The sequence below is a fragment of the Euleptes europaea genome, chromosome 11, assembly GCF_029931775.1.
Source record: "Euleptes europaea isolate rEulEur1 chromosome 11, rEulEur1.hap1, whole genome shotgun sequence".
In the NCBI taxonomy this organism is placed as follows: domain Eukaryota; kingdom Metazoa; phylum Chordata; class Lepidosauria; order Squamata; family Sphaerodactylidae; genus Euleptes; species Euleptes europaea.
The window spans coordinates 8,284,248-8,428,426 of NC_079322.1; the positions used below are offsets into that span (position 1 = coordinate 8,284,248).

Genomic DNA, 144,179 nt, shown 5'->3' on the forward strand with positions numbered 1-144,179 from the left:
TTCCTGCTGGGATCTGGGTGCTAAAAAAAGAAAAAGCATTTGAATATGTAGATCACGGTTAATTTGAAAGACATCAGGTCAAGTGATCAGTGTCTGTTTACTGATGATTTATGGCAGCTAAAAATAGCTGGTATCTTTCATCATGAGAAACTGTATCCCATAAGAATAGTTTTCTGCTACTACTGATGAGAACATTCATGGGACTCAAAAATAATTACTTTATATGAACCTGGGGGTAGGCCAAATATAGTGCTTCCTTCCTACCGGTCTGGCTGAAACCAGCGGCATCAGCTATGTATTGAAATACATCTGTGTTTCACGCAGGTCATTTCATCTCTGGGATGGAGTTTAAAACAACCAGAATATTGAGCAATATAAAGAGGGTGCCCTGCAGGAGAAATAAACATGTATCTTCCTTGGTAGAGGCGAAGGAAAAGGAGACATGTTACAAGAAGTCAGCCCAAGTGGACACAACTAATTTTTACAACTGGGGTGGGGTGGTGGGGTGGGGTGGGGTATGAGGGTGGGGTGGGGGATTCAACTCTCTAAGAATGACCCAAAGACCTCCTGTTTGCCTGGCCTCTTCCAGACGTGACAGTGACCATGGTTTTCATACTAATTAATCCACTTCCTACCTTGGGATATGTGGAGTGCTTGTATTACCCAGTTGTGCATCAGTTACAGTGTCAAATATGAGTCACGCTGTCACTTAATCCTCTTGCTTCCTTCTCCTCTGTTACAGATGGGGACAGCTGGGTTTCATCTCGCAGCCTAACATCCTCAGGAAGGGCAGCATTTTCAGGTACGCCAGGTGAACTCTTGGGCTTGCGAAGATGTTTTTCAACCCCCTGCCCCGTTCAAATGATAGGAGTGACAGAAGGATCTGGGCCACCTTGAACCTCTTAAGAGAGCCAGCGAGATGTAGTGGTTAAGATCGGTGGTTTGGAGCAGTGCAGTCTGATCTGGAGAACCGGGTTTGATTCCCAACTCCTCCACATCAGTGGTGGAGGCTAATCTGGTGAACTGGATTTGTTTCCCCACTCCTACACACGAAGCCAGCTGGGAGACCTTGGGCTAGTAACATTCTCTCAGCCCCACCTACCTCACAGGGTGTCTGTTGTGGGAAGGGGAAGGGAAGGTGATTTTAAGTTGGTTTGATTCTCCCTTAAGTGGCAGAGAAAGTCGGCATATAAAAACCAACTCTTCTTCTTCTTAAGCCTTCTTCTGTTCCTTTTATGGGCAGGAGCCAGAGAAAAGCCATATTGTCTTCCCATCAGTTGAATAATTGACTCAAATTGTGTGTGTAGAAAGTGCTGTCATCACAGCCAATTTATGACAAGAGAGGTGGTCTGCTATTGATGCTCAAATGAGCACACAATAGTTTTCACACTAAGGTTGCCAGCCTCCAGGTGGTGACCAGGTGATCTCCTGCTATTGCAACTGATCTCCAGCTGATAGAATCAGTTCACCTGGAGAAAACGGCCGCTTTGGCAATTGGACTCTGTGGCATTGAAGTCCCTCGTCTCCCCAAACCCTGTCCTCCTCAGGCTCCGCCCCAAAATCTCCAGGTATTTCTCAACCCGGAGCTGGCAACCGTATTTCACACGAGGCTCCAAATAAAAAATCGGCTTCTTGTGCCCGCATGAAATAGAAACAGAAGCACGCGCTCATTCCCACTAAAGGAAGCCTCCCTAACTCTTAAATCTTTGTAGATAAATCTGGGGTTTGTCTGGTCCAGTTTAGAGCTGCAGAACAAAGTTCATTCTTGGCTACCAGGAGCCGGTGTCAGAAAACGACAGCAGGATTTCTTTACAGGCCCCGGACATGAGTCACTATAATAAAGCCTTTTCATACAAACACGGTTAGAGCCAAACAGACCCGTGAGCTCCGCCCAACACAGGAAAATCTTAAAGTACCCACAGGAAGCCGGCTTAATCCCAAATGTGTGGAGCCTGTTTGTTGTGATTCCTCATTTTCCAAGTCTGCTCGGACAGCAGGAGACAGGTTCCAGGGGGATCCCTGCCTCAAATTAAACCCTGCTTGCAGCCTGACAAACTTCAAGCAATCCAAACTTTACTGAGATCATAATGGACCAGGAAGATTATCCAAGTATCCCCTAAAGGTTGAGGAATCTTCAGCTGGAGAGCTATAAAGCTGCCTCCTGGGCTCCGCACAGAGTATCGGTCTCTCTTGAAGCACAAAGGGGATTCTGAGGAGCTAGGAGTTGCCAACACTGGGTGGGGGAATCCCTGGGGATCTGGGAGGGGTTTAGGGAAGGACCTCAGCAGGGGATACTGCTATAGAGCCCAACTGGCCAAAGCATCCCTTTTCTCCAGGGGAACTGATCTCTGTTGTCTGGAGAACAGCTGTAACTCCAGGAAATCTCACTTTGAGGTTGGCAACCCTATGAGGATTCCTCCCTTCCCTTGACCTTCAGCTGGTGTGCTACTGCTCATAACTGCAATCCCTCCTGTGTCTCAAGGGCACATCTAGTGGTCCACCCCTGCCCAGCCCAATGTGTGCAGGACACATTCTGGAGGGAGTTGTTGACAAGCGTACATGCTACCAAGGTATACACTGTAGTTAGGGTTGCCAGGTCCCTCTTCACCACCAGCGGGAGGTTTTGGGGGCAGAGCCTGAGGAGGGGAGGGTTTGGGGAGGGGAGGGACTTCCATGCCATAGAATCCAATTGCCAAAGCGGCAGTTTTCTCCAGGGGAACTGATGATGATCTCTGTCGGCCGGAGATCAGTTGTAATAGCAGGAGATCTCCAGCTAGTACCTGGAGGTTGGCAACCCTAACTGTAGTATATCGAAGTGCTCCTCATGGAGGGCTGGCAGGAGGAGGCAACAGAGAAGCCTCCATCGATTGCCCGTAGGCAACTGATCCCTCCCTCCCTCCCTCCTACCCACCCACCCACCCGGATGCAGAGAAGGGGACAAATGGGGCTGGGGGACTTTTTTTTTGCTATTCAAACCTGACCCCATTCTGAACACAGTTTCTGCTGCCATATTTGCTGCAGAAGGAGCTGGTGTTTTTAATCTACCTCTCAGGGATAAAACACAAGTTTTTCTCCTTCCAGGCTGCAGCCGTTTCAGGGACTTAGTCACGACCCGGAGCAAAACACCCCCTTTGTGCGTCTGTTTAAAAGATGAGCATTTGCTGTTGGAACACTGGAAAGTGTTCCTGCCCTAATTTTGCCCTTTCTTTCGGCTCATCTCTCTTGTTTTCCTGTGAGCATTCCCCCCCCCCCTTAACCTCATTGTGTTGCCCTGCTGGCTATTGTGCAAAGTTTCCTTGGTTGCAGCAGGCATTACTACGGAATGTGCAGGGCCAGGGAAAACAGTGCGCCTCGGGTTGCAAGCCCACATTGCCATCCCACCACCCGTGCTGCTCAAAAGATCGCACGCCCGGGACTGGCTCTTCACTGTTGCATTTTGACAGGCCTTGGGTCACAAGGTCATGAGGCCTAAACCCGCTGTCACTGTCATGGAATAAAGTGATCATCGTCCCCAGTTTTAACGGGGGGGGGGCACGTCTCATTAGGAATTACCTCACTGATAAATAATGTAAAGGGGGGGGGGGAAACCAGGAAAGCAGGAAGTAGGATTTTGGAAATGGAAAAAGCAGAAAGCGTTGAGGGGCTTGGTCAAAATAGGCTGTGGTATGATTCTGCAAACATGTCAGGGGGTAAGGATGCCAGTCCTGGGTTCAGAAATTCCAGGAGATTTTTGGGGTGGTGTAGAGTTGGAAGGAACCACCAGGGTCATCTACTCCAACCCCCTGCATAATGCAGGAAATTCACAACTACCTCCCCCCCACACCCCCAGTAACCCCTACTCCATGCCCAGAAGATGGCCAAGATGCCCTCCCTCTCATCATCTGCTTAAGGTCATAGAATCAGCATTGCTGACCTCTTCTTAAAAACCTCCAGGGAAGGAGAGCTTACCACCTCCTAAGGAAGCCTGTTTCACTGAGGAACTGCTCTAACTTAGAAATTTCTTCCTAATGTCTAGACAGAAACTCTTTTGATTTAATTTCAACCCGTTGGTTCTGGTTCTGGTCCGACCTTCTGGGGCAACAGAAAACAACTTGGCACCATCCTTTATATGACAGCCCTTCAAGCCCTTCAAGATGGTTATCATATCCCCTCTCAGTCTTCTTATCTTCAGGCTAAACATACCCAGCTCCTTCAACCTTTCCTCATAAGACTTGGTCTCCAGACCCCTCACCATCTTTGTTGCCCTCCTCTGGACACGTTCCAGCTTGTCTACATCCTTCTTAAATTGCGGTGCCGAGAACTGAAAACAATACTCTAGGTGAGGTCTAACCAAAGCAGAGTAAAGCGATACCATCACTTCACGTGATCTGGACACTATACTTCTGTTGATGCAGCCCAAGTTCGCATTGGCCTTTTTAGCTACCGCATCACACTGCTGACTCATGTTCAGTGTTTGGTCTATGAAGACCTTAAGATCCTTTCTGCACACTCTACTGCTGAGACAAGTCTCCCTCATCCTATAATTATGCATTTGATTTTTCCTACCTAAATGCAGAACTTTACATTTATCTCTGTTGAAATGCATTTTATTAGTTTTAGCCCAATTCTCCAGCCTGTCAAGATCCTCCTGTATCCTGGCTATGTCTTCTACCGTATTTGCTACCCCTCCCAATATAGTATCATCTGCAAATTTAATAAGCATCCCTTCTATTCCTTCATCCAAATCATTTATAAAGATATTGAACAACACAGGGCCCAGGACAGATCCCTGAGGCACTCCACTAGTCACTCCTCTCCAAGTGGATGAGGAACCATTAACAAGCACTCTTTGGGTGCGATCTGTCAACCAATTACAGATCCACCTAACAGTAGGATCTAAACCACATTTTTCCAATTTGTCAATAAGAATATTATGTGGAATCTTATCAAAAGCCTTACTGAAATCAAGATAAACAATGTCTACAGCATTCCCCTGATCCAGCAAGGTACCGTATATACTCGCGTATAAGCCGAGTTTTTCAGCCCAAAAAAAGGGCTGAAAAAGCCGGCCTCGGCTTATACGTGGGTCAATACTGTAGAGGGGGGAGGGGGGAGGGGGGAACTTACCGCCGTCATCGCCGCCGGGCCCACGCACCTTTCCCCGGCCGGCAGGAGCCTTCCCGGGCCGGCAGGAGGCCGCGCCACCGCTGCACCCGCATGGCTTCCTCCGGCTGGCAGCGGCCTGGGGGGGCCTGCTGCAGGCGCAGGAAGGCCGTGCCGCCGCCAATTCGCCTCCTCTCCCGGTGAGTAGGGGGTTCAGGGGCTCTTTCCCCTCCCCCCCTTGGATGGCACTGGGGTCGGGGTGGGTTGGGGTGGGTTGGGAGGGCCCGGGAGGCCGGCGGGAGGGCGACCTGGGGCAGGGGGCCTGCGCTCTAAAATGGCGGCTGCCATTTTAGAGCGCAGCATTGCCGGTAAAGGGAATTTCTTATTGACCCTCGGCTTATACGCGGGTCGATAAGAAATTCCCTTTTCTGGCCTCAAATTTGGGGGGTCGGCTTATACTCGGGTTGGCTTATACCCGAGTATATACGGTAGTAACTTTCTCAGAAAAGGAGATAAGATTAGCCTGACATGACTTGTTTTTGAGAAACCCGTGCCGGCTCTTAGTGATCCGATCCATCCTTTCTAAATGCTCAAGGACTGACTGTTTGATGATTTGTTCAAAAACTTTTCCAGTTACAGAAATCATGCTGATGGGTCGGTAGTTACCTGGATCCTCCTTTCCCCCCTTCTTGAACATTTGCCCGCCTCCAATCTTCTGGCACCTCACCTGTTCTCGAAGGCTTCTAAAAAATAATGCACAGAGGCTCAGAAATTACATCCACGAGTTCTTTTAGTACTCTTGGATGCAATTCATCTGGCCCTGAGGACTTTGTTTCATTTAAAGAAAGTAGGGCCAATTATTCATGGTGGTTTCTGCGCTTTCCATGTTGTGTTGCCGTGTGGCTAATTTTTAATTATTCATGACGTTTCGGGTTTGAGCACAAAATTAGCTTTATCCCCGCATTATCAGAAACCTGTTTTGCCCTGAACCTGGATTCTGCCCCACCTTCAACACACCCTTTTCCCATTAAAAACTCCCTGGATTCGGATCAATTCTCCCCGCCCATGCCGGCAAATATCTCCCCCCTCTCCCGTGATTCCCCACCCAGGCAAATGGCGATTGGGCAAGTGGAGTTTTGCACTCCGGCCAGAAGTCCTCCCCCTTTCCTGCCCTTTGCATGGCCACTAGATGTCGCTCGACCGAGATGGCAGCCCCCCAAGGTGACTGACAGCCCCTGGGACCCCGAGAAGTGTTCTGGGGTGGGGATGACAGCCCCCAATGAGGATTGAAAGCTCCTGGGAACACCAGAAGTGTTCTGGGGAGGAGATGACAGCCCCTGGGACCCCCAGAAGTGTTTTGGGGTGGAAATGACAGCCCCCCAAGGGGATTGAAAGTCACTGGGACCTCCAGAAGTGTTCTGAGGTGGGGATGACAGCCCCTGGGACCCCCAGAAGTGTTTTGGGGTGGGGATGACATTCCCCCATGGGGATTGAAAGCCCCTGGTGGGGTACCCCACCGAGGAGCGCCTGGCAAAGTCTGGGCAAGGGGGGGGGAGCACCAGGCAAGCTGTTCAAGATTGCAGTTTATGAACATTGTAAAATAGCTATTGAAATATGATTGCCGTATCCACAGAGGTGAACCTTTCCCCCTGCCCGCGGTAATCCGATGGGCAGAGTTGGGGTGGAAGTTGGGTGGAAGTTGGGTGGGCATCACCAATGAGGTTGTTGGCAGGGGGAGGGTCGCAACAACAGGGGACAGACCCAACCGTTGTCGAATACTGCGGGCTTTGCTTCATGAATAACCAAAACAACATCGGGCTTAACTGCAATGATTCGCATCCATGAATAAAACTTTTACATTCACTTTTTTTTTTTTGCTCCACCGCAAGAGAGCAGCAAACTCGGCCGTAAATAATTGGCCTAGGTGTTTGTGCACTACCCAAATGCCAATCCTAGGCTGCAAATCCTTTCCCTCATCATGTGTTCTCCCACTATTATAATTGATCTCCAGGCAACCAAGATCAGTTCCCCTGGAGAAAATGGCTGCTTTGGAGAGTGTGGCTCCATGGCTTTATACAGTGTTGAGGTCTCTCCCCTCCCTAAACCCTGCCTTCCCCAGGCTCCACCACCCCCAAGATATTTCCCAACCCAGAGCTGGCAACCCTAGGGTGGAGGCTGGGGTGAGACCTCAGTGCTTGCTGGGTGACCTTGGGCCAATCACACATTCTCCGCCTAACCTACCTCACAGGGCTGTTGTGAATATAAAATGGAGGAAAGGAGAATGATGTAAGCTGCTTTGGTTGCCATTGGAGAGAAAGGCCATAATGCCATAGAGTTCACCTTCCAAAGCAGCCATTTTCTCCAGGGGAATTGATCTCTGTAACCTCTAGACCAGCTGTGATTCCAGGAGCTCTCCAACCACCACCTGGTGAATGGCAACCCTACCAGTGGTGGTGGAAAGTACCACCATGTTGCAGCCAAGTTAGAGCAACCCCTCCTGGGGTTTTCCAAGGCAAGAGACAGTCAGAAGTGGTTTGCCATTGCCTGCCTTTGGTGGCCCACCTTCCTTGGTGGTCTTCCATCCGAATACTAACCAGGGTAGACCCTGCTTAGCTTCTGAGATCTGACGAGATCAGTCCAGCCTAGTCCATTCAGGTCAGGGCAGTGATCCTCTACAGGAAGTTAAAGTGTTATCCACTACTTTTTCTGAAGCAATCATCTGTCTAGCAAGGCAACCGAAAAGTGGAAGCCGGTGTCGTCCCCACTTCTCACACCCCAAGACCTGAGACCATTATATGCCAAAAAATCTTGCTGGTCTCTAAGGTGCCACTGAACTCAAATCTAGCTGTTCTATGGCAGACAGACATGGCTATCCCCTGAAACTAAAGATATATATGACCCTAAGGCTGAGATAGTTAATTAAACCCAGGCTGATTAATACGCCGAGTCCGGAACCCTATCTCACTTGAGAACAGTTTATCATTTTAGCTTTGTTGTTAATCTGTTAGGTGGAATAATTTTGGACATTACAGGGTATTTAGTGTGGGGATTTGGTTTTGTATTTTATCTTCACTCTGTATTTTATATAACTTGGTATTGTCTAAAAGCCAGTAGGCTGCTCTTAAGCCACAATAAACATATTGGAAATTCTTCACAATGGCAGAATGGAGTCAGCGGCACCCCATGATTGATAATTTCTCACCTCAATCTGGTTTTCACACACGGAGTTACAGATAATTAGAATAACCCAAAAGAAGGCCACAGCTGGAAAAGATTTAATCCTACAATGTGTAATAACAACCCTAACACAGAGAAAATAGAGCCAAATTGTCCAAAGAAAAAACTGTTAGTTGTAAGGGAATGGGGAAAATAGAGGGCTAATTAAATTGAAATTAAGCCCTGGCCATAACAAACTATGCACACACCGTGAAAAACATTAATATACAATTTGCTTTATTCCTCAAGAAAAGTGCTCCAAATCAGTCCTCCAAATCAGTTCTGGGTTGGGATATACCTGGAGATTTTTGGGGTGGAGCCTGGAGAGGGTGGGGTTTGGAGTGGGAAGGGACCTGAGCAGGGTATAATGCCCTAGAGTCCACCCGCCAAAGCAGCCATTTTCTCCAGGGGAACTGATCTTGGTCATCTGGAGATCAATTATACTAGCAGAAGATAGCCAGATGTTACTTGGAGGTTAGCAACCCTATTCCCCCTCCAAAGAGATCTACTTACACTGCCTCATGCTTGCATTGGTGGAGTCACCTGCCTGTAGCAAACGTTCTGAACGAGAGGAGGCCAAAATCCATCGCTCCCTCTCTCTTGGCTCAGGCGTTTCCCCAAAAGTTACTTTTTGTGCTCCTTCTTAGCCCAAGGGACACTTTCTAACAAAGGGAATGGTCAGGAAGATTTTGCAAGCTCAGCTCATTTGGTGAACACAAAACAGGCCCAGATGTGGTCACCAGCTCTGGATTGTGAAATTCCTGGAGATTTTGGGGGTGGAACCTGGAAGGGGAGAGACCTCAGTGGGGTATAATGTCATAGAGTCCACCTTCTGCAGCTGCCGTTTTCTCCAGGGGAACTGATCTCTTTTACCTTGGAGACCAGTTGTAATTCCAGGAGCTCTCCAGCCACCACCTGGAGACTGGCAAAGTAAGAATGGGGGAAAGAGAGGAAACTGCAGTTTTTATGTGACACTGCGAATGTAGACATCTAAAAAGATCCAGCAGCTGCAACAGAAAATCGCCAATGACATCAGCAATGTGAGGGGTTTTGACTTTAGAACCGAGGGAGTTTTAAAGGTGAGCCCAAGTTCAGAACATTTGACAAAGAGAGTCCTAAAAGGATCTTTACAGCTAGCTGTAACAGCCAGGGGAGATGACTTTCCAATTTCCCCGGGGGGGGGGGCTGCGGCTGGGCCAGAGGCATTGCTATGACATCACAGGGGAGAGCCAGTGACATCACAGGGAGGGGCCACCCTTGCCACTGCTATGTATGTAAGGCTCAGGTTGAGCTTGCTATCTCCCTTCAGGCTCCTTTGTCCTTACTGCCAATTGGACCATGAACTCTAGCCGCCCAATCACGGACTTGGGGGCATGGCTCCAGGTGATTGGGATTGGCATATAAGCAGGTTGTTGAGCACTGCCAGTTCAGTTCGAGGTTGTTAATAAAGCAATTTTTGTTGGAACGCCGTCTCCGTCTCGTGCATTACCCCGCATATATAACAGCCACTATCTATGGAGGCAGGACCATGGGGGATTTAGGGAGGGGTTCCCCAGAAATTTAGGGGGGCGTGGGCTCCCCTGGGCACCCCCCTAGGAAAAGGTGGGAGTTGGCCAGTGATTATAGTGGTATCGCAGCGATCTCCTGCTGTGTCCTGTTTTTGAAATTCACTTTTAGGGTAGTCACTTTAACATCTGCAAATATACATAGCATGTGCATAGAACAAACAAATGGTCACAAATTTGACACTAAGAAAGGCAACACAGGCCTTTTATGCCTGGCTGTTTCCCTCACGGTCACACACCCCCAACTACTTCGGGGCTTTGTCTTGATTATGCATGCATTTTCCGACCGTCAGAGGTCGCTTCACTCTCCCCGCATGTTTCCGTTTTTGTGGCTGGCTCCACCTCCTCCAGCAGCCATTTTGTGGCTGTGCCCACCATGCTGTGTCAGAATTCCAGATATGCCGACAGGCTCAAAAAAGGTTGGGGACCCCCTGGGATAGGGTTTTGTTCCCCTCAGCTGCATACTCCAATTTAGATATGCAGACCTTTTGCTTGTTCCCTCCTGGGGCTAATCTGCCTTCGTTTTCTCCATGAGACCTGCATTCCTCTGCGTTTTGCATTAGAGGAAGTAAACAAGTCTCTGGCTACCACAGAACAAAGGGCAGAGATAGAACTGGAAGCAGGGCTGCACTTGATTTAACCATCCTGGCAAGGAATACATTGGGCAGCTTCCCAGTAATCCTGGGAGGGCAAGACCTTGCCCAGAACTGGCATTCAGATCACTAATCATATCAATACTCAAGGACCCCCCCCCCAAATCTCATCAGAGGGCTTTTTGCCACAACAGACTCTGTCGCTAAGGCTAAGCTTGCAGTAGCCCTTCATCCACAAGTTTATTTAATCTCACAGCTGGAAGGGATCACCAGCCCCCTGCCAACACAGGAACTACAACTATAATATCCCCAACAAAAAGGCGTCTACTCAATACTTTAAAAACTCCAATGATAAAGAATCCACCACTTCAAGAGGGAGACTGTTCCAGTGTCTAACACACCTCACCAACAGAATATTCTTCCTCAATTTTAGACAAAACCTCCTTTGCTCTAATTATATCCATTGTTCCGAGTCCCGTTGTCCAACATGACTGAAAACATGTCTGCCTCATCCTCCACTTGGCATCCCGTTAGGTATCGGAAGGTAGCAATCGTATCACCTTGCATGTGTCTCTTCTCCAGTGTAGAGATTCCCAGCTCCTTCAGCCTCTCTTCACAGGACATGGTCTCCAAACTCCTCGGTAGCTGTCAGGAGCAAGCCAGGGGGATGGTATGCGGTAGGGCGATTGTGCTGCTCCCAGGTGCTGTTGTGCTGTCTGTTCAAGGCCAATCTGTGCCCCGTGTTTAGTCTTTATAAATTCCCATACTGTGGGAATTGCCAAGTGCTCCTTCCTGCCTCTGGGAGGGGGGTTGTCTAGGTTACCAGTTATCTCCTGTTGCTTTTCCATATCTGCTCTGCACCTTGCCTTTGCCCCTTACTAGTGTCTTTTTGAATATGGCTTCTGAAACCTGTCAATTCTAACCAAATAAAACTGCTTTCGTGGACTTGCCATCTGCTGGAATCTGTTTATGGTTTTGCCGCAGGGCTAGAGCTTACAGAAGCTTTTTTGCCCTGCACTGGACTCCTTCCAGCTTGCTTATTTCCTTCCTAAACTGTGATGCCCAAAACTGAATGCAGTACTCCGGGTGAGGCATAACCAAAGCAGTGTACAGGGGCACCAATACCTCGCGTGATCCTAACTGCTGGTGTCCGAGGCACTGCATTAATTGATGTTTTTATTATTACTGGGTCTGGTGAAGCATGTGAAACTCCTGATCCCTGGGACTTTTCCATTTCAATCTATGGTCAAATCTGAGCCATGTCAGGCACTGGCCTGGAAGTCATGCCCTGAGCGCAGGTGGCTCTCCAAGGACTCTGGCTTGTGTAGCTTCGCTATTGTTTTGTCTGCTGAGATTGCTGAAAGTGTGATAACTGTAAACTGTAACTGTAAACCTTCATGGGAACCAGGGAATCGTCCTGGCAACCAACGTACTGTTTGATTTCTGTTATTATGTGCTGCCCTGTCCCTTTCCCCCCATTGAAGTCCATGAATAGCTTAATGTTAGTTTCTGCTCCTCGCTGTATTCTTTCCTTAATAAACCTGCTTCTTAGGATACCTGCCTGGACGTCTGGTTTTTGGGAATTGCTAGGCGAACTCAGAGCTGCCAATTGGACTTCAATCTCTCCTTTATTCTCATTTTGTGTTTTTTCCCCTTTTTGGGGGGAAAATGTGGCTGAAGCCTCTTTCCTAAGTTCTGCATGGCGGCAGCGGCTGAGTTCACCCATTCCCCTGGAGGGAGGGATGACAGGTCGTCCCAGGAAGGGAGACCCGGAACAGTTACCGCTAGAGAAGTACTCCGCCAACTCCTCCGGGAGGAGGTGAGGATACAGACCCTGCACGCCCGAGAGGAGGCTGCGGGAAGGGGCCTCCAGTGGTCCACCATGATGGGCGATACGCCGCGGACTCGGGAGAGGCCGCAGTTCTGGAGTTGGATCTACGGCGGTGCCAAAGCCTTGAAAGGAGTTCCTGAACCCCGCAGTGGAAGGAGACCTGCCGGCAGCGCAGCGCAGAGAGGTTGAGGGACAGTAGGGACAGACTGTTGGATTGGTACCGCCGCGTGGGTGAGAATGCGGCCAGGGGTAACGAATCTCTCCTGGAGGGCATTATCCTGTACCCTTCTCCCTCACGGAGGAACGAGTGGAGACGGCAAGTCCTACTCAACCCTGTTTTCGCCAAGGGATGGAACGATCGTTTGCTGAAGCGGACGATGCCCGAGCCGCCGAGCTGGAGGCGCTGGCGGCTGCGCGGGCATCTGGAGCGCAGCCAAATGGTCCTGCGCCACCCGACAGGGATGAGGGGGACTGGACATTCCACTCTTCACCCTCATTTTACGACCTCCCGAGCAGAGCGACTACTCGCCTATTGCGAATGTCGAGAACCGTTGACCCCAGCAACTTTCCACAAGACGTTGGGGATCACCCGGCCGAGGAAGACCTCGGTGATTGGATTACAAATTTCCAAGGGCCTTGACCCGGACGGACTGGGGAGGCCACAGACGAAATCCAACATCTGCGGGCTCAAAACCAGGCGTTGGAGGAGCACATGGCTCGGTTGCAAAATCGAATGGATGTGGCGGGACTTAGGCGAGATGCAGTGGGTGCAAACTCTTGTACCGGCCCCGCTGCTTCCTGGACAACCAGGTCAGCCAGGAGCGCTGATCCAACCATCGTCAGGTGGGTCGCAGCAGACCTCTGCTCCACTCCCCCCAGCTCCACACCCGGGATTACCCCAGCCAGCGGGGTCCCGGATGGGAGCATCAGGACTATCAACGCTAATGCCAGCCCAGCCAGCGCCAGCACCCGTCCAAACAGGACTACCTGGAGTACCCCAGCCGGCGCCAGGATTACCTGGGGTGCCAAGACAACCGGGGGTGCCGCAGCCTGGAGGTTCGGCACCACGGCAACCAGGGGGACCGCAGCCCGGTGCAGGGCCCCCCTCTCCATCAGCATTTCCACCACCCGGAGTACCGGGGCAACCAGTGGTACCGCCGCCCGGAGGTATGGGACCGCTGCCTGCAGCACCAGGGGACCACAGACAGCAGCACCGGGACTACCAGGGGCGCACATGCAGCCGTGGCCACAGCCCCTGCCTCCACCATTTGCCCTGCACAGGGGCCTGCAAGTGACTTTTAATGGCTCTGCTGAGACTCTTCCCTGCTTTTTGCATCAAGTGGATAGCTTTATGAGGGAACAAGGACATACCTTCCCCACGGAAGACAGTCGGGTTAGGTTTGTCTCGTCCCTCTTAAAAGGTGCGGCGGCGGAGTGGATGATCCAGCAGTTTGATCTCCAGGCCCGATCCGTGCGGAGTTTGAATGACTTTATGCGAGCACTACGAAGGCGCTTTGATGACCCGTTCAGGGGGAAGAAGGCTAAGACTGCCCTTTCACAACTACGCCAAGGAACCTCGTCAGTCCGAGAGTATGCCGGAGAGTTCCAACGACTTGCCAGCAGGATCATGGACTGGAGCGAGACCACACTAGTGCAGTGCTTCCAGGAGGGTTTGCACCCCAAGATTCTGTATTGGGCTTACATGCAGAGAGACCCACCGAGCCTGGAAGGCTGGATTCTGCTTGCTGAAGAAGTGGAAATCTGCCAGCAAAGTCTCTCCTTATCCAGACAGAGGGCTAGGGGAGTGGAGCCACGGCAGGGTTGGGCAGCCCCAATAGTACCCGCACAGCGGAAGTCGGCTGCTCCCATTACGGAGCGAGCTCAACGGTTCCAGAAGGAAGCCTGTCTGATCTGCGGAGCTATTGGCCATTTCGCTGCAGCCTGCCTGTGGCAGCCCGAACGGCCAAACTCGAGTCCCCGCCAGGAGAGTTCAGCACTGGAGGGAGGAAGCAGCCATCGGAAAGCCGTCGGCGGACGCAAAGTTTCCGCGAGGGCTCCTGCCACGGACCTTGCCACCTCATCATTCGACCCATCTGGGTCTCGGATTATAAATGCCATCGTCCCAGAAGAGGACAACGCGGATTCCTTGGACAAAGAGGAAACCCAAGAGGTTTCGGCCCTGAACCTGGTCCCAACGGGCGACCAGTCAACTGAACGACCTAAGTCAGCGATGCAGGGAGCACCACTGCAGACCCTCGTACCCGTGCAAACAAATTCTCCACTAATGGAAAGAGATGAGGAGGACATGATGTATCTTAACGTCATTTTGCAACATCACAAGGATCCCCCCCAAATAACTGTTAAAGCCTTAGTAGACTCTGGGTGCGCCCGCACTTTAATTAATGAGGATACCTTCAAGGCGTTAAAGGTGAAAGCAATGCCTCTCCCACCGCCCATAAAATTTGCTCAGATGGATGGCAGTGACATACGGGGAGGGCCAGTAAACCGGCGCACTGGCAGAGTGGCCATGGGAATTGGGCACCACTGGGAGCAAATACACTTTACCATTGTGCCAGGCATTCGTTATGCAGTAGTCTTGGGGGCAAACTGGCTATGTGGGCATGGTCCCACTATTGACTGGGTAGCAAAAACAATTGAGTTTGCTCAGCCGCAATGCAAACGTCACCGAAGGGAGGTGGCAGTAAAGGTTCCTGCCCTGACGGCAGAAGTCGGGGGGGTGTCCAACAGTTCCCAATTACCCCCCGAGTATCTGGACTTTGCTGACGTTTTTGATGTTAAAGAGTGTGACGTTCTACCCCCCCCCCACTGCCAAACTGACTGCGCTATCGAGGTGGTAGGAGGGGAGCATTTAACCAAAAGCAAGATTTACCCAATGAGCCCCAAAGAGAAGTCAGTGCTCAAGGACTTTATTGACAAGAATTTGGCTCGGGGGTTTATCTGACCCTCTACTGCACCTCATTGCACCCCCGCCTTCTTCGTGAGAAAAAAGACGGATGACCAACGACTCTGCATAGACTTTCGTAAACTCAGTGCAGTCACCCAAACCAACGCCTACCCCATCCCCTTAATCTCAGATTTATTAAGCCAATTGAAAGAGGGGCACATTTTCACTAAACTGGACTTGGCTGAAGTGTACTACCGTGTTAGGATCCAGGATGGAGATCAGCCACTAACTGCTTTTTCCAGCTGTTTTGGAATGTTTGAATACCTAGTAATGCCCTTCAGGTTGAAAAGGGCCCCGGGGGTGTTTATGCAACTAATTTATGAGGTTCCCCATGATTTATTGTTTAAAGGGGTAGTAGTTTATCTGGATGACATCCTTATCTATTCAAGAACTTTTGATGAACACGTTGCCTTGGTCAGAGGTATTGCAACGCCTCAGAGAAAACCGTCTCTATGCTAAGGTTTCCAAATGTGAGTTTCATCGAGATCAACTAACCTTCCTGGGTTATAAAATCTCGCACCACGGATTAGCCATGGATCCTGACTACGGCTGTCGATTTGGTTCGTCCCGAACCGAAAAACAGCCGAATTTCCCAATTCGGCGGTTTTTAGTTCGGATGGAACCGAACTCAAAAAAGGCAGGAAAATGGAAACCTGACACTGAACTTCAATATTGAAAAAGGTACCAGACAGGGATGTCCTCTCTCACCAATATTATTTAATCTAACCCTGGAAATACTCGCTAACAGAATTAGATCTAACTCAAAAATTACAGGATTGCAAATAGAAGGAGAGGAATTTAAAATAAGAGGATACACAGATGATGTCCTGTTAACAATTGCTCAACCACAACTAGGTATATTGGAATTAATGGATAATATACAACAATATGGCAGAATGGCCGGTTACAAGCTTAATAAATCAAAAACAAAAATCTTTCTAGAAAACACAACACAAGAAGAAGAGACAATTATTGTGGCACAAACTAGTTGCATTATATCCAAAAAGCCGATAAAATATCTGGGAGTATTTATTCCAAAAAACAACCAAGATATATTCAAATACAATTACGAAGCGGTTTGGAATAAAATTGAAAAGAATATTTTTATGTGGTCTAAATTAAGAACCTCCTGGCTAGGCAAAATAGCAATTGTAAAAATGAATGTGCTACCCAGATTAAATTTCCTATTTCAAACAATCCCAGTAAAAATTTCTGATACAGTGTTAGCTGACTGGCAATGAAAAATCAGCAAGTTCATATGGGATAAAAAGCGCCCTAGGATCAAGTTTAAAATTATGACAGACATCAAGAGAAGAGGAGGATTGGCTTTACCGAATCTAAAATTATACCACCAGGCTGCAACTCTGGTTTGGATAAAGGATTGGATATTGTACCCTAACAGCAAGAGCATTAAACTAGAACTAAGCGATTGGCAAGTTGATCCTCACCAACTCTTATGGGGAAAAACTCCCAAAAAACAACTGATCGAAAAAAGAAATCACCCAACAGTAGACAACATGATTGCGGTGTGGAAAAGAGTAAAACTAAGATTAAGTCCCAATCCTCCACTAATGATGGCACCATTTCGCGTCTATGGCTCCAAAATAGACAAATGTATGGACACATAAGATATGGTGACATAATAAGAAAAGATGAAACATTTAAATCTTTAACGGAAATTCAGGATGAACATCCACAGATATCTTGGATGACGTATCATCAACTAATATCAAGATTTAAAGAGGACTGTACAATCAGAGGTAAAATCAGAAGGGAGACTGATTTCGAGTTACTACTGAATAAATCACCACAGCATATCTTAGGAAAAATTTACAGACTCTTAATATCACTGGATACAGAAGAAGAACAAGTTAAAGTATGTCAAATCAAGTGGATGGAAAATCTAAATGAAACAATAACGACTGATGAATGGGAACAGATCTTTCAGAAAAACTCTAAGTTCACCTTATCCCAAAGTATTCAAGAAAATTGTTTGAAGATGTTGCATAGATGGTATATAACACCCAGTGACATCCAGAACATGAACAGCAAAGCTTCTGGATTATGTTGGAAATGCCATAAAACTAAAGGAACCTTCTTTCACTGCTGGTGGACTTGTGAGAACGTCCAAAAATACTGGAAAAAGATTCATAAGAATCTTGAAGGCATTATAAGACAAAATATACAATACGATCCTAAACTCTTTCTCCTGAACAAAGCACCAAATACCATGAATGAGGATCAACAGATTATAGTTAAATATCTTGCGACACTTCAAGCATGGTTCGATAAATCTATGGAATATATTACTATGGCACACCTAACGGAATGTCTGAAAGACGCTGCATGTGAACGGAATCATGAGAGATGGAGACCCTTTTATGAATTTATGAAAAACACAAGACAAAAGACTCAATCAAATCGAATAATAGACATATAGGATATAAGATGCTGTAAATAGTGAATGATGGATATCAGTAGAATGATATAAATATAACTCTACTTGTTATTTTTTACACTTCTCTCCACCCTACAAGGTGGTAATTTTAATTATACTAAAACTGCACAACATTGTGTGTACCCATTTACCTTTATTATGCCCTACCCCTTTTTCCCTTCTGTACTCATCTATATCAGTTAAAACTAATATATATATATATATATATATATATATATATATATATATATATATATATATATATATATATATATATATATATATAAAAGGCAGGAAAACGGGGAGCCGAATTCAGCGAGTTTGGGGTGTTCACCAAATAAATTCGGCAAATTCGGGGTTCAGCGCAGCAGCATAACCATCAGTTAGTAATCAGCATTCTCCCGCGGCCAATCGGTGGCCAAGCTGGGTCTTCTTCTGGCCAGTCGTGATTGAGTGCATGAGCCCAGCTGCTGCGCAGCTTGGGGAGAGAAAGAGAGAGTATCTGTTTGTGTGTGAGAGAGATCCCCCTTGGGGGGTGCATGTGCACATTCGAGCCATTCCGTGGCTGCAGGGGGCGCATTTTTTGGGGTAGAGCCCCCAAACTTTCAGCATAGCTTCAGAGGACCCTTCTTGCAAGAACCCCCAAGTTTTGTAAAGATTGGATCGGGGGGGAATATGGGGCCGGGAAGGAGTCCCCCCACCCTTAATGTGCATCTCTGACAATGGGGGTTTGCAATTAGCAGAGCTTGCCTCACGCACCCAAAGCTCCCAGCCCCGACAAACAGCTGAGCTGCGGGAAGCAAGGGCGGGCAAGAAGATGGAACAGAAGACATCCACAGTAAGACCCATTTTGGGGCTTTTCTCTATAATTTTTCTCCTGTGTGTGTGCGTGTGTGCGGGGGAAGCAGAGTCTGTGTGTGTGTGTGGGGAGGGAGCAGTTTCTGTGGGTGGGTGGGGGGAAGCCAAAGGGGGCTTTCACCCGTTCTGCCTGGGGTGTGTGTGCCCCCTCGAGTCTCTCTCCCTGGTTTGAGGGGGGGGGGCTTCAGTTGTGTGTCCTCAGGTTTTCCCTCATTCATAATTGGTTAGGTCTATTTTGATGCTTGCTCAAAACTGGTTTTCAAATTGTTACTTAAAGAATGCATTTGCCTGGTCCTGAGTCCGATGCAAAAGAGGAAATTCCACCCCTCCTGCTCCTTATGCTTAGCTAGCGTGCCTCTGTCCCTTTCCATGGTTTGCAAACTCCCAGGCGTTACGTGTTGCTTTGCATGGTTTGCATGGTTGCAAACGTGTTGCTTTGCATGGTTTGCAAACTTCTTCGCACCTGCCCCGCAAACCCCCCATTGTCAGAGATGCACATTAAGGAGGGGGGACCCCTTTCGGGGCCCATATCTCAGCCCCCCGACCCAATCTTCACAAAACTTGGGGGTTCTTGCAAGAAGGGTCCCCTCAAGCTACGCTGAAAGCTTGGGACCTCTACCCCCCAAAATGCTACCCTTTGGAGCTGTGGAAAGGCGCGATTGTGTTTTTAATGGCTTTATTCGGACGAATTTTTCCCCGAACTCCGGATCTCATGCCGAATTGCACGGACTCGAAGCGGGGGAGTTTGGACTTCGGCATTTCCCAAATAAAAAAGGGATGAATTTTGCCGAATCCAAATTTTACTGAATTTTTTTTCAACAGCCCTAATCCTGACAATGTACGAGCAGTAATAGACTGGGAACCACCAACAACTCGCAAACAGGTGCAGAGATTTCTTGGGTTCGCAAATTTCTATCGGGGGTTTCTCAATAATTTTGCACACGTGGTGTTGCCGATTACTGATCTTTTGAAAACTAAAGGAAAGGGGGTTGCAGCATCTCTACCCTCCGCTCGCGTAAAGTGGACCCCAGAATGTCAACAAGCTTTTGAGACTCTAAAGTGTTTATTCACAACCGAGCCGGTGCTGAAGCACCCGGACTGTGAACAACCGTTCATCGTTCAGGTAGATGCTTCCGATGTGGCCATGGGAGGGGCCCTCTTGCAGGAAGAAACAGATGGCTGCTTGCACCCCTGTGCCTATTTCTCTAAAAAATTATCTCAGTCCGAGCTCAGTTGGCCGATCTGGGGGAAAGAGGCAGCAGCGGTGAAACACTCTCTCACCACGTGGAGACATTTCCTTGAAGGTTCTGATACCCCTTTCCAGGTTTGGACTGATCACAAAAACCTGGAAGCTCTGACTGGGACTCATAAGCTCACCGCGAAACAGGTAAGGTGGGCGGATTTCTTCTCCAGGTTCTGGTTTGTGATCAAACATGTGCCGGGAAAACAAAACCTACTGGCAGACACTCTATCCCGGCTTCCACAGTATCCTAATAAAGTGGAACGTCCTACAGAACTGCTGTTTACTCCCGAACAAAGGGGTCTTCTACCTTCCCTGGCGGTGCAAAATCGAGACCAAGCCCAAAGGTCCCAAATCGTTGCGGATACCTCGCACCCAACTGATGCAGTTGCCCCTGCTCTGCTGCAACATGCAATCGGGGACTCAGAGGAATCACCTCCCGCCAGCCTCCTGTCGGAATTGATCCTGTTGGGACTGATCCTACCACTTTGGGCTGCCCAATTCTTTAAAACACGCACTAATCCGCAATTGCCAAACAGAACTAGCTGCCAACGTGCTTCCTACAGGTCTCAAGAGAAAGGGGGAGTTGTGATTTAAGAATACCAAATTGTATGTACCTGCAGCTTTGCAGGGGGGTTTTTTAAAACTTGCTCATGGTGCTAAAACGGCAGGACATTTTGGATTTGTCAAAACTTTACACTTGCTTTGTCGCCAGTTTTGGTGAGCAGGAATGCAGTCGGACTTAGACTCTTTCATCCGCAGCTGTCCAGTGTGCGCCACAGCGAAACGCCCCATGGGCAAGCCGCCTGGATTGTTACAACCCTTGGAAACGCCCCATGGACCTTGGGAAGTTATTGCCATGGATTTCATGACTGATCTACCCCTTAGCCGGGGGAAGACGGTACTGTGGGTGGTCATGGACCTTTTTTCCAAATAGGTGCATCTGATTCCCTGCGTGGGCATGCCCGCCGCTCCGAAATTAGCCCATTTGTTTGTGTCTAGCATCTTCAAATACCACGGTTTCCCGCGCAAGATAATTAGCGACCGCGGGTCAGTGTTCGTAGCCAAGTTCTGGAAGGCTTTTCTTAAGTTGGTTGGGGTGGAGCAAGGGTTGTCGAATGCTTTCCACCCCCAAACTGATGGACAAACTGAAAGAGTCAATGCTGTGTTAGAGTGCTACCTAAGTTGTTATGTAAACTACCACCAAGATGATTGGGTAGACCTGTTGCCTTTTGCCGAATATGCATACAATAACTCTGTACATCAATCCACTGGTTTAGCCTGTTCTACGCTGTCCATGGTAAAGAATTCGGACCCATTGGGCATGTGAGTGTCTCGGGGGAGGAGGGTGGTCCCAAAATTGCAGATTGGGTCCAAATCATTCAAACCACATGGCCTTGGTTAACACAGAACTTAGATCGGGCCAAACAAAAATACAAAACTCAAGCCTATAAACATCGGTCACCTGGTTGGGTATTCAGAGTGGGGGATCTGATGTACCTCTCAACCAAAAATTTGCGGTCCTTACGACCCTCCAGAAAACTGAGTGACAAATATATTGGTCCGTTTCCCATTGCCAGAATCATTAACTATGTTACTGTCGAGCTCACTCTTCCCAAAGCGTTGAGGAGGGTTCATCCAGTGTTTCATGTGAGCCTTCTGAAACAGTATGTACCCTCACCTCAATGGCATCCGGAAAGCCCCCCAGAGGTACCTAGGATGGGAGGGGGAAAGAACATTGTGAAGTTTCCAAAGTCCTCGATTCCCGCATTCTTCGGGAGGGGGGGTTGGAATACCTTGTTTGTTGGAAACACTTTGGTCCCGCCCATGATGAATGGGTGAAGCATCGTCATGTCCCCGCCCCTCGACTGATCCGACAATTTCATGTGTCCTATCCCAACAAGCCCTCCCTTTCGGACGTGGCGGGAGAAGGGTCTTAAGGGAGGCAGAATGTCAGGCACTGGCCTGGAAGCCATGCCCTGAGCGCAGGTGGCTCTCCAAGGACTCTGGCTTGTGTAGCTTCGCTATTGTTTTGTCTGCTGAGATTGCTGAAAGTGTGATAACTGTAAACTGTAACTGTAAACCTTCATGGGAACCAGGGAATCGTCCTGGCAACCAACGTACTGTTTGATTTCTGTTATTATGTGCTGCCCTCTCCCTTTCCCCCCATTGAAGTCCATGAATAGCTTAATGTTAGATTCTGCTCCTCGCTGTATTCTTTCCTTAATAAACCTGCTTCTTAGGATACCTGCCTGGACGTCAGGTTTTTGGGAATTGCTAGGCGAACTCAGAGCTGACAGCCAGCAGTTCTAAAATTGAGAGGCTGCAGAGAAGAGGTAGTTTCTCTCCACTAAGTTTCCAAGGCCAATTTGTTAATGGGTGCTCTTTTTGATGAATAACACCAAATAGATGGGTGAGATGGGTGTCTGACCACATGCAGCAACAACACCAGAAAGGGTGCAATTTATATTGGGGAAAAGTCGCACATACTTAGTGCTTTTACATGATATCAAAAAGATTGAGAGATTTCGGATCCTGAATCAGTTCTTTCCCACAGAGATCTGATCTTTCCTTATCACTCATCTCTTGCAGCTCAGTGGGTTTGGGGTGCGTGCATGAATATCTTTGCTTCTGTCTCCACATCTCCATCTCTCCCTCCACAGCCTTGCCTGCCTGCCAGTTAGCACAAACACAGAAGTTGCCTTATTCATGCTTTGTAGAAGTTTTTCAGTGGAGGGAGGGGGGAGGCTCTTCCTGTTCCTAAATATGTCTTCATCTGCCGACTTGCTTGTCTGCCAGCAGGTACAAGCAAACGTTTGCCCTAGTTGCCTCATTATAGTTCCTTATGAGTATATTCCAAGGGACTATAGACATTTGAAAAGAACTCAGACTAGGAAATGGTTCCAATAAATTACATTTAATGCTGATTTTTTTGTGATACGCAACCTCACTCAACATACAATTTTTGGTATTGTACATCAAAGTCATACACTTCATTTTCAAATGCCCTTGCACAATCTGGTGTGTGAGCATTATTATATCAATACATTTCCAGAGGAAGAGAACCATTATCACAAAGAAAGCGAAGATTTTATTGCAAATCGCCCATACATTCATTTAAAAGCACCAGCTCTTTATGGAGTCAGGTTTTAAGGCACATAATTATGAATATTTACAGCTTTTCCTACATCAAAGTTTTGATTTTTCCCATGCACATTATACAGTAGAGTAATTTCTTTACAGCTCATACAATTCATTTCAGTATACTACATACTTCCAATAGACGTATATAATATATATACATATATTCAACAGCTGGTTAATAGTGCAACATAGTAAAATTTATAGAAAATATGGAACTTTAAAATTTTCTCTTTGCACAATAGAGACAATCATGGTTCCATTTTAGACAAAAAAACCAAAATGCCCTACTGAGACTCACGTATGAACATAGATACCCTTCTTCATAAGAATTCATTATCAGTAGCTTATAGACTTTACCACAGGTCCACTGCAGTCAAAGTTTCCTTCCAGCATTCCAAAAAACTGAAGCATCCATCCAAAGTTAAGCACCTGTCAACCCCGTTCATTTCAGGGCCCAACTACAAAACACTTTCGCTTCAGACTTATCCAAGTGCTGCGGGGTCCAACTTGGATCAAGACTGCAGTCACGGGGGGCGGTGGTCTCAGTTTCGCCCCAGCATCATTTCCCTATGTTGAAATAGCCCCAGGGGGCACTTTTTGCTCCACAGTGGGGCTCCATATGCAGTACTTAGGGTAACTGTGGCCCTGCAAAGGGGCAAATAATGGCACCCTAGAGCCATTTCAGCTGGACAAATGGCATAGGGGAAGGGGCTACAGTTCTTCCCAGCGCCATGCTCCCGATCCAAATCATACCCTGCAGCACTTGGGTAAGTAAGGCTGCAGACAGAGCAGGTCAGCCCAACTCGTGGTCCAACATACTGCATAGTCTGGCACTCAATGGAGGAGTTGTGTGTGTTCCACATTTTCCCATTGACACCAAAGGGACTTAAAAGTTCTTGACTTTGGCTGGAGTGCATCAGATTCTTCACAGGGTTGAGACTTCTAGACACACATGTTCTTCAGCAATTCCTGTTGGATTTGACAGCAGTTTGCAATGAATTCTCATAGACATAAAGAATAAAAGATGCATGGGGGTAATCCTTTAAAAAAATAATATTGCACAAGAAAAGCAAAAGGTTGTGGGAAATATACAAGACATTTTTTTCAGTACCGACAAATTAGCCTTGTCCTGCTTTGACAGAGAGGTGTGCGTTTCAGCCCTGTCCAGGTCAAACCTAACAACAATACTAAAGTCACATCCCCACAAACTGACGCTGGACCAATAGAACAGTTCCACAGTACTCTCATTCTAGGAGGTTCGTGTGTTCGTTGCACATGGGTATTCCCCAGTTGATGAATGAATGCAGTATGTTCACTTGCATGTGCCAATGAGCCACCAGAGACTCAAGGCAGCAGACAGCAGCTCAGATGCAATGTTTTATATAAATGTTCCCATGCATTCATCCAGTTGCAAATAGTCAAGAGATAATGTACGCGCAAGTATGAATTGGCCCTGTGTGATGTTAAGGATGAGGTTTTCTGGGAGTTGTTAAGTGTGGGCCACAGAGAGGAGAGGAGAGGGACATGGTTTCCTGATTGCAAGAGCAGCTTGAGACAGAAGATGTCCCAAAGGGCAACAATCCAAGGCTCGTTCCTATTTCTGAATGACAGGACCACTCGTTTAATACACACTGCTGGCTTTCATTAAAAAGCGGTTCAGGAAGGGAAGAGGAATTTCCTTGCATGAATAAATGGCTTGGAAGTTGAAGGTTCAGGACATGATGCGGCCAGAAAGTTAAGCTCTCTTTAAGTTTCAAAGGGAGGCTGGAGCACATGCTTAATTCTTTTCCATTGGAGTTAAAGGGATAAGAAATGTTTCACTTTGGTTGGATCAGGTCCCTGATTAAGAGAAATAAATTTGCCATTCTGCCAAAGAGTATGGCCAGGTTTGTTTGTGTTTTAAATCTGTGTTCAATGGAATGGCCGTTCAGTTTGGCCATGAACACTGTGGTCTTTATTTTTGTAAAAAGGAGAGGTGAATGGCTTCCCATTCATCTGCACACATGCCAACATACACCGGCACAAGCAAAGTCCAGTCTAGGTACATGAATACTGCATGTGCGGCACCCCAGTGGCCCAAGTACCATCCCCTGGGCCATTACGGGTTGAAGGAACAGTATGGTAGGGACAGTTGAAGCTCCACCCCCATGCCATGGTCCCAATCCAGAGCAGGCTCTGGCATACTTGGGATCTTTGTTTACCGCAGGTCATGAGATTACCAGGCTCAAGGCCAAAATGTCTCCTCCAGTTTCAGCCTTAGAGATCCCTAGTTGTCCTCCACACATAGTTCTAGGCTCAATGATAGGGAAGGACTATTAAGATCAACTAGTTTAAATACATGGTAGACACAGGCTACAAGGGAAACTAGGATAATTCAAGAATTGACCTGATAGATGTGTGCACAAAGTGACTGACATTGTTCCCTCCTCCTCCATTTTATCCTCACAACAACCTTGTGAGGAAGATTAGGCTGAGAGTGAGTGTGGTTGGCCCAAGGTCACCCAGCAAGCTTCCACTACAGAGCGGGGATTTGAGCCTGGGTCTCCCAGACCCTCGTCTGATACTCTAACCACTACACCATACTGGCTCTCAAGTCACAGACTTCTAAATCCATTGAAGTCACTATGCTTGGGATTACCCTGTTTGCAAGATGAGCCATGTCAGATTACATCTTCTGTTTCAGAATTGCTTTGAAATCTGGCTGATCTCCCTGCACTGTAGTAGGGAATAAAATTCATTTGGAAAATTAGAGCAATTTTTGAAATCCGGGGGGTGGGCACCTATTTTGCCATTATTCCAGAAAAATCTCTTATAGGCACATTTCCACTCTTCGGTCACAAAGCTGGCCCTAAAAGTGAAACAGACAACCAGCACTTTGTCCAGAGACAAAGGAACAACCAAACTGTCAGTTTACAGTACGATAATGTGACCTGAGTCGTCATGGCACTTAAATGAGTTGTCAAATACAGAAAAACAGCAACATTTGAAGAAACCATTGTTTCAAAAACATTGACCGTGCAGAAACTAATTCCGATAGATTCTTCAAGAGTGCTGTCCTATGCGGAGTTACTCCTGCCAAGGCCCACTAATTTGAAACAGCATAGACAGGAGTACCTCTACACAGGATTGGTGCTATGAGTCACCCAGTGACATAATATATTTAATTTGCTCTGTGGGCTTAGAAGGAAATTAAGAAAATGAGGTGCTTGGGATGGTCTATACTAAAGATCTATACAATTTTTAAAAAACAAACATTCTTTAATACCCTGAACGTTGATTGTAGAAAACAGAGAATTACCCTGCCCATAGATACATTAGTTGTTCACAAATGATAATATTCTACAATAGGAAAATATATCTTCTTAACTCTCACAGTTGATACAAAAAGGCACTGATCCACTTCAACCAGAATAGATTGTCTGCTGCCCTTCGTTGTGTTTGCAATGGATATATGGCATAGGGAAATGTTTCACGCGGCCAGGGATTCCAGAACTTGGACTGGGAACTCCAGGGTCCGAGGCTGGGGCCTTGCCTAGGGTGCCAATGTGGATGAGGTGTACTCTGACCTGCAAGCCTGCTTCTGGGCAGAAGGGATCAGAAGTGTGCAACATTGACCCCTGTAGTTGACAGTCAATAAGCAGCCTTTGGATTGGCTGGGCTCAATGTCAATACCAGCAGCCTGGCCTTCTGACTGGGCCCACTGAATAGACAGTGCTGTCTACTCTTTAGGGCCAGGTCCGCCCACTGATCATGGGGAGGGGACGGGACCATGAGCCCTTTTGGTCTAGATGTGGGTGGGTGCAACTGCCCCCAGTCCCAGCCTGGCTCTAATAACAATCTCAAAAAACTGCTTCATTCTGTAATTAGGAGGAGGAGGAGGAGGAGGAGGAGGAATTGGTTTTTATATGCAGACTTTCTCTACCACTTAAGGAAGAATCAAACTGGCTTACAATCACCTTCCCTTCCCCTCCCCACAACAGACATCCAGTGAGGTAGGTGAGGCTGAGAGAGCTCTAAGAGAGCTGTGACTAACCCAAGGTCACCCAGCTGGCTTCATGTGGAGGAGTGGGGAAACAAACCCAGATCTCCAGATTAGAGTCCACCACTTCAAACCACCACTTTTAACCACGACACCACACTGGATCCCCAAAGACGCCGGTCCAGAAGACAGTGAAGGTGTGGCATCAAGGCAGTGGCTGCCCCTGGGTTCTGGCCTGCTGGTCAGCTTGGCGATGGGTGCAGGGGTGTGGCTTTGGGCCCCCATAGCAGCAACAGATCAGCAAACCGACACCCAAGTGTGGGCAGCATAAGAAATGCTAAGGGAGCACAAGGCTTTCCAGGGAGGGGGTAGTGGCTGAGAGGGTGCGGGAGGCCGTAGGGGGCTGCGATGGAGGAGGGAGACGGGCCTCCCGAGAAGGGTGAGGATAAAAGTTGGGTAGAGAATGCTGAGGCAGAGCAAAGAGATGGGAAGAGCAGGGGGCAGGAGTGGAGGGAAGAGGCCAGCTGGGGTGGCGAAGGGAAGGAGGGGAGGAAAGCAAAGTAGGAAAGCGAGGAAAGGGATTTGAAAGATAGGAAGGTGAAGAGGAAGAGGGTGGCAGAAAGGAAAGGGTGAGAGGGAAAGGAGGACCTGTGCTGGCCAGAGTAGCAAATGGCTCCGTGTGGAAGGAAGGGCAGCAGCGGAGGTACCCCAGGGCAGGCCAGTGTGCTGAATACACTGCCAATAAAGACCCCGGGATCTGCAATTCCCAGCTGGCAAAATAACTGTGTAACCCTGGAAGGGATGTCTAAAAAGAGTTTAATTTATTTTTGCACCTGGTCTTTTCTCGTTGCTGCCACTTAGATTCCCTCACTGAGGACTGGGGATGGCTGTTCCACATTCAGCTGGACGTGGAGTGCAGTGTTTCGAAGGAAATGTTTCACAAAACATTGCAGCATGAACACAAAGTCTATATCATTCTCTCTCTCTCTCTTGCTCACTCACTCATTTGTTCATCTGATTCAAGTCAAGAATTAAAGCTGCGTTTCTTCCTGTTCCCAAGGATACGGAGGGAAGTGGAAAGAGGCTGGAAGAGAGGCCAGCTTTTGAAGTTTGGGACGCGGCACCGGCTTCGGCTTGTGGAAAGAGCGCCGACTCTGTACCCGCCTGGCAGCTGCAGATCGGTGGTGTGGCTGTGTGTGGGGCGGCCAGTTCCTCTCGCGGGGGTCCCAAAAGACAGACTCCTCTCGCCCTCTGGCCTCAGGAATGGAACGTTCCAGATGTGAATTCACTGGCTCAGAGCTTGTTTCAGTACAGTAACTTGTATTTAAATGTGCTTGATCACTCGTCCTTGAGGTTTTTTGCCAGCGGAGGTCAGGTGGCTCCTGATGAGCAGGAGTCAAATACTCTGAGAATGTGAAACTCTGCTCCTCTTCTAAAGGTGCGTAGTCATTTCGCCAAGGCCCTGGAAGGCCCGCTGGAATGAACCCAAGGCGTTCCTCTGGCAAACAAGTGTCTGGTTGTGTTTGTTCATATTCCCAACGGGGCAGCATTTCTTCAGGAGAATAGCCTGACACCTTAGCACCAAAGGTTGAGTCACCTGTTGCAGCAAAAATTTGGAAATCAGAATGCAGTTGTTGGCAAAATGCACACCCATACCTAGCAAGGGAGGGTCAGTTTTAATAGTAATTCCCCCAGGGGCCCTTTGCTGACTGCTTTCTGCTTCAAGGTGGTGCCGCTTTTACAGGCGAGGGAGTCAGCGAAGGAGTCAAATTTCTGCAGAATACAGAGGTGGGAGAAAGACTACCCAAGCGCCAGCGTTTGTTTGTAATTTCTTATTTTGGAGCGCCACCAAGTGACCATTTAGCCTAGATTTCACATAGCGGTCACAGACCTGGATGGCCCAGGCTAACCCAATCTCACCAAATCTCAGAAGCTAAGGAGGGTCGCCCCTGGTTATTACTTGGATGGGAGACCACCTAGGAAGCCTGGGGTCACTATGCAGCTTGGTGTGGTGGTTAAGAGCAGTGGTTTGGAGCGGTGGACTCTGATCTATAGAACCGGGTTTGATTCCCTGCTCCTCCACGAGTGGCAGAGGCTAATCTGGTGAACTGGATTTGTTTCCCCGCTCCTCCACATGAAGCCAGCTGGGTGACCTTGGGCCAGTCACAGCTCTCTTAGAGCTCTCTCAGCCCCACCTACCTCACAGGGTGTCTGTTGTGGGGAGGGGAAGGGGAGGTGATTGTAAGCCGGTTTGACTCTTCCTTAAGTGGTAGAGAAAGTCAGCATATAAAAACCAACTCTTCTTCTATGCAGAGGCTTGCAATGGCAAACCACCTCTGAACATCTCGTGCCTTGGAAACCCTACGGGGTTGCCATAAATTGATTGTGACTTGACGGCACTTTCCACTATCACTCATGGTGCAAATATTTCACCCAGTGAAGGGGAGTGCTGATTTGGGATACAGGCTTCCCATTTGCCCTAAGACCCCTTCCACATGAAATGAGGAAGACGAGGATAAGGAAGAAGAGTTGGTTTTTATACTCCCATTTTCTCTACCTTTTTAAGGAGACTCAAACCAGCTTCCCTTCTTCTCCCCACAACAGACACCTTGTGAGGTAGGTGGGGCTGAGAGAGTTCTGAAAGAACTGTGACTAGCTCAAGGTCACCCAGCAGGCTTCATGTGAAGGAGTGGGGAATCGAACCCGGTTCTCCAGATTAGAGTTCTCCATTCTTAACCACCACACCACGCTGGAGGGAAACAGGGCTCTGTTAAGCCTACTAGAATGAGCCACATGTGGGCAGTGTTCGTGAACTCTGCCATGTCTTTATTTTGTTCAATATTTAAAAGAAATAACATAAATGTATGTACTTTAAAAAGAATTTGTCATATTATTAGTCATACATATACTATTATTTGTTGGGACGAATGCAAACCAATTAGCCATACTTTGGGGAGAAACCACCGCTTTGGAAATCTCTTTTGACCTCACTGTGCTGACTGACATTTTCAAAGCCTTAACAAGCCTTCCCAATTACCCACCACATTACTCAACGTGTATCAGCCCCCAGCCTTTTTACATATCAATCCCAAGAAATATAAATGAAAAAAGAAACGGTTACTTAGGAGGAAGAAAGAGACAGAGCAGAAGCCAGAAAATGTACAACTCCCCAAGAAAAGAGACGCTATCCTTGTGTGAAGGGCACAGAAGAGGTTTAAGCTCAGCTGTGCTCTGTAGAAGCTTCCCTGGAGGAAGGTGTCTCTTTGCTCTGGTGCTGAGAACGTACAGCACCCGATCCTGCTCTCTGGCTGCATGGGGTTGATCCACTTATCAGAAGTTTCTAAAGGAAAAGGGCTCGAGTAAGAAAATACTGAAGTACCAACTGAATATAATTATCATCTCCTCTGAGATGGACACCCTTTTAAAGACAGATTCAGATACGTGTTTCTCTTGGTTTTGGAATACAAAGGCTGAAGTTAGTGCCAGAAGCAACTAAAGAGATTACAAGCAGGAACAGGATCTAAAGGGTCTAGATGTTAGTTTCTAGGGAATTTGTGAAATCAAAGGGAGCAGGTAAAACTTAAGAAGATCTGGACCTCGAAGGCTAGCCAGGGCCTGTTCTGAGGGTATAAAGAACAAATTTGGCTTTCAAGTGTAGAAGTCGAAGGAGGAAAAAAAATAAGAAAAGCTGTTCTCAAGTTGGCTAGAGATTGCAAAGAGACTGGAAAGTAGAGATGACCAGCATGCTGAAAATATTACATGTGTGTTGAATCTGGGAGGAAGGCCCGGGCCCGTTCTTCAGGGTTGTCAACTTGCAAAAAGGAATCTACGGATCTATTGCTAAGCCGGATGGGGGCCAGCCGCTGGAAGTTGTTTGGAGAGTACGGAATCTGCGATTGAGCCCTTGGAGATGGCACCACCGTCTCTTCGGAGGACAGCCAAGGCGGAAACCTCATGGTGGCGCTTTGTTCAACATCGGCTGAAAATACTGGATTATCAATTCCTATAAAAAGTTCACGAGCGACAAATTCAGTGCTTGAGCAAACAGAAGCATTCCTTGGCAGCCAGCAATGTTGTTGGTGTGCAACAGCTGCCGACCAGAAATGAGCGAGGCAGAATAGGCCGGGCCACTGGCACATCTGGCTCATCTGGATGTAGAGAAGGTTCAGGTGACCGAGTCGAAATTGTAATATGAAGCAACCATAGAGCAGGTCAGATGGCATCTCCATCTGGCCTCGTTTACTCCACTGTATCCAAGCCCTTTTTAACAGAAGATGAAACCTAGACCTTCTTCATGAAAAGACGTTTTCCCACTAAGCTGTGGACCCTCATAATGGGTTACAAATGACAAATCAAGGAAATGACAAATCAAGACAATTAATAGCTACACTAACTGTGGTTTATCTCTAGGGTTGCCAGCTCCAAGCTGGGAAATACCTGGAGATTTTATGGGTAGAGCCTAAGGAGGGCAGGGTTTGTGAGGGAAGGGACTTCAGTGAGGTATACTGCCACAGAGTCCACCTTCCAAAGTAGCCATTTTCTCCAGGTGAATGGATCTCTATCACCTGGAGATCAGTTGCAATACCGGGAGATCTCCAGCTACTACCTGGAGGTTGACAGCCCTATTTATCTCAAAAAAAATGAGAGCTCCTTTCAAACACTGTGGGACAGAAAAGTATACCTCCTGCACTGGTAAGAATACTTCTCATGCCGACTTTTGTTTGAAGAGTTAAGAACAAATGTCCTATTTATATCAATACAGACCCTTTCAATGAAGCTACTACTGAGATTTTTGATTGGCATCTTTTAGTATTGTCTACCTAAAATCAGACCATTTCTATTTTTTTTCTCTTTTGTCGCACAAAGCACTTTCTCCCTTCTAGCGACAGAGCCAAAAATGAATGCAGAAAAACAAATTTTGTTTGAGATTGCACAATGCAATGCTACAACCTCTCCATTTCATCATGAAATCCAAATTTTGGCCCCTGGAAGAACTGGAAAACTAAATTTTTGCAGCTGCCGGAGCTACTAAGGTTAATGCCTGTACTTCTGTTTCATAGGGTTTAAGCCATCGGACTGAATATGCATTTGATTTCAAATGTGGAAAATGCATGAGATTTAAAATTGGTGCATTTTTTTTTGTTTCAGTGGCCATTAGGAAGTCATAAATCTTCACCTAGTTATTTTTGAACTATGAACTGACACAGTGCTTTCATAAATATTGAAGAACTAAAATCACGTATTCATTTCCTTACCACCTGTATCTGTGAAGTTCTGCCTGGTGACATTAGCAAGGAAATCTATTGCCCGCCCTGTCTGGGGATGGTCATAATCATTCTCCTCAGCTTCAGAAACCTCAGTGTCTGAAAGAAAGAAAAGTTGAGATTCATCACTAAACTGTGTGATTACAGTGATGTATCTTCCAAAGAAGTGTACAGTAAATCTTTGACAAGTGATCCAAATCAACTTTAAAATTGCTAGCATGGTTATAACAGACTAAGCACCCGCTGGTGAAGTAAGAGAATAATTTGCATCTTGTAATGTCCCTTTGAGAGAAGCCCTCCTGGGAAAACTGGCTGCTTGGTTGCTCCAAGTAAATCCACCGAACACAGCTCCTTGCGGTATTGTTTGTGCTTGCTGTCTACCAAGGAGGAGGGCTTATGTGTAGGTTTAATATTGTTTTCTTAGTATTAGATATTTACAAGTGGGAGGCCTGCGAGACTTGCCATCCCATCTCTCCCTCACTCCCTTCATGGCTCCAGGCACCACCACCAACCTAAAGCTCCCAACTGCCTCAGCGGAGGACGCCAGGAGTTGTTCTGGACTCAGAGCTGCTCGTGAGCACCGTTGCTGTTGCCGCCGAACCCAGAGTGGCTCCCGGCATCCGTCGCCGGCCTGGAGCTGCTTCCATTGTCTTCCGACATGGTGGCTGGGTCAGAAAGGATACTTGGGGCAGCAGCCCCCGCCAGTTCAAAAGGTAAGAGCATTGTCTGTGCATTTAAACCCTCAATATATATTTTAAAAACGTTTCAGAATTTTCTGAAAACCTGGAGAGTACCCCGTTTGCAGAAAAATCTGTATAGCTTCAGTGTGGTCCCAATCTACAGATTTACGTATCTGCAGAAGGGAGGGTCACACATCGCTATTAGATATATAGATAGTTTACTCAGTTGGCATGTGGACTACCAAGGACAGAAAAGGGACGGGTGGATGGGGAGGGGGAAGCCTTTGGTAATGGTAAATACCCCCAGCACTTGCAGGAAAATAATGGGCGGGGGGAGGTCAAAGCAAGCCCCTCATTCTTTACAGACGCCTAGACAATGGAGGGGGTTGGATTAGGTTGAGCACAAACAGCTGTTTTGCACACTGTTTTGTATCACTGGCAGCTCCATTCTGCTTGGCCCTTCTATCCATCTCTTCCTTGCTGTTGGAAAGGTAAAGAGGGACGGAAGGGTGGAGGGGAGAGCTGTGATTAGCTATTAAAAGGCTAGCCTAGAGAGCAAAGGGAGACATTAGCACCAAGTCAGCACATTGTACCCTGCAAAAGTCCTTGTGCTGGAAGCCGCTATATGTATGAATGAGTACATATGAATATATATATGAGGTATAGGAAGAATTTTCTAACAGTTAGAGTGGTTCCTCAGTGGAACAGGCTTCCTCAGGAGGTGGTAAGCTCTCTTTCCCTGGAGGCTTTTAAGAAGAGATTAGATGGCCATCTGTCAGCAATGCTGATTCTATGATCTTAAGCAGATGATGAGAGGGAGGGCATCTTGGCATCTTCTGGGCATGGAGTAGGGGTCACTGGATGTGTGTGTGTGGGAAGTAGTTGTTAATTTCCTGCATTGTGCAGGGGGTTGGACTAGATGACACTGGTGGTCCCTTCCAACTCTATGATTCTATGATAAGATTTATTTTATTTGTGTTATTTATAGTCCACCTTTTTTACTGAAACTCACATAACAGTGTGGCTGTCTTGCCAGGCAAACATTGTGATAGTCTCCTTAGACCAGTCCACTTATTGTAGAAGAAAGAAGTGGATTTTGGGATTTGTCTCCCAGAGCTCCCTTATGCTGAATCTCACCCTTGGTCTATTGAAGTCAATATTCTCTACCCAGACAGGCAACAGCTCTACAAGGTCTCAGGCAGAGGTCTTTCACATCGTCCACTAACTGATTGTTTTTAACTGGAGATGTCAGGGATTGAACCAGGGATCTTTGGCACACTAAGCTGATGCTCTAACACTGAGCCATGGCTCCGCCCCAGTTGCCATTGTAGTTGCACTGTAGTCGCATTGATAAAATTCCTTACACTGTGGGCGGATGTGCTGTAGCCAGGAATTATACAACTTGTCCATATAAGAAACCAACAGCAGATAAGCACAAACCATGCTCACCTGGGCACTAGTTTAACTATTAAACTAAATATTAAATGTAATAATGGAATGGTTCAGAAAGGTTCTTTTATAAAGAAAATGGAACTGTGGACTATGCAACCAAGTATAGTATGTATTATATGTTTTCTGGATGGATTATATTGCTCTCACTGCATTGTTTTATGTAATATTTTCTGCATTGTTTGACATATCATGTCTAATACTTCATGCTTTGTTTCAGATTTCTGTAGTCCTGGTCCTACAGCATTGCTTATTATATGTTTCATCCTATTGAATGCATTGACTTACACTGTGTAATCTGCCTTGAATCTCAGTGAGAAAGGCGGACTATAAAGAAAGTAAACAAAATAAAATCTTGTCTAATGCAACATGCATGTTACAGTAAACACCAGCATTCACGTGAGAATGGGGATATCCCCAAAGAACTACTGGGAAACTCAGAGACTAACTGGTAAACATCGGGGCTGCTTAGGAGAGCTCTCTTAAAGGCATTATTAACCAGGTCTACTTACCCCTACATCGGGTTTTATTCAATAGGTCTTACTCCCAGGAAAGTGTTCTTAAAACTGTGCTCGCAGTCACCTGTGATTTGCCAGCATTCATGTGTGTACCCAGAAAAGGGGGGAAATAGACCTCTAAGGTGTAGACTCTCATAAAAATGTGAGACTGTCAAAACTCATAAGATTGTGAACATTCACTGTAATATATACATTCAATCTAGAGTGACTGACAGTCTAGGCAGAAGAACTTGGGGAAATATCTTTACACAGGGGATATCTCCTTGATAATGCAGATATTTCCCCAAGTTCTTCTGCTTAGACTGAACATCTCTTAGCGTCTGTTCAGATTACAGAATCGTACACAATGCAAGCAAATGGTTAATCAAATTATTTCCTTCATTTCTTATCTCATGTTACGTGTCAGGTAGCAAGATCCTAAGCATGCTTACACTGAAGAAAGTCCTGTTGAGGCCAGTGAGCTTACCCCCTAGTAATTGTGTACATGATTGCAGCATTGATTATGGGCAATAGTATCAAGGCATCTGTAAATGTAAGCCATTTTACCTTTCTCCTTCATGGCTTCTGTATACAGATTTCCATTTGGTATGACATTACTGTTTTTCTGAAATAAATAAAACGCCACATAAACATCTGTTTTGGTGCGCAGAACACAGAAGCAGCGTAAGGGATATCTTTCAGCAGGCTCGCATATTCTGGAATGACATTGAATGTCAGCTTCCACATACCACAGGGCAGAAAAAGTGTTGTGAAATGTACATTGCATTTCCTTGCTGAAATATCCATCCCAGGAAAAGGTATCCGCTTACACTTATTCTGTGACAGAAAATATCCTTCCATAGGCCTGCCCACACCCCCAGGCAATATGAGCCACTGCTGTTGGGACCACAAGAGGTTGTCCCCTCTATTCTGTCACTGAGGAACTGAGATAGGGTGTGGAGAGAGATATTCCACAGTGGTGACTCTTAGCCATAAACGCTGCCTTCAGGGCAAAAGGTGGCAACCCTTCAAAAATGATTCTAGGCCTGTTTTGTCCCACAGAGATGAATGGGGCCTATTCCCAAATAAGTGAGCACAGACTGCAGCCACAGCCACACAGTATCTGCCTAGAGCCAGCGTGGTGTAGTCTATAGAGCAGGGGTGTTTAACTCAATTGTTATGAGGGCGAGATATGACATAAATGTCACTTGGTTGGGCCGTGCCATGCCGTGCCAGCCCAGATCGAGAGCGGGGGGGGGGGGGCTGCTTCGGCTGGCTTGCGGGCCGGATAAGAGCTCTCAAGGGGCCAGATCTAGCCCACGGGCCAATACCCCTGGTATAGAGTGTTGGACTAGGATCTTTGGAGACCTGGGATCAAATTGCCACTTGTACCATGGAAGCTCACTGGGTGACCTTAGGCTACTCATGAATTCTCAATCTGGTCCACCTCACAGGGTTGTTGTGATAAAATGGAGGTGGGGAGAATTATGTTCCAAGTGCCTTTAAATTCCAACTGGGGAGGAAAGTGGAATATACATTTTTTAAAGATTTAAAATCCTGCACAGCGCTTAGGGCATCCCTTCTCCACTTTATCCTCACGACAGCCCTGTGAGTTGCATGCGAAAGGGGCCCCAATGCAGTCTGCAGCCCAGTCAAGATTAATGCAGCCCCTGGTCTCAGGGTTAGACCAGGAGCTCAGGGTTTTAGCCTCCTTTTCAGGAACTCCATGAAAGAGGAATTAAATCTTAAGGTAAAGAACTAGCACAGCCCTTTTCCAGCACATTTTCCCAGCCTCAGTACCCTTCTCTCTTTTCCTCTGAAAAAGAGAGGCATAATACATTTTATTTCTAAAATAAATGGGAAAGGAAGCAATAATATTGCACTAGGTGTGTGGAGGGGAATCACCCAGTGATTTTCTCCCTGCTCTGAGGCAACTTGTTTGAGCTTCCAAATGCTACCCCAACGAATATCAAACCAGAGCCACAGGAAACCTAAGGACCCTTCTATAGGGCCCGTTCCCTATAGACGCACGCTCCCTTTGCCAATGTTAATGAAGCAATTGCTAAAGCTTTGCTCTTACTCTTTTCTGGGTTCGGTCTCTCTTGTGAATCTTGTTCTTCTTGGTGTGGTTGACGCCTACTTTGGTGCTCTTGAATGATTCCAGGCGTTTCCTCATTGTCCTCTGGAAAATCTCCTTGTTCTGCTTGTCTTCTTCATTGGGAGGTATTGCATGGCGACTGTACAGATGTTTATGCTACAGCCGAGAAGATGGGGGGGGGGAATCCCTGATAAAGACATCCAGCCACAAATGCTTGCTTCTTACAACCTCATTTTTTAATTGCTGGTTAATCCTTCCCACTCAGGGCTCCAAACAACAATTTTAAAAACTGAATACTAATGACACTGCCTGAAAGAGTTAGGGTTATTTAGAAAGGCCAGGAGCATCCGTAGTTAATTTCCCTTCACAACATAAGAAGCAGGGGGACCTGCAAATCTGACTCCAAAAAGGGAGGGAAAATCCCAGTCTATAAAATGTGTATATTCTGAAATGAATCCAAGTAAACCCAAAGGAGTATGACTGGGGACATATTTCAACCTCCATTTCAGAACGGCTTGTTTAAAGAGCAGCTAACACAGGAAATGTGAGTGACATGCTTCCTCTCCCTCCACTTTGAGGGTCTCCAGGTCCAGGATCTGGGTTCTGACCTTGTATTTGGGACAGACACACAACGTCTTACATTGGGAATACACACCTGCCTACTTCAGATGAGACTTGGACACTTTAGATCATCTATGGTGGAGGTGGTGGAAAATACTGTCAAGTAACAGCTGACTTATGGTGACCCCATAGAGTTTTCAAAGCAACAGAGAAACAGAGTTGGTTTGCCATTGCCTGCCTCTGCATAGCAACCCTGGACTTTCTCAGTGGTCTCTCCTCCAAGTACTAACCAGGGCTGACCCTGCTTAGCTTCTGAGATCCGGCTACCCTGAAATCTGGCTAGCCTGGGTCATCCAGGTCAGGGTAGATCATCCATAGTGGTGTTCAAAACACAGGGCTGGATACAACATGAACATAAGGAAAATACTGTTCTGGGAAATACTTGGGGAAAATACAGAGGAGTCATTGGTATATGTCCTGACCTGGATGGCCCAGATTAACCTGATCCTGTCAGATCTTGGAAGCTAAGCAGGGTCAGCCCTGGTTAATACTTTGATGGGAGATCACAGAAGAAGTCCAGAGTTGCTATGCTGAGGCAGGCAATGGCAAAACCACCTCTGTTAGTCTTTTACCTTGAAAAGTCCATGAGGAGTTGCCATAAATCAGCTGCAACTTGACAGCACTTTACACACAGGTATGTTCCATCACAGTTGTGGCACTTCCACATGCATAAGAAATTACTCAAAGCTTCTGCCAAAGAACAGTTCTCAAGTGTGGCCTTCCACAAGCAGAGAATAGCTTCCACTTGCGGAAGGAAACTGTTGGCTCCAAACCAATGTCAACAGTGCCATTACTGTGAGCAACATCAACTCATGTTAGATGAGAATCAATTTCTGAATCCTGATTGGTTTGAATGGTTTCCCCCCCTGAACATCCAAAAACACTATTGTTAGATTCCCTGGAGACCCAGCCCTATGAGGAAAGGCTGAGGGAGTTGGAAATGTTCAGCCTGGAGAAGAGGAGGTTGAGGGGGGACATGATTGCTCTCTTTAAGTATTTGAAGGGCTGTCACTTAGAGGAAGGCAGGGAGCTGTTCCTGTTGGCAGAAGAGATTAGGACTCGCAATAATGGGTTTAAATTGAGGGCAGAAAGGTACCAACTGGATAATAGGGAAATGTTTTTTACAGTAACAGTAACTGAGGTGGTGAGCTCCCCCTCACTGGCAGTCTTCAAGCCAGCAGTTCCCAAACTTTTTGAGTCATGGAGCACTTTTCAGGAGAGAAATTCATCACGGAGCACTAATTTTCACCTAGCACCTATATACTAAACCGAATGACAGTAGCATTTTTCTTTCCAATCTCTTCACGGAGCACTAGGAGATGTTTTGCGGAGCACCAAGTGCTCCATGGAGCACAGTTTGGGAACCGCTGCTTTAAGCAGAGGCTGGACAAACACTTGTCAGGGATGATCTAGGCTGATCCTGCATTGAGCAGTGGGTTGGACTAGATGGCCTGTGTGGCCCCTTCTGACTCTATGATTCTGTGATCAGACTCGCTCTTACCTCCTGCCTGGGTTTATACAGATACTGCTGCAGAGTGTGGTGAGTGAACATATCCTCTGTGTCGCGGATGCTTTTCCTCCTCTGCTCTAGCGCCTGCATATCAAGACAGACAGAACTGGCACTCTCTCTCCTAAAGCAAAAGAAACAAAGAGATGAAACTTTTTTTGGTGGTGGTGGTGGTAGCTAATTGTTCTGCTCTTTTCATCCAACAGAACTGGCAATCCTGGGAACCTTAAAACACAGAGGGTGGTATCCTGACTTTTTGTGCCCCCCACGATTCTTTGTGAGCACCCAGCTTATCAAACGGTATTCATCAAATATGGGGAAACCTTCTGATCCACTCACAGTAACTGGGAGACAGAGGGCTCTCCATTCATTTGATTGATAATGCTGAAATCCACATTGGCTGTGTTGTCGATGCTTGGAGAGCGGATGAACGCCAGCGAACCTCTTCGTTCTCCCTGGACAAGGAAAAACAATATATTGAAGCTGCAGGCTTTTAACCAGATGACTCTACATAAAAGGGAGCAGGAGTTTTAAACCGATTCTTCAGGGCAAAGGGAAAAAAGTAATTCCAGTCTTCATTTTTCCTTGTGGTAGAAAGTGCCATCAAGTCGCAGCTGACTTATGGGGACCCCCGTGGAGTTTTCAAGGCAAGAGACAAACAGAGGTGGTTTGCCATAGCTTGTCTCTGCATAGTGACCCTGGACTTCCTTGGTGGTTTCACTTCCAAGTGCTAACCAGGGCTGACCCTACTTATTTTCCGAGATCTGACCAGATGGGGCTAGCCTAGGCCATCCAGGTCAGGGCAGAGACAAACACAGGTGGTTTGCCATTGCCTGCCTCAGCCTAGCAATCCTGGTATTCCATGGTGATCTTCCATCCTAGCACTAACCAGGGGTGACCTTGCTTAGCTCCCAAGATCTGATGACACTGGGCTATCCTGGGTTATCCATATCTCTATAAATAGCAGGGATTTCACCCCCTCACACACACACACACAGAATTGTTTATGTAAGTTACTTCCTGGTTCCTATCACGGCAACGATTGTAAGGAGCTTTTAAGAAGCCAGTGATTATAGAGCCAAGTGCACTTTACTGTATGGAAATACTGTCCTTTTGCTGAGTTGAGGAGCACAAACCCCACATCTGCATGGAACTTCTGCAACTTTCTGTGGAAGAGATTCAAGAGCCCCTCCCCCTCTACTAGGGATGCCAAGTTGCTTGAATTGGCTGGCTCAGGAGCAAGGAACACGTTTGTGCGGCCGCACATGTGACTATGCTAGCATTTTGGAGGGTCTGAGTGGTAAAGTGGCCCGTTGCAATGCGGCGCTTCCAGGTGTAAACCAAAAGTGACATAATTGCAGCACACGCGGCCATGCAGATGTGATCCCTGCCCCAGCTCCACCCCAAAAACCTTCCGCTGGATGAAAGGGGGGACCTGGCAAACCCTACTCTCAGCCCACCAGAAGGCAAAAAGTGCTTTCTTAACCGGGCTTCCTTGCAAATGCCTTCTTCACAAACTAGGTACAGTCCCCGGAGATGATTTACATATCAGGACTGATTCTGAAGTGAATGCTTTAGTAGCAAAGGGGGGTATTCTGGATTCAAAGGCTGGAGAAAACAACACAGGACGCGTGACCTAAAAGAATCTCACAGTGTTATAAACAGCAATCTTTGATCCCAATAAATTGGAGAATTAAACTCTTACAGGAGTTTGCTGTTCACAGCTGCTGACGACATGTCTGACCCTTCCTGATTTCCACTTGTACCAGACAGCAAAGAGTATATTACTGCCTTTCGTAACCTTGGTATTACCTGGCATGCAAGCTAATGGGCACAATCCATATGAACACATATGAAGCTGCCTTATACCAGTGGTCGGCAAACTCACCAGTCAACAGAGCCAAACATCAACAGCACAACGATTGAGATTTCCCTTGAGAGCCACCTAGGCTCCGCCCCCTTTTCCCTCAATCGGAGGCTATAAAGATCCCTTCCCCCGCACCTCTTCCTCTCCTTGCCAGGAGAGTTGTCTCAGAGGGCAGGGGCCTCGTCGTTGCCCTCCCCTGGCCCTTTCACCCGCCCTCAGCCCGTCTTGTGTGGGGTGGGTTTTTCCTTCAGGAGTCTCCTCTCCGCGCCTGTTCCCCCCACCGTCCCGCCAACCGTTTCCCGGTGGGAGCTGGGACTGGAGCCGCGCCGACCCCTCTGCCTCCCCGGTGCCTCCCTCCGCCATCGCGCTCCCCCCTCCACCTGCCAGCTGATGGGCGGGCTGTTCGGCCTCTCCCCGGGGACCCGGCTGGCGGGCCAGCCTGGGGGCTGTGGGCCGTCACGGCCACTGCAGCGCCCCGTCGGCCGGGCGTGGTCTGCCTGGACCGGTTCTCCCGCTCGCCAGCTGACGTCCGAGCCGGTCAGCAGTTGAGGGGACCTCGAGCCCGCCCCCCCGGGCGCTGGGAGGCGGCTCTAGCCGGCTGCCGCTTGCCGCCTCTCCAGGCTTCTCTCCAGGAGAGTGGGGGTCCGAGGGCTCTTCCCCCCTCCCCTGTGGGTTGGCACTGGGACCAGGGTTGGGCTTGATGGCCCGGGGGTGGGCTGTGACCACACACGAGCGGGGGAGCGGAGCCCCGGGCGGGAGAGGCAGTGCCTGCGCAGAGGCGTCTCAGAGGAGGAGGAGGGAGGGGCGGCCGCCTGCCGGCCGTCGCAGCAACAGGAGAAGCGCCGGCAGGAACCGCGGCCGCCCGGGCCCCGGGGGAGACTAAGCAGAGCCGCACCCAAGGGGCCAAAGAGCCGCATGCGGCTTCTGAGCCGCGGTTTGCCGACCACTGCCTTATACTAAATCAAACCATCAGTCCATCAAGGTCTGTATTGTCTACTCAGACTGGCAGCAGCTCTCCAGGGTCTCAGGCAGAGGTCTTTCACATCACCTACTGTCTGTGTCTTTTAATGGAGGGACCAGGGATCGAACACGTGACCTTCTATATGCAAAGCAGACGCTCTTCCACTGAGCCACAGCCCCAGTTAAACATATTTAAGTCTGTTGCAAGCTCCCGCCTTTGAATAGCCATATCTTGAAGAGCTAATCTCCCTCGTGACTACCGACGCCAAGCCTCCTGCCTTTCTGACTTCAAACTACCTGCCTGCGGAGGAATGTGTGAAGATAAACCTTTCTAGCTGAAGCTGCTGACCCTTGCCTGTAACGTGCTAACTGCATGATCGTGAAGGTCCTTTGCTTTCCTGCTAGCCCATCCCTCGATGAGAAGCAACCCACTGCTCGTCTTTATCAAAAATGAGCAGCTAAAATGAGAGCCAGTGTGGTGGAGTGGTTAAGTGTGGCAGACTCTATTCTGGTGAACTGGGTTGGCTTCCTCCCTCCTCCACATGAAGCCTGCTGTGTCACCTTGGGCCAGTCAGAGTTCTCTCCGAACCCTCTCAGCCCCACCTGCCTCACAAGGTGTCTGTTGTGGGGAGAGGAAGGGAGGGTGATTGTCAGCCGATTTGAGACTCCTTAAAGGCAGAGAAAATCAGGATATAAAAACCAACTCTTCTTCTTCCTCCTCTTCCTCTTCTTCTAGATTGAGTCCAGTAACACCTTAGAGATCAACAAGATTTTCGGGATATAAACTTTCAAAGCTCCCTTCATGAGGTATCTGAGGAAGGGAAATTTTACTCTTGAAAGCTGATACTCCGAAAAATTGGCCTCTAAGGTGCTCCTGGACTCAAGTCTAGCTGTTCTGCTGCAGACCAACAGGGCCCTCTGGAAGCATCACATCAAAAACTAGGGCTCCCATCCTTCATGGGTGCCTGATTCGAATCACCTCTGGCAAACGTGGATCTTTTGTTGGTTAGCTGGTGTGAGAACATGAGGCAGATTCTTCCCTCTGAGAGCCCTCAGGAGTGCTTCAGCTGTGTCCAGCCAACACAGCTGAACTTCCTGTTTCTCCTTTATTTGGAAGAAGGATGATCTGACTCCATTTTGAAAAGTGCCTTGAATAAATACATGGAAACTCAAATGATCCTGAGGGACCCTGCCTGGCCTGTCATCCTGGTTAGACATTGATACACAACTTCATTTTGATGCCTTTTGCAAGTATTTAGATATCTTCTGCAGTCCACTTTTTAAAATGCCATGCAGATTTCTAATTTTTCTTTTAGAGAAAATATCTTGTTGAATCTAAGATATTTAACCTTCTACCCACCCATGCTATTGCCATAGCCATGCTATGCGATTATATCCCCATTTATACTCGGGTTTTTTTGCCTCCTTATAAAATCGTGTGACAGAATCAGTTGGTGGCAGAAATACTGAATCCTTGTTTGGCCAGGGAGAACCAGGTCCGAGTTCAAGACTTTAAGCTGGAAAACAATCTGTATGTTCCCAGAGACTTGACTTTTCGACAAGGTCCCATTAACAACCAGTGAGCTAGTGTGGTGTAGTGGTTAAGGAGTCGAACTAGGATCCAGGAAACCCAGGTTCAAATCCCCACTTGTACCATGGAAGTTTGCTGGGTGACTTTGGGCCAGTTACACACTCTCAGCCTTGACCCTGGCTAGTATTTGGATGGGAGACCTCCAAGGAATACCAGGGGTGTGACAGGGATGTAAGCCATGGCAAACCACCTCCAAACATCTCTTGCCTTGAAAATCCTACAGGGTTACTATAAGTCAGCTGTGACTCGATGGCAAAACCAAAACAAAAAACAGGCAGATGCTGAACTCTCTCATTGAAATCAATGGGATAAAAAGGGCTTTAAAAGGGTAGAAAGGCAGGATATAAACATTGTAAATACCGTATTTTTCGCTGTATAAGACACACCTGACCATAAGACGCACCTAGTTTTTAGAGGAGGAAAAAGAAGAAAAAATATATTTTTCCTCTTTTTCCTTCTCTGTCCCCACCGCCCCCCTTCCCGGGACTCCCGGGAAGGAGGGCGGTGGGTGTTTAAACTGCTCTGTGCTGCCTAGGCAGGCAGCCGCAGAGCAAATTAAAGACCCACCGCCCCCCTTCCTGGGACACCCGGGAAGGAGGGCGGTGGGTGTTTAAACTCCTCTGCGCTGCCTAGGCAGGCAGTCGCAGAGCAAATTAAAGACCCACCGCCCCCCTTCCCTGGACTCCCGGGAAGGAGGGCGATGGGTGTTTAAACTCCTCTGTGCTGCCTGGGCAGGCAGCCACAGAGCAAATTAAAGACCCACCGCCCCCCTTCCCAGGACTTCCAGGAAGGGGGGCGGTGGGTCTTTAATTTGCTCTGCGCTGCGCTGGGCGGCTGGGAGGGGCCTCCCGCCCCCAGCTGGCTGGCGGCGTCCCAGACGGCTCCCGGGGTGGCCCGGCTCCGCGCCCTGCTGCATTCGCTCTATAAGACGCACTGACATTTCCCCTCACTTTTGAGGAGGAAAAAAGTGTGTGTTATATAGCAAAAAATATGGTAATTAAAATAACTGTAGGTAGACCATGCCCTGTTACTAACTTAACTAACATATTACTAGTTTAGCACCCCACAAATCTAAACAAAACAGTATTAGGTTTCATTCTGAATTATTTTTAGCATTACCTCAGCCACATAGCTAATGGCATCTTTCAAGTTGAGCTCGCGGAAAACTTTGAGAATCTGATCTCTTGTTTTCTGAGCGGACTGTCTCATCAGTATTCTGCTGAGGTATTTCCTGTCGATGTTGGTCCATCTGATGATTTGAAAAAACAAAATGTATAGCAGTTAGGAAACGTAGAAACATAGAGTTGGAAGGGACCTTCAAGGTCATCTAGCCCAACCCCTGCACAATGCAACCCCCACATACCCCCTGGTGACCCCTGCTCCATGCCCAGAGGCTTAAAGATAAATGGACATGTGGAGCATTATTTAGGTAACCAAGGCTGGCACACCACTCCAATGAACATAATTTTAACATCTGTTGATCAATTTTATTATAATGATCCCATATCAGCCGACAAAAATGTAGTCAACAGAGTCAACAACACATAAAAGAAAATATATACATACAGTAAAAATGCATACCCTCATTAATCTAACTTCCATGATATCTGTAAAGTTTGTAGTTTGTATAGTTTGTAGTATCTGTATAGTTTATAGAAGTATTCCGTTCTCTTATCTCTGATAAGTTGATGAAATACGTTCTTCAGGTTGAAATATTCTATCGGTAATGGGGCATTTCTGGAATTCTGATACTGGCGATAGATGTCACGGATGTGAGTTTTTAAGGCCCTGCAATCCCTATCAAACCAGGTATCAGTGGGAATTTTTAAAAATTCTGTCTGCCCCTTGTATTGCTGTTTTGCTGAATCAACTACATGCATAGTTATTAAAAAGATTTAACCAAACACTGTCTTATTAAACAGGCCAAAGAACAGAGGGACAAATAAAATTTGTCAGATCTACCTGGAAAATTAGATGAGGTGAACTTTTTTTTAATTAATACAAAAAAATAAATGATGGACAAGCTCATAATCAAGAATGCTGTCTTACTACAGGTTACAATTCTTAACAGTTGTGTTGGGATTCTCTCAACCAGACTTTGTGGTAGCTAGTCACACATTATCGGGCTGGGAACTAATTTTCCAAGCACACAGGGCCCTGATCCAGATCAGGACCATGGCATGGGAGGTGCTATTTGTCCCATGGGGGGCCGAACGTGCACTGTTGGCAGGTGGAGGCAGCTGAGAGTATATTCAGAATGCCTTTCAGAATTACACTCCCCCCCTAAGGGATTCCTCTTGTCCTGTGGTACAACTCACAATGGATAATTGAGAAGAAACGGGAAATTTTCCATAATGGAATATATTAAATTCATCCCTGGATTATGCCAACAGAGAATCTTGTGTCCAATTTTACAATAGGAAGAGAAGTAAATGAATAGATCAGACAGAAAATCTCATTCAGAGGGGGAAATGGCACAATAACTATTACAGGGCAGAAGTCTCTACTCTGTGATCCAGCGTTTGGAGCAAGGTTCTGTCTGACCATTTCTTACCTCAGGGCCCAGTCACATGACAAGGTCCTCATCTACCCCATGTGGCTGGTTGACAGATGTGGTCTGGCAGTTCGGAATTTAATTATCAGGGAGCACAGGTGCCTGATTTGGACTGGCACTGCAACGTGCAGGGATTGAGTGCTTGGGTCTTTCTCCCCACACTGTTTCCCCAATCTGAAACAACCATGGACAGCTGCCCTTTTTCCCCATTGGGGAATCTTGTGTGTAGTCAACAGCACTTCCCTGGGTCAGGAAAATATCATAGGGGGAAAACCTCCCTCTCCCCATGTGTCATGGCCCCAATATGAATCAGACCTGCACAACCTAGAAATAAAGATCTGAGCATCGAACTCCAGGTGCACATCTGATCAACAGGACCCATGGTTATGGTTACCAACTCCGAGTTGGTAAATCTCTGAAGATTCAATGTGTGTGTGTGGGGTAGAGTTTGGGTAGGATAGGGACCTCAGCAGGATATAAAGCCACACAGTCCACCTTCCAAAGGAACCATTTTCTCCAGGGACCTGATCTCAGACATCTGGGGATCGGTTGTAATTCCACAAAACCACCAGACCCTTGGCAACCCTACAGCAATGGTGCAGCCATGTGGGAAACACAAGGACTTTATACAAGGTAAATTGGCCTTCGGAGAATTCCAGCTCCCTGGATAGACTCATCCATTGCTCATCTTTGTATTGCGGTATGAGTGAGCTTTCAGGATCCTTCAGAATGCACACAATGCTCTCCCTTGCATTGGCCCTGAAGAGGGAGTGGGGCTGACAATGGGAATCGATGGATATACCCTTCTTGTGCAGGACAGATGCATAGAGACACCCTCTGAGCCTTCTGACTAATGGCAAAGCCCAGCCAGAGAAATGGCAACATTGGGGACCCAGCTTGGCTCAGCTCTCCGCTGAACTGCGAAGGCAGGTTCCTCCTCCTGTTAGGCTTAGCCTGTGGTCAACTGTGATACTTGAAAGCTACAAAAGACATTTTCAGAGGGAATATTCTACCATGAGAGCCCTTCAGATTCTTTTACAACTTACTGGAAGATAATGGTGGTTTAGCTTTTAATTAAGAGAGTCAGTGTGGTGTAGTGGTTAAGAGCGGTGATTTGGAGAGGTGGACTATGATCTGGAGAACCAGTTTTGATTCCCCACTCCTCCACAAGAGCACCAGAGGCTAATCTGGTGAACTGGATTTGTTTCCCCACTCCTACACATGAAGCCGGCTGGGTGACCTTGGGCCAGTCACAGCTCTCTTAGACCTCTCTCAGCCCCACATACCTCACAAGGGTGTCCTGTTGTGGGGAGGGGAAGGGAAAGTGATTGTAAGCCGGTTTGATTCTTCCTTAAGTGGTAGAGAAAGTTGGCATATAAAAACCAACTCTTCTTCTTCTACTACTAATTACCCTCACGTTTGACTTTCCAAGATGAGTGAAAATGCAGTGTTCAGTGCTAATCAGAAGGGAATTAGATATGCAAAATTCTGGATTGTTTCTAGCGGGCACAGTTAATGCAAAGACTTCAAAAGAGTGGCACGAATGTCACCCAGGACTTGATATCAAGGTTGTCTCTGACTGGTGGCCAATTTGGAGCCTTCTGATGACCATGGTCAGCCTTATTGTTCTACTAGTCACCCTTTTCCATTCACTTCTGATTCTTCTGCTCCATTAAGATAACTCCCAACCCCACTTACTTGTCTCTCAGGTAATGATGTCCTATTTGGCCAGATATATCTTCAATAGCTGAAAGAATGTGGTCAAAGGCCTACGAAAACAAAGAACATAACATCAGCTTCGGCTGGGTAATTGGAGGAACTGCCCTAGAACGGTGTAAATGCAGACAGGAGCTGAGTCGTGGCAGTGTACACACCTCAGCAATCAGCATGATGAGTCCCTTTTGGTTTCAACGGGGGAACTGAATCCTGGAACCTGGGACTTTGCTCCCTCCAAGTGCAGAGAGCCAGGAGTGTGTCAAGACGGTGCCCCACAGGACTGCAACACAACCAGAGCTTCCCCTGTGATATCTGCCCCATCAAGCTTTGGTGGTATACCACTCTGAGTGGGGATATGGTGGGGAGAGCAGGCAGAGGCCATCAAATGCCTCTGAGACTTTCAGTGGCTGGGAGGGGACGTGGCTCAGTGGTAGAGGATCTGCTTGGCATGCAGAAGGTCCCAGGTTCAATCCCTGACCTCGGAAATTAAATGGACCAGGCAGTAGGTGATGTGAAAGACCTTCACCTGAGACCCTGGAGAGCTGCTGCCAGTCTAAGTACACAATACTGATCTGGATGGACCAGTGGTCTAATTCAGGATAAGGCAGCTTCATGTGTTCATGTATCATCTTACATGTTTGCTTCAAAACCCAGAATGCTTTACTATCACAGCAGAGCAGTCTAACCAAATCCCCTCTTCATTAACAGCAAAGGCTGCTCGGCTATTCCTGCTTGGCTTGACCTTTCCCTGCATCAAATACCTTTCTCAGGGCCAGTCTAAACGTTATGTATTTTGACAAGTCAGGTCCAGTTTCCCTGGACCAGACTCATTTTCCCTACAATCACACAGCAGCTGCAAGGACAGGGTTTTTTTTTTTTAAGTTTGGGACAACAGCTGGGGGGAGGAGGTTCCTCAGACCTGACTCACCCAAATTCATATTGTGTAGTGTTGCCCCCTAGAAACAAATAGGCACAATTCACCAACACGTTATTGTGTTAATCTTGCTCATTACCAAGGGACCTGAACAGGAGAACTTCTTGGCAGATTGTCTGTGAGAATACATTTGTACCATCTTTTCACTATTTTCATGAAAATGAGGAGAATGCAGCAGGCTAATGAGTATTTTTTTCTTGGGGGGATGATATTGTAGCTGTCAATACGTTAGCACAACTTCACATCTGGTGAGAAGCTTCTGACATTTCCATTTCAATCTAGAGTTCATTGGCAAAGGATCTGCTCTTGCTTGCAGAAAGTCCTAGATTCGACTCCCAAGGATCTCTAGTTTAAAGAGCTACAGATGGCACAGAAAAACCCTCTGCTTGGGACCTGGAAGAGTCATCCCCCAGTACAATGGAGACTATATTTATTTATTTACTTACTTCAACGAGGACCCAAAGCAGCTTACAACATTCTCCTCTCCTTCACTGAATCCTTACAACAACCCTATGAGGTAGGTGAGGCTGAGAGTATGTCACTGCCCCAAGGTCACCCAGCAAGCTCCCGTGGCAGAGTGGGGATTCGAACTTGGGTCTCCCAGATTCTAGTCCGATACTCTAACCACTACACCACGCTGGCCCAATGGTCTGATCCTGCATAAAGCAGCTCCAGATAAATATTGGGACCTCCATCAGCGTTGTCTTGGGATAGAAACCATAACTCTGTGCTTTGTGTGCATAAGAGCCAAAATTTAACACCTGGTTCCTCTCAGTGCTCCCAGCTGCCGGTCAAGGTAGACTGAACTGAGCAAGTTGGACCAGCGATCTGGTCTAGGACAAGGCGGCTTTGCCCATTCAAACAAGACTCCAGCAGGATGAAACAGTGAAGGTTGTGGAGTTACTACAGTGCATTATAGATCTCACACCTGTTGCAATTAGAGAGAAAGTCTTAGAGGAGACAGCCAGTGTGGTGTAGTGGTTAAAAGCGGCTGGCTCTAATCTGGAGAACCTGGTTCAATTCACCACTCCTCCACATGCAGCCTGCTGGGTGACCTTGGGCCAGTCACAATTCTCTCCAAACTCTCTCAGCCCCACCTACCTCACAAGATATCTTTTGTGGGGAGAGGAAAGGAAGGAGATTGTAACCCGCTTTCAGACTCCTTAAAGGCAGAGAGAATTGGGGTATAAAAAACAACTCTTCTTCTTCTTCTTGATTTACAAGAACTCGGGCACCACCAAGGATTAAAAGAGAGCCACATCTCAGTGAAGGTAACACACACTTTGCATATAGAAGGTAAGAAGTTTAACCCCTGTAATCTACAGTTCTGGTATCTGAATCGCTAGAGAGCACATATGAACACATATAAAGCTGCCTCACACTGAATGGGACCTTCTGTCCATCAAGAACAGTACTGTCTACTCAGACTGGCAGTGGATTTCTAGAGTCTCAGACAGAGGTTTTTCATATCACCTGCTGCCTGGTCCTTTAACTGGAGATGCCAGGGATTGAATCTGGGACCTTCTGCATACAAAGCAGAGGCTCTTCAACTAAGCCACAGCCCCTCCCTCTCAAGACTCAATATGTCAGGTTCAGAGTGTACACCTAGCTAGTTTCCTCTGGAGATGAAGCATTGCTGGCACTGACTCCTGAATGTGCTTCTGATTTCTGCCATCAGAATGAAAGTGTTTATGTTGGGCAGATTCAAAACTCTCTTCCTCTGACCCTCAGAAAAGGAAGGTTCAGTCGGTGCAGAAACACATTACGAGGCCGTGCCCTTACCATTGGTGGCTTTGGGTTGACTTAAGTAAAACTGAAACGGAAACAATCATGAACAATCAGTGGAGAGATGGCCGAACTCTCGGCTTTGTGCGCGGGACCCGATATCAGATCGAAGATTTACACGGGCGGGTCCCAATACAATTGTAAATCTCTGGCCGGAGCTCGTGTGCAAAACGGGGGGGGGGGGGAAGGAGTGTACGGAGAACTCCATTTTGTTTGCGGGGGAACCATCTTGTTTGAGGACGGAAGCCCTATCTGACAAAGTGGCTTTGTCCCTTTGTCCCGGCTCCCATCCCTTTTCAGCCCCCCCATTAGGATTGGGCTGTAAGCCACGAGCCCTGTTGGAAGACGTCGCTGCTGTCCCAGGGCAGGAAGAAGGGTGAGGTGACACATTCAAAGTAAAACAGTGTCAAAAAGAAACAAGCCATATTTGTCGATCTTGCTAACTATCCGGTAAGGATGCTTAAGACTCGGATCAACTTCCCCATGCTCGGTAGCCCCTAATGCCTCCCCACGAACACCATGCTGCAAGGCCCAGAAGCACAGGGGATCCACAGCCCCTTTAGGCCTGACTCGGGAGGGGTTGGGAGTGTTTCTAGAAGGCAGCATTAGTACAGCATTACTAGAAAGGAGTAGGTGGTAGATGCTCAACCTCGCTGGAGGAAAAAGTATACAAGACTCCAGACACAGACTGCTTGTAGGGTTCCCAGCCTCCAGGTAGTGCCTGGAGGTCTCCTGGAGTTACAGCTTATCTGCAGAGTATAGAGATCAGTTCCCCTGAAGAAAGTGGCAGCTTTGGAGGGCAGGCTCTACGGCATCAGACCTCGTTGAGCTCTCTCCCCTCCCCAAACCCTGCCCTCCCCAGGATCCACCCCTGTATCTCCAGGAATATCCCAACCCAGAGTTGGCAACCCTAACCACTTGCCATGTTACCTTTCCCCGCACGAACCCCCCCTTCCTTTCCCCTGCCTAACCCAGCTCACCCTGCCATGGAGTTTCTCATTCAGTTTGGGCTCTCTGTGCTCGCTCCTCTTCACCTTCAGCCACTGCACCAAAGGCTTGATTGTCAAACCCTGTGGGGGAAACAAATTTATTATTCTGAGTTTAACTGAAAGAGAATAAGAAAGGAGGCTGCCCGCTTATTGTGATCACTGATGTATAGCAAGGCCAAATGTGGCTGTCCACATCCATGCCCATCGGGGTGTGTGTGTGCATGTCGTGTGCATGCCTTCCAAACGCCGACGACAAAAAATACATCAATTTTACACCTCCTCTTCTTGCGAAATGGGCCACGGAGGTGGGGCTGTATTCAATAAATACAGCAGGAGAGACTGGTTAGAAGATGGCGCTGGTGGAAAGTGTTGGCAAGTCACAGCCGTAGGATGTTCAAGGCAAGAGAAAAACAGGAGTATTTTGCCATTGCATGTCTCTGTGTAGCAGCCCTGGACTTCCTCGGTGGTCTGCCATCCAAGTACTAACCAGGCCCGACCCTGGTTAGCTTCCAAGATCTGACCAAACTGGGCTAGCCTGGACCATCCAGGTCAGGGCAGATGGGAGGGCAGATGGCTCAATCCAGTGTGCAGAAATCTCAGGGACTCTTGCAACTTGTTCAATCCAACCGAGCTAGCTGCACTTGTTCCTACTGCACAACCATCTCCTGTTCAACTTCCCAACCCCCCACGAACTCCACAATTGTGCTGGCACTGTGTGGTAGTTTCCCCCCTCAACCTGTGCCAATTGCTACTGCCAGGCCACGTCCCACACTACCCGTGAAATGCACGAAAACTGGAAAACAGGTGGGTTCTTCTCCAAGCCAGGGCTGCTTAAGCTGACAGTATCAGCCTGGGGAGTAATTACATCACACACCTTCTTGCGCAGTTTCTGCCCTTCAGCCATAACTTGCAGAGAACTGCAGCTGAAACCGCAAGGTACCAAACTGCTTGGGTCAAAGAAAAAAAAACACGACCCTTTATAACCACAGAACTTGACACAAAGCATCCCGCCCAAATGTCTTCTGAATCACCCACAGGTGAATTTTACACAACACTCCATTATCAAGTCCGGTATCTGCTAGACCTCATGTCCAGAAACGAAGACCAGATGTTCTGGCACCAGAACCGTTTAATTCATTAGTTATTTAGAAAACTCGTGTGCTGCCTCTCTAGACCTGCGTGAGGCAGCTTAACAAGGTGCAAAGATACAAAATGTTATTTTCAAATTTCATAACTGTTCAGCAGAAGCTATGGTGTTAAAGGTCCAGCCGACGTTTTTGAATTCTCAGTAACTCCAGGACTTAGAATCATAGAGTTGGAAGGGGCCATTCGGGCCATCTAGTCCAACCCCCTGCCCAATGCAGGATCAGCCTAGAGCATCCCTGACAAGTGCTTGTCCAGCCTCTGCTTAAAGACTGCCAATGAGGGGGGAGCTCACCACTTCCCAGGGTAGCTGATTCCACTGTTGAACAACTCTTACTGTTAAATTTTTTTTCTTAATATCCAGCCCTTAATATCCGTACCTTTCCGCCCACAATTTAAACCCATTATTGTGAGTCCTATCCTCTGATGCCAACAGGAACAGCTCCCTGCCCTCCTCTAAGTGACAGCCCTTCAAATATTACAAGAGAGCAATCATGTCCCCCCTCAACCTCCTCTTCTTCAGACTAAACATTCCCAACTCCCTTAGCCTATCCTCATAGGGCTTGGTCTCTAGGCCCCTGATCATCCTTGTCACTCTCCTCTGCACCCGCTCAATTCTGTCCACATCTTTTTTGAATTGAGGCCTCCAGAACTGCACACAATACTCCGGGTGCGGCCTTCTGACTGTCACTGCATTTATAAAGATTCCTATAGGAAAATCAGGACTTTTCTCTCAGACTATCCAGGGAAACCAATGTCCAGCTATTAAGCAGGAAAGAGGTGATATAAACCTATCCTCCCCTTCCCATTTATTAGCGGTGTAAAGATTTTTGAATGGAAAATAATATTTGCTTTTGCAAGTGCAAGAGAGGACTTGCTTTGGTTTTTATGGCTTTCTCATTAAATATTAACTTGTAATCCATTAATGAACTGAGGTTTGCTGTGGAGGATTTTCGTTTTACGTGCAGAGAAGACTGCATTTTGTCTTACAGTGGGTAGCCGTGTTAGTCTGTCTGCAGTAGTAGAAAAGAGCAAGAGTCCAGTAGCACCTTAAAGACTAACAAAAATATTTTCTGGCAGGGTATGAGCTTTCGTGAGCCACAGCTCACTTCAGATCTGAAAAAGTGAGCTGTGGCTCACAAAAGCTCATACCCTGCCAGAAAATATTTTTATTAGTCTTTAAGGTGCTACTGGACTTTTGCTCTTTTCTACTACAGCATAACAGAGTTATACAATCATAAAATTATAAAGAAAATTACACTTTTGGCTAATTGACATAGCCTGAGTTTAGGATCCGATTCCGATTGGGGACCTGGTCAGACTTTACTTCCTGAACCTACTACAGTTCAAAAAGAGTCTCAGTCTCCTGTGCAGCAAATGCCCTGAGCTCCCACTCCCAGTGCACAAAGTAATGTCTGACCATTCAGAGGATTAGCAGTGGGTTTAAGTAGATCCCAGGTAGAGATGACCATAGGACTCAGCTACCCATTTAGTACAGTTTTACCTTGCTTTTCTTCCAAGGAGCCTGGAGCCACATAGAGATCTCTCTCATCCTCATTATACCCTCACAGCAACCCTGTGAGGTAGGCTGGGAGAGAGTGGCTGGCCCACAGCTAACAAACGTCATGGTGGAGTGGACGTTTGAACCTGAGTCTCACCAATCCCAGGCCAACACTTTAAACATGATGCCATGCCAGCAGGAAGAAATGGTGCTTTCTCCCTGAGAAGAGAAAGGCAGGCAGGGCATGGGTGTGCCCGAGCCCGAAACTGCCTTGTGGGTTCAAGGAAGTATGGCCTTTGCTTTCCTAAGCATGAGAAAGGAAAAAGGCAGAGTGACTAAATTACCTGAAATATAACTGTAAAAAACACAACAATGATGGTTGTGCTGACAAACAGGTTTTTATCTTTCACTTTTTTTTCATCCAAAAGCACCACTAAAGCAAAAGCCACGGCTCCACGGAGGCCGCCATATGACATCACCACTTGGTCGATGATTCCCAGTGGGACCATGCGGAAATAGTTCAGGATCCAGGTTTGTAGAACGACACCTGTGAAAAACAAATGTCGCAGTGTAACAAGAGCCCGTGTAACCGCATTCCTTTAGGAATTAAGTTATGTACGACCCAGAAGAACATCATAAAGCAAAATCACTGTTGAAACGGAGTGACTTCTTTCCTAGAAACAGCAACTCTGCTTATCACACTGACTGAATGGAAAGGTGAGCTGCCATGAGCCCGTCCTGGTCATGCTTTGAAGCAGGCACATCTTTGGCCACTTTAGACTTATCTGCTAAGTCCAGGTGGGGCTGAATAAACAATGTAGTGTGCCTCCTAATCAGCGGCACACACAAAACTCCAGGGCTGGATTAGGACATAGCGGCAGCATTGTTACTAGGTGGGCAGCCTGACCTCCTGCCCTGGTCATGGCAACCACACCAGAGACTCACTATACTGCCTAAGCCAGCACTGAAAAAGAAAAGAGTGAAATTGCTTTTTATTCTTAACCTTGCTGGAGTTAACTGTGCTCTGGCATTAAAAGATGGATGCCACAAAAGTAAAACAGGTGCTCTGAAATAAATATTAGCACATTTGTCTCGATAGTAAACCATAATGCGGGCGCCAGAAAACTTCCATCACTAAAGAGCTAAAAAACATGAACATTCAGTGCAAGAGAATGATGACGAGCCAGTATAAGGAGCCAGTACCTTCATCTGCATAACTAAAAACAATGCAAATTAACATTACTGACAACTGACATGTTGATTAATAACCCCTAGTTTTTGCAGCCCAAACAGTGGCTGTTGCGAGTCCTTTATCAGGAAGTGGCATACAGGAGGTCTTGTATTACACGCAGGAACGTCCTGCACAACTGTTTTAACGCACCAGCATGAACTGGCGCATGGTTTGTGTGTGGATTACTGGCAGCTGTTCACCTCTATCATTTCTCTTTCAGTAAAGCATCTTTAAGAAAGCTTTCAGTCCCATAAAAATCTTTGCCTGTTATTCCCTTCACAATGATGTTTATTCTACTATTCCACTTAACCTTCTAACAGGTTTAATTTAAATAGAACATTTTCTTTTTAAAAAGAGTTGTATTTGGTTCTGTGCTGCATTTGGCTCTTGAACCATTTATTTACGTTATTTATAGTCCGCCTTACTCACTGGGATTCAAGGAAGATTACACAGCATGAGTCAAAATGTAGGGCTCAGGCCCCTGCCTTAATCTAGTCTTAATTAGGTGTTTTCATGAGGACCACAAAGATTTTACTTCTGACTAGCTATCAGGAATTAGTGGTGGTGGAAAGGGCCGTCAGGTCACAGCTGACTTATTGTGACCTCATAGGGCTTTCAAGGCAAGAGACTTCAGAGGTGGTTTGTGACTGCCTGCCTCTGTGTAGGGACCCTGGACTGACAGCCAGCATGGTATAGTGGTTAATAGCGGTGGTTTGGAGCAGTGGACTCTAATCTGGAGAACCAGGTTTGATTCTTCACTCCTCCACATGAGCGGTGGACACTAATCTGATGAATGCGGTTGGTTTCCCCACTCCTACACATGAAGCTAGCTGGGTGACTTCGGGCTAGTCACACTCTCTCAGCCCCACCTACCTCACAGGGTGTCTTGTTATGGGGAGGGGAAGAGAAGGGGATTGTAAGCCGGTTTGATCCTTCCTTATATGGTGGAGAAAGTCAGCATATAAAAACCAACACTTCTACATTACAAAGGTAAGAGGAAAAACAAGGCCTGATAAAACATACTAGAGATTCTAGCTTTTTTCACTACCCAGTAAGTGAGGACGTGATTCCCAAAGTCACAATTAATTAGCAACCTCATCAGGAACAATAGAACACATTTTCTTACCAATGGCCCTGTAGACAGAGATGAAGACCAACGTCAAGAGTATGAAAGCCGTGTTCCAAGTCCAGATTCGAGGATCCACAGCTGAAATTCCCAGGAACATGAAAATAATTGTCTCTGCGCCACTAGCCAGCATCTTCATGGTATATCTCACAGTTGTGGTGGACTGCTCACAAATATTCGCCTTGACATATTTCTGACAGCAGATACCACAGAAAGTTATACTGGAAGGGGGGGAAATACAAGAAACTGTTTAATAGTCCTTGAAGATACCACAGAAAGTTATACTGCGGGTCCCCCAACATGGTGCCCATGGGCACCAAGGTGCCTGCCAACACCTTTTCTGCCCACCAAGTGTTTAGAGAAAGTGGGTGGGGCCAGGTCAGGCTTTTGCCTAGGAAGGCTTCAGATGTGGCCAGTGTCCTGATATATAGCCTATCACAGAAGAGACCACACCGCTCTCCAGCCCTTCTTAATTTCTAGCAAGCCAAATGGGTTTTAGGACATTCCACTTGTTAACAGTCTTTTTTCTTCTTTACTCAGTTGGCATATTTTTTCAGCCTCCTGAGACTTCCATTTCTAAAGCTTTCCGGCAATACTTAAAAGTGTTAGGATTTCTATCTCACTGAGGACTCTTGACTATCTTAATAAAACCTGTGGGTTGGATCTATCCAGTTTTTCCATGGGTGAAAAAGGGAGGCGGGTGTCCCCTTTGACTATCGAAACAGTTATGCTGGGGATCAGGAGACCCGCACAAACAAAGGCCAGGGTTCGTCATAAGGCGGGAATCAAGGGAGACGGAACAAAAAAGTTGGCTGGATCCACCTCTGTGTCTCCCCACCCATCACAGGTATGAGCGAGCTTAGAATAATTAGTAAGCCGTCTCTGTATTTTTCCTGATTAGATTTGAATTCTACATAATTGCATTTCGCTTTGCACTTCCTGCATTTTATGTGGCCTTTTGACCCCTGCTGCTGTTTGTTTGTTTTTCAGCTTTCCTATATAAAATAAAAGGTTTGTATTGTGCGGATCCACTCATAGCAATGGAAGACTTGGGGCCCTAATCCACAAACGTTTACAATGGATTACATTTTTCCATTCTTTAAGGTGTGGCGAGACTCCGGTTGATTTCTGCCGCGACAGGCTCACACATGACTCCATTGAAACTAAAAAGAGGACCCAGTTGACTAGCTCAGACTTACGCAAGGATGGCAGAAAGAGAAAGCAACTCCGCTGTCAGGTAAGAGAGGTAAGAGATGACAAACACAAATCCCGGCTCGATTATTCTGACGTGCTTTGTGAAACGAGTGACGAATGAGAGTAGGAATGCAAAGACCACGCCGATTAAGGTACCTCCCAAACTCACCACGAAGAAAGACACTGCAGGGCAAAAAGAAAAAAAGCTTTTTTAAGAGCTTATGCACACATGGACCTAAGGACTTTACTTCCCTGTAAACAGTGGGGAGATGAAGTTGCACATTCACCTCGCTGCTACCCAAAAAGTATTCATCTGAGGTAAGGGAATTGGCGATCACTCCAAAAACAGACGGCTGTCCACAGAAAAACTGCAGAAGGCCCAACACGGGTCATCCGATTATTTGAAATAAAGAAAGAAATACTGCAGAAACAACAGTAGTGTAGTTCCTTTTGGGTAGGGCCAACCAAAATATCAGAGAAAGTGAGCAAGCTTTTAAGTTCCCCGTAGTTTAAGTTCCCCGTAGTTATTTATTTTGATTAGTCCTAAAAAATGGGGACCCGTAAGGAACTCAAGGGAAAATTCCCTCACTGGTCCCGGCTTACTCCTTTGGCTTCTGACACGCCCCAAACACCTTTCACTCCCCTTTCCTCTCACTGCCACCTTGGCACTCTGTCTACCTGCCCCGCCATCCTTGGGACTCTACTTACCCCCCACTAGGGTTGCCAACCGCCAGGAACTAGCTGGAGATCTCCCTCTATTACAGCTGATCTCCAGGCAACAGAGATCAGTTCACCTGGAGAAAATTGCTGCTTTGGCAACTGGACTCTATGGCATTGAAGTCCTCCCCTCCCCAAACCCTGCTTTCCTCAGACTCCACCAAAATCTCCAGGTATTTCCAAACCCGGAGTTGGCAACCCTACCCCCCACCCTCACAACCCTGCCTGACTGCCATGCCTAGGGTTGGCAGGTCCCTCTTCGCCACTGGCAGGAGATTTTAGGGGCAGAGCCTGAGGATGGCGGGGTTTGGGGAGGGGAGGGACTTCAATGCCATAGAGTCCAGTTGCCAAAGCAGCCATTTTCTCCAGGTGAATTGATCTCTGTTGCCTGGAGATCTCCAGCCACTTTGGGGTCAGAAAGCAATTTTCCTCCAGCCCAGATTGGCCAGGGATCCTGGAGGGTTTTTTTTTTTTTTTTTGCCATCTTCTGGGCATGAAGTAGGGGTCATTGGGGATGTGGGGGGGGGAAGGTAGTTGTGAATTTCTTGCATTGTGCAGGGGGTTGGACTAGATGACCCTGGTGGTCCCTTCCAACTCTATGATTCTATAATTCTAGGCACTCTTTTTATTGTTGTTTTTTAGCAAACCAATGTATTATTTTATTTCATTTTTTAGATTTCAGATTTTTCTGAAGCATTTTTCAGGTGTGTCAAACAATCTGTCTTGTCCATTTGCCACCCCAATTTCTAGATTTAAGGATCCTCAGATGCAGCCACACTTTGATATTAGAATATATGACGATACTAAGATATTATGGTTTGTTTTTTGAACTCCAAAAATAGTGCCTTGGTGGCGAGATAAATTAAGGGAACCCAGGAAATTATCTAAAGGTTACAGTTACGAGAGATGCCCTACTGATGCCACAGAAGTGTCAGGGAATGCCCTGGATGGCAGCCATGGCGTTGTAAGTGCACCAAAAGTCACAGAGAACTGATCAGAGGATTCAGAATTGGAACTGAATAGCTCAGCTATTGAGGAGCTGAGTCAAACCCCAGGAAACGTACAGAAAAGTAACCAAAGTATATGAGATTGGCAAGATGCAGAGGTGGTAAGGAGACTCGTCAAGATGGGAGAAGTCTCCAGACTGAGACAAAAAAATCTGAGATTTACTCCTTTCTGGCGTGGCCATGTGTAGGGAAGACACAATTCCTAACTTACATTTGCAAGCTGACAATAATTACTAGGACAATTCCTAGTTCCTGTCTGCAATTCTACATGGAGAGCAATTTGTGGTACTGAAATATAATGCACACATGCTGACTTATTTTTATTGCTGATCCTTATAGCCTTAAAGCAGGCTACAGGACAGAATGGTCTGCAGACATCTGATGCTGTTCTGCTACTGAAGGAAAGCATATCTCATCCTGGAAAGTGTAAACTGGCTGGTAGTGGCCCTACTTGGAACCAGATGTACAGGCCCCTGAGCTTCTTAGAGGTACGGCAGGACTCGTGCAATAAATTAGTAGTAAATATAAATAGTAAATATACATGAACGAGATGGTGCCCTGGCAAAGAGTAAAGAAGGCAGAGAAAAGGGAGACTGTATATTTGAAAGAGTAGAAGAAAGGAGAGAAGAAACATACCCAAAGGGAAAGAGAAAGAAACCTGTGTGAGCATCTCAGTGCCCAGCACGACCCTGAGAGAAAACAAGCCCCTCAAACGGAGACTTGCAAAGCTGTTCTTAGCATGGATCAGCCCTTCTGCAATTATACACCACTGCCTTTTGCCCATTGGCAATAGAGAGCAAACATTTTCCCTTATCTTTTTTTATGACGGCCCTTAAAGTACATAAAAAAACATAATAAGCCTGTTACAATTCCAATGAACTGCACAAAATGTACCGTGAGGGAGTCATTGCTAACACAGACATGTGTAAAACGACTCTGGCCAGATCCTTTCCCAGAGATGGTGCTCAGAGACAGGACATCGCTAGGGTGCCTTCTGTTCCTTCTCACCTGACCCCCCTCCCTCGGTCATCACCTTCCCCCTCACTTGCTGAAGCAAGCTGGAGTCCAGGTGTGTCTCTCAGCAAGGAGAGCAAGAGGGGGGGGAACCACTGGAGGAACAGTACAGGAGGACTGTTGGTTGTCCTAGGGTTGCCAACAGGACTGGAGAAAAATGCCCTGCCCTTTTAGTAGAGGCACAATAAGTTGGAATGGGAAGTTGAGCCTTCCCATGGCAATGGAGATCAATAACATCCCATGAAGCCCTAACCTGGATGGCCCAGGCTAGCCTGATCTTGTCAGATCTCAGAAGCTAAGGAGGGTCAGCCCTGGTTAGTGCTTGGGATGGGAGACCACCAAGGAAGTCCAGGGCTGCTACACAGAAGCAGACAATAGCAAACCACCTCTGTTTATCTCTTGCCTTGAAAACCCCATGGGGTCACCATAAGGCGGTTGTGACTTGACAGCACTTTCCACCACCAGAACTGAGATGCCCTGACCTGGGTGGCTCAGGCTAGCCCAATCTCATAAGACCTCAGAAGCTAAGCCAGGTCAGCCCTGGTTAGGACTTGGGATGGAAGACCACCAAGGAAGTCCGAGGTTGCTACACAGAGGCAGGCAATAGCAAAATACCTGACCATCTCTTGCCATGAAAACCATTCAGGCTTGCCATAAGTCGGCTGCCACTTGAAACCACTTCCACCATCAATAGGGTTGCCAACTGCCAGGTCTCCTGCTAATTCAACTGATCTCCAGCCAATAGAGATCAGATCACCTGGAGAAAAATGGCCGCTTTGGCAATTGAACTCTATGGCATTGAAGTCCCTCCCCTCCCCAAACCCCGCCCTCTTCAGGCTCCGCCCCCAAAATCTCCCACAGGTTGAGAAGAGGAACCTGGCAACCCTAACCACCAAGCCTCTGTTAAAGGGACAGGTCGCTTACCTCCAGGCATATTGGCAACCCTAAGCTGTACCCAATCTCTGTGCTTCAGAACATTTAAAGGTGTGGGCACCTTGTCTCAACCAGGACCCCCCTCTTATTTTTCACAAACAAGAGTGTAGAGAATAGCATCGTTTCAATTGATTAACAGGTGTGAGGTGTGCATGTGTGTCAACTCTCACAGGGTCTATGTTGCAATACATGTTATCTGTCACCAAGCTTTATTCCTCAGGTGCACAGTGGCATCAGGAGAAGGTGATTTGCAGGGAGAAAAGGCAGGTGGGCACAGCAGTGACATTCTCGCCACTGCTGTTTTCCCCGGCTCTTCCTCCCTGAGACGATTCCTGCCCAGCCTGGGTTCTAGGCCTGTCTTTGCAGGGGAATCAGGCCTGGGGCTCCAGGTGGGCAAGTGCTGCAGGGATAAAGTGGGAGTGTGTGTGTGTGGGGGGGGGGGGTAAGGTTAAGCACCTCTCTGCCCACCTGTATTTTCCCTCTTTGCAAAAGAGAAGCAGCAGCTGGGCATTTGAATACAAGTTGTCTGGGAACATTTTGTCCGAGCCTGAGCAAGCCAGGTTAGATATCCATCCCAGATGAATTATGCGCAAGTAGGGTGTATGCAAGTTCCACATTAGGAGGAGTGTGGGGGGGGACATCATTACATTTCGCACAGCTGCATTTGGAAGTTTGCTGTCTGATGGCGTGCCTCTGAAATGCGAGAACTAGCAAGGATAGGAAGAGGAGGTGTAAGACAATTTGTGGAGAAGGGATATAATTCCCCCCATTATTCGAATCCTGCATATATTTGTCAAAAAGGGACTGAGCTTTACAAGGCTGCTCACCTATGCCTTTGAAACAGTCCAAACCAGTCACATTATCAGCTCCGATGGCAACGAAGGAATCAAAGACGTTGTAGAGCACCTGGCACAAAAAGAAAAGGATGAGGAGGGAGACCTCTGTGGAGCGACACAACGCCCCAGCGCATTACTGCTAACTGAACCTACCCAAATTTATTTATTCATTCATTCATTTAAAACATTTATTAGCCTCCTTTCTTCTATGTGCTCACAGGGTTTATGCTGCAGATGCCCCCATGTTATCCTGTCACCATGTTTCATGCCTCAGGTGCATAGTGGGCATCTATGGAGCTCAATCTTGCTTAGGTAAAACACATAAAATACATTAAAAACATAAAAAAACAGATTTTAAAATCACAACTCAGGACTGCTAGCAAATGCAGTCCTAAATATAACCATCTTCAACTGCCTCCTAAAGATTGAAAGTGAGAGAGCCAGGCGGCTCTCCCTTGGGAGATTGTTCATTAATCGTGGGGCTGCCACTGAGAAGGCCCTTTCTCATGTACCCACCAGACAAGCTTTTCTGATTGGTGGGACAGTCAGGAGGGCCTCTCCCTGTGATCTTAATTCCCAGGCAGGAATATATGGGAGAAGATGGTCCTTCAGATACCCGGGTCCAAACCATTTAGGGCTTTAAATGATCTGTTTGCTGCCATTTAGTATCTGTGAACATTCCCCCAACTAAAAAAAGACCATCTACCCAGAAATTGGATGCTGTTTGCTTAAACAAATCATGGCCCCAGACCTTCCAATATTTCACAAATAAAAACAGAGACATAATTATCAGCAATTCCCTTCTCATATTAAAGATGAAACACTTCCCCCTCCTGCCCAACTCCCTCTTCGGTTTGCTGAAATAATTGAATCTGGAATCATTTGTCTTGTGCAGTTTTAAAAGCCAAGGGGTTGTTCTCTGCATTAAAGGTAGACAGGCGGACGCATCATTATCCTACAACCTGTTGCCAGCAGTTCAAAAGGAGCTTCGCCAGTGCATGAAGTGGCAGCCCTTTATGCTTCACAATCTTATTCCACTGTAATGTTCATGCCCTGCATAGTTACCTCCCTGCGCACTCAAGATGAGATGCCATCTCCCTGCCTGAAGAAATTCCCTCCGTATGGAACCCTGGAAAATGACTCAGCTCACAAAACCACTAACCCAGTTTTTGCAAAACACATACAAAAGGCAAAACAAAAGGGATGAAATCAAATCAGGGATTTCCCAGACACAAGTTCCAAAAAACAGGTTCAGCTGGAGCACAGGGCTTACTTTTCGACTCTAAAATGAAACCATAAGGAAACTGAAACAGTAGGGGAACTTGAATAAGCAGGGACAGCTGTGGAACTCATCCCAGAGGGGCAGACAAGATGGTCTGTTGCGGAAACAAGAAGAATCTGGTGATACCTTAGGGACTAAACCCAGTTTTATTCCAGCATAAGCTTTCATGGACTGGAACCCCTTTCTTCAGATGTTAGTCTTTAGATGCCACAAGATTTCCATTTACTTTAACTAAGCAGATTAATTCAAGAATTATATTTCAAGTTCATATATTTAAAATGTTTCACAGATGTTCACTCGGTAAAGTGCAGACCAGCTCAGTACAATGCCACAATGCTCATATTGCAGTAATCTGCAATAGTAAAACAGTAATCTCCTTAGTTGCTGACACCGGGATGACGTCTTGTTAGTAAACTCCATTTACCTGTAAGTAAATTCCACTTAACTCAGTGGCACACAGTTTTGAGTAAGCAAGCACAAAATCAGGTGGCTTGGATGCAATCCTACTGATATTTACTTGAACTCAATGGGACTTCGAGAGTAAAGAAACAAAGAAATGTTTGCTTTCAGTCAAATGGCTGCTTAACACTTGTCAACAGCCTCTGTGGCATTAATCAATTTATTATAATTTTTAGACCAGAATGCTCACTTATCCACAACCTGGACTGTACAGCTTTCTTATGGCTTTCCAGAATTCTTGCTAATCTACTATCAAATTCTCAGGAAGTACGTTTCCTGGGGAACTCAAGACAGGAACTTACCACAGTCACAGCATCGTTGAGCAGCGATTCTCCAAAAACAATGATGAAGAGGACATCGTTGACATGGACTTCCTCAAATACGGCTAGCACAGCGACAGGATCCACTGCGGCAATCAGGCTGCCAAACAAGAGGAAGTCCAGCAGTCCGCTGTTAAGATGACCTACAAGAACAAAGTGAGCATCTTGTAAAAACTCTTCTCTTCTTCAGATAAACGGGACTCAATAATAACGGACCAACATTCTCAGGAAGTAAGTTTCTCCAAAAACAAGTTTCTCTAAAAACCTCCAGGTACTAGCTGGTGATCTCCTGCTATTACAACTGATCTCCAGCCGACATAGATCAGTTCCCCTAGAGAAAATGGCAGCTTTGGCAATTGGACTGTATGGCATTGAAGTCCCTTCATGGGCAATGGAACCAAGGAAAGAGTGATATGCAAGAGGCCATAGTTGTAGCCACCTTTAGCACTGCTAAAGAGCTGGTGTTGGAGATCCTACTTAAAGCCCAGAAGAATTCTCAGGAGCATTTAACAGAGGATATGGGTTGTATCCTGACACCTTATACACTCAGTCTCACCCAAACCTCCCCCTGTTCCAGCCCCTACCCCATATGGCTTTTGTACATGCAGGTACAATGCTTCTCAGCACAGCCTTTTTTAGTGCCCAGAGAGGATCTCTATTTTTCTTTTAACCAGAAGAAAAACTTATTGGATCCAACTCAATGTCAACACTACACTAGTATAAAACTGATAAACTACCAAGTCTATAGAATCCTGGAAACTGTAGTAGATCCCTAGCTCCTTTTCACAGGAGAACATTTTCCAGGGTCCCTTAGGGGAGAAGAAATTACTGTTAAACCAGTTTAAGTCTGTGATGCAGGTATATCCAGATTCCAGAGATAAACTCTGGCATAACTTTTGGGGATTCTGCTTCTTATGATACACATCCAACTTATTCCTGCCGCCTTATTATTTAAATCGCAGAAATTCTTTTAGGATTAAGTGGAAAACCTTATTTATTTAAAATATTTATTAGCCACCTTTCTTCCTTAAGGCGCTCTCAGTAAGAAAGGGGACAGAACAGAAATATCAATATTTAAGATGTCCCCCCTGCAAATGGAAGAACAAAATAATCACAACCCAAATAGGCTTACATCGTTCTCCTCTCCTCTGTTTTATCCTCATAACAACCCCATGAGTTAGGTTTGTCATCCAGCAAGTTTCCATTGCAGAGTTGGGATTTGAACCTGGATCTTCCAGATCTTAGTCTAATAGTCTAACCACAACCTCATACTGGCTTGCCCCTGACCAGTGTCATTTCTGGTGACGATTCTTCACCACTATAATAATTTATAGACAGATTAGATATACAACCAGAATAGCAGACAGGGTTTGTCTGTGGTATCCACTTCTTACGGTAAAATTAAAAGAGTTTCTGAAGTTTATTTGTTCAGAATCATTATATCTTGGTCAATAGCCAGAGTTCATGAACATTGTTATGACTGTGAGAAATTATAGAACCAAGTGGGGAACTTTGATCATTCCCGGTGGGGGCCTAGAAAGGGTTGGTAGGAAACGCTGTTGGGATGCATATACGGTAGTACACTTGCTCCTAAGTAGTGGGTTGGGCTCAGAAGATGAGGGAATCAGGATGAAGCAGAACAAGAAATGGGCTAGGAATGAGAGGTACAAATGCTAGAAACACTGGTGAGCGTGAGACCAACACGTGGTTCCCAGAAAACGGAGATTTCATATGCAGACAGAAACCAACACTGATAGAGGGAAAGATCCTGCCTCATGCCTATACTTTCATTGTTAAAAGAGTTTTTTGAGTGAATACTAACTTGGGTGGGGGAGAGAAACCAACATGATCACCACTTGGTGGCCCCTCTGCAATCCAAGTTTCTCTCTGGGCACCTGATCCCAATGATTTTAAAGCAGCTGAATGATCGTAGAGCACAGGACTGATCAGAGGTAAGGAAAAGGCTGACACAACAATTGTGAAAAAACCTGGCTAAGCAAAAGGATTGAATTGAGGTCCATTTATTGCTACGGGAGGCAGATTGAAGTCATTGAGATTTGGAAGAACAGACTTGTGGATCAGGTTTTCAAAAGCAGCCCTGCACTGTTTCATTCAGAAAGGCAAGAACCCTAGGTGTGAACTGGATAATTTGAGAATTCGTTTAGCAGGGGTGGGTTTTAATACTACATTGGCAATTGACAAGTTTTTCCCCAAGCCAATTAAGATTAAAAATTACTAATTCTTTATTGTTTATGTGTGTGTCTGTGTTTCCTTTCTTTTAGTCTTAGTGTGACACTGTTCAGAGCCAAATTGGCTGTATGAGCAGTAGTAAAGGCAACAAATTAAGTATGTCCGGATAAAACAGAGGGCAGAAGAGCATTTAAATTAGATATGTAGAGCTGCTCCTTGTACACTGTGAATGCTTCACTAGATAACACCATAAAACACAGTATGCATGTTATTGCCCTGACCTGGATGGCCTAAGCAAGCCTGATCTGGTCAGATCTTGGAGGCTAAGCAGGGTCAGCTCTGATAGTACCTGGATGGGAGACCACCGAGGAAGTCCAGAATTGTATTGCAGATGCAGGCATTAGCAAATCACCTCTGGTTGTCTCTTGCCTTGAAAACCCTATAACGGGATTGCCTATGTTCATAGTGACTTGAAGGCAATTTCCACTGCCATCCATGTTATTCCACCACTTTAAGGATCACTAAAATGTAAATTAAAAGCTCAGATTAATGTTGCAGAGTTCGGTGTGTCTGGCTGGAATATGATGGGGATATAAGAACTGACATGTCAAGCAAAATTAAGCAAATTCTAGGGCACAACATCCCATTAAAACTCACTTCTGATTTTGCTTGGAAATGTAAAGCCATGAGAAGAAGAAGAAGGAGGAGGAGGAGGAGGAGGAGGAGGAGGAGTTGGTTTTTATATGCCGAGTTTCTCTACCTTTTAAGGAGAATCAAACCGGCTTACAATCTCCTTCCTGTCCTCTTCTCACAACAGACACCTTATGAGGTAGGTGGGACTGAGAGAGTTCAGAGAGAACTGTGACTAGCCCAAGGTCACCCAGCATACTTAATGTGGTGGAGTGGGGAAACAAACCCGGTTCACCAGATTAGAGTCCACTGCTCTTCACCACTACACCACACTGGTTCTCTTCGCTTACCAACCCCAGCCAACTCTAGTGAACTTGGGATTTGGACCTAGAGATCACAGGGCTTTAAGCTGTCCTTCCTCTAGTTTTGTCCCACAGTCCATTTATCTCTTCAGATGCCATTTGCAAGTATACACACATTTAAATGAATGAACCTACAGAAATGAGAAGATGACTTTTGCTACTGAGGGAGAAATGCTACCTTTCCCTAGAGCTGGGTAGGCAAAAAACTCTAAACATAGTAGGAATGGATGATTATCTCAATGGGAAAGGAGAGAACTCTCTGACCTATATGGCCCAGCCTAGCCTGATGTCTTGAAAGCTAAGCAGGGTCAGCCCTGACTAGTACTGGGATGGGAGACCACCAAGAAGTCCAGGTTGGCTATGCAAGTCAGGCCATGGAAAACCACCACTATTCATCTCTTGCCTTGCAAACCTTACGGGATCACCACAAGTCGGCTGTGACTTGACAGCACTTACCACCACCAAGGAAAGAACAGATTCAAATGCAAGAGGACTTCATAGGTGGAACAGAAATATTCTCTCCCCATAGTTGTGTGTGTTAAGTGCCGTCAAGTCACTTCTGTCCTGTTATTTTCAGTAGAGAAAATTTGCAATCTCTTTTAAAATGTATATTAAATGAAGAACACAAGCAGGCAGGATACATGTTTATTTTCATAAAAAAGCACAGATGGGAGGAGTGAACCTAAGTGGAAGAAATAGTTCAGTATCATCCACATCTAGTACTTTAAACAATTACTCTGGGCTCAGATTTAAAAATGACAATTCCATAGTCTTCCCCTTGTTGTCAAGTCTGAACAGGTACAAATCACCCATCAACAGAAGGGAGTCACAAAATACTCTGAAGATGCTGGAATGGACCATTTATCTTTTTTATAGGTTACCAATTATGTTCCCCCACGATAATCTTCAAGACTTGAAGAAGCGAGTGAGCTAATATTTATGGGACTGCAGCCCTTTTTCGTGTTCCATCCGGCTGCGAGAGATTTGCAGTCACCTGCCAAAGTGCAGGAGTGTCTTCCTGGACCGGATCCCCCCCCACACCCCCGTTTTGTTTTTTCTGTCCTTCCCAACCACACACAATAATTTAGCAATCCGGCCAGCAAGTTCTCTTCACCTCAGCTATCATACCATTTTCACAGCATTTACATTCAGGAAATTAAAACTGGGTCACGAACCTATTTTGTTCCTGCGTCGCACACAATGTAAAGTAAAAATAGAAGCCCCGGGTTTCTAACGGTGTAACAGGGCAGTAATAAAAGGGACATGGCCTTATAGTGTCACAGCCTTCTGCCCTGAAAGCAACTGGACTTTTTTTGAAGCACTGATGTGGCTCTTATAGGGCAGCTAGTATAGGGCAGGAAGCAGCATGGCTAATGAGGAAGAGGCAAAACTTGTTCCCCCTAAGAAACAGGCATTATAAGGACAGCTGATTTCCACTGTTCCTTTGCATTCACTCCCACGGGCAACATAAAGCACTGTGCTTGGGGATACCACTGTGATGGAAGCCCTATTTGATCCAGACCCTCGGTGGTCCAGCCTCCACCAAGGAGGATCCCATAAGTGGTTATGGTTCCCCAAGATTCCTATAGTACACACGATCTCCTTGTCCCCGGTCGTCGATCTATGTGTATGGTGGACAATTTGTTATTACCTACTGATCAACACCTGGGAAGTCAATCGTCTTCTATCTCAGGAGTGCCTTTGCTTTTTGAGCCAGTGGGCACCTTTGGAACTTTGACACCGAGTGGTGGGTGCAACTGCAAAATGGCTGCTGTAGGAGGCGGAGCTAACTTCATCACGCCCTACATTTTGCTATGCATAACTCTAACAGTAACTCTTCAACATCTCAGGGAGAAGCTCCGCTTAACAGGATGCCTTTTTAAATAAATGTGCTGTTTAAAAGTATTTTCTTGCTTATCCACAGTTTATCTTCAGTCATGCAAGAAGATCTTTGTGCTGTGGGGGCAACTGCTGCTGAACCCATTTAAAAACAACAGCATCTACACAGCCAACCAGAATCCAGATGGACAAAAGCCATGTCCACTTACTGGTGGGGGCCAGGCAGGGTTGCCAGGCCCCCCTGGCCACCGGTGGGGGATGGGGGGTAGGGTTGCCAGATCCAGGTTGGGAAACCCATGGAGATTTAGGGGTGGAGCCTGGGGAGGTCAGGGACCTCAGTGGGAAACAATGCCACAAAGTCCATCCTCCTAAGCATACATTTTCTCCAAGGGAACTGTAGTCTGGAGATGATCTGTAATTCTGGGGGGTTCCCAGGTCCCACCTGGAGGCCAGCATCCCTAGGGCCAGGGAAGGTGTTGGCAGGTGCCATGGTGGCTATGGGCACCACATGCAGGACCCCTGCTCTATTAGTACATCTACCATGATGTTTCCATGGCCAAAGTAAGAGAAAGGGCCAAACATCTTTCTTCTTATTAGAAACTAGATCCAAACAGGCCATCTATAACATATCCTTTACAGTGAGGCACAAACTAGCTTGCAGCCAATAAAGCTGAGCAATTCCATATCAAATAAGAACATGCTACGTTTGCAGAACGAGAAAACAGCTTCATCAATGGTTTAAACGCTGGAGAATTCAAAGCCACAAAAAACCCAGGGGGGTACTTCTTTGTTCCTTCCCCGACTACACTTTAACTATCAAAAAGGGCTGTGTGACATTACATTTGCCTCACATCTGCCAAGCTTGTTCTTTAGAAAGGAATGCTCCTCAAGACAATAATTCCATGTGCTCATTCACTTACCCTGACAATTGATTTAAAGGGCAAAAACAAAAATTCTAATTCAGAATTGAAGGAGTTTCCTGGCAGAGAATGTCCCAAGTGTGCACAAAGGAACACAAAAGCAATCATTCACAGTTAATTTCACAACAATGCCTCTTGTAAACTAATCCCCAATGCAAACAGTAGGCTTGCAAATCCTAAATGCTACTGAGTTGGCCACTGAGCTCTGCTGTAACTTAAGAAAGGGTGAACCTCAGCTGGTTTTGGAATTTATGCAGCCACATCTTGATGGGCAACCTGAGAATTCCACTCTTTTAAATGCAAAGATCATTGTTTTCCCAGAAGATGCTAGTTCACTGGACAGATGTGTAACTATCGCACATCTGGAGATGTCTGTTCAGATTATGGTGCTTTCAGAGTAACGAGGAGAATAGCATGCCACATGCAAGAGATGCTTGGCTCATGCATTTATTGTTCCACCAGTCACAGAAAGGGTTCATAAAAAAACCACTTCCTTTTAAAAACTCTACTTTGCTTGTAAATGTCTTAATTCCTGACAAATTTTTGTCAGCTCTGGTGCTTGTCTACTGCATTTGTTTGGCAAAAAAGAACAAAACCCATTTGTCATCATCTGCTTTAAAAGAAAAATGAATGGAAATCAAGGTACATTCATTTCCCTGGTGTCTGACTGTCTGGTTTAGAACACTGAAGTAGAGGCCAGATTCCAAGAAAGAGGAAGGAAGTCCTGTGAGATGCAACTGACAGCTAAAGTCAACACCTTCCAACACTCCTTAGTGGTTAATTAGTCGACTTGTTTCTGCATGTGACTTATCCAAGTGAGTATATGCTACTGGCTGAATAAATACATAGTGAATTTGCCTGTGCGTACAAAGCGCGGTGTAGTGGTTAAGGTGTCAGACTAGGATCTGGGAAACCCAGGTTCGAATCCCCACTCTGCCTTGGAAACTTGCTGGGTGACCTTGGGCCAGTCACACACTTTTAAACTTGAGCCTGGCAAGTGTTTGGATGGAACACCTCCAAGAAATACCAGGGGCGTGATGTTAGGGATGCCAGCCTCCAGGTGGGAGCTGGGGATCCCCTGCAATTACAGAGATCTCTTCACTTCAGCTGGCTTGCTGGCTGGATAAGAGCTCTCAAAAGCCAGCCCCCGGGCCAAATGTTTAACACCCCCGGACTAGGGCTTAAATACCCCTGAAAGGGGAAGAAGCCCTATTTACTCACAATCCTGCAGGGAACTACATACACCACAGCAAGGATTGAGTTTGGTAGCAGGAGCACGATGTGCACGTAGATTTGCCAAGCCTGCCCTGACAACCAGTGGGAACTTGCGGGGCACATGGGGGGCTGTCAGTGATGGTGTAACATCAATTTTTAGGAAAAAACAGGAAATGATGTCAGTAGCCTCTAAGAATCACAAAAACCCTGTCTCTCTGTCAGTCCCACTGGGTAGAGAGAGAACCTGGGAGGCTGGCAGTCCGGGATCTAACCCTACAGGGGACAGCCCTGGAGTTTGGCTAGTTGGCATCATCCCGGGCTGAGGTTTCAGTAGCTGGCCCCTTTGCCAAGGCCTTGGAGTCCAGGGGTGCCGGGTCAGGGTCCAGTCCCATTAAGGCTGGGCATCCTCTGAGCCCCCTGGTCTTCCCCCGAGGTGGTGCTCAAGCTCCTCCTGTTCATCCTCTGAGGAGTCTGTTCCCAAGTCTGAGTCCAGTTCAGGAAAGGCCACAACACAGACAACCTTTAAGAATGGCATCTCAGTTGGATGGTAAGAAAGGCCAGAAATGTGTTTGCCTTTGATTGCTTGTAAAACTGGGACACTTTTCCCCTCTCTGTTTGACATTTGTTCGCTCCAGCTTGTTACAGAAAGGGACAATTTTCAGTTCTGAGGCCCAGAATGAGCCAAACTGGTGATCCTACACTATATGTAACGGTCACATTTCAGTTTACCAACCAGTGTCCTTTATTTAGCCCTAGCGGTGACAACAGCCAAGGGAGAAAGCCTCTCTTTAAAAACACCTACAGAATTTAAAGTTGTTTTGCTCTTAAACAGGTACAAATAAGAGCACTTCAGAGACATCCACCTTGAAGATTTGCTACAAATGTTTTTTCCAATGGGATTTCCCCCCCTTCAAAAGTAAGATTCTAATTCTAGAAAGTCAGATGGCATCGTGGTTTTAGTGTCGAACTAGGATCTGCAAAACTCAGGGTTGAATACCCGTGGAAGCTTGTTGGATGAGCTCAGGACAGTGAACCACTCTCAGCCTGACCTACCTCACAGGGTCGCTATTGCAATGATAAAGTGAAGGAGGTGAGAGCCATACATCAGTAAAGTACCTCTCATTCAAACAGGCTGCTACTTGTTCAAAGCAGCTATGTGGAGTTAGCATGCCACAGGTATGCAACCTGGACAGGTGTTGCACTGGCCTATTATCTGAGCATGCACAGCTGCTTTGCAAAGGCCATGTCCCACAGGGAGGTTCTTCTGCCTTGCCAGTTCCACTTTTCAACCAGGCATTAAAAGACAATGCAGGAAGGGGAAGAATCTCCCCATCCCGGAGGTTCTGTTTGCTTCCATAGTCGTTGTTTAGAACTGCAAAGATTTATTTACTGATTTTAATGGAGTCTCCAGGTGACATCATTGTAATCCATTGCATTTCATTGTTTTCTGTGCTGTCTTCCCACCTTTTTTTCAGACTTGGTTTGTGGTGGTTTTTAAACATAAAATACAGTTGTGCTATTCATCCGTGTGCCTATTGACAAGACTGAAACACCCCAGATCTACAGTATCTTTAAATTTCTATCTCTTTCCAGCTTAATTAACTATTTCCTGTCCAGTCCCAGGTCAGCCATGGCTACTTATTAGTTCTTGTTCCCTGGAAGCTCACAAGGGTTATTTTTTCTCTCCCTTTGCATTCAAAGCCATTCTCCTCATTTCTATTTTAGATTTTTGTTATAATACTATTACAAAACTAAATTATAACAATTAAATGACCATTTAAAAAACAAGACAGGTTTTTGTTGCAAACTGGAAAAAAAAGTACTTAATGCCCCCGCCCAGAAAAAAATTGATTCACTGAACAGTTGATTCCAGCAGTTCCAATAAAATTTATATGCATTTAAAATGTTGTTTAACAGTTGTTTTAGGAATGCCATGGTTGTCTGACTGTGGAAAGAACAGGAAGCATTTGATGAGACAAAAAGAGCAAGGAACAAAAGGAAAATTGATTGGAAAAGCAGAACCTTTACTGAGCAGAACTTACTTGGAATTAAACATCACAGTAAGATCTTGCCTATGGGGATGGGCACTGAGAAATGATGATTTGTCTGAATACCCTTACCCATTATTCCACTGAGGTAGACCCCATAAAGCGACAGGCCTGTTGTAGCAGCGTTCCAGATGGTCCCAATCACAGCGTACAGAAGAATTGTGCCCAGGTTGCCAAAGAACAGTCGGTTTGGCATGAAGTATCCGGCATCTAAGACGATGGGGGGCAGCAGGTAGAAGAAAAAAATAGTTGGTGTCAGGCTGAAGGAAGCAATGTGGTCAGCTCCGTACACGATGCCGCCCAAGCAGATGCCAAGGAAGATGAGAAGAGCGCTCTCTGGAACCACACTGGTGACTTTGTGGGACAGGTGGAAAACTGTCAAAGAAGAAAAGAAATTTTGGGGTTATAAAGCAAAAGGCAATAACACACAGCAGCAATGAAGTAAAACAGGGGTCCCCAACATTTTTTAGCCTGGGGACAAGTTCAGTATTGTGAGACAGCCACAAAATGGCTGCCACAAAAGAGCAGCCATGAAATGGCTTCTGCAGCTTACCTTCGGTCACACAGTGAGGACTGTTGTGCTGTGGTGGCAGCGGCGGCCAAAGCAACATTTTAAAAAATCTGCACAGCCAATCAAATGTCCAATGTCCAATTTTGCTGGACAAAAGCTGCCCCTGCCCCTCCCACTTTCTAAAAACACTTGGTGAGTGCCAGAAAAGGTGTCAGCAGGGGCTACGGTGCCCAAGAGCACCACGTAGGGTTGCCAACCTCCAGAGTGGCTGGAGATCTCCCACTATTACAACTGATCTCCCGGCAATAGAAAGCAGTTCCTCTGGAGAAAAGGGCCGCTTTGGCAATTGGACTCTATGGCATTGAAGTCCCTCCCCTCCCCAAGTCCTGCCCTCCTCAGGCTCCACCCCCAACATCTCCAGGTATTTCCCAACCCGGATTAGGCAACACTAGCACAACGTTAGGGAGTAAAATATGATTTTGGCTGGGATTGCATACGTGTGTGAAACAAAACTGGCAATCCTGCTCACAACGCTGAGAACTGGAAGAACAGCCATGTACAATCCTAGTGGCAATTTACTGCCAGGACCCTGGCTGGATATTCCTCATTACGGTTCACCCTGACGAGCAAATTCAAGTGGGGTAGCTGACTAGCAGGGAATATGACTTGGCAAGCTGCACTTTCTTGTTAGATTACAACTGAAAAGTGTAGTTGCTATTTACTGCCCTGGCCCTATAAGAATGCAAAGAGACAGTGCAGATGATTTAAGAGAAGGGTGTGCCTCTTTCCAAAAGAAACAGCCCACTATTTTTCTTCCCAGTTGGGCTAGCAGAACCGAGAGAAACAGCAGCAATTTAATGCCCACTAAAGCAAGGGTGTCGAACTCATTTGTTACAAGGGCCGGATATGATATAAATGTCACTTGGTCGAAATGAAAATTAATTTATTTGCTGATGATATTATGGTTATTATGACAAACCCTAAAGAAGGAATAAAAGAAATAAAGATTATATTAGAAGACTTTGAAAGGTGTTCAGGATTAAAAGTCAATATGGCTAAATCAGAAATAATATATGTCAATGTGAATAGGGATGAAAAAAAAGAGATTAATAAAATTACAAATAGAGGATTGGGAGCCAAAAGGTTTAAATACTTAGGTATAATATTACAAAAGAATATTAATAGAATAGCAGAGGTAAATTATAACAAGGTATGGAGAAAGATAGAGAAGGAAATGAAAAGATGGAGAAAAAAAACTTTAGGAATTTCCTCTAGAACTAGAAGTACTAAAATGTTCTGGGTGCCTAAATTAATGTATTTATTTCAGACGATACCACTAGGAATCAGTACAAACAAAAATAGAACACTGGAATAGAATGATAAGAGGGTGGATATTTGATAGCAAAAAATGTAGAATTCAAAAAAGGTTGGTATATAGCCTTAGATCAGAATTGGGTTGGGGTACCCCGGATCTGAATAGCTACTACGCCGCCTTTCAATTAAAGTCATTATTAGAGATAGGAGAAGAAAGTGACCAGAAATGGGTTAGATTTGAAAATAAGATTAACAGTGACATAGGAAGATTTGGCATTTTCTCAAAAGTCTTAAGTAAAGATTTAAAATTAAGTATAGGTCCCAGATGTACAGCACTAGAGGTATGGAATAAATGGCAACCTTTATGGCTAGGAAGGACTTCAATATGGGCTCCGCTAGAGACTATGCATACTGAAATGAGAGACAGTAAATGGTGGGAAACCCTAAGGTCAAAAGGATATTATAGATTGGGAGATATGTACAGAGGAGGAACCCTAAAATCTTTACAGGAGATTGTAGAAGAGATAGGCAAGCAACATTGGCTAAAAACAACAGGCCTTTATAGAAGGGTTAAAATGATTAACGAAAAAGGGGCAATATGGTCAGAGGAACCAATGGAAGAAATATATAAAGAAATGCAAAAATCAAAACAAGGATTGGCAGGAAAAATCTACAGGAAAATGATTTCAAATAAAGATAAGACAATAACATATTTACAAAAAACTTGGAGTAAGGAAGGTCAGATATCAGAAAACACAGCAGGTAAAATTATGAAAGGACTAGAGGAAATAAAAGTGATTAAATTCAATGAATTGGAACATAATTTTTTTACAAAATGGTATAAAACACCAGCACAATTAGCAAATATGTTTCCAGGACTAAGCCCCATGTGTTGGCACTGTAGACAGTCTAAGGGTTGGTTCTCCCACATGTGGTGGGAATGCCCAGAGGTTAGGGTCTTTTGGACACAAATACTAGAAATTATAAGGAGAACATGTAAAGTATCCTTAACCATAGATTTTAACCTACTGTTAATGAGCACAACAGGGAACTCGGGGGTAAACAAGAGGGATCAGGCCATATTCAAGGCTATGTTATTAGCAAGCAAAGCAGTAATAGCTCTGGGTTGGAAGGATAAAAGTAAATGGACTATAGAAATCTGGCACAACTATTTGTTTGAATTTATACAGTTGGATATCGTCGAGATGATGCGCCAGAAGACTTCATGGGAAGACAAGAGCAGGGAAATCTTGAGTAGATGGAAGACCTACTTAGAGTGGATATCAAGGGAAGGAAGAAAAGACATTCGGTGGAAGATCCAGACTTTGTGCCCGTGGCTGGGGTTAAGAGACTAAAAAATATAAGGAGAAGGAGTGGGGCTAGGGAAGGGGATGGGAGGGATGGAAGGGAATGAGAAAAGTACGTTATACAAACAATGTATGTAGAATAAGAAATATATATTTGAAATTTGTATAAAAAGAAACAATAAAAAAATGTCACTTGGTCAGGCTGGGCCATGCCTCGCCAGCCCAGATCGAGACTGGGGGTGGTGGTGGCTGCCTTGCCTGCCTTGCGGGCTGGATAAGAATCATAGAATCATAGAGTTGGAAGGGACCACCAGGGCCATCAAGTCCAACCCCCTGCACAATGCAGGAAATTCACAACTACCTCCCCCCTCCACACCCCTAGTGACCAGAAGATGGCCAAGATGCCCTCCCTCTCATCATCTGCCTAAGGTCATGGAATCAGCATTGCTGACAGATGGCCATCTAACCTCTTCTTCAAAACCTCCAGGGAAAGAGAGCTTACCACCTCCCGAGGAAGCCTGTTCCACTGAGGAACCACTCTAACCGTCAGAAAATTCTTCCTAATGTCCAGACGGAAACTCTTTTGATTTAATTTCAACCTGTTGGTTCTGGTCCGACCTTCTTGGGCAACAGAAAACAACTCAGCAGCCTCCTCTATATGACAGCCCTTCAAGTACTTGAACATGATTATCAGTCTTCTCCTCTCAAGGGGCCGAATGTGGCTGCCAGGCTGTATGTTTGACACCCCTGCACTAAAGGGAATGTGTGAACAGAAATATTTTACTGCTGAAGTAGTCTATGAAAGTTGTAAAAGGTAGGGGTAGATGTCATCAGAAGCCCAAGGATGCACGAGCCAAGAGGAAGGATTTACCAATCTATATATGCAGTAAAGTGAGGTGTGAGGGGGGTTTGCATGTTTGACTGTTCCCCCTCTGAGAAACCTCCCTGCAACCTAGCATCTGGGTAAGGAAAAGGCTAGAGCTGGTGGTGGAAAGCACTGTAAAGTTGTAACTGACTTACGGCAACCCCATCATGGGTTTTCAAGGCAAGAGACAAACAGAGGTGGTTTGCCATTGCCTGCCTCTGCATAGCAGCCCTGGACTTCCTCCAACTACTAACCAGGGATGACTCTGCTTAGCAGCCAAGATCTGGCCAGATCAGGCTAGCCTGGGCCATCCAGGTCAGGGCAATAACACGCATACAATGTTTTATGATGTTGTCCACTGAAGCATTCACAGTATAAACAGGAACCAGCTCTACATATCTAATTTCAACATTCTTCTGTCCTCTGATTTATCTGGGCATACTTCACCTACTGAATGAAATGGGGCAGGGCTGCTTTTGACAACCTGATCCACAAATCTGTTCCTCCAAATCTCAATGACTTCAGTCTGCCTCCCGCAGCAATAAAGGGACCCCAATTCAATCCTTTTGCTTAGCGGGGGTTTTCCACAGTTGGTGTGGCAGCCTTTCCTTACTTCTACGATCATTCAGCTGCTTTAAAACCACTGGGAACAGGTGCCTAGAGAGAAACTTCGATTGCAGAGGGGCCACCAAGTGGTGATCATGTTGGTTCCCCCCCGCAAGTTAGTATTCACTCAAAAAACTCTTTTAACAATGAGACAGGATCTTTCCTTCAGTCTGTGTTGGTTTCTGTCTGCATATGAAATCTCCATTTTCTGGGAACCACGTGTTGGTCTCACTCTCACCAGTGTTTTTAGCATTTGTTCCTCTCATTCCTAGCCCATTTCTCATTCTGCTTCATCCTGATTCCCTCAGTCTGATAGTTCAACCACATGGGCTTCTAAGCGCAATGCACCACTTAGAAGAAAAAGAAGAGGAGTTGGTTTTTATATGATGACTTTCTCTACCACTTATGGAAGAATCAAATCGGCTTACAATCACCTTCCCTTCCCCTCCCCACAACAGACACCCTGTGAGGTGGGTGGGGCTGAGAGAGCTCTGAGAGAGCTGTGACTAGCCCAAGGTCACCCAGATGGCTTCACGTGTAAAGTGTGGAAACAAATCCACCAGATTAGTCTCTGCCGCTCATGTGGAGGAGTGGGGAATCAAACCCGGTTTTCCGGATCAGAGGCCACTGCTCCAAGCCACCACTCTTAACCACTACACCACTACTTGCTTAGGAGCAAGTGTACTGTATGCCTTCCAACAGTTCCCCACTTGGTTCTACAGGTTGAGTATCCCTCATCTGGACTGCTTGGGATAAGAAGTGGTCCGTATTTTGGATCTGTCCGTATTTTGGAATATTTGGGAATTTTTGCATATACTTAATGAAGTATCTTGGAGATGGGATCCAAATTCATTTATGTTTTATATATGTTTAAATATACTCTTTATACACCTAGCCTGAATGTAATTTTAAACAATTATTTTCAATAATTTTGTGTACATAGAACCATCAGAAAGCAAAGGTGTAACTATCTCGCCAGACTTCAGAGAGGCTGGGTGGTGTGGGTGTGTGCCAGGCCCGCGTGGCCCGGCCTCGGAGGCTGGGCGGCATTTATGTGAGTTGGATCTGTGTGGCCCGGCCTCTTGGAAGTCAGGAGAGGCTGGACAACGCAGATCTGCCTTCATGCCGGCTCAAAAGGTCCGGTTTTCGGATGAGTCCAGATATCAGGTGTCCGGATAAGGGATACTCAACCTGTATTATTTCTCACATCTAACAGTGCTCACGAACTCTGGCTATCGACTAAGATATTAAAATCCTGAACAAATAAACTTCAGAAGCTCTTGATACCACAGACAATATGAGAGGATGATTCCAAACCCTGTCCACTATTCTGTGTATATGTATAAATAATTATAGTGGAGAAGAGGCGAGGGTATCCCTTCTAGTGGGAGCACATCACTAGGAGTCACAATCTTCAGTGGTGAGCCAGTATGGTGCAGTGGTTAGCCTGTTATCTTAGGATCTGGGAGACCCAGGTTCAAATCCTTCCTCTGCCTTGGAAGATGACCTTGGGTGACCTTGGGCCAGTCACATACACTCTGGCTAACCTACCCCACAGGATTGTTGTGAGGATAAAATGGAGGAGAGGAGAACAATCTAAGCCACTTTGGGTCCCTATTGGGGGGAAAGGCAGGGTATAAATGAAGCAAATAAATATTGACAATCTGTATTTAAAATTATTTATAATATTATTTTCTACAGAATATAGGATTAGAGATATACAATATTTGGATATTTTGAGATCACTGGATTTTTTCAGGGGAATTGATATATATGCAATACTCATTAGTTTTCTTCTTTATTAACTTAAATGCATAATTTATAAATGAGCATATATATATTGCTGATCTCTTGGAATGCAAAAGCTAAGACACATGCTAAGTTATCATAGGGTACAGCAGATTGGAGCTCTCTGTCGCTAACGGTACAATTGCAGTTTTGTTTGTTGGAAATTAACAATGCAATCCAATGCAGAGATATTCTAGTTTAAAGTCATGTCTAAGTCTAGGACTGGAGTCACTCAGCATAGGGCTGCTCTGTCAGTTTTCTACCAGCAGAGAGCTGAAGACTGCTTATGTTACTTTAGCATATGTATCTTAGGGCCAAACTAGATGCCATTTTAGAGCTGAGCTCTGCCATTTAAAAATGCCACAAGGGCCCAATCCTGATCAGGCCCACAGTGTGACAGAACCAAGTGATCTTGTCCGTCCCCCCTGCCCCGCATGCCTTTTCAAGTGCCGAAATAGCCATGGGGGGTGCCAACTACCCTTCAGATAGGATTGCCAAGTCTGGGTTGAAAGATTCCTGGAGATTCTGGGGGTGGAGCCTGGGGGGCAGGATTTGGGAAAGGGAGGGACCTCGGCAGGGTACCGGGTTGCCAACTGCCAGGTACTAGCTGGAGATCTCCTGCTATTGTTGTGCACATCACTATTACAACTGATCTCCAGCCGATAGAGATCAGTTCACCTGGAAAAAATGGCAGCTTTGGACTCTATGGCATTGAAGTCCCTCCCCTCCCCAAACCCCACCTTCCTCAGGCTCCGCTCCCAAAATCTCCCGCTGGTGGAGAAGAGGGACCTGGCAACCCTAGCAGGTATAATGACGTAGAATCCACAATCCAAAGCGGCCATTTTTTCCCAAGGGAACTGATCTTTCTCATCTGGTTAGCAGTTGCAATTCTGGGAGATCTCCAGGCCCCACCTGGAGGTCGGCAACCTTACCTTCAAGCCATTTTTAAATGGCTGAGTTCATCTCTAAAATGGTGTCGGCACCACAGGTCAGACCTGTGGACACTGTAATGTCTAGTTTGGCCCTTAGCTTTTGCCATAGGAAGTAGGAAAAATAAAAGCTGAAAATAGAAAACACTTGTTTCGAACAAAAGACTCTATGTTCCTTGGACAGAAATAGCCTCATCATATTTGGATGTCAAGTTAAACTTGATAATACTGAATACTTCAATAGTTTATCAATATACACATTATAGCTTATTGTGAATAAAATGTCTCATTTAAACAATAAATAACCTTAAAAATATGCTGTATGTATCAGCTGTATGCATAGGAATTATCATTATCTTATTTGAGTCAACAAATGATTAAAAAGAGAATTGGTTATTCTACAGTTATCTACATTTGTGCAGTTATTTTGTCAAACTATTGAAAAATACTAAAAAACGGAAATAAGTGATCACGTGACTTTCCCATTCTCTGATCATCAGGGCACAGAATAGAACGGCTCATATGACTCCTCTACTGTAAGAGCTCACAAAGCTCAATCAGCCCTGCATATGGATGGGAAATAGGCCAGATTACATACTTTAAAAAACAAACAGTTAGTACTTGGTTTGCCTAATTCTCGCTCAAAGGTTTGTTCTTTGCCACCTGCTTAATGATCCCCACAGAGCTCATACCGCATTGTAATGAGCTCTCGGAATCCATGATTGAGGTCACTTTTCTCTGTGGGTCAACACATTAACAAACTTGCACTACCAATTTAAAAGCTGGTCACAATTTTAGGTTCAGAAGGTCAATGTTCTTCATTAGGTGTGGAGGCCACGTGTACAATTTACCTCAGAAGTCAAATGTCAATGGAATACCTAGGCAGTCATGCAGAAGTCTTACCTTCAATGAAAGAAAGAATGAGAGGAAACTGAAAGACCGGCCAAGACTCGGATCCCATGGCCCATAAAAAGCTGAGTTTATTTCATACTTGAGAAGAGTGCTGTGGTTTAAGTCATAGTGGCATATACTATAGAACGACCCGATGAACAGATAACTGAGACGCTATTTAAGCCAAGCTTACTTCTACTATGGTCTACTTGTGAAGATGGGCAACCAAACCTTAATGGGTTTTTTTTTTACTTACAATTAGCTCAGGGACAGCGTAGCTGTGCCGCCTCCTGGCTTGCAGTGGCGCGGAAGCCAAAATAAAATGAAATTCCCCAAGTCCTGTGAAACTCCTTCATAGAGTTCTATGGGGCTACTCCTGCCTTTTTGCAGGCATAACTCAGTGGCTGCAAAAGGGTGTTTGTGGGCCAAAAGGGCTTTGGGAAAACACTGCTGACAAGGCTGTGCTGGTGCCCACAGCTCATGCCAGATTAGCCGGTGCAAGTGGCACTAACGCCGGTGCAGGCGTCACGCTGGCTCCTATCCCCTCCCCCCCTCCCCCCCATGAGGACTGAGAAGTAAGCACTCAAGGTCTGGTCGTGTGTGAGTAAAGTGCCGTCAAGTTGCAGCCGACTTATGGTGACCCTGTAAGGGTTTCAAGGCAAGAGATGAACAGAGGTCGTTTGTCATTGATTTTCTCTGCATAGCAACCCTGGCCTTCCTTGGTGGTCTCCCATCCAAGTGGAACCAAGGCCGACTCTGCTTAGCTTCTGAGATCTGGTGAGACTGGGCCAGTCTGGGCCATCCAGGTCAAGGCCAAGGTCTGGTTAGGGTCAGCTAAAAGGCCGCTGTTTCATTGGCTTCTGAAAACCAGAACAGAATGGACTGATTCTACTCCTAAAGGACACTCAAATCATATTTTGATGCAAGATCCAATAAATTCCTGACTTGTCTTGCTGACAACCTTCCTATTCCAGAAAGTGGAAACAAGGGGATCTGCTATCTTAGACCTGATTCTCACCAACAGGGAAGAAATGGTTGATGAGGTTAAAGTAGTAGGCCCTCTGGGTAGTAGTGACCATGTAATCTTGGAATTTACAATCTTGGGGAAAGGAAAAACTGTACATAGTCAGACATATAGGTTGGACTTTAGGGAAGCAAATTTTAACAAACATAAACTTATGCTGGGTAGAATCCCATGGTCAGAAATACTTAAGGAGAAGGGAGTTCAGGAAGGATGGGAGTTTCTTAAAAATGAAATAATGAAGGCACAATCACAAACCATACCTATGAGAAGGAAAAATGGGAGGAGCCTAAAGAGGCCAGGGTGGCTCCATAAACAGCTTTTTAAAGATTTGAGAAATTTGGGAAGTGGAAGGAAGGCCTTATAACCAAAGAGGAATATAACTAGTGCTTGTAGGGAGAGTGTTAGGAAAGCTAAAGCTCAGTATGAGCTTAGGCTAGCATGTACAGAGTAAGAATAAGAACAAGATAAGCCCATTGTGGGGACTGGAAAGTAAAATTGTAACAGGAGTTGAAGAGTGGGCAGAACTCCTCAATTCCTACTTTTCCTCAGTCTTTTCTTGCGATGGAAGCGGTGCTCAACATGGCATAAACAGAATACATGATGAGGGAAGGGATTTGCAGCCTAGGATTGGCACGGGGGTACTGCAAAAACACCTAGGCCATTTATGCATGGATGAATTTGCTGCTCCCTCAAAGCTCTTTTTTAAAATCCGCCTTTTAAAATGACTATTCACAGCACCGAATCAAATGAGAAAGTCCGATGTTGATTGGAGCCGCGAATTATGCAATGGTATCCCAACGCGCAGAACTTTGCTCTGATAGGGCTGGGTTATCTCAATGGTGTTCCTCCCACAGCCATTTACCCACCTCTTTCCCAGCCCTCTGTTGTCCCACACATGCGCGCAGCACAGCGGCCACCCTCAAAAAAGCCTGTTTTCTGCTGGTGGAGATCTCGCTAAGGACTAGGGCTGTAGATTCGGTTCGGCCCGAACTGAAAAACAGCCGAATTTCCCCTGATTCGGCGGTTTTTAGTTAGGGACGAACCGAACTCAAAAATGGCGGGAAACCGGGGGAGCCGAATTCAGCAAGTTCGGGAGTTCATTAATAAATTCGGCAAATTCGGGGCGTCAGTAAGCAGCATAACCGTCAGTAAGCAGCATTCTCCTCCCCCGGCCAATCGGTGGCCAAGCTGGGTGGTCTTCTGGCCAATCAGTCAGGATTGAGTACTGGAGGAATCAGCTGCTGCGCGGCCCAGCCGGGGAGAGAGAGAGAGTGAGAGAAATCCTCATGGGGGGGTGCTTGTGCACATTCGCTCTTTTCCGTGGCTGCAGGGGGCGCATTTTTGGGGGTAGAGACCCCAAACTTTCAGAGGAGCTTCAGACGAGCCTTCTTAAGAGACTCCCCAAGTTTTGTAAACATTGGGTCAGGGCCCCCCGAGATATGGGCTCCACCCCTTTTCCCTCCCCCCCTTTTCCATTTCTGTGGCTGCAGGGGGCACTTTTTTGGGGGTGCAGCCCCCAAACATTCAGCATAGCTTCAGACGAACCTTCTTAAGAGACCCCCCAAGTTTTGTAAAGATGGGTTCAGTGGGGGCAGAAATATAGGCTCCCCCCTTTTCTCTTTCCGTGGCTGCAGCGGGTGCATTTTTGGGGGTGCAGCCCCAAACATTCAGCATAGCTTCAGACAAGGCTTCTTAAGAGACTCTCCAAGTTTTGTAAACATTGGGTCAGGGGGTCCCGAGATATGGGCTTTCCCCTTTTCCCTATTGGGATGAATGGATCACCCGATCCTGTATGCATCTCCAGAGCGGCAAATCCAAGGCAAACCTCCCGTGCTTAAATAGAATCATATTGGATTACCCAGTCCTCCCAGCCCCTCTGGATGGAACAGAAGACAGCCACAGTAAGACCCCTTTGGGGGCTTTAATCTATAATTTTTCTCCTGTGTTTGTGTGTGGGGAGGGAGCAGTTTCTGTGGGTGGGGGGGAAGCCAAAGGGGGCTTTCACCCGTTCTGCCTGGGGTGTGTGTGCCCCCTCGAGTCTCTCTCTCCCTGGTTTGAGGGGGGGCTTCAGTTGTGTGTCCTCAGGTTTTCCCTCATTCATACGACGGTTAGGTCTATTTTGATGGTTGCTCAAAACTGGTTTTCAAATGGTTACTTAAAGAATGCATTTTCCTGGTCCCAAGTCCCATGCAAAAGGGGAAATTCCACCCCTCCTGCTCATTATGCATAGCTAGCTGCCTCTGTCCCTTTCCATGGTTTGCAAACTCCCAGGTGTCAGGTGTTGCTTTGCATGTTTGCAAAGGTGTTGCTTTGCAGTTGTGTTGCTTTGCAGTGTTGCTCTGCAGTGGTGTTGCTTTGCAAACCTCTTAGCACCTGCCCCACCCTTTGCATGTTTGCAAAGGTGTTGCTTTGCAGTTGTGTTGCTTTGCAGTGTTGCTTTGCAGTTGTGTTGCTTTGCAAACTTCTTTGCACCTGCCCCGCCCTTGCTCTCATCAGCTGTTTGTCGGGGCTGGGAGCTTTGTGCGTGGGTGGCAAGCTCTGCTCAGAGATGCACATTAAGGGTGGGGGGACCCCTTTTGGGGCCCATATCTCAGCCCCCCCGACCCAATCTTTACAAAAATTGGGGGGTCTTGCAAGAAGTGTCCTTTGAAGCTCCGCTGAAAGTTTGGGACCTCTACCCCCAAAAATGCCCCCCTGGAGCCGTGGAAAGGCGCGGTTGTGTTTTTAATGGCTTTATTCGGCTGAATTTTTTTCCCGAACTTTGAATTCACGCCGAATTGCACGGACCCGAAGTGGGGAGTTCGAACTTCGGCATATCCCGAATCCAGACGGGCCGAATTCGGCCGAATCCAAACTATACTGAATTTTTTTTTCAACAGCCCTACTAAGGACTATGTCATCCTGTTGTTGTTGTTATTTCTCCCCAATAAAATAGCGATATACCGATAAATTGGTACCTCCCTCATGGGAGGTCTTGCCTTGGATTTGCCACTCTCCGGATGCACATCTTCCCCACCCAAATTCTCAAAACTGAAAAACAAGAGGTCTTAGCATTCACAGCAATGGAAAAATATGCATCTACAGAGCGGCAAATTCAAGTCAAAACCTCCCATGCAGAAGTATCTTGATTCCTAGAGCAAAGTTTTCTTGCCAGCCCAAAGCAGAGGCTGCAAGAATCCCAGCTGTACAAAGAGAAGCAGGGTGTGTGTTGTGTGCCTTCTGCACAGGGTAAAAGGACTGGGCGGATCACCCACACACACACCGCCGCCTTCACCTCAGAGCCGCAGCCTGTTCACAGGAACCTCCTGAATCCTCGCAGACTCCCCCCCCCACGGCCCTGCTCCCCCAAAGAGAGAGGAGTTCTTGCTTCAGGGAGCAGAAGTCCAGAAGCTTTTCCCAGAGCATGCAGAGAATTCCAGAGCTTTTCTCCTGCAAGCCTCCCCCCAAAAGGCAAAATGTGGGCCCAGTATCCCAACCTCTAGAGAAAAGGAACAAAAGCTATTGATAGAGAAGTCTAGCGCTTTATCGCAAGAGTTGGAAAAACAATTTCCCGCATGGGAGGGCATGCCTTGGATTTGCCACTCTCTAGATGCACATTTTCCCCAACGGAATGTTGAACACTCAAAAACAAGCACCCCTACCTGCTTAGAAAATTCACGAGGAAATATGCATTTATAAAGTGGCTAGTTTGAGTCAAACCTCAGATGTCATGAAGAGGAACATGGGAGGTCTTGCCATGGATTTGCCGCTCTCTAGATGCACATTTTACCCAAAGAATGTTCAGAAGTCAAAAACAAGCACCCCTACTTGCTTTGAGAACTCATGGGGGGAAGATGCATCTACAGATAGAAGGGGGGGTTATGAGACAGTGGGAAAAAGTTGCCGGGATCTGAGAAAGAATGAAGCAGGAGAAGAATATGCTGCATGGCAGTGGCGAGATAGCGAAATAGCAATATATCGATAAGGGAAATGAAACAATTTTTAAAAAACAACGGCAAGTTGTTTGCATTCACGCCGCACTCTGGTGCGAAAAATGAACAGGGAAATGGCTTCTTCCCTCGACGGCAGGATCAGAAAGGGGATGGGGTCGGGAAGAGCAGGTAGGCGGTACAAAGGCGGAGGAAGACCTGGGTGGGCGAAGGAGAGGCGAAGACAAGATAATTCACGGCTTTAATTATTCATGCAACCTAGAGCGGATTCTTCGCAGTCACGGCAGGGCGGTCCAAAAAAGTCACGTTATAAGTGCTTTTCCAAAATGCACTGTTTGTGAGTACTGGCTGCTCAGTGGCATCTGATTCATCGATTTCCCGTGCAAAACTAAAAAAACAACTGCGGGGTCCTTCAGCATGGACAGCGAAGCAAATGGCCATGCATAAATAGCCCTAGTTTCTTTAAATGAAACAAAGTCCTCAGGGCCAGATGAATTCCATCCAAGGGTACCCAAAGAACTTGCAGATATAATTTCTGAGCCTCTGTCCATTATTTTTGAGAAGTCTTGGAGAACAGGTGAGGTACCAGGAGATTGGAGGCGGGCAAATGTTGTCCCCATGTTCAAGAAGGGGAAATAGGAGAATCCGGGTAACTACCAACCCATCAGCTTGACTTCTATACCGGGAAAGGTTTTTGAACAAATCATCAGTCAGTCCTTGAGCATTTAGAAAGGATGGATTGGATCACTAGGAGCCAGCATGGGTTTCTCAAGAACAAGTCATGTCAGACTAATCTTATCTCCTTTTTTTAGAAAGTTACTACCTTGCTGGATCAGGGGAATGCTGTAGACATAAAATTCCACATAGTATTCTTGTTGACAAATTGGGAAAATGTGGTTTAGATCCTATTACTGTTAGATGGATCTGTAACTGGTTGACAGATCACACCCAAAGAGTGCTTGTTAATGGTTCCTCATCCACTTGCAGAGAAGTGACTAGTGGAGTGCCTCAGGGATCTGTCCTGGGCCCTGTGTTGTTCAACATCTTTATAAAGGATTTGGATGAAGGAATAGAGGGGATGCTTATTAAATTTGCAGATGATACTAAATATGGTAGAAGACAGAGCCAGGATACAGGATGATCTTGACAGGCTGAAGAACTGGGCTAAAACTAATAAAATGCACTTCAACAAAGATAAATGTAAAGTTCTGCATTTAGGTAGGAAAAATCAAATGCATAATTATAGGATGGGGGAGAGTTGTCTTAGCAGTAGTGTGTGTGAAAAAGGTCTTGGGGTCTTAGTAGACCAAACACTGAACATGAGTCAGCAGTGTGATGTGATAGCTAAAAAGGCAAATGCGTTCTTGGGCGGTATCAACAGAAGTATAGTGTCCAGATCATGTGAAGTGATGGTATCACTTTACCCTGCTCTGGTTAGACCTCACCTAGACCTCATAGAGTTGCCATAGGGCAGAAGCAACTTGTCAACACATAACACATACACGCACTTTGTACAATTGTTTTAGTGCAGTGGCAAAAATCTGCACATGTTTCACACTTCAATTTCTGGCAACTGTTCTCTATGATTTCCCTTCCTGTAAAGCATCTCCAAGAAGTCAAGTCCCATAAAAATCCTTGCTTGCCATTCCCTTCACACACAAGTTATCTCACCTATCCCTCCAATATCTGTCTGTCTGTAAAGTGCCGTCAAGTCGCAGCTGACTTATGGCGACCCCTTTTGGGGTTTTCAAGGCAAGAGACTAACAGAGGTGGTTTGCCAGTGCCTTCCTCTGCACAGCAACCCTGGTATTCCTTGGTGGTCTCCCATCCAAATACTAACCAGGGCTGACCCTGCTTAGCTTCTGAGATCTGACGAGATCAGGCTAGCCTGGGCCATCCAGGTCAGGTCCCTCCAATATACCTTAACTTAAAAGATGGTATTTTCTTTTCTTTTTTTTAAGCTATGGTTTGGTTCTCTGCTAAATCACATTTGGCTCTGGAACCATAGGTTGCAGGCCCCTGTCAAACAGACTAGAAAAAATATATTGAGATATTGAATGGCATTGTATTTATGAAAACTGTGATCTTTGTCCTTTTGCGTACGCCATTTACTTGAAATATTTCACACGACACTGTTGGAAGTGCTGTGTGTGATCGCAAGTTGGTGAACAGTCTGGGAGGAAACCATAAGGTAACAAGTCTTCTATTTTTGTGAGGAGAAGGTGGGAGGTGATCCCCTCACAATTTACCTCTCACTGGCCAGAAGTAAAAAACAAAGCAAAAAATGTGTGTGTGTGTTGAAAAAAAGGACATCTTTTTAGGGCAGTGTCAGTTTACCAGTTTTACCAGACTCTTCTCATTATGCCATTTTCTCCCTCACAACATAGTTGGAAGGGTTTTTTAAATTAAATCACCACAAAACTATTTAGGTATGTTCCATTTTTTAAAACTGCAAATTAGCCTTAAGAGAAATTTCAGTGAGTATATTACTTATTCAACCTTGACTTAATGTTCCTGTTTTACTTTGGACTACAACCTCAGCTGATGTGATTTCATGAACACCTGAGGCAACCATTTTTCGTTTGGCTGCTCTTTCTGCTAATAATGCTTCGCGTTATTGCCAACTTTTGACATCTGGTTAGCAAAGGGATGTAATAAAATTCCATTCTGACCTGTGGTGATACACAAACTGTGGTGCTTAAATGCCCTAATCCTGAACAAAACACACACATACACAAGAACTGCTTTGAGGGAAAAGATCGAAGGTCCTTCTAAAGTCCAGCATTCTGAATCTTAGAGTGGTTCCACATCATTTCAATTGTGGTAGCAAAACTTCCACCACTTTTACACATACTTTTAAAGTTGGTTGAAGAGAAGACTGGTAACTATTTGCATTTCTTGTGCTCTTTCCCTGTTACACTCCCGATTCTTCTAGGAGCCAGTCTTCAGTGAACTGGAAAATCTGAACATTAATAGAAGAGCTTAGCATTTTGAGGTATTGTTAGCTGAAACTTGGGTACTGCTTTCGGGGAGTGCATGTGCATAAATTACTCCCTAGGAATTGGTTATGGGGTTAGAGGATTTCCTGCTTAATAGCAGTGTGGGAAGAGAGAAGTACAGGTATGGAGCCATGATGTAATAGTACAAATCAGCTTGCTTAAAAAAATAATAAAAAGTACATCACTGCTGACATTGGGCGAAAACGCATGGTCACTTTATCCTCCTTTAATCCCTGTTTTAGCCAGGATCGAACGCACATTAAGCGAAACGCATGCGTTCGATCCAGGCTGAATCCTGGCTGAAACAGAGATTAAAGAAGGGTAAAGCGACCATTCGTTCTCGCCCATTGTTGAACAGTGGGAGGGAGTGGAATCAATATCAGAACAGACCCTCCTCTGTGTGGATGGGAAAATCCAGGAGGTAAATTACTTCAATGTCATGGTATCCATCAACATGTGGATCCTCCATACTAATTCCAAGCATAACTAATGTTGAAGCAGCATTAACTGGTTTGCAGAGATAGGACCCAGTTTGGAACCAACCCAACCATGTTCAACCAGATACTTCTGGAAAGTTCAGAAGTTGGCTACTTTTTACAAACCTCACTGAAACTAACTGTAGATGGAGTTTGCACAGATTGTAGTTCAAAATGGTTTGGGGCTCCAGAATTTAGCATGCCCTTCTTGAACTTAAGCTATCTATTGAAATTAGTAATGATCTGGATTTTAATAGCTCCCTTTTAAAATATTTCTAAGGGTTGGATGGTTTACTGGGAAAGGCCTTGAACACCAGATTTTACTTCTTATTTTTATAAAGTCGTTTATTAACGTAACCCTTGTGCCTTCCCCATTGTCCTACACAGAGGAGCAAGGAACCCCTTGGAAAGACAATCATAGGAAGAGCTGCAAAGTTAAACAGTTACCATGATGGAGTATCCGACTGATAGGCAGTGGCGATGGCATTTTACTTCTGTTGCTAATAGGGGCGGAAAGAAAGGGGGTAGACGGGTACCTGTCCGAGAACTATGTACTTAGCAGTTGCTAGCGTACACATTGGAGAACTGAAGATTAGCTTGACAAAGTACACCAAAGGAAGCAGACAGGGATTAAGGGTCAAAGCACTGACTCCAGAGTAAACACACTAACATGGATGGAATTACTCCTGAGTAAGGAACCAGAGGGGATTACAGCATGAGTTTTGCCTCCAAAGCAAACGGGTGAGAGGAAGAAGCCCACCGGAACACAGGTGGATCTATAGCTGTTAATTATCAAACGATCTCGTAGAAATTCTGGGGAAAGAAAGCCAAACAGATACTGGATTATATTTTCAGTCATCATCAAAGGAAAGGGAGGCATGGGCTGGTAATTGGGGATTCCCTACTGAGAGGGGCAGAGGCTAAAGTGTGTCAACCAGACTTGTCATCTTGAGAGGTATGTTGTCTACTAGGTGCACACATCCAGGATGGGATGGAAATGGTAGAAAGACCCTCGGTAGTAGGGCCCATGTAATTCTGGGATTTACAACCTTGGGCAAGGGAAAAGCTGTATGTAGTCATAGGTTGGACTTTAGGAAAGCAAATTTTAACAAACTTAATCTTACTCTGGGTAGAATCCCATGGTCAGAAATACTTAAGGAGCAAGGAGTTCAAGACGGATTGGAGTTTCTTAAAAGTGAAATATTGAAGGCACAATCACAAACGATTCCTATGAGAAGGGAAAATGGGACAAGCCTAAAGGAGCCAGGATGGCTCCATAAACAGCTTTCTAAAGATTTGAGAAATAAAAAAGACATTTATGAAATGGAAGGAGAGCCTTATGACCAGGGATGAATATAAACAAATAATCAGTGCTCGTAGGGAGAGTGTTAGAAAAGCTAAAGCTCAGTATGAGCGTAGGCTAGTGAGAGATGCTAAACACAACAAAAAAGGGTTCTTTTCCAATGTACAGAGTAAGAAAAAGAACAAGGACATGGTAGGCCCACTGTGAGGAAAGGAAAGTGAAATTGAAACAGGTGATGAAGACAGGGCAGAACTGCTCAATTCCTACTTTTCCTCAGTATTCTTTTGCAAGAGAAACAGTGCTCAACATAGCAAAAACAGAACAGATGATGAGGGAAGGGAGTTGCAGCCTAGGATCGGCACTGGAGTACTACATAAATACCTACTTTCTTTAAATGAAACAAAGTCCTCAGTGCCAGATGAATTGCATCCAAGAGTACTAAAAGAACTTGTGGGTGTAATTTCTGAGCCTCTGTCCATTATTTTTTAGAATTCTTGGAGAATGGATGAGTTTTCAGAAGACTGGAGGAGGGCAAATTTTCAACAAGGGGGGAAAGGAGGATCCAGGTAACTACCGACTCATCAGCTTGATGTCTGTAACTGGAAAAGTTTTTGAACAAATCATCAAACCATCAGTTCTTGAACATTTAAAAAGGATGGCTGTGATTACTAAGAGCCAGCATGGGTTTCTCCAGAACAAGTCATATCAGATTAACCTCATCTCGTTTTTGAGGAAGTTACTACCTTGCTGGATCAGGGGAATGCTGTAGACATAGTTTATCTAGATTTCAGTAAGGCCTTTGATAAGGTTCCACATAATATTCTTGTTCAGAAGTTGGTAAAATGTGGTTTAGATCCTATTACTGTTAGATGGATCTGTAACTGGTTGACAGATTGCACCCAAAGAGTGCTTGTTAATGGTTCCTCATCCTCTTGGAGAGGAGTGCCTCAGAGATCAAATGCATAATTATTGTGCAGGAGGTCAGCGTTTTGCTCTTGTGGCCCTTTCTTACATGCCCAGGATAATGCCGATCACCACTTTAGGGTCAGGAAGCAATTTTCCTACAGGCCAGATTGGCCAAGGATCCTGGAAGAATTTTTTTTTTTGCCATCTTCTGGACATGGAGTAGGTGTCGCTGGGGGTGTGAGGAGGCAGTTGTGAATTTCCTGCATTGTGCAGGGGGTTGGACTAGATGACCCTGGTGGTCCCTTCCAACTCTGATTCTATTATTTCCACATCCTTAAATTAGAAACCACAGTTATATTTATGGTAAAGAATGTTAGGGACACTGAAGAAATCAGAGTTAAAAAGCCCTGGTTTCCCAGTCTTCCAAAAAAAGTCCTCATTAAATTACACAGGACATGAAGCAGCCAACACAGAAATTTATTCCATTAAAATCAATGTGTCTAGGAAATGCTAAACTTTGCCTAGATCATGTCCATAGGAACTGGGCCTATTTCTTAAGAATATAATATACCTGTATTTACTCATATGCAAGACTAGGTTTTTTTCCAGGTCTGCCTCAAAAAACAAGAAGGCGAAGAAGAAAAGGAAGGAAGGAAAGGAAGGAAGGATTGTCTTAAATTCACATACAAATTATAGTTACATCCAATAATAAACTTCTTTTTTGTGTAAATATTTGGGGAGTCCTCTTCCTTTTGAGTAAATGTAGTAGGTATACCCAAGGATTTGTAATCTCATGATGTTTCATAGGAGAACCACTAGAATCATAGAGTTGGAGGGGACCACCAGGGTTATCTAGTCCAACCCCCTGCACAATGCAGGAAATTCCAAACTACCCCCCACACCCCCTTGCCCAGAAGATGGCCAAGGTGCCCTCCCTCTCATGATCTTCCTGTCCCTTGTATTACATCAGAAATAGTCAAATTTGGCATACTTTCTGCTACTTTCGAAGCTGCATGTGACCTCATTACTTTGCCCCACAAAGCAAGACTCACGCGAACCTGAGCGTGCCGCTTACCCTTCTGAGATAGCTAAGCGAAAAACTTCATTTTGAGGAAGAGAAATCAAGGAATTTTTTTAAATCACTTAATTTGGCTTTGGTGAGCTCAGAAGGAATAGTTGAGGTTGAAGAGGAGAAGGGAGGGAAAGAAAGAAAGCTATCGCTTTTCACTTAATTACATTTCACATCAGTACAGAATTCCAGGGTATGAAAATAAACTATTCTTTTGTTCTGGATAATACAACAGCTGTGAATGTAGTTAGCATTCTATTTATTGTAACAGGAGGGAAACAGTGGATATGATCCACTTTTCTCTCCCCCCACAATAAAATCACTACACAGAAGTCATCAAATTTTAAAGAAAAAAGCTGAGAGTGTTTATTTCAGGTGCCCAGAAAACCTCGAGCTGTGCAGGTGGCCTGGGTCTTGAGACGAACCTAGCCCTTTCCTTTGCCACATTTACCACCACAATGCCACCAAAATCTACCTCCCCATGGCAACTGAGGCCCCATATCAGCTATGGCAAGTGATTCCCCCTCCTGATATGAGGAAAAGAGACATCACTCATCCAGCATCAGGTTCTTCATAACCACAGAGGAGTGAGCAAACGCTTTCAACTGGTGGACTTCAGCCACACAATACTACTTCCAAAGATTATGTACTGGGAGAGAGGATCAGTCACCACAAGGGAGTAATTTTGTGTGTCATCTCCAGGATACAACAAACGTTAACGTGGGCCTCAGCCTCCTGCATGAGACACACGAACACATCTACCTAACGCAGGGTTCCCCAGCATGGCACAGTGTTTTGAGAAACTGGGTGGGGCCATGTGAGGCTTCTGCCCAACAGGGCTTCTGACTGACCATTGGAGATCTGATCGGCTGTGCAGATCTTTAACGTTGCTTTGGCAGCAGCTGTCTTCACTATATGACTGAAGACAAGCTGTGTGTATGCAAGATAATATTTCTAAACAATGTGTTCCATTTTAAAAGGCATCCTGTTAAACAAAGCTTCTTCTTAAAACATTGAAAATTCACTATGAGAGTTATGCATTACCTCAGTCCCTGATATTCTGTGACTGGTTCCACCTCTTGTGGTGGCCATTTGGTAGTTGGCTCCGCCTTCTGCGGCAGTCATTTTGTAGTTGTGCCCACCATCCAGTGTTAGAATTCCAAAGGTTCCTGCAAGCTCAAAAAGATTGGGGACCCCCACCTTAAAGGATTGCTTTAGAGGTTCTACACTAAGGCCATTCCAGCCTTCCAGAATGGCCACCTCTGCACATCTTTTCTTCAATGCAGTCTTGAGTGTTTTGCAGGATACGCGCTCAGCTCATTAGCACACCAAACTTGGCAAAAGCCCTACATGAAGTGAGTATGCACCTTGCCTCAAACATGCCCTAGAACCGTCTGCAGGCATGCAGATATTCCTTGCAAGATGAACCAATGTAGAATGGGTCCCCAAAGGCAGAAAATTTGAAGATCCCTGTCTTACAGGTTCCAAGATAAAGCATTCATCAGAATCAGTTTATTGTGCCTTACCCATGGGGGAAAGTATCTCAGCTCTAAAAGCTGTATCAGCAGTACACAATAAGATACCTACTTATTGAGCTGTTCTTGCTCTGCCTCTGGCCAGGACATGCATGCCCGTGGTTGAGGGTAAGCATGATAGACCTTCAGAGAAACTCTTCCTCTGAGCTACCATAGGCTGGTCTGAACAGAATACGAACATAAGAAGAGCCCCTACTGGATCAGACCAGTGGTCCATCCAGTCCAACATCTTATCTCACACAGCGGCCAGTCAGTTCCTCTGGAGGTGCAACACCAGGGAACGGAGGCCGAGGCCTTCCCTTGATGAGCACTGGTATTCAGAGGCTGACTGCCTCTGAACGTGGAGGTTCCCTCTAGTCACCGTGGTTAGTAGCCACTGATAGAGCTCTCCCCCATGAATCTGTCTAATCCCCTTTTAAAGCCATCTATGCCTGTGGCCACCACTACATCCTCTGGCAGTGAATCCCACCTTCTAATCACTTGCTGTGTAAAGAAATATTTCCTACAGAATGGAGCACAAGAAAGAAGGTAGGACCTTAAAGGGCTCAAACTGTAAAGAATTTATGGTGGTGGAAAGTGCCGTAAAGTCACAGCCGACTTATGGCGACCCCTTTTGAGGTTTTCAAGGCAAGAGACGGACAGAGGTGGTTTGCCATAGCCTGCCTCTGCACAGCAATCCTGGACTTCCTTGGCAAAGAGTTTATAGATTAAAATAATCTCCTTGAGCCAATGCATATTCCATGCTAAAAAATTTTTTTACTGAAAATTTAAAATGCAGAAAAGCTGAATTCTACAACCTGCATACATTGTGAAAACTGAGTAAATTTACATCACATCTTCTGAAATGTTTACTTACACTACATCCTATATGAAATCAGATTGCTTTCTATATGGTGCTCTAATAATAGAGATGCCCAATGGAAGGCCCCCAACCAACCACAAAAAATGCTATGTCCCAGCTGCTCTGGCTTCAGGGATTTATGCAGGCATCTGTCCAGTGCTGAACAGTCAGAACTTGCAAGGGTGGGAGGGAGACGGAGGAACTCACCCAAAGTGTGAACAGAAAGCGGCAGGCACAGCCAGCTTCCCAAAAAACAAGGAGGTGCCATACTAGAGGATAGGTTTCATGGGGGGGGGGGATTGAACAAGGGCTGGATGCACAGGAGTAAAGAGAGACAACTTATTCCAAGCTACATCCCCCAGATCAGCGCTATTTCCTGTCCACCACCTCTCTGATAAGTGAGACGTTACATCCTGTTCTTGCACTGGGCTGTTATTCAGGTGCCTCCTGATAAGTTCTGTGGCATCTTTGGAAAGAGGGGGCAGGAAATTGTGAAGTTTTGGCAAACTAGCCCACAAATTCCTCAGCAAGTTCAGCCTCGGTGGCTTCTGGCTAGGAAGCCGGGTTCAGGTGGTCCTCACAGAGCTCTGGGTTCAGGATTGGCCATGGGGGGGGGGGTCTTCAGTACTGGAGGGTCTATGAACTGAACTGCAGGACCTTAGAACATTATCTCTCTGGACCCTCCTCCTTGGAAACAGTATCCTGGGCCCCATACAAGTCTTGGCTCATCGCCCATGAACTTTCAAGCATATTTTCGAAGACATAAAGAGTAGAAACTTGATTTTTTTGTTCCAGTAAAAACTGAGATTCTCGAAAAGATGAAGCCTGCATTTGTGTTCTTTTTCTGTAACTGTAGAACTGAAAAACATACATAGCCCTGCTGGACGATGAAAGGTAACCAATGTAGACTGCAGCACTGGGGTAACGGACTCCCTGCAGCCCATCAGGAGACAAGCAGCTTTATGTACCAGACGATGTACCCCAAACAGACTTCAAGGGCAGCCCAACACAAAGCACAGGGCAGTAATCTAGCCTCACCATTACAAAGGCACAGAGAATGGCAATAATGAAAGCACCTGTGGTTGTTTCCATTATGACATTGCCGCTGACAAAGGCACACTTTGCCAGGAGGCCAGTTGCACATGTTTCCTTGCGCCTTCATTTAAAATGTTTCCATTTTGGTGCCTCATGTTTCCTCCCAGGTTTCAAGCAGCCAGAGCACTGTTTCAGCACTTGCGATGGTATAACCCCTTGCCAACGGTGCTACTGGGTCACAGGTTACATTGGGATCAATATTTTACCAGTACTTGAATTACCTATGAAATACACAGGTGCTCTCAGCTGCAAAATTGCTGGTCCCGCCCTTGTCCACAGAACCCAATTCATTGTTTTCCTTGCATGCACTGGTATTTACTTTTGATTGGTGCAGTCAGTTTCCATAGAGCACACATACCCAGCAGACTTTGCTTCATTTGGTGATCTTGCTATTGTGTCAGAGATCACAGGGCTATTCTGAGATATCTGCACTCCTAGTAGGTGTTAGCTTCTGACAGTTCTGACCTGGCTGGCCCAGGCTCGCCTGATCTCGTCAGATCTCAGAAGCTGAGCAGCGTTGGTTAGTCCTTGGATGGGAGACCTCCAAGGAAGTCCAGGGTATCTGCTGTAACTCGCTGTACATAGGGTTGCCCTTGAGGCTGACTCAAAAACTCCAGCTGGTACAAAGTGCCACGGCAAGGCTTTTTATTTATTTATTTATTTATTTATTTATTTATTTTGTAATTTATAACCCGCCCTCCCTGGCTGAAGCCGGCTCAGAGAGGGTAACATCATATAAAAGCATTACTACAGCAATATAAAAATCTAAATTTAAAATAATAAAATCCCAATTAAAACTTAAAACACAAAATTTCAAATGGTGCCTAACCATACGAGTGTTGATGGATATTTGCAGCAGGTTACCCCTCTGTTGACACTGATAATATAACAGGAAGGAGGGGTAATAGGGAGGCCAGCAGATTCTTACGGGGTCCTCAACCAGGCTCATATCACGCCAGTGCTTAAACAGCTGCACTGGCTCCAGCTGGAATATTGCGTCAGATTCAAGGAGCTGGTTATTACCTTTAAACCCTTATACAGTCTGGGGCCTTCGTATCTGTGGGACCGCCTCTTCCGGTATTTTCCCCGGAGGACTCTTAGTTCAGCTAGTAACCATCTTTTGGTGGTCCCCAGCCCGAGGAATGTCCAGCTGCCCTCGGCCAGGGCCAGTGCTTTTTCGGCCCTGGCCCCCGCCGGGTGGAATAGCCTCTCGAGTGAGACCAGGGACCTGCAGGACCTTAAAGAGTTCCCCAGGGCCTGTAAAACAGAGCTATTCTGCCAGGCTTATGGTTGAGGCCAGCTACAGTTCCTATATATAAAGGCTGGCCTCCCTAACCTCCCCACTTCAGTAATACCTTTTTTTTTAATTAAATCTGGTATTTTCCACCTGCTCGCCTAGCTGAAGTTTGTGCATGTTGTGATTTAATTTAATATAATGTTTATTTGATTTTATAGGGCTATTTTAAAATGTTTTAATGCTTTTGTTGATTTAATAGGACATTTATAGTTTGTAAGCCGCTCTGAGCCCAGCTTTGGCCGGGGAGAGCAGAGTAATAAATGGGAATAATAAATAAATAAATAAATAAATAAATAAACTAAGTGGAGGCAGGCAATGGCAAAGCACCTCTGATCGTCCCTTGCCTCGAAAACCCTGTGGGGATGCTGTAAAGTGTGTAAAATGCTGCTACTTGAAAGCATTTTACACACACACAGCTTCTAACAACTTTCTGAGATATGGGGTTACCGTCCACAGATCCATTCCACTAGCTGAGATGCTTTTCTCCAGTGGAAATAAACTTGGAAGAGGGTTTTGAGGCAGGGAAAAGCTCCTTCTGCCATTCCGCTAGTGGAATGGATCCCCAGATCCCTAGCAGGGGAGAAGAATATTGGGAACATGCTGAATTTGATTGTCAGCTAAACAACATCTGGGCAGAACTTCTGCATCCCGGCTACATGGGTCTGGCCAGGTACATCAGCTTTTTGGAAGAAGTTGAAGGGTGAAGCAAAAGGGCTCTTGGCCCCTGATTCTTAGCCCATGGCTAAAAGCCAGTGTGGCCCTCAGTGAGCCTGCCTAGGAGATCTGGAACCAGCCAAGGAGTGGGAGTTGTACTCTGTGTGTTTGTGTACATGAATATTTGTTCTTAATTTGTGTGGCTCAGTGGTAGAGCATCTGCTTGGCATGCAGAAGGTCCCCGGTTCAATCCCCAGCATCTCTAGCTAAAGGGACTAGGCAAGAAGGTGATGTGAAAGACAGCGGAGAACCGCTGCTGGTCTGAGTAGACAATACTGACTTTGATGGACCAAGTATAATTCAGTATAAGACAGCATCATGTGTTCATGTGGTTGTCTAAATTATGTTTGTTTCTTTATAAACTTCTTTGAGCCCCTGGTAGAGAGAAAAGGAAGACAGAGATTCTCAAAAAAAAAAAAAATCTGAAATCTAAGGCCCTTCATCGTCATGGGTGGACACCATACAACTGCCCTTTTGTGTGACATGCAAGTATCTAAGCATCTCCATTTTCATTTCAGAAAAACAGTCAACGTCTAGCTTATACATTGTTTGGAAACAAGTTTGAAGATCTGAGTACGGCTCAGTACTCAAGAAAAAGATGAACAAACTAAGATGAACAGAACCAGCAGTTTGTGGCTCCGTGGAAGAGCCTCTGCTTTGCATGCAGAAGGTGCCAGCTTCAATGCACAAAGTCTTCAGATAAAAAAAGGACCAGGCAGCAGGCGATGGGAAAGACCTCTGCCAGAGACCCTGGAAAGAGCCACTGCCAGTCTGAGTAGGCAGTTCTGATCCTGATGGACCAAAGGTATGATTCAGCATAAGGCAGCTCCACTAGTCACAGCTGGCTGCCTCCAGGGAAGCAAGCAAGAACATGTTTGTACATCAGAAAAGGGCTAGTCTTTATTTCTTCCAGGCTATCATTCAGTTTGCTACAAATGGCTAATACAGGTATGTGTGTGCAGTAAAAAATAATAATAATGGGATACTAATGTTTACAGACGTTTGTTACACAAGGCAGAATCAATGCTGACAGAATGGCTGGGAACAACTTTTACCAAGACAACGATGGACTGCTATTAGAGTATCTGAGTGGCCCCCAGTGTGGCCCCCTAGGGTGCACACATGGCGCCCACTGATGGGCCTTCTTGCACCCTCTAGCTGCCCTACTGCCCCACCCATTGACATTCCTTCCTGAGAGCCAGTGTGGTGTAGTGGTTAAGAGTGGAGGACTTTAACCTGAAGAAACGGGTTTGATTCCCCACTCCTCCACATGAGCGGCAGACTCTAATTTGGTGAACCAGGTTGGTTTCCTCACTCCTCCATAGGAAGCCTGCTGGGTGACCTTGGGCTAGTCACAGTTCTCTCTGAACTCTCTCAGTCCCACCTACCGCACAAGGTGTCTGTTGTGGGGAGAGGAAGGGAAGGAGACTGTAAGGTGGCTTGAGACTCCTTAAAGGTAGAGAAAATCGAGGTATAAAAACCAATTCTTCTTATCTTTTTCTAGCTCCCTCCTTCTCTTTGTCCTCCTGTGCCCCGATCACACCCCCTACTTTCTATGTTCTCTTCATCAACTTTCTTGTTCCTTCCTTCCCCTCCATCTGCCCTTATTTCCATCGTTGGCTGGGATCAACCTCAGCCGCTACATCGATGCTCTCTGCCTTGCGTTGCTGCAATCAATCGCTCGGCAACTCAGCTGCAGAATGGCCCAGGGAATGTCCCTGACTCTGATGTTCAACCAACTAACATCTGGGGGGGGGGATGGAGCGGCACCTCCGAAACAGAGAAGGACAGGCTATGACGGGCATAGGTGGCTACTTAAGCACCCTGCTCATTGACAGCATAATCCTAAAGAGATACTCCAGTCTGAACCCATTCACTTCAATGGGCTTAGGCTGAAGTAACTCTGCATAAGATTGCGCTGTGAGGACTTCTTCGGTAATAACAGGTAGAACTCTAAATTATGCAAATGGGCAGTCGATCTTTTGAAACCAGCGAAAGGTAAACTTGGAGGAAGGGTGTTTGGGTCAAGGCAGGCCTTGAATCCTTACCAAAATGTGTACAACTTGCTGTTCGGAGCAGATGTGGCATTATGCGTGGGGAGTAACCAGAGCCGTGTCGAAGATCTTGTTTCTTACTGTAAATAATTAAGGCTAGCACCCTGAAAAGCTGAATTGTGCTCTCGCCTGTGTTTGACTAGGAGGAGGCGGGGAGAGAGGAGGGGTGGACAATACCTAACAAGTCTCCTGAATGCAGTAAATTAGTCAGATGGAAACTAAATGTGATCACAGGCATCTGTTTACAGTTAGGAAATTTAACACGAGCATTGTTTACATAAATCCTAAGACGGGAAGCAAGAAGGTTTTGAGAAGTTCCCAGCAAAAACGTCACCTACTGTTTACTTATTACGGCTGAAGTACAGATTTAAAAGGTATCTGACATAGCAATGTAAATGGTAGCTATACTGTTCATTGATAAGATAGGAAGCCACGTGCAATCAATCTCTCTGTCTCCTGGGGGGTGGGAATCCTAGTTTTAATTGACACCTAAAAACCTGACACAAAGGAGCGGGCCTGTAGCCATCAACTGGGGGGGGGGGGGGAGAGAAGGCTACACTGTGAGGTGAACATGTCAATATACACTGGCATTCCCTCCCCACAAAAAAAATCTAAAATCTAAAACAACAGTTCCCAAACTGTGCACCATGAGAGAATTGCTAGTATGCCACAGTCATCAGTTCATTTAATGTAGAGATAGCTATGAACTGAAAGTACCTATTCACACAGATGCAGCCTGCTCTGTCTCTGCATGATTTCCTGCTCTGATCTTGTCTCCTTTTCATCCTTTTGCCTCTGCTGGGAATGGATAATTCTCACATTTGTTTCATTTGTGGTCAGATCATTTAATCACTCCTCATGCACTTCATTTGTGGTCAGATCATTTAATCACTCCTCATGCAGAAAAGCAATAGAATGACTCGCTGTCGGAGGAGCCATGCCTGGAACAATGACTCACACAGAGTCACCAAGGGTAGACTCCTCTGAGGGCAGGCAGTTCTTCTTACTCTTACAGACTCTAGAAGTAAACCTTTGGTAGTGTAAACACGAAGTGTGCTTCCAGTTTTTAATTCAGAAGTGTGCCTCAACTATCAGAAGTTCTACTAACACTGTCTAATATGTTTCAAGTGATTTAATTGTTTCATTGTTTAGCCAACTAAAATCACATTGTAAACACAAATAAAAAAGAATGCCAAGTGCCTGTCAATCATCTGAGTCTCTTTGCAGTCATTGGCCCGAACACTGGAAGCCAACAGTGACTGGGTAGCATGCTAGCTGCATATTTTCCCTTATATACCTCAGCCAGCACAGTTGCCAGCAGGTATTCAGGAGCTATCTGGAGAATTCCCAGAATTACAACTCATCTCCTGGCTAAAGAGATCAATTCCCTTGGGGGAAAAATGGCTGCTTTGGAAGGTGGACTCTGTGGCATTATACCCTGCTGAGGTTCCTCGCCGCTCCAAACCCCTCCCTCCCCAGGCTCCACCCCCAAATTTCCAGGAATTTCCCAGCTCAGAGGTGGCAGCCCTATCAGTCAGCGAAAAAGGCCAACAGCAGCTTAGACACGAAGTAGACACATCAAAGCGTTCCAGGGAACTATCCTTGGACAATTTTTTAAATGCACATTCCTTTCCTATCCAGCCATTTTCCTGTTCAAAATCTTTTCTCCAGCAAGTAGGAAAGCTGCAGGAAGATAGTGATCCTGAACAGGAGAAGAGGCAAACAAGAAAAGTGGGCAAAGCATCTCCTTCCTATCCCTTTGCTCCCAAAAGCTCTAAGGAAAGAGACAATCAAATGTGAGAGATGCAGCTTGGCCTTTAGTCCACCCCAATTTGAGCACTTGGAAAACCGAATGCCAGGAGAGAGCTAAATACACATTTAGTTTTTCCCATGCTCTTAAAAAATGAATGCTGAGCAGCTTGACAACAGGGTAGGTAAGGGGCCAGAAGTCTCCTCCCTGATCCTAATCCCTACAAGGCCTCCTCACTAATCCAGTAGTGCAATCCTAAACAGAGTTGCCCCCTTCTAAACTCAACTGACTTAGACGGCTGTGTAAGTCTGTTTAGGATAGAACCATAGCAGGTTATGGCAGCTTATGCCATCTGGTTGTACCTGAAATTGTTACCCTTCAGGATAGGTATCCCAAAATAAGTACCTCCCCTTGCAAACAATGATTTAATTAAGGAACAAAGAAATAACTTCCCCCAGAACATGCTGCAACTTTGAATTTGTCCATAGTTTGTCATTATTGGGAGGGCTGTGAATAACACATCTGGTCGCTTCCCATTTCTACAGTTACTGCATTGCTTTATTTACTTCATTTATGTCCCAATTTACTCCCTAGTAGGAACCCAAAGCGGCTTACATCTTTCTCCTCGTCTCCATTTTATCCCCACAACAACCCTGTGTGGTAGGTTAGGCTGAGAGTGTACGCCTGGCAGAAGGTCAAGCAGCAAGCTTCACTGGCAGAGGAGGGATTTGGACCTGTGTCTTCCAGAACCCAGTCTGACACCTGAACTGTTACACCACACTGGCTTCTCAATCTAAGCAAGAATAATACAGGAGAATATTTCTAAAAGGTTGGCTGGCTCCGCTTTCTCTACAGGGCTCAACTTGCAGGTAAGACCTTGGACAGCTCAGTCAGCACTCAAAACTCAGAAATAATATTTCTGACTGATCAGAGGAGTTGAAATAGTTTGCAAAGTATAGAACGATGGAATGTTAAGGTGGCTTTCCATTGTTATCCCATAAACAAGAAATTAAATTTACCTAGAACCTTTAATGGAAAATGCTAGAGGTTGACTTAAGGGACTTCTGTATTCAAAGGAAACCCTCTTCCACTGAGCCACAACCTCTCCCCATGTGCTGTAATATTCTCAATCTCTCATAGCATCATAGAGCTGGAAGGGTCATCAAAGATCATCTAGTCCAACCCCCTGCACAACACATACAATTCACAACTACCTCCCCCCCACACACACCCAGTGACCCTTGCTCTATGCCCAGAGGAAGGCAAAATCCTCCAGGATCCCTGGGCCAATTGTGCCTGGAGGAAAATTCCTTCGTGACCCCAATATGGTGATCACCATTACCCTGGGCATGTAAGAAAGGGCCACAAAAGCCGAGCACCGACTCATTCTTTCCTGCCCTCCCTCTCATGATCCTGTGGAAAAGCAGATTTGGCTGCTAATTCTAGAGTAGAAAACCAACAAGAATCCCCCCCCCCCGGCACTAGAGTAATCGATTAACTAACTAATCCCTGGAATGGGGCACCTGGAAACAGAACAGCCACAACCGGGCACGAGAGCTAAACGAGATCTGTTTCATCAAAAGCCAAATTCAAGGAAAACGTGGTGGCTCAGCTCAGGCGAAATATATGTAGAATCCCAACAGAATGTGTAAAATGTTTGGGGTGGGGGTTCCACCCACCTCTGCTTTTGCTAAAAGAAAGGCCACACAACAGTAACTACGGGGAGCAGTCCATCGTAACTCTTCTCGTTTGGTTCAGTATGGAGACCTTCATGCATTCTATTTATTTATTTATTTACATCATTTATACCCCGCCTTTCTCCCCGATGGGGACCCAAAGCTGCTCCCATTATTCTCCTCTCCTCCATTTTATGTGTAGCTGAGTGCAGGTGACTGGCCCAAGCTTACTCAGCGAGCTTCCATGGCACGAGAGGATCTGAACTTGGGTCTCCCAGATCCTAGCCCAACACTGTAACCACTACACCTGACTGGCTGATCCCTCCAAGTGTAGAAGAGAAGGCCTTTGGGGTCTCCAGCAGCCAAAACAACTGACATGATGCTGGACAAGGGTCAGCCCAGTCTGTGGGGGTGGGCTTCCCTTCTGCCGGAAATTTCAGCCCAAGAGTAAATATTGATTCATATTTGGCATCTTTGTTAAATGTCATTACATTCATTCTGGAGGCTGAACCAATGCCAAAGAACAGAAGACCCACCAAGGAGACCGCCTGTAACATTTCCAGCGTGGTGAGTGGCTAAGATCGGTGGTTTGAAGTGGTGGACTCTGATCTGGAGAACCAGGTTTGATTCCCCACTTCTCCACATGAGCGGCGAACACTAATCTGGTGAAACCAGTTGGTTTTCCCACTCCTACACATGAAGCCTGCTGGGTGACCTTGGGCTAGTCACAGCTCTCTTAGAGCTCTCTCAACCCCACCTACCTCCCAAGGTGTCTGTTATGGGGAGGGGAAGGGAAGATGATTGTAAGCCGGTTTGATTCTCCCTTAAGTGGTAGAGAAAGTTGGCATAGAAAAGCCAACTTTTCTTCTTCTTCCACCTTCTTTAGGCCACAACCCCCTCCCCTTATTTACCCCTTCTGGGGGTAACTTTTTGTTCTTCATGTGAAGCTGCCTTCTACTGAATCAGACCCTTGGTCCATCAAGGTCAGTATTGTCTATTCAGAGTAGCAGCAGCTCACCGGGGGTCTCAGATAAAAGGTCTTTCACATCACCTACTTCTTGGCCCTTTTATCAGGAGATGCCAGGGACTGAACTTGGAACCTTCTGCATAAGAACTTAATAACAGACCTGCTGGATCACACCAGTGGTCCATCAAATCCAGCATCCTGTTTCACACAGTGGCCAACCACTCCATGCCAAGGAGAGGCTCTTCCATGGAGAAGCCAACCTGGTTCACCAGATTAGAGTCCACCACTCCTAACCACTACACCACGCTGGCTACACTGCACTGGAGCCATGGCCCTCTGTCCCTAAGTCACATGGATAAGAAAAGGAGCATTTGTTCCAAGCAATGAAAATGTCCATAGCCCAAACATAACACTCTGTGGCTCAGTGGTAGAGCATCTGCTTGGCATGCAGAAGGTCCCGGTTCAATCCCCGGCATCTCCAGTTAAACGGACTAGGCAAGTAAGTGATGTGAAAGTCCTCTGCCTGAGACCCTGGAGAGCCACTGCTGGTCTGAGTAGACAATACTGACTTCAATGGACCAAGGGTCTGATTCAGTAGAAGGCAGTTTCATGTGCTCATGTGTACCAAAGAAGCTGGACAAGAGACCCAGAAAGTGTAGCCAAAGCATCTGAGAAGGCGCAGGGTGTCTCTCTCAGAGCTACTTCACAGTCAGCGTGACAATTCCACTTAGACGGCAAGGCCTGTGCAACGCCAAGTTTTCCTACAATGAAAGAATACAAAGCGGGCAGAAGTTGGTTCCTGAACACTCCCAATCATTCCTTCCCTGACTTAGCAAGGTTTTGATTTAACCAAACACTTGGATCTTGGAATTACAATACCCACCTGATATAATAAGGAAACAGATCAACAAAGTCAGAATGATACCAAGGGATAACCTGCTACACAATAGGCCCAAACGAAACCACAACAGAACACCATAGTCTGATCACATACAGCTCTTAGCTCAATCTGGTTCAATGCATTATTATCGACCTACAACCTCCGCTGGACAATGATACGCCTCCCTCACGGGAACCTTTTCTTGCCCACAGACAGCCTCCTAGCCTTAAAAAACTTCTCACTCTCAACAATGCCCCTCCTAACATGGACACGGACTGTGGGACCAGGGCCTACAACAAACCAAGATGCCAACTCTGTCCCCATATCCACTCTGACAACACAATCACCGGACCTAACAACACCAGCCACACTATCTCCGGTTCATTCATTCTTCCAATGTTATATATGCCATCAAATGTGAGCAATGCCCATCCACTCTCTACCTAGGACAAACAGGTCAGTCCCTACGCAAAGGAATAAATGGACATAAATCCACCATTAAAAACTGCAACGCTCAAAAACCAATGGGAGAACTAATCTTCCAGGGTCACTCCATTGCTGACCTAAGAGTGGTGGTACTCAAACAAAGAAATTTCAAGGGAAGATTACAAGGGGAGAATGCTGAATCTGAGTTAATTCACAAATTCAGACCAATGCCACCTCACCCACCCCCGCTGAATAGGGACATAGGATTTCTATCTCACTGTAGATGCTAATTTTCTGCTCCCCCCCCCACATGGCTGAATAGGGACATAGGATTCCTATCTCACTGCAGATGCTAATTTTCTGCCCCCAAGCATTTCCATATGCAAGGTACCTTCGCATCCTTTACAACATTCTTTCCCTCCCACCTTTTGCCTGTGCTAAAAGGACTCAGAGATCTCCATTTCTATTTGTGTCTGAGGAAGGGAGCTCCGACTCTGGAAAGCACATAACCTGAAACTCTTGTTGGTCTCTCAGGTGCTAAAACGTGCAGCAGCTCCCAGGGATTGGGAGAAATACGCGGAGGCTCAGGGAAAGTGGAGCTCTCCCTGAGAAAGGCTGAAATCCCAGCTGCAATTTGCTGGGATTGAAAAGAGTTGGAGCGAAAACCCCATACTTAAAAAGAATTTGTTAGTGACAAATTAGCATCTTTAAAGAGATGCCCGCCCAACCTCGGCAAGGAAATCCCACCAGCCACACACATACCCACACCCCTCCCCATTTCTCTCTCTCTCCTCCGCGCTCTCTCTCTCAGAGATGCTGCAGCGTCCCTACAGCTGTCATCTTTGGCTCTGCTTCCCTGATTTGAACTTTTTCCAAAATGCATCAGTATACTGATGCTTTGGTTAAGAAGCCACTGCCGAAACATACGCTAATCCTGAACCGAGTGGTACGTGTGGTTGCCCTCCGTTAAATAGGTGACGATCACCAAGAATCAGTCCTTGTTCCATAATTTATGGCGAAGTCCCTGGCCATTTAAATGCACCTGCTCCAATCACAACGGACTGTTCATTTTGCCACTGAAACTTGGGCTAACTTTCCGACCAAAGTTTGAATAATGCAGACTGACCTTAAACATCTTTTCCTCTCCCCCCCCCCTCCACTTTTTGTTTTAACATCCAACATGACACAAAGTGTTCGGGCCCATGAAAGCGTGCCTCTACCTTGGGACATTTGGGTTGGCTCTACGGCTGCTTGCGCATCCCATGCAAGGCAGCCGCAGCTAACCCAACGAGCCCCAGAAACCGAGCCAGGGCAGGGAGTCTGGGGCAGCATGGAGACCGGAGCACTAAACCACCCTAACGGCACCAGTACAAAACCAAACCGGTTTTGACAACCACACGATGAAGGAAAGTGTAATTCTGGGGAAACTCAGGTGGGTCACAAGGCCGCTGCAGTCAGTCAATTTTGGAAAGAAGCTGGCAGAAAAGCGACTTAAGGGGGCATGGTTCAGGGGGACGTTTCCCTGCATGGCACGGAAACTTCATGGCCCCAGGGCAGCTCTCCTTGAGAGGAGGCACATCTCCCAGGGCAGATCTGAGAAGATCACTAAAGGGTCCTTGCAGGGGACCTCCCATCGCAGAAAGAAGATTTCTCCTGCAGAGCCGGATTCTTTCCTGACCCCCCAGAGGCCCCAAGCTTCTGGGGGTGAGCAATGCCCGCAGCTTCTGGGGGTGAGCCGGGCGCCCCTGGCTGAGTAGCAGGAGCTCCCCTCCGGAGACCCCCGGGTGGGCTCCACCCGCCCGCCCCCCGCCGGGGACTCACAGATCTTGGCGAGGCTGGCCACCAGGATCCAGAGGGCGATGATGTAGGGGTCCTGGACGTGGTGCCATTTGAAGGTGACGATCTGGAAGGCGGCGCTCTCGTTGCCCTGGCCGCCCGGCTCCCAGCCCTCCTGGCTGCCCAGCGCGGCGGGGAGCGGCAGCAGCAGCAGCAGGAGCGCCTGCCCAGCCATCGGGGCAGAGACCTTGGCCGGCGGGCGGGCAGGCAGGCAGTCCGGCTCCCTCGCTCGCCCGCCGCGGGCTGGCCGGGCCGGGCCGGGCTGCGGGGCGCCGTCGGAGGGTGGGGCGCCGGCGGCTGCCCTCGAGGCCCCGTCTGCCCGTCTGCGCGCCGCCGGCAGGGGTCGGCCGGGCCCGGGTCGCCGCCGCCTTTATGCTTTGGGCCCCCGGCGGGCGGTCCGGGGCTGGCCGGGGCGGGGCTTGGTCGGCAGAGCCGTCCCGTCCCGTCCCGTCCCGTGCCCGGGGGGCCGGCCTGCAGCCCGGGGCGGGCGCGGCGCGGCGCGGCGCCGGCCGGGGCCATGTGCGCCGTGCGGAGCCCGGCTCCCGAGGGCGCTCCGGTTTTTCTCGTAGGCATTTTTGTTGCCAAAAATAAATAAAAGGGTCAACATCAAAAAGTGTGGGGGGGGGAATGGGGGTTTCAGTGATGGGTCACAGATCTTATCTCCTGTTCAACTATACGGGCAAGGGTCTGCCTGCCTGCCCGCCCTGGGAGTGGGTCCCCCTCGGACAGTCTAAAGGGCGCTGTATTTGCTGCCTGTTTCTATGTTTCTATCAAACGTCAAGGGGAAAAAAATACTTTTTAAGAACACCGTTTTGATATCCTCCATGCCAATTGATCGATTTTTTTTAAAAAAAAAATGTTTCAAAGGAGAATGGAAAATTCAGGTCCTGGTTGTGAGTCCTGGTCATGGCGCTTCGTTTATTTAATTCGTTTGTTCCCTGCCTTTCTGCCTAATGGGGACCCAAAGTGGCTTCTGTCGTTCGCCTCTCTTATTTCATCCTCACAGCAACCCTGCGAGGTAGGTGGGAGTGAGAGAATGTGACGGGCCCAAGGTCCCCCGGCAAGCTTCTACTGCATGAGTGAGGATTCGAACCTGGGTCTCCCAGATACTGGTCCGACACTCTCAAACACTACACCACACGGGCTCTCAGTCTCTACTTCTGCCTCTCTCCCTGTCTTCTCGTGAGTCAGCATTGTCTGCCTCGCCCTCTGAAGTGGAGATGCTGCAGGGGGATTGAACCTGGGGCTTTCTGCAGGCCAAGCAGATGCTCTTCCCGCCCCATCCAGGTATCTTGCTTAAATATGTCTTGTTTGAACACCTCTCCCTCCTTTGGCCACACCCAGTGGGGGGCTGTTTCCATCTTATGGAAGAGAACAGCTTTATTTGGCACGTGGGAAGCCATTCGGACCTCCACCTCATATTCGAAAACCAAACCTGTGGCACCCTGGAACTGGCTGGGACATTCCCTGGCAGCAGATCTGAGCTCCCTGACTGTGCCGGTTGAAGGCAGAGAGGGGTAAGCCGGCTTATAGGGTTGCCAACTCCAGGAAGGGACATTCCTGGAGATTTGGGGGTGGAGCCTGGGGTGGGGAAGAACCTCATCCACACAGCATTATACCTTTTCTAATCCCCGCCCTCCCCAGGTTCCGCCCCCTTCAGAGCAGCCCTTGTCTCCAAGGGAAATGATCTCTGTCGCCTGGAGAGCAGCTGTTATTCCAGGAGCGCTCCAGGCCCCACCTGAAGGTTGGCAGCTCTAAGCCGGCAGGACCTTGGCATAGCTGAAAAGCCTGCAGAAGCCGCCTTCTTTGAAAGAAACTCCTGGGCAAACCTGCTGGCTTCTCACATTACTCGCTTGACCTGGGAGGCACAGCTGCGTTACACTTTCTCAGTGCGCACTGTGGCCGTTTCTCATCTCACAGAAGAAAAAACATACAAGAAGAGGAGTTGGTTTTTATATGCCGACTTTCTCTACCACTTAAGAAAGAATCAAACCAGTTTACAATCATCTTCCCTTCCCCTCCCCACAACAGACACCCTGTGAGGTAGGTGAGGCTGAGAGAGCTGTGACTAGCCCAAGGTCACCCAGCTGGCTTCAAGTGGAGGAGTGGGGAAACCAACCCAGTTCACCAGATTAGCCTCCGCCACTCATGTAGAGGAGTGGGGAATGAAGCCCTGTTCTCCAGAACAGAGTCCACCGCTCCAAGCCACCGCTCTTAACCACTACACCACTGCATTTGATCAGACTTAAAAATAATAATACTGGGCATATAAACAATGCTTTTTGTGTTCCAAGCACTTCACAGCAGCGTTGCCTGATTAAATAGTCACAACAACACAGGTGTATGTGGGTGAGGAAGTGTCACCTGTAATAAACAACCCAAAAGGTGCTTTTGAACCCCGCACAGTGGCCTGACATGCACCAGTTCTGGGGGCAAGAAATGTGGCAATCTACATCCCCGGAGCAAAAGGATTCCCTTCTGAGCTGCATGCAGCATAAGGTGGTTCATGTCTCTTTCCATATCTTCTCTCAGGACTTGTTTATGCAATTTTAGGCTCAGGATTGTCAGACCTGACCGGCAGCAAGTCCTTTGCTAGGATTGTTTCTGCCGCCTCTGAGTCAGCCTACAGGCAGAGCATGCGCTGTCTCAGCTGCAATCCTGCTCTTTGCATTTCTGAAGGTTCCTTTATAATGTCGGTAGGGGGCAAGTAATTAGGGTTCCCAACCTCAAGGTGGTGGCTGGAGATCTTGGATTACGACTGATCTCCAGACCACAGAGATCAGTTCCCGAGTGGAGGGTGGAGTCTATGGCATTATACTGCATTGAAGTCCCTCCTCCTCCTCCCAAACCCACTCTCCCCATGCTCCATTGCCCAAATCTTCAGGAATTTCCCAACCCAGAGCTGGCAACCCTACAAGGAATTAACACACACATTTTGCACATGTGGTTTGCCCCAGGACATGCAAGTCCTTGGAAGAAACGGAATCTGAACCAGGAACTCTTTGGATCTACAGCTCAAGTGTTCTAGCACTATGTGGTGAGCCAATACAGTGTAGTGGTTAGAGTGTTGGGCTAGGATCTGGGAGACCCGGGTTCAAATCCCCACTCTGCCATGGAAGCAGGCTGGGTGACCTTGGGCAAGTCACACTTTCTCAGCTTAACCTACTTCACAGGGTTACTGTGAGGATGACATGGATGAGAGGAGGAGGATGTAAGCCACTTTGGGTTTCCTTTGGAGGGAAGGCAGGGTATAAATTAAGTAAATTGATAAATAAAACAATAAAATAAACTTTGTGGCGCTGATCTTTGCATCACGCAGGCGTTGCTGAGGAGACGAGAGAATGTGCAGCTCACAGGGCGACCCTGGGTCAATCACCTTCTCTCAGCCTAACCTACCTCACAGGGTTGTTGTGAGGATAAAATGGAGGAGGGGAGAATGGGGTTTGCTGCCCTGAACTCCTTGGAGGTGGGACAGGTTCAAGATATTCTAAAAAATATGACTTCTAAAAAATACGGGGTGGGGCGTTACGTGAATAAGGCGCAGTGGAAAAGCAGAAAACGAGTGTCGTGAAGTTGGCTGCATCACAAGAATTTCACAGTTCCTACTTTTGACATACCATCAAGGATGTATCCAGAAATCATTGTTTAGAGGTGGCTTTTTCCTTGTTCATGTTAACCTAATTTTTACAAGGGATTATCTGTCGTCGTTCCCGCCTCAGCGGAAAACGTGTGACATTGAGGCTATTCTTAGTTGTGCATGCCCTCGCTACCAGGGCGCGGGTGGAAACTAGGATGTTATTTCAGTGGAACCCGAATTGGTGCCTGCCGTTCCCAGGGCGGTGGACTTTAAAACGCAGGCATGGCAAAGGTGCCAGGAAGAACATGCCTTTCTTGCATCATCGTCACACAATCGCCACCACCGACACTTGGCAAATAACTTTGTAAATAACATAGGGAAAATCTCTTTTGCCCAGGCTATTGTCCTGGGCACTCTTGCTTTGCAAGTAAGCCTTGTTAGACACAATATAATTTACTACTGAGTAAACATAAATGCAGGAAATGAGATAAATTAAACATTCGTATTAGATAATGAACTAAATAATATGATATTCTAGACATCTTTCAGATGTATAGGGTTCTACAGTCTACTATCAAAAAGTAATTACCAGTGCAGTCCTAAGCACAGCTACACCCTTGTAACCCCACTGAAGTCAATCAGTTCAGAAGGATGTAACTCTCTTTAGGATTGCAACTGTACATTACATAAGTGAGATCACTTTCTATACCATGAAATTTAGGAGTACAATATGCATACATACATTTAACCACAGTGACAATTATGTTCACTTATCTGTCTCTATGGGTAGGCTATGCAATATTGTGCTAACAACTAGCATATTCTAGGCTTAAAAAAAAAATTAACGACAGGTTGGGGTGGGCCACGAACCCACACACATTCCAAGAATCGAGCTCTTCCATCAAGCATCCACCCACGGAATGAAGAAGTTCACCTGGAAGCCTTTGAAAGCTTCCCAGGCCACGGCCTGCCTGCCTCCAGGGCACAGTCCCCAGCAGGAGGGGGAATGCCGGAACATACTCCCCTGCCCTTATCAGGAGTTCCGAAAAGGTCTGAGCTCTCCCTGGGCGCACGAAGGCTCCCGGAACGCAACAGGCGTATTGCCCACACAAGGCTGGCATCAGCATGCTCTCAGATGGGGCTGCTGCCAGGGCCCAGGGTTTCTGGCAGGGCCCCCTGCTGCCAGCACTCTCTGCCCACTCGCTAGCACTCCACCACCCGTGCTCCCTGCTGCACACACTGCCTGGTGCCACTGGGCAAAGAGCTGCAGCAACTGTGAGCATGGGCAGAGGAGCTGCTTCTGAAGAAGAAGAAGAAGAGTTGGTTTTTATATGCCGACTTTATCACTTAAGGGAGAATCAAACCGGCTTACAATCACCTTCCCTTCCCCTCCCCGCAACAGACACCCTGTGAGGTAGGTGGGGCTGAGAGAGTTGCGACTAGCCCAAGGTCACCCAGCTAACCTTATGTGTAGGAGTGGGGAAACCAACCCAGTTCACCAATTAGTGTCTGCCACTTGTGCGGAGGAGTGGGGAATCAAACCTGGTTCTCCAGATCACAGTACACCACTCCAGACCACCACTCTTAACCACTACCCAACGCTGGTTCAGGACACACAAGCAGGTGGTTGGGAGGGAAGGAGGGCATGAATGCCTGGTGGTGGGCAGAGGAAGTGTCTGCCCAGCCCCCTCCCCCAACCTGGAATTGGCCTTGGGCCCATGGCTGTAAATTTGCAAGTGGAGTCAGTCAGCCAGTGGGACAGACCTTTCTCTCCTGAGCTGAGGAAGCATTGCAGCGGGGTGACTGATGGCTAGCATGAGCCTCGGAGGATAATGGAGAGACAGCGTGGTGTAGAGGTTAAGAGCGGGGGAACCTAATCTGGAGAACCGGGTTTGATTCCCCACTCCTCCACATGAAGCTGCTGGGTGACCTTGGGCCAGTCACAGTTCTCTCCGGACTCTCTCAGCCCCACCTACCTCACAAGGTGTCTATTGTGGAGAGAGGAAGGGAAGGTGATTGTAAGCCACTTTGAGACTCCTTTAGGGTTGCCAACCTCCTGGTACTAGCTTGAGATCTCCTGCTATTACAACGGATCTCCAGCCACTAGAGATCAGTTCACCTGGAGAAAATGGCTGCTTTGGCCATTGGACTCTATGGCATTGAAGTCCCTCCCCTCCCCAAACTGCCCTCCTCAGGCTCCTCCCCTAAAACCTCCCGCCGGTGGCAAAGAGGGACCTGGCAGCTCGAGACTCCTTATTGGTAGAGAAAATCAGGGTAATAAATGCCATAGAGTCCACCTTCCAAGGTGGCCATTTTCTCCTGGTGATCTGATCTCTGTCACCTGGAGATCTGGTGTAATAGCGGGACATCTGCAGCCACCACCTGGAGGCTGGCAACCCTGCCCACGCTCCCAAGCTACCTGTTGGAGATCCCTGTCTTAGACCTGCGAGATGGCAGAGGCAGAAGTGGAGACCACGGAAGCTCACACTGCTGCTAGCATAGAAGCGGCGGTGGTGGCAGGTGCGACCCTGGTGGAGGTGGTCTGTCACATACCAAGGAGGCAAGGGCACAGCCCAAACCTAGCTACTGAAGTCCAGGACCTGTAAGGTAACATTCTGTGTAATGCTACCTGTTCTGTGCTAAGGGCCAGCTAGCCTGGCTAAGCTGAGGAATCTCAATGTGTGGATGAGAAAGTGGCGGTACCAGGAGGAGGGATTCAGATTTGTTAGGAACCAGGCGATATTTTGGCAAAGCCGGTATGGAATGGGGGGATTTCGCTTGGACCGAAATGAAAACAGAGAGATGTTGCTGGACGCTGTAAAAGCTGTAGAGCAGCTGCTGAACTGAATCATGGGGGAAATCTGACAGGGGGGAAGAATCTAGGAGAATCAGTGGGATATGGTCATCCTTGGACAGGGCTGTCAAACATATGGCCTGCAGGCTGGATCCGGCCCCTTGAAAGCTCTTATCCGGCCCACAAGTCAGCCAAGGCAGCCTCCACCACCCCACACTCTTGATCTGGGCTGGTAAGGCATGCCCCAAAAGCCATGTGACATTTATATCAAATTCGGCCCTGGTAACAAATTAGTTTGACACCCCTGTTCTACAGGAAGGACAAGGAAGGCCATGTTGGGGTGATGTTACTCCCTACCTGAAAGAGGAGATGGCATCAAACAAATCAGAACGTGCTCATGGAGATTCACAAGCAGCCTGCAGGAAGGATGCATCCCATTTGCCACTTTTACTTTCTCCCTCACCCCTTCCCTCCCTCTCTGATTTTGAAGGATTGACCTCCCTCCATTTGCCCTGCATTTTAGGATTTTTTTTCTGAAAACTTGGTGGGAGCACAAAATTGGAGAAAAATCTCCCTTTTCTCAATGTGAGCCCAATCCATGGATTTAAGTATCCACAGATGGGGCAGCTGATAGGAGGAAGAAGCTTCCTTGCAGGATTGGTGTGGGTACGAAAACCAGGCCTTAATAATGCTTGGAGCACACTATCAGCCTCTCACACATCCCAACCAACGTTCTACTTGTAATCAAAAGGTAGAGAAAGAAATCAAAGAGCCTGCTAAAAGAGATAATGTTGCAATAATGGGGGGGGGGGCTTGAACTGCCCTCACATTGTCTGCTCCAATCAAAATTAGAGAAAAATTCTAGACATAGTAAATGACTGTGCGTAGTATGGTTAGTTGTGGAGTCAGTTAGAGAGGAAGTAACTTGGATTTGATCATGTTGGTGCTTCGCATCTGGTACAGGAAGTACCAGTAGGTAAGAGAGGTCAAACTACTAGGAAACTGACCTTGGAGCTAATGGAGCTAATTAAAAGGAAGTGTCAGGAGGGTCATTCAGGATGCTTAGAGATTATTTAAAACCACAGTCATAGAAACTTGGTAAACTTGGTAAAAACATATCCAGAAAAAGGTTATATGGAGTCAAGCGGCCCTTAACTTCCTTTATAAAATAGTTAAGAAAATTTGAGGGAACACAAAATAAATGCAAGGCAACAGTAAGGCAAGGAGCACATTGCTAGATGCATATAGACAAACTACCAAATAATCGTAAAATATGTTAGAAGCAGAAAACCAGCAATGGAAGAAGACAAAGATGTGAGATGATTGCTGAAGGAGGATAGTGAGACAGAAGATAAACTGAAACAATTATTTGTATCTGCCTTTGTTGAGGACTTTATATGGATGCCTGTCCCTGACCCAAATTTTTCAGGGAGGGTGTGTGAAGAATGGAGTCAAATAAAGTGTCTAAAAAAAGGGGGGGAATGCCACCATAATTCTAAAACTGATTGACAGATAATTAAAAATTACTCAAAGAACTAAAAAATGACATTGTTAATGTTCTAAGTGAAATATGTAATTTCCAGTGGAAGCTAGCCATGCATGTTTGGCTAGCTCCCGTGACATCACGAAGTTACCTCCTTAGAACAGGTTTTCAAGTTTCTAAAGAGGAGTTTTAAATAAAAGACACCAAACAAATGTTTAACCAGATAAATATGCAAGGCCTTTGAAATACTACTACTACTGTTGCCACTCCTGAAACACAGAGTTGTTAAGCAAAAAAGGAAATCAGCATTGGGTTTAGAGGCAAAAACATCTTGGGGAGAAAGGTGAAGGGAGCAACTTTGTCGCATTGGTTCACATAAACTTAAGTCATACTTATCTGCACTTTCAAAAACTGCTTGTCTGATAAATATTATTGCCTTTCATTTAAAACATACAAGTAAGAACCAGCACCAAATTATGAAACGTTCATACTCTAGCAAGTTTTCTTTTTCATTTGAGGAATAATATTTACTTGCAGAAACCAAAAATAACTCAGCATTTTCTCAGTTATATGAACATTAAAAAAACAACAACCCTACATATTCCTCTTCCCGTATATGTTATCTTTTATCAGCCACGAGGCTGCTTGCTTTTGCTTCAATATGATGATAACATTTTTAGCCTATTGTTCTTGGCAAGGAAACAAATGCGACAACAAACCCATTTTTTCTAAAACCATTTCCTTAGACTTGCTGCTTCCCAAATATCAAATAGAGGGCAAACAATTTCCCATCTGGGGGCCTTTGTAATGCCTATGGGTTAAGGAAGCCAAATATTGTGATTGCTGCTCCAGAGAAAGGCTTTCCCATTTGGGGCCTTTGTAATGCTTATGGGTTTAGGAAGCCAAATGTTATGGTTGGTTCTGTAGAGCAGAGAGGGGAAGGGGGGCATGCACTTGGCAGGAAAATTAATTCAGTGGTAGGAAACACTATTTCCAACAAACTTTCAGGTGATATAGTAATTTCACTGAAGTGTGAAATCTTCCAAGATTTCACTTGTATTGTCATTTGAATGCTGCTACTGGACTCGAATCTAACAGTGCAGTCTTGAAGGAGGGGCCCAGAGCTGCCCAGGAACTGGTGTGACTCCTACGCCAGCATCCGTGCCACTTGTGCTGTGCAAACTGGCACGGACACCGGCAGAGGGTGACTTACGCTCCCCTAGGGTTGCCAACCTCCAGGTACTAGTCGGAGATCTCCCGCTATTACAACTGACCTTAAGCCGATAGAGATTATTTCCCCTGGAGAAAATGGCCACTTAGGCAATTAGACTCTATGGCATTGAAGTCCCTCCAACTCCCCAAACCCCGCCCTCCTTAGGCTCCACCCCAAAAACCTCCCGCCGGTGGAAAAGAGGGACCTGGCAACCCTACACTTCCTCCAGGGGAGCGGCGCAGCAGAGCGGAGCTCAGGCAGCAGTGCTGCCTCCTGGCAGAGTCCCAAGGGCACAACTCCCTGCACCAGTGTCCAGGGGGTGTTCCTGGGATGTTCTTGGGGATGGAACCACCTCTACGCCACTTCCTAAGCCCTTCCAGGCAGGGAACGCCCCCTCTGCCTTTACTTGAGATTACGCCACCGAAAAAGGTGGAGTAGCCCTGTGGAACGCCATGGAACGGTTCCATGGGGCTTGCAGGTAAGGCAGGATTTTTACTTCTGCGGGGGGCTGGAATCCACTCTGGAGGCAGCGCGGCGGCACCACCTCTGGGCCCCACCTAACCACCACCACCCTCAGGAATGGGCTATAAGTGTTCTTCAGGGGGCTCAAATAGTCTGTATAGGCTAACCCAGGGGTACCTAACATGGTGCCCATAGGCACCATGGCACCCCAACACCTTTCCTGGTGCCCGCCATGTGTTTTAGAAAGTGGCCGGGGCCAGGTGAGGCTTTTGCCAGCAAGTATTTTGATAGGCCCATTGATATTTGATTGGCTGTGCTGATTTTAAAAAACATTGTTTCGACAGTAGCTGCCACCACAGCACAAGGATCTTCACCATGTGGTTGAAAGTAAGCTACGGCAGCCATTTTGTGGAGGCACTGCTTCCGTTGCCACGTGCCCGGTGGTAGTGGGCAAACCCCTGGCAATTCGCCCCTCTGCCCGCCGACCACCTGAAGGTCGGTGGGCAAACGTGCACGCGCGCGCACATACACTGCGTTCACGGCACTTCTGGTTTACAGCTGGAAGTGCCGCCTCGCGAGGGGCCTTTTCCTCTTAGTTTGAGTGGTAAAGGGCCACTTTACCACTCAAACTAAGAGGAAACGGCCCCTCGCAAGGCGGCACTTCCGGTTGTAAACCAGATGTGACACACACACGCAATCCCAACCGAAGCCCCACAGCCTCCCGCCCGAGGAGAGAGGGGACCTGGCAGCCCTATGCTTCCTGTGGCAGCCATTTTGTTGCTGTGCCCATAGGGTTCCCAACCTCCTGGTACTAGCTGGAGATCTCCTGCTATTACAACTGATCTGCAGCCGAGAGAGATCAGTTCCCTTGGAGAAAATGGCCGCTTTGGCAATTGGACTCTGGCATTGAAGTCCCTCCCCTCCCCAAACCTCGCCCACCTCAGGCTTCACCCAACAAACCTCCCGCCGTTGGCAAAGAGGGACCTGGCAACCCTAATTGTCCACCATGTTGTGTTAGAATTCCAAAGGCTCAAAAATAAGGTTGCCAACCTCCAGGTTCTAGCTGGAGATTTCCTGGTATTACAACTGATCTCCAGCTGATAGAGATCCGTTAACCTGGAGAAAATGGCTGCTTTGGCCATTGGACTCTATGGCATTGAAGTCCCTCCTGTCCCCAAACCCCACCCTCCTCAGGCTCCACCCTAAAAATCTCCCACCGGTGACAAAGAGGTACGTGGCAACCCTGCTCAGAAAGGTTGTGGACCTCTGGCCTAACCCCATTTTATCCTTACAATAACTCTGTGGATTAGGTTCAGCTGGGAGATGGTGCCTGACCCAAGGTCACCTGATAAACTTCATGGCAAAGCAGTGACCCAGATGCAAGTTCCCTGGTTCAAGCCCAAATATCTAGGTTTTGTGGTTCAAGTCTACCCATAATCTTAGGTACTGTGGTGATGAGAGTGTTAAGATAGGCTATGAAGCCCACTCAGTGATGTGAGCCAGACACTTTTTTCAGTGTATCTCACACAGTTGTTGCAAGAGTAAAATGGAGGAGGGGTAGGGTTGCCAACCTCCAGGAACTAGCTGGAGATTTCCTGCTATTACAACTGATCTCCAGGTGATAGAAATCAGTTCACCTGGAGAAAATGGCGGCTTTGGCAATTGGCCTCTATGGCTTTGAAGTCCCTCCCCTTTCCAAACCCTCCCCTGCTCACTTCTGGGTCAGATGACCCCCCCTCCGCCACAAGCGCGGAGCCGCGCTCCAGCTGCCCGCTGCCCGAGGGCATTGAATTTGCCCCCGTCAAAACCTGCAAGCGGCACCCCTCAGAGTAAGAGGGGATGCAGAATCGGGAGCCGGTGGCTGCCCCGTCATTCAAGCGATAGCCGCCGAGAAATCGGCGGTGGTTGCTCTGACGGGTGCTGCTGAAGAGCCGGCGCCATCTTAAAGGGACAGCTGGAGAGAGCGAGGAGGGATCCGATTTTAAAAGCAGGTTGCCTACAGCATTTTTTTTTATTTTCTAAAATATTAAACTAGGGTGTTTGGCAGAGGTGTGACTTAAGGAGATAACTCTGGACTATCTATAACTTCATTACGCTCTGTTAAGTGACTTTTTGCTTTTTGCCAGTGGAGTGACGCAGTCTGAAAACTTACTTTCAGTATTGGAAGACTCTTAAAACAAAGGAAAAGAGTAAGACAACAGTTACAGTGACATGGAATATAACAACTGAGATGTCATAGTGAATGTGTTTTTTCCAAACTGAACTGATCCATCTGAATTAACTTTGTTTTTAAGCTGATGAATTAAAAGAAGTACTCTGCCCCCCTCCCTTTTTGTGGATTAATGTTGGACTCTGCTTAGCCTCTCAATGGGAGAAAAGAGAAGCACATCAAGGAATTTCTTAAAGAAACAAAGTTAGTGGTACAGCTTCCTCCACACAGGCCTTCTGTATTCTCAACTACTTCAAAACAGACAACTTCACCATTATCAACTGCATCAGTAATTGCAAAGATGACTCCAAAACCTAAGCCTGAAGTGACATTGAACTCTGTATTTGAATTGTTAACTAAGACTCATCAAGATGTTGCAGAAATGAAGCAGGAGCTTTCCCAAAATACAGCCACTACACCTCAGAACTCAGTTGCGATAGCTGCCTTGCAAGATACAATCTCATCTCTGACTGTCAGACAAGACAGGGTCGAAGCCAAACTTACTAAAAATATACAGGAGACCAAAGAAATCAAGAAGAAGGTGGACACCCTGGAGATGTCATTAGCAGCTTCAAGTGAAAGGGATGAGAAGCAAGAAGATCAAATGGCAGTGCTTGAACTTAAGATTAAAGAATCCTCTCTACGCATACGTGGGCTGAAGGAAAAGATTGAAGGACGAGATTTGCGGGGATATCTGACAGGACTTTTGGCAGATTTTTTACAGGAACCGGAAGAAGTTATTGAGGGGATGATTGTGACGGTTTACAGAATAAATTCTGCATACGCAACTAGAAATAAAGTACCAAGGGATTGCCTGCTTCAACTGTTCTCAAGAAGTCATTGAGATCTTATACTCAACAGCCACTACAAGTCACCACTCAAAGTTGAAGATGAGCCTCTGAGACTGATGAAGGAAATACCTGCAAGATTGCTGAGGAAGAGGAAGGATTTTATGGAGATTGTACAACGTTTAAGACTCAGCGGAATACAGTTCAGATGGGAATTTCCACAAGGCATTTCTTTTACCTTTAAGGCCAAAAGGTTCAAGATTACAGATTTGGATAAGGCTGAACAGTTTTTGCGAAGATATGATGCAGATCTGTTTAAACCTACTAAGCCGACCAAACAATCTACAATTAAAGAATCTACAGAAGAAGAAAAGGCGTCTGAAGCAACTGGTGGTGGAGGCTTACCAATAGACCTTGCAGAGGAGTCTCCGACTGGTGATACTGATGGCTGAACAGAGAACTTAAAAATTGTGGGGGAGGGAGGGGGCAGGTTATGGGATATGGACGACAATTTTGGCTTTGGAAAGTTAATGGATCTAACTGAATTTTAATATGTTACAGGTTTTATCTTGGAATATCAATGGGTTGAACTCTCTCAACAAAAGGAAGAAAATATTTCACCATTTACAAAAGTCTAATGCTAATATTATTTGCTTACAGGAAACGCATATACTTCCAAAGGATATATTTAGACTGGAACAACTAAGGTTGGGTAAACTATTTACGTCATGTAATGAAAATAAAAAAATTAATGGAATAGCTATGTATTTACCCTTATCATTAGAACCAAAAATTATTTACCAAGGTACAGAAGGAAGAGTGTTGTTGGTGGAAGTAACTTGTGGATTCCAGAAGTTTTTATTAGTTGGAATATATGCGGCTAACACTAATCAAAAAATATTTTATGATAAATTAGCAATATTATTAGCTGAATGTGCTACAGAAAAAATGATATGGATGGGGGATTTTAATGGAGTAATGGTACCTAAGTTAGATAGGTCTGGGAAAAAGCAAAAAGCAAAAAACGAAAGTAAATTACCTGGAGTTTTTGATGTTCTTATAGATCAATGGGATATGTTTGATGTCTGGAGATTGACAAATGGTAATAAGAAGGGATATACTTTTTTTTCACAGAGACATCTCACACATTCCAGGATAGATATGTTATGGCTTTCAAAAGGTTTGTTAGATAGATCAGAAAATCCAGAGATCTTACCTAAGGTGTTATCAGATCACAATGCGGTATCAGTAAAAATTAAAATAGGAGACAGAAAGTATAAACCTTGGATAGTAAATGAATTTCTTCTAAAAATACTAATAGAGTGAATAAGTTGAAGGTGGATGTACAGAATTATTTTAATGAAAATATAGGTAGGGGTACTCAGGAAGATATAGTTTGGGATGCCGGCAAGGCGGTAATTAGAGGAGTATTAATTCAACAAAATACAAGATGGTATAAGGAAAGGGAGGCAAAGAAAAAATATATATTGGATGAAATAAGACAAGGGGAACGACAGTTTAGAAAACTTCAGGATAAAATATCTAAACAGGAACAGCTTGATAAGATTAGAAAATGGCAACATCAATATTAATTTTTAATCGCGGATGAAATTGAACGGAAAATTATGTTTAATAAACAAATATTTTTTGAACATGCTAATAAACCGGGTAAAATGTTAGCATGGCAACTCAAACACAAAGAGAAAAAAGTACCAATAATTCAAATTAAAAGGAAGGGTAAGATAACACAAGTTAAAGATGAGATAATAGAAACATTTGTGGAATTTTATACAAATTTATATAGGAAAAATGTAGTTTCAGAGATAGATATGGATACATATCTTACTAAATTTGATTGGGAAAAAATAACTCAAGAAAATAAAGAATTACTGGATTCCCCAGTAACTAAAGAGGAACTAGAAGAAGTAATAAGTAAAAGTAAATTAAATAAATCACCAGGGCCAGATGGATTTACCGCATTTTATTACAAAGTATTTAAAGATCAGTTAACTCCCTACTTATTGGAGGTGATGAATTTAGGTTTGACAAAGGGCATTATACCTCAAACATGGAAACAAGCAAATATAGTATTAATACCAAAGGTAAATTCTGTTATATCAGAAGTCAAAAATTACAGACTGATTTCATTACTAAATAATGATTACAAATTATTTGTTGCAATTTTAGCTACTAGATTGAAAAGGGTATTAAATCAATTAATACATGAAGATCAAGCAGGATTTTTACCAGGAATATTGATCAGTCAGAATGTAAGGGTGGTAATAACCTTCTAGAATATGCGGAACAAGATACAACCCCGATAGCTATGATATTTTTGGATGTGGAAAAAGCATTTGATAACGTAAATTGGCAATTTATGATTAAGGTATTAGAATTTATGGATTTTGGTGAGAATTTTAAAACTGCCATAAAAAGTGTATATTCTCAAAAAACTGCCAATTTGTTGTAAAATGGAATATTATCACCGAAGATTGAAATTCAAAGGGGAACGAGACAGGGATGTCCTCTTTCCCCTTTGCTGTTTATTTTAGTATTAGAATTGTTATTGAAAAATCTTAGAAAAACTGATGAAGTAGTTGGTGTATGAATAGGGAGAAATCAATATAAAGTTAGAGCATATGCAGATGACCTAGTATGTTTTTTTTTATTGATCCGATTGACAAATTGATAGATGGAGTAAAATCTTGGAGGTTTATGGAAAGCTTTCAGGTTTTAAAATTAATAAAAATAAAACTAAGATATTGGTCAAAAATATGACTCTCTCACAACAACAAATATTAACTAAAAAGACAGGATTTAATATTGAACATAAAGTCAAATATTTAGGTATATGGATATCGAATAATAATCTTAGTTTAAAATATTGTCGAAGGCTTTCACGGTCAGAGTTCATTGGTTCTTGTAGGTTATCCGGGCTGTGTAACCGTGGTCTTGGAATTTTCTTTCCTGACGTTTCGCCAGCAACTGTGGCAGGCATCTTCAGAGTAGTAACACTGAAGGACAGTGTCTCTCAGTGTCAAGGGTGTAGGAAGAGTAATATATAGTCAGAAAGGGGTTGGGTTTGAGCTGAGTATTGTCCTGCAAAAGTATTGTCCTGTAAGTATCAAGATAATGTGCTAATGAGGGTATGGTATGTTAATATGGAACCATTGTATCCTGAAGTGATCTGTTAATGTGTGTAATCCAAAGCTAATCTGTATGGCTATTGTTGAATGCTGTCTTTGTCTGGAGGTTTTTCAGGGCAGGAAGCCAAGCCTTATTCATTCTTAAACTCTCCTCTTTTCTGTTAAAGTTGTGCTGATGTTTATGAATTTCAATGGCTTCTCTGTGCAATCTGACAAAATAGTTGGTAGAATTGTCCAGTCTTTCAGTGTCTTGGAATAAGACCCTGTGTCCTGTTTGTGTCAGTCCATGTTCAGCCACTGCTGATTTCTCAGGTTGGCCAAGTCTGCAGTATCTTTCATGTTCTTTTATCCTTGTTTGTATGCTGCGTTTTGTGGTCCCGATGTAAACTTCTCCACAGCTGCAAGGTATACGATATACTCCTGCAGAGGTGAGGGGGTCTCTTTTGTCTTTTGCTGATCGTAGCATTTGTTGTATTTTCTTGGTGGGTTTAAAACTACAAACAGTGTTTAAACCCCTCACAAATGCTACGATCAGCAAAAGACAAAAGAGACCCCCTCACCTCTGCAGGAGTATATCGTATACCTTGCAGCTGTGGAGAAGTTTACATCGGGACCACAAAACGCAGCATACAAACAAGGATAAAAGAACATGAAAGATACTGCAGACTTGGCCAACCTGAGAAATCAGCAGTGGCTGAACATGGACTGACACAAACAGGACACAGGGTCTTATTCCAAGACACTGAAAGACTGGACAATTCTACCAACTATTTTGTCAGATTGCACAGAGAAGCCATTGAAATTCATAAACATCAGCACAACTTTAACAGAAAAGAGGAGAGTTTAAGAATGAATAAGGCTTGGCTTCCTGCCCTGAAAAACCTCCAGACAAAGACAGCATTCAACAATAGCCATACAGATTAGCTTTGGATTACACACATTAACAGATCACTTCAGGATACAATGGTTCCATATTAACATACCATACCCTCATTAGCACATTATCTTGATACTTACAGGACAATACTTTTGCAGGACAATACTCAGCTCAAACCCAACCCCTTTCTGACTATATATTACTCTTCCTACACCCTTGACACTGAGAGACACTGTCCTTCAGTGTTACTACTCTGAAGATGCCTGCCACAGTTGCTGGCGAAACGTCAGGAAAGAAAATTCCAAGACCACGGTTACACAGCCCGGATAACCTACAAGAACCAATCTTAGTTTATTTCAAAATAATTATGTAAATCAATGGCAACGGATAATAAAAGATTTAAAAAGTTGGGAAAAAATACCATTATCATGGTGGGGATGAATTTCAGTAATTAAAATGATGCTATTACCTAAAATGCTTTTTTTGTTTCAAAACCTACCAGTAGTGAAAGGTGCTCAGATATTTGATGATTGGAAGAAAGATATTTTGAGGTTTCTTTGGGGTAAAGAAAGACATAGGATAGCATATAATAATTTAGTAGAATTGAAAGAAACAGGAGGGTTGGGATTACCAGATTTGAGAATGTATTATCAAGCAGCTTGCTTCACCTGGATAAAAAACTGGATTCTTTTAGAGAACCTGAAGTTACTAGAATTAGAGGGATTCAAATTACGATTCGGGTGGCATGCATACTTATGATATGAGAAGGAGAAAGTAAATAAAGAATTTAATTCCCATATTATTAGGAAACATTTATTACAAATGTGGAATAAATATAAAGGTTTTCTTGAAAGTAAAACTCCCAGTTGGATTAATCCCATAGAAGCCTTTATGAGAAGGGGTGCACATTTAAATTTGGATAGCAACAAATATAGAGAAATGATAGAATACAAAGATGGGATATGGATGTTGAAAACTCGAGAAGAACTTCAAATTAAAGATTGGTTTATGTACTATAAATTAAGGGACATATTTAGCAAGGATAATAGGATGGGTTTTAATCAAACCAAATCTAAATTTGAGATCATATTATCTAAGGGTAATAAAGGATTGATAGGAAGGATTTATAAATTATTGATAGAAATGAATTTAGAACAAGAAAGGATTAAACCAGTGATGGTGAATTGGATGAGGGAATTAGGTTACAATATAGATTTGGAGATATGGGAAAATTTGTGGAAAAAGGAATTTAAATTTACTATTATTAATGAAATAAGAGAAAATTTATATAAAATGTTTTATAGATGGTACATAACCCCAGTATTATTAAGTAAAATGAAAAAAGAAGAAGAGGCTCTTTGTTGGAAGTGTGGAACGGATATAGGTACATTCCTGCATGTTTGGTGGTTTTGCAAAAAAATTAGGAGATTTTGATGATTAGTTCTAAAGGAAACTAATAATCTGATTAAATCAAAAATAAAAAAAGATCCTGCCTTTTGTTTATTGGATATTCCAAAAAAAGATTTAGACAAAGGTGAGTCATATGTCAATACAGTTTTGCTGCAGCCAGAATTATAATTGCTAAAAAATGGAAGCAAATAAATAAACCTTCAATTAAAGAGTGGAGAGAAAAGTTATGGATGTATATGCGGATGGCCAAAATTACAGACTCTTTACATGGTAAAGATATGGATGAATTTAAACAAACATGGTCAAAGGCCGCCGCATATTGGGATAAATTGGCAAAAACGGATTTTAAAGGTATAGTTAATGAATTATAGATTAATGTTTTTTTTTAATTAATTAATGAATAATAACAGATTTTAATGAATAATAACAGATACTGTCAGAACACCGCTCCGGAAGTCCAATGGTGGAGGGCACATAGGTGGGTGGTAGTGGTTTGGGCACTATAGACCTCTTTTAAAAGATAGTAAATAATGTATTAGCAATGGATGTAATAGTGCTCTGTATATGTATTTGTGTATTTTGTGTTCTTTTTTGTATTGGATTATGATTTTATTATTGTTTAAAAAAATTCTTCTTTCTTTTTCTTTTTATGTTTAATTATAAAAAATAATAAAAAATTATAAAATAAAATAATAAAAAACCCTCCCCTGCTCAGGTTCCACCTCAAAAATCTCCTGCTGGTGGCGAAGAGGGACCTGGCAACCCTAAGGAGGAGTCAGCCGTGCCCACCATCCTGGGCTCCTTGGAGGAAGGGTGGAATAAAAATGCCATCAATTAATAAGTTATCATTATACCGCAATCATGAACTGCACAAGTGTAACTGGGGAACAAAAAGTTCATCATGGCTCCATCTGAACAAAGCCCTTGGGGAACAACACGAGGCCTTTGTATGGCCCGTATTAAGGGAGTTTTGTACCTCCCAGGCACACTAACTCTTTTCTGTTTGTAATCAGAGCACATGGAGGAAAGGGCTTTAGCGCACGCACACACATGCACACACACACACACACACACACACACACAGTTTTTGTGTCCGCAAATCTTCCCATAGGGCCACTATGTCTCCATTATGAAACTTACATGTAGCCACATAAGTAACTTGATTTTTGCAATGGAGCCAATAGCCCTCCACAGGGCATTTTGAGTGTGTGAAATAAGCTTGGGGGGCGGGCGGGCTACAGTCTCTTTGTGGTCGCAAACAGGAAAGAGCCTTCAGCCCTGGAGGAGTGGGCATGGACATCTAATGGGCAGGGCTTGCCCACAGCTTCATAACATGATTGGACTTCAGCCACAAACCACCTAGACAGTGACCATGAAGAAGCAATTTCCTCCTCCTTCCTTGGGCCTGAACAGCAAATACAGATTTATCAATTCTAAACTGTTTGGTTCTGTGAATGTAGTATAGCTGGGTCCTTCTAACATCCAGAGAGTGAAGGACCTTTTCAGCGTTTGTAGAAGGGGCTGGAGAAAATACGGGTAATACCACCCCTTCAGCCAGGTGAAATTTTGATACCACATTGGGCAAGAAATCTAAACTGGGGTAAAGGACTACTTGTTTGTTAAAGATTTTATGGAAAGGAGGGTAAACCCTTAGTGCAGCCAACTCTCTAACTCGCTTAGTAGACGTGACTCCAACTAGATTGTCCTGAACAGCAGGCATGAGCCTTAGACAAGCAAATGCTCCCTCCATGCTGCCAGGTGAAGGCCGTTGATGTTGTGGTGCAGCAATGGTCCCCATGTTATCACATCCTGTGTCTGAGGGAGCAGTATATATTCCCACCCCACCAAACGATAACGCTCTGAGAACCGTATTCGGTGCAGCCAGAAGAGCGCTATTACGATGCAGTCTGTTTTGTCTGCTATTACCTTCCCTAGAACCCTGCTGAGTATTGGGAAGGGAGGAAAGCATATCTCTTCCAGGGGATCTGGAAGCCATCCCCTATAGGTAGTGGGTCGCTCCCCGCCAGTGAACAAAATGTTAGTGCCTTTGTTGTTGTACTGGTTGAGAAATGGTCTACCTGAGGGAACTCCCAGATCACAAAAACAGGGTGTAGATAACAATCTTGAATCGACCACTTGTTATTGGACTGGTAAACCCTGCTCAGCATATCTGCTGTGGAATTTTGTGAACCTGCTATTGTCAGGAGCAGGCCATGGGGATGGTATGCGGTAGTCTGATTGTGCTGCTTCGAGGTGCTATTCTGTGTGCTATTCTGTCCAAGGCCAGTCTATACCCCGTGTTTAGTCTTCATAGATTCCCATACTGTGGGAATCGCCAAGTACTCCTTCCTGCCTCTGGGAGGGGGGTTGCCTGGGTTACCAGTTATCTCCTTTTGCTCTTCCATATATTCTGTGTACCTTGCCTTTGCCCCTTACTAGTGTCCTTTTGAATATGGCTTCTGAAACCTGTCGATCCTAACCAATAAAACTGCTTTCTTGGACTTGCTGTCTGCTGGAATCTGTTTATGGGTTTGCCGCAGGGCTAGAGGTTACAGCTATATGGAAGGTTTTCAGAGAAATATGGTTCTGTATTGCAACTTCCCAAAATCACAAAATCACACAAGGTTGGAAGAGACCACAAGGGCCATCCAGTCCAACCCCCTGCCCTGCAAAGCTCTCCTGACAGATGGCCATCCAACCTCTGCTTAAAGACCTCCAAAAACGGGGACTCCACACCCCCCCCCCCCGAGGCAGTGCATTCCACCATCGAACCGCCCTCACTGTCAGAAAGTTCTTCCTAATGTTTAGGTGGAATTGCTTTTCTCTTAGTTTAAATCCATTACTCCGTGTCTTAGTCTCTGAAGCAACCGAGAACAAGCTAGTTCCCTCATCAACATGGCATCCCTTCAAATATTTAAACATGGCTATCATGTCACCCCTTAACCTTCTCTTCCCAGACTGCTAGAGCTTCTGCACACAGCATCTGCGGTCCAAGGCCTCCCTGCTTGTTTAGATAGCACATGATTGTAGTGTTGTGAGTCTGGACCAACACCTTCCTGTTTCGAAGGATATCTTCCCGTGAGGTAAGGGTGAAGCAGCCAGCATGTAAAGTATGTTGATGTGTAGATTGCCCTGCAGGTTAGACTGATGCCCCTGGATAGAATGGTCCTCAGAATGTGCTCCCCATCTCATCAGGGAAGCATTTATGGTGAGAGTGGTGTGGGGAACCAAGAAACCAAGAGGAACACCCGAAAAAAGATTAGAATCATCAATTCACCAGCTTAGGGATCTTATAATTGCCCTCGAAATTGAGAAACATTGACCTTGAGGGTGCTTTGATGGGCCAAATTTCTAACAAACCAGTTTTGTAAGGAATGCATATGAAGCTGAATAACAGCAGCTGTAAATGCCATGAGGCCCCGCAGTTGCTGCACTGATCTGATTGATTGTCATCTGTTACGAAGAAACCTGCATACTAATGTTTTGATGGCAAGACCTGTCTGTAGGTAGGAAAGCATCAGCCCTCACAGAATTGAGGATGGCTCCAGTGAACTGCACCCATTGGGTTGGGTTTACCTTGGACTTGTCCCAATTCACCACCAATCCTAGGTTGTGGCAGATGGTAAGGACCAACTGTACATGTTCCCTTAACAGTTCTTTAGAAGGTGGTGTGATCAAACAATTGTTTAGGTTGTGGAAAACTGAGCACCCTTTTGTCCTAAAATATGAAACCACAATCATTACACGCTTGGTGAAGACCCTGGGGGGCACTGCCCAGCCAAACAGAAGGGCCAAATAATGAAAAATCTCTGAACCATAACAAAAACGGAGGTATCTCCAGTGAACAATGTGAACAGAAATATGAAAACAGGCATCTTTAAGGTTTTAAACTGCGAGCCAGGTATTTATGGTGAGGAACTCCATAACTGAGATGAAGGAAACCATTCTGCACTTTGAAACATGTAAGAACTTATTAAGTCTACGCAAATCTGCCATGGGCCTTAGCCCCCAACCTTCTTATCAACTCAGAAGAACTTTGAGTAAAATCCCCAATGCTATGGGTTTGCCTTCTCCACTGAACCCTTCCATAATCATTCCTGTAACTGCGTGTGCAACTCTGCATAATGGTTGTCAACTGCTGCTGAGAGAGGAGAACAGGAAGGTCACAAATTCTAAGAAATAGCCATTTTGAACTATGGCCCAAATCCAGGAATCGGAACAGATGTTGCATCACTCAGTAGAGAAGCATGCAAGTCTGCCAGTGAAACAAAGGTTGTCCACTGCAGAGGTAGTCAGAACATCTGTGCAGGTTGGTGCTGGCAAGGTCCTTAGGAGGGGGTCCTCCCAACCTGGGCCTGGATGCGCTCTTCCATCAGTGGGAGGGGGCCGACTGATATTGACGGGGCTGAGGATACGATTGTTGTGTCTGATGCTGCTGTTGGTATCGCTGGCCATGATAAAAAAGAGTGGTGAAGCCCTGTTGGCAAGGGGCAAACCGTTGGCGGGAATAAGTGGTGGTTGAGAGCACATCTAGCAATTTGGCTGTTTGTCAGTTTTTCTTCAAGTTGGAGAGGAAGTAATCTGTAGTGGCCAAAAGCAATGTGGAGCCCTTGAAGGGGAAGTCCTCAACCCTGCATTGTGTGTCCAGAGGGACAACCACGGAGCAAAGCCAAGAGTAGCTTTGCAACACTATAGCTGATGCCATGGATCTAGCCAAAGCATCGGCTGCATGCCTTCCCACATTAATCTCTTGGTTTGTTATCTGTAGTTGTTACATCTATTTCTAAGGATTTTGCCATTTGCAGCATCTGTTCTCCATAAAGGCGGAGATCCTCATTGGGGGGTGTAGGTGTAGGATCCCCAACTCTGTCATCAGGTGGCAGATTGTCCTTCAGAGCTATAGTACCGTGTTGGCGAACCTATGGCACGAGTGCCACTTCCGGCACGCGTAGCCCTCTCTGCCGGCACGCGCGGTTCCTCCAAGCCGCTGGCCTTTTCGGCTCTGCCCCGCCCCGGATGGGGGAGGCTGTAGCCCAGGGGTGGGGAACCTCCGACATCATTGGCGGTGGCCCCCGGACTCTCCCACAGAAGCCTCCGCTGGAGCGTGCGTGGCCAGCCAGGAGGGTGGGAGAATGGGGAACAGAAGGCAAGCGCCCGCACTCGACATGGCCAGCAGCTTCTCCGGCACCCTCTGGGCCTGAGCGGGCGGAGGGGCATGGCTGGCTGGTGGGTGCGAAGGAGGCGCCCTCTGCCCCACTCTGCTCGCCTCTCACAAGCCTGCCGCCGCCGCGCCCCACCACAGCATCCCCCCCTTGGGGCAGGCAGGCAGGCCGGGTGGGAGATCCCCTCCGGGCGGGGGGCTTAGGGGCCTGGGCAAGCCAGGCAGGCAGAGAGGGGCGCTGAGCTAGGCTGGGCTCCCTCCCTCCTTCCCTCCCTCCGCGCCAGACAGGCCTCTTTTCCGCCAGAGCTCCACTCTGAAAGGGGTGGGTGGAGGCGGTGGTGGCGAGGCCCAGCCGGGCAGGCGGGGGATCCTCCTCCTCCTACTGCTCTCCCCTGGCACGTGGGAGGTTGCGGGACCCAGCCCCGACCATAGGCAAAGGGCGCAGCGGCAGGGCTGGTGAGCCACAGGGCGGCAAGTCAGGCGGAGGCTCTGGGGTGCCTCCCTCCCCTCCTTTCTTCACTGGTGGCCGGCCCGGCTGGGTGGGGGCAGCTGTCAGCGGGGCAGGATTTTTTTTCTTTTTCCCTTCTTGTCCCCCTTCGCAGCTGGTGCCTGACTGGGGAAGGCTTCTGGGCCCTTGTCCATTCCCCCCTTTCCCCCCTTCTCCCCTTGCATGCCTTCCTGCTCGCCGCCCAGCTGGCTGGTGGGCCTGAGCAACACCACCACATTGTTGGCCTTCCTTGGGCTGCTCTGCCTCTCCTGCCCCTTCACCCTTCCTCTCCCAGCTCCTTCTCCCTCACCCAGGACCTGCCCCTGCCCTCCATGGGTGTGTAGGAGCGGGGCAGGACACCGAGCCTTCGCGGGAAGGGAAGGGTCTCCCGGCCCCCCCTTGCGCTGCGGGCTGTTCTGCGTGCGCACCCCCCACTTCTCTGCTGAGGGAGGAGGCGGGGGGCCGTGTGTGTGTGTGTGTGTGAGAGAGAGAAAGCAGGAAGGCTTTTCTGTCTCTGGCCACTCAAGCATGGGAGGTTTTGCCTTGGATTTGCTTCTCTGTAGATGCACATTTTCCCCATCCAAATTCTCAAAACTCATCAATAAGTCCCCATGCAGAGTTTTGAGAATCTGGATGGGGGAAATGTGCATCTGGAGAGTGGCAAATCCAAGGCAAAACCTCCCATGCATAAATGGCCTCTTTCTTTCTCTGTCTCCCTCCGTCCTTTTCTTTCCCTACTTTTCTTTCTCTCCCTTGCTCCATTTCTTTCTCCCTTTCTCTTTCTTTCTCTCCCTCCCTTCCCTTTCTCCCTCTCTTCCCTTCCTTCCTTCCTTCCTTCTTTCCCTCCACCGGCTTCTCCGGCGCCCTCTGGGCCTGTGCGGGCGGAGGGGTGTGCGGTCCTGTTCCACCTTTGAAGGGCCCACAAGCCATCCTCCAAACACCTTTCCGTTTGTCTTGATATGTAGAGAGAAAACACTAAGGAACTAGTTGCCAATCTCCAGGTACTAGCTGGAGATCTCCTGCTATTACAAGTGATCTCCAACCAATAGAGATCAGTTCCCCTGGAAAAAATTGCCCACTTTGGCAATTGGACTCTATGGCACTGAAGTCCTTCCCCAAACCCCGCCCTCCTCAGGCGCCATCCCAAAAACCTCCCACTCATGGCAAAGAGGAACTTGGCAACCCTAGCCTCTCCCTCTGGACCCCCTCTGGGGGTGGTATTCAGGTTAAATTGCCGCATTGGCACTCGGCGATAAATAAGTGGGTTTTGGGTTGCAGTTTGGGCACTTGGTCTCTAAAAGGTTCGCCATCACTGCTATAGTAAAAGGCAATGGTCCTCCCTTCCTCTGGTTTTGATTCAGCCACCAAAGGCGCTGAGGGGAAAGATGGAGGTGTTTCCAAGTGTCTTGAGTCTGATGAGGGCTGTTGGGCCAATGGGGAGGGGCAGGGCCATGCTGCATTCTTTGCCCGTAGAATCCTGACCTTGCTGGGGACAAGCAGGATGGAGGTGTGTAATTCTGGGGCCATGGTGTCAATCTCCTTGGTTCGACAGCAAGGGCTGGATGCTCCTGCAGGGGCTGAAGAGTCAGTTCCACCCTGACTTCAGAGACTGTTCTGTTCAGCAAATCTGAACAAAGGGATAGAGTACGTGGAGGTACCAGAATGACCTCGCACTGGTCCTGAGCTGGTTGGGTTGGTGGGGGGATGAGTTCCTGTGCCTCTTAGAGAGAGTCTTTGATGTTTCTTTATGCTTGGTCTTCTGCTTTGATTTCTTGGCAGGCAGCTCCGATATGGTGTGGAGTGGAACGGAATGTGAAGGTGACGATGAGAGAGGGTGCCTTGATTCTGATATTGGAACTGTTGGAACTGATCTTACAGACAGGGGACTGGACTGAGACTCGGAGCTTGGAACTGACAGAACCAACTGAGTAGAAGAAGCTTTAGTGGTGGTTCGGAACCAGGCGATGGCTTCTTGGGATCAGAGAAGGTAAGCGCTCTCTCCCAAAGTGCCCCTTTTGGCCTGAAGGCTGTCGCTCCTAGCTTTGGCATGAATCATTGGCAGATTTGGCATGCCCCAAATTTTGTGAGCCTCCCCCAAACACATGAAGCTTGGGTGCTCTTTGCTATGTGCCACTTTTTGTGCCACACTGTGTGCACTTTTTGAACAGGGCCTTTACTAGGGTTGCCAGGTCCCTCTTCTCAACCGGCGGGAGATTTTGGGGGTGGAGCCTGAAGAGGGTGGGATTTGGGGAAGGGAGGGACTTCAATGCCATAGAGTTCAATTGCCAAATCGGCCATTTTTCTCCAGGTGATCTGATCTCTATTGGCTGGAGATCAGTTGAATTAGCAGGAGATGCCCTGCTACTACCTTCAGGGCAATCCACCAGCTTGCGAAGTAGCATGCGTCCTTGGACATATGATGTTGTTTTTGGGTTCCCTTGACTTGTATCAAGAGTGAAGGCAAACAGGGATCTGGTAATCTTCCTGTTTCGATGGTTAATCTTCCTCAGGTAAGGTTATATATTAAGGGAACATACCATAAGAGCTACTACAATATATAATTTTGGTAAATTTACAGCAAAAACATTTTTAAATAGCGTACATTTTTGTCATTTTAAACATATTTTTATACACATTTTTATAAATATAATGCATTTTATCTATCATTATATATATATATATATATATATATATATATATATATATATATATATATATATATATATATATATATATATAAAACACACATGGACAGCTCAGTGGCTTGTTCACATGTCAGAATGAGAGAAATTCTCTACCGAGACATTGTGGAGGGACTAGAAATAGCGTCAAAGAATGATGACAGCTGAAGGTGCTTGTTGCATAGCCACTTAATGGTAGGGGTAACTTAAAGAAACAATGTTTAAATAAAACAAGATAAATCCCAAGATGTATTCAGTCCTTTGGGTTATTGAGTCTGGAAAATATGGACAAATTTTGCCTCCTGTTGGAGAAGTATATCAATGTCAACCTGATTATATCTATGTTTTTCATATCTCCAAATGACAAAAAAAGTCATGTCCCCATCATTGTGGCCATTCTCGATGTAGTGCTGGACCAGAGGGGCCTCGAATGTTTTATTGCGGATCTGGGAATGATGTTCCACAATCCTATATTTGATTGGGTGACTGGTTTTCCCAATGTACCAAGGTTGGCATGCGCACTTGATCGCGTAGATAGAATTGCGCGATTCACAATTGTTGAATGTTTTAATATTAAATTAAAAACCTGTAGTGGGATTGATGAGTTCCTTAACTGGTAACATAAATTGACAAAGAACAGTGTCCACAACGAAAATTTACAGTAGTGGCGTTGAAGGATTTGTTTAAGGCAGGGGTGCCCAAACTTTTTTCAAAGAGAGCCAGATTTGATGAAGTGAACATGCGTGAGGGCCGACCATTTTGCCTGTCATTCTTAATTAAATTAATTAAATGCAAATTAACTACTTTATGCAAAGTTTATTGCAAATGGCATACTTATTATGCCCATAACCACAGATTGCACCACAAAAACCATGGCTACATTCCTTCCTTTCCCCAAAGCCCCTTTTAGCTCACCGGACGCCCCCCAGCTTCTAAATCTCCAACCTTCCTTCTGTAGGGAGGGAGCAGGAACTCTTCCTCCCCCCTCCCCCCCATGCTCATGTGCCTCTCTGGGACTGTCAACTCTGTCCCTTCAACCATGCCGGGGGTATTCTGTCCTCCCCTCATCTGAGCCATGAAATAAACTGGTTTTCATTCTCATGGAGTCCAAGATTCAAACACTCTGACATCTCTCGTGCAGGGAGGAATGTGGCATTTTTCTCCCCATGAGAGCCAGAGTGGTGTAGTGGTTAAGAGCGGTGGTTTGGAGAGGTGGAGTCTGATCCGGAGAACCAGGTCTGATTCCCCCACTCCTCCACATGAGCGATGGAGGCTAATCTGATGAGCTGGATTTGTTTCTCCCGCTCCTACACACAAAGCCAGCTGGGAGACCTTGGGCTAGTCACAGCTCTCTTAGCCTTACCTACCTCACAGGGTATCTGTTGCGGGGAGGGGAAGGGGAGGGCAATTGTAAGCCACCCTTAAGTGGTAGAGAAAGTGGGCATATAAAAACTAACTCTTCCCTTCTTCTTTCCTTCTGACCTCTTTGCTCTCTGCTCGGGGCTTTGACCTCTAGAATGAACACAGGTGTCCTCTGCAGACTCGGCCCCGTCTGAACGCGCCTTATTTCCAAACACGATACATGCCAGGAGTCATTTATTTTCCCCACCCCATCCCTTCTTTCGAAGCAGCCACTTGCCTTGGAGAGAACCTGCTGGGGGGTCTGACTCCAAACACTCCCTCCCCCAAATCCAGCCCCATCTCCCCCCTGCCTTTCCTTGACTCACAATCCCCCCACTCAAAACTCATCCAGTCTCTCCCCTCCTCCCTCCCACCCACCCCTCAAATCTGGATCCCTCACGAGGCCTCCACAATGCAGGGAAGGGGCTGCATCTTCCCCCCACCCCAGCCTTCTGCAGAAAGGAAGGAGGAGAGCCAGACGGAGCAGGCCCCCCCCACTCCCAGGCCTTTCGGTGTTTGTGTGTGTGTGTGTGTGGGGGGGGTGTCTTTCCTCTCCCGGATTGGGGCCAGCCTCTGACCTCCCTTGCATTTCCCTTCCCCCCCCGCCACCTTTCCCACCCTCGAGTCCCCCCCAACCCATCCTTAGGATCCCCCTTGACCCACTTGGGAGGAGCTGTTGCTGCTTTTCCATGCTTCAGAACAACAAAGGCCGTGTCCCCATGCACGGGCTCTGGGTAGGAAGGAAGTGGCCTCTCTAGGGTTTCAGACTCGCTGGCCTTCATTACGGGGGGTGGGGCTGAGACAGCCAATCGAGGTGACCCTCCACCCAAGCGTCGCCCCCTCGGTGGGGGATGCAAAGCACAGGCGCAGCCCCCACGCGTCCCCTTTTCTCTCTCTGCAAAACAGGCTGGTGGGCTGTATTAAACCGGCCCAGGGGCCGCAATTGGCCCCCGGGCCGGACTTTGGACATGACTGGTTTAAGGTAAGGTGTGAGCGAGGTATATTGTAAAGAGAAAGAGAGTCCTCTATCAGTCTGTTTGCACTTCCCCTTTAAGAGTTCTGTGCGTGGTTGAGCCTCCGCTTGGAGTCGTGCCTGTCTAATTACGGCTTCTGGATACTGTCTTTCCTTAAGGTCTTTAGTAAGGGAATCATCCGCTTTAGTGAAATCTTGTAAGGTAGATGCAGTTCTTTTTAATCTAAGGAATTGTCCATATGGTAGGTTATTACGCAGGTGAACAGGGTGAAAAGATTCATAATGAAGCAATGTGTTGCGATCTGTAGGTTTCTTAAAGAGACGGACTCCCAATGATACACTTGTTGATAGTTTGATAACAACGCTCACTTTTGGCATACTAAAAAAAAAAAAAAAAGGCCTACACTCTTGATACAGGTCAAGGGAACCCAAAAACAACATCATATGTCCAAGGACGCATGCTACATAGCAAACTGGTGGATTGCCCTGAAGGCACTCCTATAAAAAAACAAATTATTACCTAAAAGGACTGTTTACCTTGGACACTTTTGTATTTTGCATATAAGCTGTACAACTTTTGTACTTGTATATAAGCTGTACTTTGTATCTTATATTCCTGCACTTTATTGTTGATACACTTGTTGATAGTTTGATAACAACACTCACTTTTGGCATACTATTTGTGGTTTTGCCCTTCTGTTGTTTATTATTCATTACCTACATGACAACAGACTAACTTTGTATTGATTCCACTACCTGGCAGTTGGCAACCCTAGCCTTCATGGACATGATCGCTTTTGGCAGTAAGATAAAGATCAGGAGAAAAGAGCTGCAAGGGGTGAGCAGAGCAGGCAATGGCTTCAAAGTCGGGTAGGTTAGCCCAGGTGAGCAAGGCTTGTTGTGTCCAACAAAAACATCCCTTTCTTTTCCCTTCTTACTCTAGCCAAAGAAAGCAATAGTAATTGAAAAGAAACAACGGAGATGGGATGGTTTAAAAAAATCACCGAGGTAGAAAAAGAAGAGTTGATTTTTATACCCTGATTTTATCTACCTTTAAGGAGCCTCAAAGTAGCTTAAAATCACCTTCCCTTCCTCTCCCAACAACAGACACCTTGTGAGGTAGGTGGGGCTGAGAGAGTTCTGAGAGAACTGTGACTAGCCCAAGGTCACCTAGCAGCTTCACGAGGAGAAGTGGGGAAACCAGCCCGGTTCACCAGATTAGAGTCCCCCGCTCTTAACCACTACACCACGCCCCTATCCAAGTCAGTGGCCAAAAAAGGAACTGAGGGATGGGGGCGCTGCTCCTCCAGAGCATGAGAAAGTTTTGGTGGGAAAATTTTTGGCACCTGCTTTGGAGGGGAGGGGCGACCCCTCAGTTCCTAGGTAAGCTAGTTCTGTGACTGGCCTGCATGTGCACAGTCCCCATGTGGATCTGCACTGGAGACAGAAGATGAATAGCCTCCTGGAAGAAGTGAACGGGGCATCTATCTACCCTTAGGGTTTTATGGCAATGCTGTAAAGCAGAGCTATTAATAGAGTTTATGGGGCAGTTTGAAGGCTGTAGATGTGATTTGTCCGTTTTAATTATGTGTTTTATTTATTTTAGTAGGGATTTATAGTTATCTTCCCTGGGTCCTGACTGTGTTGGGTGAAATAAGCAGTGGGAAGATGGTAATCCAAGGTCATTCAGCAGTGGAAAGAATTCCTTTTTAGCACAGGCAGGTTCAGACACAGATGCACAATCTCCTCTGCCTTCTCTCTTTCTTCGCCTGGCCTGGTCACTCTCTGCCAGCTCTCCAATGCATAGGGTTACCAGCTCCAAGTTGAGAAACACCTCAGGCGGAGCCTGAGGAGAGTGGGGTTTGGACAGGGGAGGGACATCAATGCCCATAAAGTCCAATTGCCAAAGCGGCCATTTTTCCCAGTTGAGCTGATCTCTATCAGCTGGAGATCAGTTGAAATAGCGGGAGATCTCCAGCCACCGCCCGGAGGATGGCAACCGTACCAATGCACCATATGTATTTGCAAGGCAGAACCTCCCTTCCCCATTGGTGAGATTGTAAATCTGGCTCCTCCTCTTCCCATCAGATGACTGAATGTCATGTGACTTCCTGCCATGCGTGTGCAGCTTCCATGCTGCTGCCTCGGGGCTAGAGGAGGGTTCCTGGTCTGGAAAGGCTGAAAACCACTGCATCAAAGTCCATCTGTATCCTATGAACCCCCCTCCTGACTGTATAATGTATAATGTATAATGACAGCAGGAACCAAAGAGTTTTGTGAGTGTGCATATGCAAGGAAGCAGTTCTGGGGAATACCAGCGGAGCACTGAAACCTAAGGCAACAGCCATCTTGAAGAAAGCTCTTGAAAGAGTTGTTGGTTTGTTCCATACTTCTGCTGCATCATTTTACAAAGTGAACAACAGCAAATAGTTAAGACTTTATTGAAAAACATTTTTGTTTGTGGTAATGAGAGGCGATTTGAAAGTTGTCTTGTTCTGTACTGTCTCATTCAGGAATGCCGTTACAGCTGACACAAAAGTTGTCAAGCTGTAAATAACATAGATTAACCACAGTCAGTCAAATGTCAAACATACTTGAAATATTTTCTGAAGTGGGAGGGGGAAGAGAGCCAGCGTGGTATAGTGGTTAAGAGCAGTGGTTTGGAGTGGTGGAGTCTGATCTGGAGAACCAGGTTTGATTCCCCTCTCCTCCACATGAGCGGCAGACGCTAATCTGGTGAACTGGATTTGTTTCCCCACTCCTACACACGAAGCCAGCTGGGTGACCTTGGCCTAGTCACAGCTCTGTTAGAGCTCTCTCAGCCCCACCAACCTCGCAGGGTGCCTGTTGTGGGGAGGGGAAGGGAAGGTAATTGTAAGCCGGTCTGAGTCTCCCTTAAGTGGTAGAGAAAGTCGGCATATAAAAACCAACTCTTCTTCTTCTTCAAAAAGAGAAAATGAAAAATCTGCTTTCTATAAATCTTCATATACACATTCACACAGCCCACACCAAAGTGACAAAGTCCACACAATAGCCCAGGTCATAGTTTCAAGGTCTACTTCAATTACTGAAGTAATCGTAAGACTTTGATAATCTAATCTAATTTTGATTGTGGAAAACTAATTTCTTTCACATCCAGTAGTTGTAGCAGGATGAACCAAAATGTTTGCAAACTGCACTTCACTTCCTTTTCCCTATACACAAATAGTCGAAGTTAAGAACTATCCACTTTACGTTCCTTCATCTCATATTTTGCAAGGTACTGAATGATCTAGATGCTCATCTTATGAACTAATCTATCATGCCGAGAGAGTGTTCTTGTTTTGTCAAAGGCAGTTCTCAGCCAGAAACAAATCTTGCTGAGTGTTGTCAATTTAGCACTCCATGGGGCAAATACAACGGGATAAATCTGGACACCTCTCTGCTTGATTCTGTACCAGCCCAATATTCTGCCATGTCTAAGTTCTGGCATCAATCAGAGACCTTCAAGCAAGTCCAGGTTTCCAATCCACACAGATTTCTGATGCCTCCTGGGCTCCCAAATGGACCAAGTCCAGTCCTAAATGGATTTGTAGAGAACGGGACTGGAATCCCTAATCCAGAGGTCCCCAACCTTTTTAAGCCTGTGGGCACCTTTATAATTCAGACACAAGCTGGCAGACGCAGCCACAAAATGGCTGCCACAGGAGGCAGAGCCCACCACCACAAAATGTCAGGGAGTACGGTTATGCATAGTTCTAATAGTAGCTCTTCAACATTTCAGGCAGGAGCTCTATTTAACAGAATACCTTTTAAAATGAACACGTTTACAAATATTTTCTTGCATACACACTGCTTACCTTCAGCCACCTTGTGCTGTGGTGCCAGCTGCTGTTGAAGCAACTCTTTAAAAATCTGCCCGCCAATCAGATCTCCAGGGGCCAGTCAGAAGCCCTGATGTGTGAAAGCCCCATCAACGTCCTACAAACACTTGGCAGGCACCAGGAAAGGTGTTGGCGGAAGCCATGGCGCCCACAGACACCAAGTTGGGGACTCTACTCTAATACATCAATGGGGTTCAGGTAATCTTGGTTTTCGAAAGCATCTCTGAACCTGTCCACATATCTTCTGTAGCAGCTGGAAGGTAGGAGCACGGAGAATGACATGCCAAGCAGCAACTTAAAGTTTATTTCAATAAAGAATAGGAGAAATTCAGCCTGCAGCAATTCCTTCCGTGAGTTCTTGCCCACAATCTCCTCTCCCACCTACCCTTTCCCAAGTCCTTTCTGGGAAATCCTTCAGCATTCTTATTAATGTGCAGAGTTTGACTGCACAGGCCAGCTTTTGACAGCAGGGTGAGTCTAACAGATTGCCAAATTTTCTATCACTGAACAGGAAGTAGTGCTGGAACAGTGCAATCCTATACAGAGTTATGCCCTTCTAAATCCATGGATTTAGACAAGCGTAACCCTGCCTGGGATGGCACTGCAAGCCATCAAGTAGATTTGCTCCCCTGCTGAACGCTGCACCAGCATCCTGGGTTTATTAACAGTCAGATCCTAATTTGTGTGCCCATGCCGTCAAGTCACTGTTGATTTGTGGCGACCCCATAGGGCAGGGGTGTCAAACATAAGGCCCAGGGGGCAGATCCAGCCCCCTGACAGCTCTTATCCGGCCCGTGAGCCAGCCGAGGCAGCCACCCTGCCCTGGTCCCTGGTTATCAAGGACTGTTAAATAAAAGAAAATCTTGGAAGAGTGTTATTGTATTAAAATAATATCATTAACTGGCTTTGCCTGTATCTTCTATAAAGTTTGTATCTCCAGTACCTGGCATTAAATTGTATGGTACACATGGCCTGGCCCGACGAAACGTCATTTATGTCATATCCAGCCCTCATAACAAACAAGTCTGACACCCCTGCTCTAAAGCATCCATTTCCTCCAGGGGAACTGATATCTGTAGTCTGGAGATGAGTTGTAATTCTAGGGCAGGGATGGGGAACCTCAGGCCCGGGGGCCGCATACGGCCCCCGAGGACATTTTTTGTGGCCCTCGGGAGCTCCGGGGCCCTGCCGCAGAGGCGGGGCGCAGGGCAGCCCTCCCCGAGGGCATTCCTGGGGCTGCGGCTTACAGGGGCACTGCGGCGCCCTTTGGACCTCCTCTTGCCGACTGTCGGCTGTTGGTCGGCAAGAGGAGAGGGGGAGGGATGCTTCCCTCAAGGCTGCCCCCTACAGCCACGGTGTGCAGGAACACCACGGCACATTGTAAGCCCCTCTCGCTGCCTGTCGGCTGTTGAGCAGCGAGGTGGGAGGAGAGGCCGGCGGCTCCCGGAGGCAGAGCATGCATGCAGGAGCCGATCGAGCTTCGGGGGGGGGGGGCTTTTGTGGACTCTGGGGGAAGAGGGTATGGAGACTGGGGCCCGGTCGCATGGGGCTCTGTGCACCGCTGTGTGCGTGTTGAGGTGGGGAGGCTGGGGCCTGATCGCACGGGGCCGGCGTGTGCAGGTGTGAGTGTGTGTGTGGGAAGGCTTTTCTCTCTTTTCTTCCTCTTTTTCTGTCACTCTCCTCTCCCTTTTTCTCTTTCTTTGTCTCCCTCCGTCCTCTTCTTTCTTTCCCTCCATCCTTTTCTTTCTTTCTCCCCCTCTCTCCATTTCTTTCTCCCTTTCTCCCTCCCTCCCTTTTCCTCTTTCTCTGTTTTCCTTCCTCCCTTGCCGATCAACTGTGGGCTGCGCCCCCCTGGCGCCTCGTTTGTTCGGGCCCACCACTGGCTGCCCTCCCGCCTGGGAGGGGGGAGCGGGGGCACCCTCCAGGCCTTCTCTGTGTGGCCTCCCCTGGGGTTGCCAACCTCCAGGTGGTGGCTGGAGACCTGGCAACCCTAGCCTCTCCCCCCACCAGGAGATCTATACCTGGTATGGCCCCTGAATGATGTCATAAATGTGCAAATGGCCCTTGGCAGGAAAAGGTTCCCCACCCCTGTTCTAGGGGATCCCCAGGTCCCACCTGGAGGCTGGCATCTCTACCCCCAGCTGATGTTGTACCTTTTCCTACCTCCACTCAGAAGCCATGCCAGGGACCCTCAGCCAGATTTCCTTCCTTCCTTCCTTCCTTCCTTCCTTCCTTCCTTCCTTCCTTCCTTCCTTCCTTCCTTCCTTCCTTCCCTTTGGCCTCCTCTTCTATGTACATGTACTTAACCCCTTTCCCCAGTTCCACCCCTCCAGCTTGAACACCCCCTTTACTTACTAGGGTTGCCAACCTCCAGGTAGTAGCTAGAGATCTCCAGCTATGACACCTGTTCTCCAGCCAATAAAGATCAGTTCACCTGGAGAAAATGGCTGCTTTGGCAATTGGACTCTATGGCATTGAAGTCCCTCCCCTCCCCAAACCCCGCCCTCCTCAGGCTCCACCCCCAAATCCTCCCACCAGTGGGTGAAGAGGAACCTGCAACCCTATTCCTTACCTGCTGCCTGTATCAAGCTCTCAGGTGGAGATCCAACAGGTGCTGTGCTCTTTCCTCTGTCTGGGGAGAGAATATGGGCCCAAAGCCATAGATGTCTGAGGGGGAGGGGCCTTTGGCTGGTGTCCTTGACTAGGGCCTGAAGAGTCTTGAGGAGACAGGAACTGCACTGCTAGAAGATCATCTTTAAGGACAGCCTTCTACAGGCTCCTTTCAGTGTTGATGTGGGGTGTCGAGTTTTTGTGAGATTGGCTGGAGGTTGTGTGAGAGGCACATGGAACAAGCAGAATTCTGCACACCGCTGTGACTGGCCCAGCTCCTCCTTAAGAGCAGAGATTCCAGGCCTGGGTGCTAGATTGTCAGATGGGAAACCTGGTGCTATTATCTGGCTAGGAATGGTCTCGGCGATGATCTTCTAGGTTCCCTGCTGACTAGTGGGGGTAATAAAAGCCCCTAAAAGTCTCCATACATCAAGTAAAATATTGCACTAACTAGAGCTTTTCTAAGTTTGTGGGTGTCATCCTGTCCCCTCCCTGTGTGTGTGTAAAGTGCCATGAAGTCGCAGCCGACTTATGGCGACCCCTTTTGGGGGTTTTCATGGCAAGAGACTAACAGAGGTGGTTTGCCAGTGCCTTCCTCTGCACAGCAACCCTGGTATTCCTTGACGGTCTCCCATCTAAATACTAACCAGGGCTGACCCTGCTTAGC

At 46.4% G+C, this 144,179-nt stretch overlaps 1 protein-coding gene across 1 annotated transcript; it reads right to left on the reverse strand.

The window, feature by feature from the left end:
- Positions 1-30,665: 30,665 nt before the first annotated feature.
- On the reverse strand, positions 30,666-108,896 carry SLC9A3 (solute carrier family 9 member A3). The gene is made up of 17 exons (XM_056857859.1): positions 108,565-108,896; positions 108,363-108,496; positions 73,462-73,764; positions 64,168-64,328; positions 62,116-62,194; positions 57,623-57,800; positions 56,424-56,644; positions 54,411-54,613; positions 51,414-51,503; positions 47,697-47,767; positions 44,564-44,693; positions 39,366-39,481; positions 39,021-39,150; positions 36,881-37,054; positions 35,368-35,425; positions 32,166-32,273; positions 30,666-30,913 (listed from the first exon to the last, which is right to left on the reverse strand). Exons 1-17 carry the CDS (start codon positions 108,894-108,896, stop codon positions 30,666-30,668), a joined length of 2,736 nt encoding a protein of 911 aa, XP_056713837.1.
- Positions 108,897-144,179: the final 35,283 nt, after the last annotated feature.

Bases quoted from the DNA above. Each gene is read 5' to 3' on its own strand.
- SLC9A3 (XM_056857859.1), bottom strand. From the start codon at position 108,896: ATGGCCCCGGCCGGCGCCGCGCCGCGCCGCGCCCGCCCCGGGCTGCAG. The intron at 73,765-108,362 runs GTGAGTCCCCGG...CTTCTTTGACAG, and splicing joins GGCCAGCCTCGCCAAGATCT to TTTTCCACCTGTCCCACAAA. The intron at 51,504-54,410 runs GTAATTTAGTCA...TTTCCCCCACAG, and splicing joins TTTTTACAGTTATATTTCAG to GGTTTGACAATCAAGCCTTT.